This window comes from Mustela erminea, chromosome 6 (assembly GCF_009829155.1).
Source record: "Mustela erminea isolate mMusErm1 chromosome 6, mMusErm1.Pri, whole genome shotgun sequence".
In the NCBI taxonomy this organism is placed as follows: domain Eukaryota; kingdom Metazoa; phylum Chordata; class Mammalia; order Carnivora; family Mustelidae; genus Mustela; species Mustela erminea.
Window position 1 is genome coordinate 10,264,856 of NC_045619.1, and position 118,879 is coordinate 10,383,734.

At 56.1% G+C, this 118,879-nt stretch overlaps 5 protein-coding genes and 3 long non-coding RNA genes across 18 annotated transcripts; 3 read left to right on the top strand and 5 right to left on the bottom strand.

The window, feature by feature from the left end:
- Positions 1-1,789: 1,789 nt before the first annotated feature.
- On the bottom strand, positions 1,790-5,083 carry LGALS1 (galectin 1). Its single transcript, XM_032346334.1, has 4 exons — positions 4,995-5,083; positions 3,642-3,721; positions 2,250-2,421; positions 1,790-1,994 (listed from the first exon to the last, which is right to left on the bottom strand). Exons 1-4 carry the CDS (start codon positions 5,001-5,003, stop codon positions 1,848-1,850), a joined length of 408 nt encoding a protein of 135 aa, XP_032202225.1. The 5' UTR covers positions 5,004-5,083; the 3' UTR covers positions 1,790-1,847.
- On the top strand, positions 3,721-9,878 carry LOC116592800. The gene is made up of 3 exons (XR_004286611.1): positions 3,721-3,927; positions 4,033-5,118; positions 9,308-9,878. It is a non-coding gene; the product is annotated as an uncharacterized LOC116592800 (long non-coding RNA).
- Positions 9,879-13,158: 3,280 nt separating this feature from the next.
- Positions 13,159-34,662, bottom strand: LOC116592801 (pyridoxal phosphate phosphatase). 4 transcript variants are annotated; one of them, XM_032346338.1, is made up of 18 exons: positions 34,431-34,662; positions 33,203-33,245; positions 32,859-32,963; positions 31,766-31,842; positions 31,338-31,449; positions 31,162-31,238; positions 30,556-30,700; positions 29,972-30,040; positions 29,720-29,810; positions 29,196-29,338; positions 28,140-28,251; positions 27,688-27,769; positions 27,516-27,596; positions 26,744-26,860; positions 25,779-25,876; positions 25,028-25,247; positions 23,896-23,990; positions 13,159-14,555 (listed from the first exon to the last, which is right to left on the bottom strand). In XM_032346338.1, exons 1-18 carry the CDS (start codon positions 34,487-34,489, stop codon positions 14,239-14,241), a joined length of 2,043 nt encoding a protein of 680 aa, XP_032202229.1. In that variant the 5' UTR covers positions 34,490-34,662; the 3' UTR covers positions 13,159-14,238. The 4 variants fall into 4 exon arrangements, with proteins under 4 accessions (XP_032202229.1, XP_032202228.1, XP_032202226.1 ...); XM_032346335.1 differs by lacking the exon at positions 13,159-14,555 and adding an exon at positions 21,731-22,573 and having other exon boundaries at positions 34,431-34,489; XM_032346336.1 differs by lacking the exons at positions 13,159-14,555; positions 34,431-34,662 and adding an exon at positions 21,731-22,573 and having other exon boundaries at positions 31,766-31,864.
- A 5,875-nt stretch (positions 34,663-40,537) lies between these two features.
- Positions 40,538-59,241, bottom strand: GGA1 (golgi associated, gamma adaptin ear containing, ARF binding protein 1). 5 transcript variants are annotated; one of them, XM_032346342.1, is made up of 17 exons: positions 58,829-59,241; positions 55,002-55,086; positions 53,719-53,794; positions 52,621-52,719; positions 51,533-51,656; positions 51,034-51,134; positions 50,289-50,369; positions 49,130-49,270; positions 48,966-49,047; positions 47,731-47,844; positions 46,810-46,962; positions 44,181-44,245; positions 43,574-43,740; positions 42,924-43,117; positions 41,986-42,155; positions 41,635-41,745; positions 40,538-41,547 (listed from the first exon to the last, which is right to left on the bottom strand). In XM_032346342.1, the coding sequence occupies exons 1-17, from the start codon at positions 58,869-58,871 to the stop codon at positions 41,437-41,439; spliced, it is 1,917 nt and encodes a 638-aa protein (XP_032202233.1). In that variant the 5' UTR covers positions 58,872-59,241; the 3' UTR covers positions 40,538-41,436. The 5 variants fall into 5 exon arrangements, with proteins under 5 accessions (XP_032202233.1, XP_032202230.1, XP_032202231.1 ...); XM_032346339.1 differs by having other exon boundaries at positions 43,574-43,776; XM_032346340.1 differs by lacking the exon at positions 58,829-59,241 and adding an exon at positions 55,873-55,891 and having other exon boundaries at positions 43,574-43,776.
- On the top strand, positions 59,220-60,577 carry LOC116592804. 2 transcript variants are annotated; one of them, XR_004286612.1, is made up of 2 exons: positions 59,220-59,306; positions 60,153-60,577. It is a non-coding gene; the product is annotated as an uncharacterized LOC116592804 (long non-coding RNA). The 2 variants fall into 2 exon arrangements; XR_004286613.1 differs by lacking the exon at positions 59,220-59,306 and adding an exon at positions 59,328-59,784.
- A 3,404-nt stretch (positions 60,578-63,981) lies between these two features.
- Positions 63,982-77,364, bottom strand: LOC116592332. Its single transcript, XR_004286452.1, has 3 exons — positions 77,355-77,364; positions 67,294-67,301; positions 63,982-64,054 (listed from the first exon to the last, which is right to left on the bottom strand). It is a non-coding gene; the product is annotated as an uncharacterized LOC116592332 (long non-coding RNA).
- An 817-nt stretch (positions 77,365-78,181) lies between these two features.
- On the top strand, positions 78,182-82,642 carry LGALS2 (galectin 2). Of its 3 annotated transcripts, none has more exons than XM_032346347.1 (4): positions 78,182-78,281; positions 80,725-80,807; positions 82,018-82,174; positions 82,339-82,642. In XM_032346347.1, the coding sequence occupies exons 1-4, from the start codon at positions 78,204-78,206 to the stop codon at positions 82,483-82,485; spliced, it is 465 nt and encodes a 154-aa protein (XP_032202238.1). In that variant the 5' UTR covers positions 78,182-78,203; the 3' UTR covers positions 82,486-82,642. The 3 variants fall into 3 exon arrangements, with proteins under 3 accessions (XP_032202238.1, XP_032202237.1, XP_032202239.1); XM_032346346.1 differs by having other exon boundaries at positions 78,199-78,303; XM_032346348.1 differs by lacking the exon at positions 78,182-78,281 and adding an exon at positions 78,990-79,059.
- Positions 82,643-83,116: 474 nt separating this feature from the next.
- On the bottom strand, positions 83,117-90,972 carry CDC42EP1 (CDC42 effector protein 1). The gene is given in 7 exon segments (XM_032346345.1): positions 83,117-84,382; positions 85,749-85,779; positions 85,782-86,002; positions 86,005-86,095; positions 86,097-86,513; positions 88,753-88,890; positions 89,782-90,972. Coding segments are annotated over 5 exon segments (1,104 nt in total). The 5' UTR covers positions 86,214-86,513; positions 88,753-88,890; positions 89,782-90,972; the 3' UTR covers positions 83,117-83,738.
- Positions 90,973-118,879: the final 27,907 nt, after the last annotated feature.

The window sequence follows — 118,879 nt, forward strand, 5'->3', positions numbered from 1 at the left end:
CTGGTCGCCCTTGGGCTCCAGCGTGGTGGCATGTGGCCTGGAACCACAAGGCTGGGCTGTCTGGGCCGCCTCGCAGCTCTCAGTGGGGCCGGTGCAGACCAGGCAGCCATGCCATCCTGCAGAGCGGTTTTCCTTCCCTTCAAACTGGGCTGATCGATGAGGGAGCAGAAGCCTGGCTGAAGACACAGGAGCTGACACTCTACAACCTTCCCCCCACGACTCCCACGCCTGGGTGGGACTAGTGTGACATTCCTCCAGAAAGCTCCCAATTATCTTAATGTTAATACCTTTGTAGAGGGGTAAACAACCTTGACAGTGGCAAGGCCTCTTTAGCAGTATCTTGTAGGTTCCCTTTAGCGTTATCTTGTAGGTCCTCTTTGATGTGGGGAACAAAGGCAGAAGAAAAATTATTAAATTTCCTTACTACTGGGGCACCTGGGTGGCTCAGTGGGTTAAAGCCTCTGCCTTTGGCTCAGTCATGGTCTCAGGGGCCTGAGATCGAGCCCCACATCATCGGGCTCTCTGCTCAGAAGCCTGCTTCCCCCTCTCTCTCTGCCTGCCTCTGCCTACTTGTGATCTCTGTCAAATAAATAAATAAAACCTTTAAAAAAAAAATTCCTTTCTAACTACAGCCCATTGACAAGTCCTTGAAATAGGCGGAGTGACATTCCTCCAGGGACACAACTGCCTCAATGTGAAAACTCTGCTAAGGGCAAAAGGCAAACCTAGTCTGATTGACACACATCCCACCCCCAGGTCTACTTTACCATATAAAAATTCCTTTGGTGGGGCACCTGAGTGGCTCAGTGGGTTAAAGCCTCTGCCTTCAGCTCAGGTCATGATCCCAGAGTCCTGGGATCCAGCCCAGCATCGGGCTCTCTGCTCAGCGGGGAGCCTGCTTCCCTTCCTCTCTGCCTACTTGTGATCTGTCAACTAAATAAATAAAATCTTAAAAAAAAAATTCCTTTGGAAACTTCCTTTTATCTCTAACCCCTCCAAGATACGTGTTGACATCATCCCCTAGCATATGGCCCACTGATACACATCTGAAGGGTCTTATGACTAAGACTTTAACCCCCTCCCAACTTGAAAGGATCATGGGCCACTCCTCACAACCCCAGGGCATCTCTTTCTGCTCATGGGACCGTGCTTTTCACACCATATACGTCTTTAGAATTCTTTCTTGGGGGCCAGCTCCATGCCCCACCCCACCCAACTTCACTTATATTCCACAACCACATCGATAACATCTCGTGTGCTAATGCAGTAGGGACAGGAAGCCAACGTCCATCATCAGGCATTTGCCCTGTGCCGGGCATTGAACTTGAACTGCTTCTCAGGTCTCATGTAATCTTCTCGGACAGCCCTCTGATAGGCTACGTGCTCTCAACCCTGCCTTGTATAGGTACATAAACCAAAGGCTCAGAGAGGTCAGTTAACAGCACCAGGACACACAGCTCTGAACCCCATCTCTTTCTAGCTCCTGAAAGCCGTCGAGGAGCCCATGATTCTTCCCTCCACCTCCCTCTCTGCCGCCAGCTACCATGGCACCCATCAGTCCTCCCTTGCCTCTTTCCCCCTGGTTTCGTTGATTTCTCCTCTTCTGAGTACCTAGTGTGTGCTGTGTCTCCCTGGGTTGGGAGCCGTTGGGAGGGCTGTGACTGGGTTTCTTTCATCAGCCCCCAGCTCCCTCCCATGCAAATGGAAGGGAAAGGAGGGGGAGCCTGCGGGAGTTGGTGGCAACCTCCCCTTCCACCGCGCCCCTCCCCCCCCAACACACACACAGAAGGCTGGTCCAGAGGCAGCAGAGGCAGCTGCCTTTATTAGGGGCCACGTCCGGGCTGCCCTTAGTCGAAAGCCAGACACTTAATTTTCATGTCCCCATCAGCCGACAGGTACTCGATGGCCTCCAGGTTGAGGCGGTTGGGGAACTTGAAGGAGTATCCATCCGGCAGCTTGATGGTCAGGTCGGCATTATCGAAGGAGACGCACACCTGGAGGATGGAGAGGGGCAGGGAGTGGCAGGGGCCCTGAAGCGGGAGCCTGGCCTCTGCGGTCACAGCTGGCCTGCAGGTCCCAGGACACAGGCTCCCTGGGAGAGGGGCTGGTGCTCACTGGCCTGATCACAGCAGGGGAGGGGAGAGAGGGGACAGGGGATGGGAGGGAGGGCAGGGTGGGACCTAGGTCTGTAGCTGCTAAGGCCTGCTCTGCCAGCCACCCCTCGCCCCTGGCCCCAGGCCCCAGCCCACCTCCATGGGGCTCCCAGGCAGGAAGGGGAAGTTAGACTCTCGAAGCTCCTCGCCCCAGGACCCTTCGCTTCTGCTGTTACACACGATGGTGTTGACGTCCCCGTGCGCTTCAAAGCGGGGGTTGAAGTGCAGGCACAGGTTGTTGCCATCTTTGCCCAGGTTCAGGGCGAAGCTGCGGGGAGCAGGGGGCACTGAGACCTTTGCAGCCGACTGCAGTCCCCCCTCGGACTGCCCAGTCCAGGCCACCAGCTGGGGGACTCACTGAGCAGGGAGGAGGCTCTAGTTCTGGCCCTGCCGCCTCCTGGCTGTGTGACCTTGAGCAAGTCCCTGCCCTTCTCTGGGCCTCAGTCTCCTCATCTGCCCCATGGGGGCTGCCCAGGAGGAATCGCTAAGGGTCTGACTGTGCGGATGGCCAAGCCCAGACTCTTACAGACATGACTTTGTGTCCCTCTGGTCACGGACCGACAGACCTCCTCTGCACGGTGACTCTGGGAGGGCGCATGTGCTGTCTGCCTTGTGTATCTCTGTGCTCCTGGTGCCCAGCAGGACAGCCCGTGGTACTTGCTCAAGAGTGGGGGGTGGGGGAGGTGGCTAGCAAACCCATCATCATCATCCAAAACGCATTTGCTAAGTGGAGAGAAGAACAGTATGTCCCTCGGAGGGTTTGGTAGGCATGAAAAGCATAAAGCACACGATGTGTGCGGCTCTTTCTAAGATCAGCTGGTCAGCATCACGGTCACCGAGCGACCCAGCATCTCACTTTCTCCACACAACCACCTCCCCAAGCAGGGAACTGACAACTGATTGGAGCGCAGTGCAGTGCGGTGGGTTGACTGGTCCAAGGTCACACGGCTGCGGAGAGACTAGGCAGCTTGGAAGAAGGGCTGAAGGAGTGAAAGTTTGAGTGAGTGAAGAGGGTGGGGGCAAGAGGAGAGGACCTCCGAGGACCAGCAGGGGAGCGGCGTCCCCATTCCCTCTCCCAGGCCCCCAGGGACCTCGGCTCCCGCCCACAGTGGGGGCGGGGCAGGCAAGGTAGAGGCCGAGGCTGCAGCTGGTTTAGCTTAGGAGGCTCCAGCGGGGAGGGATGGGGGCGACTGTAGTGGGGGCATCCAGACCCCGCGCGGAGGAAGTGACTCACCCAGAGAACGCGGCTGCCCTTAACCCTCTCGCCGCGGGAGGGAGGTGCGGGGCCTCTGTCACACAGCCAGGAGGCGGCAGGGCCAGAACTAGAGTCTCCCGGCTCAGTGAGTCCCCCAGCTGGTGGTCTGGACTGGGCAGTCTGACGGGGGACTCCACGCCCCTCCCAGAGCTGGGCCCGCTCCGCCGCCCGGCTCCGCCCGGTTCCGCAGCCCGGGCCCCTGCGGCCTGCTACCCCAACCTTCACCCTCTCACCTCTTGGCTTCGGGGGCCACCTCGCCCTGCACTCTGAGGCACTGCCCAGGTTTGAGATTCAGGTTGCTGGCGGTCAGACCCTGCAACGAGGAGACCCACCCAGCGGGGTTAGAGGACACAGTGCGGGAGGGGGAGGGGCGGGGGCGTGCCCGCCCTGGATCCTCTGGCCCCGCCCGCGGGAAGCCTGGGAAATCTGGAGCAAGTTCTAGACTCTCTTTCTCCGTGTGGTCCCGGATAAGTCCCTGCTCCCAGCCGGGTCCATTTCCTGTCTGTTACCACTGCCGAGGTTGTGGAAGGCAAGATCTAGAAGTTTTTGCCATTCAGCTTGGGGATTTTAGATTCAGAGCGGCTTGGGAGGTGAGATGATATGTTCCATTCCTTCATTTAATAGATGGATGGAGAGAATCGGACTCAGAATGAGTGACACTGCGACTCGGTGGCAAAGAAAGGCACCTGGGTCGGCCCCCCTGCTGGAGAAGAGGCAACCCGGGGCTGGGAGATCCCCCACCATCCCCTTCAAGCCCCTCCGTACAGAAAGGCGCAGGGGCTGGAGAGGAGACCCCTAAGGGGCGCAGCCAGGCTCCTGTGCAGAAGGAAGAGTGAGTGGCCAAGGGCCAGACTCGGTAGCCCGGCCAGCTCAGCAATATCAAGACTGACCGCACAGGCTAACTGGTGTAAGTGGTTCCTTCTGCTACAAACTTGAACCCCTTTCCTTGGGGCCTGCAGAAGATTCTAGCCTCCTTCTCTTCCCTTTAGCACCCCATCTGCAGGCATGGGGAATGTGTGTGTGGAGGGGGATGGGAATTACCCAGCCCCCACCTGACTACCCTGCACAGAACCACCCTCCACCCACTAACCCAAGCAGGCGCCCTCTCGGGCAGCCGGTCTCAAATCTTGGCGACTTTTCAGAGCTCTCTAGAGCAGAGGATGACTCTGCCCTGGCCCAGTGACTGGGGACAGCTGCAGGGGGGGAAGGGACAGGAGGCTCTCTGGGGTGAAGGAGGGGGGAAGGGACAGCAGGCTGGGTGTCATCAAAGTCAACACCCCACCAGTTTGCCACACCCTTCTCTCTCCCGGTATCGGAGTGCTGCAGACTGTCAAACCCTGGCGGAAATAACTGTGCTGTCAGACCCCGGAGGAACTCAGATAATTCTTAGGCCAGGAAGGGCCTTTAGGGGCCATGGCGCCCACCCCCATTTTACAGACGAGGCCACTGAGGCACAGCAAAGAGAAGGTACTCGGTCAAAGCCACACCCCAGGGACTAAAACTCAGATCTTCATCTACCCCCCCTCTCCCCCAGCTGTCTGCCCCCCCACCATCCCTGGGCATTGGGACGGGATCCCCACACTCACACAAGCCATGACTGAGGACCAGAGGATGTTCCCGCGGAATGCCTGCCACACCAGCTGTCTCAAGACTCAAGGGGAGAGGTGGGATCCTGGGCCGCTCCCACCCTTTTAACGGGACCGGGCTCCGGTAAGTCCCGCCCCCTAGAATCCCAGCCAATTGTAAGGCAGGACAGGGATGGGGGCCCACTGGAGGCGGGGTCAATGGAATTTTGAAGACTTTCTGGAGCAGAGGTGACCAATCAGAGTGGCAAGCCCCCCCCCACCGTCTTCCTTAACCACTCCCCCAGGGTCCAGGCTCCACCTTCCATTCCCCTTCATCCCTCCCCACCCCCACCAAAAAAATTGTGCTGTGGCAGGGATTGGGGGTGGGGGGAGCCAGTGGAAAATAGTTTGAGGATGAGTTAGGCACTAGAGTTGGCGGGAAGGGGGCCTAGGGCCAGCAGGCCGAGCTCAGGGGCTACCCAGAGAAGATGGCTGAAGGGATCCAGGGTCCCTCAGCGGATTAGAACTGGGGTTCATCTGGCTGCTCCCTGCAGGGACCAGGGCGTGGCCTGCACTGCAGGCCTCTGCAGAGGGCCCGGGACCTTGAACCACAAGGCCCTGGCCCCACCCGGGCCTCCCCGGAAGCTGGGATTGTGGCCGCTGCTGGCGCTCCTCATTTAGCGCTAAAGAAAGCCTGGGCCGGGTGCCAGGCCTCAGGCTTCATGCCTCAGCCCTCCTGAGGGGCCTGCTGCGGAGCCTCCAAGGGCTCCTGCCTGACAGCGTCAGGCCTGAGTCAGGCCTGAGAGGGGGCCCCGGGGTGGGCCAGGCCAGGAGGGGTTGGGTGTCTGGCTCTTGCCCCCTTCCCTTCCACTCTTCTTCACATCTCTCTCTCCAAGGCTAGGCCCGGGCTTCCCCTTCTCTGTTCATTTTTTTTTTTTTTAAGATTTTTAATTTATTTATTTGACAGAGAGAGAGATCACAAGTAGTCAGAGACGCAGGCAGAGAGAGAGGGGGAAGCAGGCTCCCCGCCGAGCAGAGAGCCCCATGCGGGGCTCGATCCCAGGACCCTGGGATCATGACCAGAGCTGAAGTCAGATGCTCAACCAACGGAGCCACCCAGGTGCCCCCGAGGTGGGTCTTGCAGGATGGGTGAAGAAGGAGGGCCGGCATTCCAGCATGAGCAAAGGCTCAGACGTGAGAAAGTGCACGTCCGGGGAACAGGGAGCATCTGGGCACGGCTGGAGTTTCGGGTATGCTGGGGAAGTCGGGGCATGAGATGGGAGGCCCACAGCATCTGGATCAGGAAGGGCCTCATTTTAACGGAGGGTGCTGGGGAGCCATGTGTAACTGTCCCTCAGAATAATGTATTACTTAAAATAGGACCTGATGAAGTCCCAGAACCTAAGTCAGGTTCGGTGGGGTGAGGAGGTTCGGAGCCGACGACTAAAGAAAGAATTCTTAAGACGTCGTTGGTGCAAAATGGTGGTTTATTAAAGCACGGGGACAGGACCCGTGGGCAGGAAGAGTTGCTGCCCCAGGTTGTGAGGGTTGGCATGTTATATACCCCACGGTTGGGGGGAGGTGGTGAAGGGATGGGAGATTTCAACAGAGTTCTCACATGTTAGGGAGGGCCTGCAGGGTGCCGGGGGGAGTCCTTGCCCTTATGGCTTGATCAATGTCGTCCTTAGGTCAGGTATTAACATCAAGTAGTTGGGAGATTCTTGGTGGGGTGTTATGATCCTGCCATCATTTACATTCCCTTCTACCTCAGCCTCCTCCAGTTTACGGTGGGGAGGGAGACATTAGGGCTTCAGGAACCAAGAGTTATTTGCCTCTGGAAATTTGTGCTATTGATAAGGTAACCTCCCTGTTTAGGTCTCTAGGACATCTGTAGAGCAAGGGAGATTCCTGTTCTGCAGGATTGCAATCCCTGCAAGTTAACTATTTATCGTTTTATGGCAGTCAGGGGTGCCTGAGGAATGCTACACATATGGAGGGGAGTGGGTGAAGAGGGGGTGCAAGGCGCCAGCTTTTGCTTTGTCCTCAGCCAGCCTCCTGCTCCCTCATCAGGACCCATGAGAAATTATACTAGTTACGAGCATGTTTAGATATGGCCTTAGGAAAACCATGGACAGGCAACAGGCCTTTGGGGGAGAGGACAATATCCATCCTTGAGGCCGAGCGGCCGGGGATGCCCGACCTGCTCAGGGCGGAATGCCGCCTGCTGCATTTTTCCGTTAGAGCACCTGTGCCTAATCAGATGCTCCCTCTGAATGTGCTGCTCAAATACAAACTTTATGCTGCTTGGCCAGATATATTTTGCCTTCCTTCTTATTTATCTATGAGGCAGATGATTAATGTACAGCCTTCTTCGGCTCCTTTGTGGGAGCTGTCTATGTCTAATAAATACGGGACTGAGGAGTTGTTCCGGGCGACAGTCATTTCTCCTGTCGCCCCCTGCTCCCTCTCTCTTTTTCTTTTTTCAGATTTATTTATTTATTTGACAGACAGAGATCCCAAGTAGGCAGAGAGGCAGGCAGAGAGAGGAGGGGGAAGCAGGCTCTCTACCGAGCAGAGAGCCCCATGCGGGGCTTGATCCCAGGACCCCAGGACCTGAGCTGAAGGCAGAGGCTTTAACCCACTGAGCCACCCAGATGCCTCCCCTCTCTCTTGTACCTGACTTGTTCATGCCTCGTTCTTCTCCCGTGGGCCGTCAGGAAGCGGCAGCCAGGGAAGGTTGTAGGGAAGGGAAGTACTGAGAGCAGACGTGGGGGGCGGGGAAGATCGCTGGAGCAACAGAATTGAGCGTGGGTGGGTTAGAGGGGTGCTCCCCTCATAGCCAGGAACTAGGAGAGAGGGGTGTGGGGAGCACTGGGCGAAGGGGGGCGCTTGTTAGGAGACTTGACACCGGGACCTCCTTCTGCACATTGCCCTCTCCCTTCCGAAACTGCCAGCACTGAAGAGGGAGGAAGATGTGGACCAGGAGGGACCCACATCTGGAAGCCAGTCCTCCACCTCTCTCCTGCCCCCCACGCCCCCACAGATGACTAATCCCCACCCTGGCACAGGAGGAGTGGTGGGGAGTGCCCTGGGCCTTGAGGCAGGCTCTCAATCCCTCCTCCAAGACCAAGCCTCAGAAACCAAGCCCAGCTCTTTCATTTTTTCCTCCGGGGCCTCCCCTCAACCTCAGCACAGGGAGGGGTGCGTGGAGCCGAGCTGCTGGGCTGCTTTTCCTCTGTGTTTCCCCTCCAAGTGCCACAGGCACTCTCTGCCTGAATCAGGGAATGCGGGCATCTGGGGAGCTCTGACCGAGGAGCGGAGGTGGGGTGGGCACGGTCCTAGCCCGGCTGCTGTGACGTGGGGCTGGCAGGCTGCTCTGGTCCAGGTCCAGTCCTGAGCTCTCAGGGCCTCGGGAGCTGCTCCCATGCTTCCTCCAACCTGGAGGATGGGCCCAGTGTCAGGAAGTGCGTGCTGCTGGACGATGGGCAGTTTCGGCTGGCTCTGGGCCGGTAGAGGGGTGCCATGGCATGAACAGGCCTCCGGAAAGGCCCCTTGCGGAGTCCCGAGAGTTGGATTCGAGTCCTAGCCCTGCCACGCTGTTCCCAAGGTGGCCTCCCTATCTGGAAACTGGGGGAGGTGAAACCCTGCTCCCCGCACAAAGCTAGTCCAGGGTGGAGTTCATGGCTGTTGAACTAAATAGTGATTTTTTTTTTTTTTCCACAGTCTCAGAAGGGTTTGGCTTCCCTTTTGTCTCTTCTCCTAGGCTGAGGTTACCTTCCTGGGGTCCACACTGCCGGGAGGTCTCCCCCTCACCCCTCGCTACCTCATCCCCGACAGTGCCCTCCTGCCTACTCTGGGGCAGCAAGTCTCCCCAGCTTCCCGTGTCTCCTGTAACAGGGACCATGGTTTTCCTGGGTGACAGGGGCCCCTGTGCACCCCAGCCTCACCCAGTCCTCAGGGCCTGTTAGAGGTGGCACCCACTTAATCTGCCAGGCCCTGCACGGATAAATGGGCACCTTATCTCCTTGCTTTCAAACATTACCTCTTTCCATCTACGCCTCCCCCCGCCACCACCATCCTAGGCCTCGTGCCTGTCAACTGGAATGGACTGCACAGTGAAGCTGCTCTGGGCCCTGAAATGAACCTGAAATGAATCAGAAGGGAAGGCAAGTCCTAATTTGGGGGCTGCCTAGCTGTGACGGTGGCCAAGGTCCTTGAACTCTTTGAACCTGTTTCCAGGCCCGGAAAGTGGGAACATTACCATTCACTAGCAGTTGGATTACAGAGGTAATGTGGGGGGGCTCAGCATTTGTCCTCTCTTCTGCTCCCCCAAGGTCAAGGGTCCCCCGTCCTGGGACTCCTCCTCCCTTGTTGCCCTGCAGTGGAGGCAGAGAACTCTGTGGAATTCCTCCATCCTACAGGCTGGACTTTGGCCGCTGTGGTGAGATTCGAGCTCCGTACCCAAGGACAGGGGATCCAGACCAGCATGGCCCTTCCCAGCCTGCCCACTCCTGCCTGCCCTGCCCACGGGAAGGCTGTGCCTCCTCCTCCAGTGGGCAGTGGCTGGGAGGGCTGCCAGGCCCACGGAAACACCATCCACACCCCTCAGCCAACCTGGCTGGCCCAGCCAGGGATGGTGGGGCTGATCAGAGCCAGCTCCAGAGTCCTACAAGTCAGAGCGGGAATGGGCCCCAGAGATTCTGCACCTGACCCACTCCCTCATTTAATGATGCAGAAACCACCCTAAGAGGCTGGCCACTTGGCCAAGGTCACACAGGGAGCCAGGGCTGACCTGCTTTCCATCTCCTGAGCCAAGGAGAGAAGAACACTGTGGTCCTGGGATATCTGGACCTCAAAAAAAAAAAAAAAAAAAAAAATTTTTTTTTTTCCACTTGCTCCATGAAGTGTAGAAAGAACTGGGGCGGGGGAGGGAGATGACTCCCAACCTTAGGGGCTCTTCCAACCCCCACTTACCTTGAGTGTCTGTTTTTACCTCCCGGCCTTTTCTGTGCTCTTCTACCTGGCCAGACAGCCATCTCCCCAAACACAGTGGCGTTCTTTTGCCTTCCCACCTGCTGTCTGTCCCCCTTCTGATTACAGACCCTCAGTCATCTTTGGGGAGCCATCCCTTCTCTCATACGAGGTCTGGGTGGGATCGTACCATTCATCAGCCCACTAGGGCTCTGGCAGGAGTCGTCTGATTTTTTTCATGTTTCTCTTTTGACATAATTATAGACTCACAGGAAGCTGAGAGCTTTTTGAGAGCTTATAAAATATTTGAGACCTGAAGAAAAAAAAATACATTGGCTCCAAAAGGCTAAAACTGCAAAGCTGAAGCCAATCAGCATTTACGGTGCTCAGACGTAAACCCTGCTCATCATAAAAGTGGAAACATTGGAGACCAGTTCTCCAGGGTTGAATTTTCTTATTTCCAAAGTGTGTCCAAGTCTTCCTAGAGGTTGGGCATGCCTACCTTAGATCCCCCAAGTCACATAATGTTTAAAACAAACATACAGGGGTGCGTGGGTGGCTCAGTCAGTTAAATGAGTGGCTCTCGAGCTCAGCTCAGGTCTCGATCTCAGGGTCGTGAGTTCAAGCCCTGTGTTGGGCTCCTGGCTCGTTGTGGAGCCTACTTTAAAAAATAAATAAATAAAATAAAAAATAAACATCGAAAAATAGTTTGAAACTGTATAGCCAAAAAAGCCCACATATATTTAACTTTCCGGGAAGTGGGTGCATTTTACTGTTTTATATAAGGTGCCTGAGGCCTGCATATCAGGAGAGTTTTGGGCAGCAAGCCACAGAAAATGCAAAGGAAATTGCTTTAAAATGAACAAATTTGGAAGGAGGAGATTTCCACGGCTGTTTATTTGACAGACAGAGAACACAAGTAGGCAGAGAAGCAGGCAGAGAGAGGAGGAAGCAGGCTCCCTGCTGAGCAGAGAGCCCAATGTTGGGTGGGGAGGGGAAGAGCCTGAGGCAGGGCTCCATCCCAGGACCCTGGGATCATGACCTGAGCCAAAGGCAGAGGCTTTAACCCACTGAGCCACCCAGGCGCCCCTCCATAGCTGTTAATTCAGTGGCTCTGATGCTGAGTAGGGGCTGAAGATTGAACTATGATTGATCATGTCTATGTGATGAAGGTTCCATAAAAAAAACCTCCCTAAGCTATAGCTATAGGGTTTGGAGCTTGTGGGCTGGTGAACCATGTCCGTGCTGGGAGGGCGACACACCCTAACTCCATGGGGACAGACATTCCTGCACTTGGCACCCTTCTGGAACTTGCCCTTCTAGATCGTCTCTGCATTCAGCTCTTCATCTGTATCATTCCATATTCCATTTGTTACTGGTTTGTTACCAGTAAATACAAATGTTTCCCTGAGTTTCCTGAGCTGTAACAGCAAATGACTGAATCTGAGACGGGGGCTTTGGGCATCTCCAATTTATAGCTAGTTGGTCAGAGGCACAAGTGATGCCTGGGGACTTAGGGATGGCAGCTGAAGGGGGACGGGCAGGGAGTCTTGTGGGATTGAACCCTTAAGCTGGGGGGCCTGCATGAACTTGACTTAGTGCCAGAGTTGAATTGAATTCTAGGACACGTAGCTGGGGTCTGCCTAAAACTACAGACTTGCTTGGTGCAGAAAACCCACACCTTTGGTGGCAGAAGGGTTCTGTGGGTAGAGGAAAGTTTTCCGTTTTAGTTGGCGTCAGAAGAGTGGGATTTGCTAGAACTGCCCAGGCTCATGGAAAGATGTGGTTTGGGAAGAGAAAGGCAGGGCTGGGAAGGGGAACCTGATTCCCGGGTGGCCGCAGAGCAGCGTGGCATCAGTGCTGAACTGTTACTCATGGTATAAGTGACCAATGGAATTTAGAGATGGCTCCGACTCCCCACTCGGTGTACCGGACATGTAAGGAAATGTGAAAAAGAGCCACATAGATCATCCTCTGGTCATGGTTATCCATAGTAGCTAAAATGAAATCAAGGGAGTGCTGGGCGGGACGCTGGTGCTCCACCAAGCTGATTTCAACGAATCTGCATTTCAGCCCCTAGCCTCAAAGCCACCTCCATAGGAAAAACGTATGCAGTCAACAGAAATTCCCTCTAAGTCCTCTGGTCACCTAGAGGCGAGTCAATAGGGGGATGGCAAAACCAGGAAAACTATTGAGACCAGGGAGTGGAGTGGGAAGGAGTTCTTTCCTTTTGTGGACTGGTGTCATCAGCTTCCCGAAATATTAACTGGGAATCCACGGGAAGGGCATACGGGTGTTGTGCTGTTCTTGCACTTTTTCTACCTGTTTGAAGTTTTCTGAATTAAAAGTTGGGGAAGGACCACTGGCTGCCTCCGTGGGTAGAGCATGGGACCCTTGCCCTTGGGGTTGTGAGTTGGAGCTCCATATTGGGTGTAGAGATTCCTTAAAAATAAAATCTTGTAAAAGAATAAAAAAAAGTTTTGGTCCCCACCATGCTCTTCCCATCTTTCTGCTCTGCCACCTGAAGCAGAGGCGTGAGGGGAGAAGTATGTGGAGTTGGCCTCACGATCACAGAATGGCTGCAACAGCTTTGACACCCAAAGCCCAGAAGAATGCTTCCTTCCTCCATCCAGAGACTTCTTTAAAAGTGAGGGAAACATTTACGGAACCATTCCCTGTCAGTCCAGGCGGAGTGGGAGCTGCCCCCTCATGGATCAGCCGACTCCAGTTCAAATCCTGCCTCGGGAGATCACGCTTTCTAGATGTGTGCCACTGTGTAAGTTAACCCCACATTCTTAGAGTATCCTCATCATTTTTAAGTAGCAGGGCTTGAACTCACGACCCTGAGATCAAGACCGGAGGCTAGATCATGGACTCCTTAACTGACTGAGCCTCCCTGGCGCCCCCTAACGCCGCCATTTCTAATCCTCCTTCCCCAAGTGGTAAAATGAGCCCAGTAAGACAAGCTCGCTGTCTTCTGAAGGCCTGAAACACATTGGTATCTAAAGCCCCCATGAGGCCCAGAGCACCGTGGGGTTAGGGCAGTAAGTACTACACACAGAAAAATGCTCTGGGCCTGCGGTGGGTTATTTCCCGCAGGAGAAAGGAGCACTCACTGGGCCAGGTCTGTACAGACCGGGCATGGGGAGCGGGTCCTCCTCCTGCAGTGCTGCCCACACACACACACACACACACACACACGGGAGCCCACACAGACATTCCGCTCGCACTTTATTAAGTACGGGAGGACGAGTTACAACGGGTGGAAGCAGTGGGAAGGCCCAGCCCCCACTCCCACCATCACTGGCACACGATAATAAACAAACAAATAAATAAATAAATAGGGGGGTGGGCATTAGGGGCAGGTGGCACAGCAAACACGGACGGCACAGGGAGGGACACGAAAGCCCCGCCCTCTGGAGCCATGGCCACCGTCTACGCTGCACCGGTACCATCATCAGGGAAGGGCGGGGCGCTCCACTACAGACCCCCGCAGAGCCACTGTGTGGACCCCACGATCACCGCCTTTGCGGAGGGGTGTCTTCAGCCCTTGGACCCTTACAGACGGAAATCTGGACCCATAGCTGGTCCAGTGAGATCCGGATTGTCAAGGGACCACGATGTCTCCGTTTCTGAATGGTTCTCTTCAGGATCTAAGAGACCAACAGGTCATTATTACCTGGTGTTCTGCTTGGTCCAACTCAGGACCAGGGACATTAAAGGCGCATTGTCACTTAGCCTTCTGACGGGTTTCAAAGAGTCATTGTCACTTGGGTTCCCAATGAAACCCTTCAGGACAGACCCATCGATGGGTCACTCTCACTTAGCCTTCTGATTGGTCCATTCAGGGAGCAGGTTGGTTACCTAGGCCTCTGATTGGTCAACAGGAAGCCAAGGCCGCTGGAGGGGCAGGTACAGCTCTAGAGGCAAACCCCGCCCCCCTCACCCCAGTCTGGGAGGGCGTAGGGGGTTAAGTGCTCAGGGTTGGGGGAAATCTTCAGTGAGCATCAAGGCCCAGATTTCCAAGGGGGGGAGGTCACAAGGGAGGAAATAAGGCCACCTGGCTGGGTCAGGCCAGTGCGAAGTGGTGGATGATGGGGCAGACAGCTTCTGGAACAGCAGAGTGCCCAGCCACCACGGGGAGGGGATGCGAGGGCCCTAACTCCTTCCCTGGGTCCCAACCCCACCAGGCTGCAGTAAACGGGGCCCGGGAGCCGGCAGCTCTTGGCCTCTTGCCTCCATCTACAGGATCAGGGTCGGGGAGGGATGGGGCTGCAGTGCCGGTCACATGGGCTCAGTCCTCCAACCCCTCCATCAAGTCCGCGATGCTCTCCACATAGTAATGGGGCACGAGATCGTGCTGGCCGGATGCCAGGTAGGCCTGGGCCTCCTCTAGGCGGGAGACGCCTGTGAGCGTGAGCAGGGTGGTCATGCCACAGCGGTGGCCGAAGAGGATGTCGGTCTCGAGGCGGTCGCCCACCATAAGCGTGCGGGCGGGGTCCACGCTGAAGTGCTCGGTGATACACTCGAACATGTAAGGGCTGGGCTTGCCCACCACCAGGGCCTGGCGGCCCGAGGCCGTCTCCACTGCAGCAGCCAGGCTCCCGGTGCCTGCAGGGAGATGGAGACCGTGGTCAGTGCCCAGTGGCAGCGGGGACGGGGGGGGGGGCAGTCAGGCTCAGACGCTGGACTTCCAGGGAGGCGGCTTGGCATGGGGGGTTAGAGGAGGCACCGAAATGAGTTAAAAGTCTTCCAAGGCTTAGCATAGCGCTAAGTATAGGTACAGACCCTGCAACCAATTGCCTGAGTTCAGACCTCATCATCTCCACCCTTCTTAGGCCAGCCATTGTGCCTCTCCGTGCCTCAGTTTCCCCATTTCTAATATGGCCCTGCAGGGGCTGAATGAGCCATATGGTGTGTAACTGGGCTTGGCTCAGTCAGTCCTTGCTAGGAACAGGGGGATCCAAGTCAGGCCTACGTTCAAGGAGGTGCTGTGGGCATTGAAGGGGCAAGTGCTTGGGAAACAGGAGCTGTGGTTGCTGCTGCGAGAATGGGGGCTCCTGGCTGCAGAGACGCGCACAGGAATGCTCATCCCCCGGCCCCAGGCAGCCTCGGTGGCCGGGAAAGTGATCACAGGGAGAGAATTCAAGCTGGAGACAAAAAGCGACATGCTTGAGGATGTCCGTGGCCCCAGTAGCTATAATAAGCAAAACTGTGAACACGCCCAAGTGTTTAACAATAGGAAGACTGTTTAGAAAAGGACAGTCCTGACTCTCAACCCAGGACCATGCGGCCCCCTGCACAATAAGTCCACTGTGTCCGTCCCACAGGCCCGTCCTTGTGCTGCAACTTTCAGCCTTCACATTAATGTCCCTGAACCAATGATGATGAGGATCGTAATTTACTGAGCACATTCTAACGCGCCAGGGGCTGTGCTGGCTGCTCACGGAAGCCCATTTTACAGATGGGAAAGCTGACCGCTCAGTGCCATTAAGTAACTTATCCAGGGTTGCACAGCCTCATAATGGGAGAGACAGGGTACATGCTCAGATGCGTCCGACCCAGTCATGTGCTGGGCCAGTTTGTCCTGGCTTGGGAGCACCGAATGTTTCATTTTCAGGGATTTCATGAGCTGGCTGTGAAAGCCACTAGGAAAAGTCAACTTATATAAACTGATGGTCTAATTATGTTTAAAATAAAGAGAATAAAGTCTCAAAGCTCATTACTTCCTAAGTATTTTGCCATTATCTATGCTCTGGAGATTCTTTACATCTATAATGATGGAAATACTATATAACGCTGTGCAGAGATCTTCCCAACTCCACATTCAGTGACTTAATGTTGCAGACTTGAACCTGGCTATCACCACAGAGATTGGGAAATGGTACAGATCAAGTCCCCCTCCCCCCCCACCCCAGTTATCAAACGTTCATCGGTACAACACGGGGCAGACCCCCCGAACGCTCTGGGTCTTGTCTCCCTTCACAGGGGAGGACATTCCGTGGCATTAAGTCAAAGTTACAGAACAGAAGAGTGGGCACAAATAGCAAGAATCCTCGGCCCGCCCAGCCCCCACACGAGGAGGGGGAAATTCCCCAGTGTCACGAGATCAGGACACGACCTGACTCAGGTCACGAGCTGACCCAGGGCAACTCTGCTGGGAGGTTCTGCCTGACATCTGACCTAGAGCTTGCTTGTTTGTTTTCTCGGGTAAGTGGGTAGGGAAGAAAAGCCATTTGCCCTGTTGGTTAGAAATTCCTTCCAGGATGGGTAGGGCTCAAGTGAGTCACCCCAAAGTGTTTTTCTCACCTCCAGAATGGTCTCAGCTGCATCAGCAATGCCCTCTCCCACCACCATGGAGCTGATCACCCTGGGCGCCCCCCATGTCCCACTTTATCCGCTCCGCTAATATTTACTGAGGCCCAACTACCCGCCAGGCACTCTGCTAGGCACTGGGCATAGAGCAGCGCGAGGGACACGGTGTCTACCCTAGGGGAGTGAGCGTCCTAGCAGAAGCATCTAAGAACATAGCTCTGTCCTCAGACCACCATTATGCTACTTCACTGAACATGCTGTAATGTGGGGTGCCTGCGTGGCTCACTTAAGTGTCTGACTCTTGGTTTCAGCTCGGGTCATGATCTCAGGGTTGTGAGGTCAAGCCCCATGTCCAGCTCTGTGCTCAACGGAGAGTCTGGTCTCCCTTTCCCCCTGCTTCTGCCCCTCCCCCTCTGCCCCATTCCCTGCTCTTATGCTCTCTCTAAAATAAAATCTTTTTTTTTTTTTTTTAAGATTTTCTTTATATATTTGACACAGAGAGAGAGAAATTACAAGTAGGCAGAGAGGCAGACAGGGGGGTCGGGGGAAGCAGGCTCCCTGCTGAGCAGAGAGCCTGATGCAGGGCTCGATCCCAGGACCCTGACTGAGATCATGACCCAAGCCGAAGGCAGAGACTTAACCGAGCCACCCAAGCGCCCCTAAAATATAATCTTTAAACAACAACAACAACATCCTGTAATCCAAGGCCGACACGTTTTGGTGGTGACATCTTTCTAAGACAGCAGGCACTTCTATTTGCCAGTTCAAGTGGCTGCCATGCGGCAAGAGGGTAAACACACAATTTAGGAGACCCACAGGGGAAGGGGATGGAGGCATTGGGGTGACAGACTTGCATTCTTTCAGATTTTATACATATCGGGGCCTTTATTAATATTTTTATACCACTGTTTCAAAGCCACATCACTCAGCTATGTACAAACAGGACATCCGTGTTATAGCCAAGCTTCTACCACCCCCTCTAGGTCGTGGGAGAGATCAACAGGGCCTGTGCGACACAGCAGGTGGGGACCGAGATGAAAGGGGCGGAGGCATATGGGCAGGGCCTGGCTGGTCCCCAGCTCCTCCAACCCACCTTTCAGAGTGGGGGGCCTCTTAACCCACAGTCGTAACCCGAACTTTGAAGCCTTCAGGAAGTAACTCGCTTTTCACAGCATGGCCCAGGACAGGCAGCAGCTGCGACAGCAGAAAGCCCTGACCAGAGCCCTCAGCTTGGATTTTTGGGGAGACCGGAATATGCAGCAAGTAGGTCTGCAACAAAGCGAGGACAGAACTAGCCTAGAATTATAGATTCTCGGCCTGGCATCAGTTCTGCCATGGCCCACGCCCGGCTCCACATTTCATCCCCGACTGCCCTGCCCTGTAGGATGCCTCCTCCAGGAACCCTTCCCAGATCCGCCTGACTCTAGGCCCTCCTTGCCACCCCATCACAATACCATGTCTATTCCTCTGTCAATGCCAGACCCACTCCCCCAGGATTTGGTATCAGTGACAGTCTAAATCAGTGGCCAGCAAGCAGGGCGTGATGGGAATCGTCCCCACCCTCAGCCTACTGGCTGGGGCACTGACTTGTCCACACACACTTACCCCTGGCAGTTAGCTGCTGCTACCATCTGTTCTTGACTAACTCAAACCCTCCAAGATGTGGGAGCCTCCACCTGCTCTTGCCTCCTCTGAAGGCCTGAATACCCAGATGACAGCAGTAAAGGGTGCCTTGGTTGGGGGTGGGGTGGCCACAAGAGCCAAGTTCAGGTCCTCCTGTTTTGAGGCAGCTCAATTCCCCTCTCTTGGCCTCAGTTTCTTTAACCGAGAAATGGGACACTTCTGGAGTAATTTGGAACTAAGAACAAACCGCAAGGTACTTCACAAAACTCTGTAATACTAGGAGAGGGGTCTGGGTACAACCCACACCTACTATGTGCCTGGCAGTCACCCTGATCACTCTCCTCTGGGAGGAAACTGGCATGGAGAGCCTTCCCATTTTACACCCAGGACAGCGATGCTCCGAGGTTATGTAACTTCAGATTACTGAGCCCTGCAGCTGGAACTGGAACTCAGGTCAAACTCCATCCACCTCCCTATGCTCATCACACACCCGCCTACAATCAGCGGCTGCCAGTGGTGTTCCCACAGCTCAACGGGGCGGGGGACACCATCCTTTCAGGCAGTTTCCAACACTCCGGCCTCAACCCCTGACTGGTGAGGGGGACAAAATGACAGGGGTCCCTGAGACAGGTTCAGGAAGGCAAGGGCTGGGTATCCGCCTGCAACCCCCTGAACCACAACAGGCCTCAGTTTTCTCAGCTGCCGTATAAGGGCCCTTAGGCTGCCCCTCCAGTGGTGGCAGTTTGAAGAATTAACAGACGTGGCCATGACAAAGCTCGCCCGGGCTCTTGCAGGGTGGGACCGGCCCTCGCGTCTCTCCAGGTCCCCACCTGTCACCTGTAGACACCCCCTCCCCGCCCCTCTCCCCAGGCGTGGAAGGGAGAGCGCAGGTCGCCACCCCACCTCGGTTTCCCCGCCAGCCCCGCGCTCACCGGGGGTTCGGCTGCCATCGCTGAGCGGGTGCCACGGGTCGCGGTCGGTGGCCACGAGGAGGCAGTCGGGATCACGCAGGTGCGCACACGCCTCGCTCAGCTTGGCGAAGGTGAAGTGCTCGTCGTAGCCCACGAGCACGGCGCGCACGCGCGGGGCCTCGCCCGGGTCCTCGCGGGGATCCCCCGCGAGGCGCAGCCCCGCGGCTCGCAGCTCAGCGCGGAGCCCCTCGCCGCCCAGCACGAACACGGCGCCCGGCGCGCCCGGCGGCCCGAGCAGGCGCTGGCGCAGCAAGCGCGCGGCGCACAGCGCGGAGCTGAACACCTGCTCGGCGCGCAGACCCCCGAAGCCGAGGCGCGCGAAGCGGAGGGCCAGCTCGGGCCGCGCGCGCCGGCTGTTGTTGCTCACGAACAGCGCCGCCTTGCCGGCCCGCGCCAGCCGCTCCAGCAGCTCCGGGGCGCCCGGCACGGCGCGCTCGCCGTTCCACAGCACCCCGTCGCAGTCGAACAGGACCCCCTGCGTCCGGCCCAGCACGTCGCGCAGGGCCGCGCCGCGCAGCCGCTCGCAGCGCGCCATGCAGCCGGTTGGCCGCCCGCACGCCCGCGCCGCGCCGCTCTCCCTCCGCGGGCACGGCGCGCCGGCCCGCAGCCCGCCCCGTGCCCCGCAGCGGCCAATCGGCGCGCCGGAAGGGCCGGGGGGCGGAGTTACGGCCTGGCCCGTGGGCCAATGGGGGCAAGTACCTCACAGAGGAGCGCGGCCTCGACCTAACGGGACCTGGAATAAAGGGTAAATCTCGGCCGCCGCCGAGGGGAGGGGACCAATGAAGACCTAGCCCTCGCCTCGTCCCCAAACTCGGCTAGGCCAGTCGCCGCCGAGTTTCGACCCCGACTGGCCAATTACAGGACGGACTAACGTTCCTCTTGGCCAATAAAGAGTTACGAATAGAAAATCTGGAGCGATTAGCCGCCCTTGCGTTCCCCAGCCAATCAGAAGCTTCGGAGAGCTGGTTGCTAGGGAGGAAGCAGAGATGCTAAGGGAGCTGTTGCCTTTGGGTCAAATCTCGTTGCCCTCTGAACCCTGGACGCTCCAGTTCTGAGCAAAGTCCAGAGAAGCATGTTGGTATGACGATAGGAAAGAGGCACGTAGTGTCTTCTCAAACTCCAGGGTCCCTGGCCTAGACCAGTCGTTCTCCGCGCTGGCTGGTAGAGTCCCCCTGGGGAACTTGTATTTTCAGATATAATTTACATACAAGTAGGATGCGCAGATCTTAAATGCACGGCTGGATGACTTTGACAAATGCGTTTTAAAAATACCAAAGCGTGGGGACGCCTCGGTGGTTCAATTGGTTAAGCTTCGGCCTTCAGCTCGGGTCATGATTCCAGGGTTCTGGAATTGAGTCCTGCATCAGGCTCCCTGCTGAGCAGGGAGCCCGCTTCTCCCTTTGCCTGGTGTTCCCCCTGCTTGTGTGCGCTCTCTCTGACAAGTAAATAAACAAAATATTTTTTAAAAAAATACTAAAGCGTAGCTGCACCCCAGAGATTCTGATTTGTTTTGGGTGGGGCCGAGATATTTTGGGCTTTTTTTAAAACACCCCAGGCCAGGGTGGAGAGGCACTGGGTCACCAAGCTGCTAGAGGCAGCCTGTCACTCAGCACCCTGGGGATGGGAGGGGATGGAGGGGGACAGAAGACCCAGTTGCCCAGGACAGTGATTGGGGTGACTTGGTTGCCTTGGTCCCCATCTGGGGAGTCTTGTGTCACAATTCCAAGTTGTCAGCCAACCTCTGAGAAGGCGCTGAAAACCTGGCCTCCAGGAGCAATCAGAGCTCCAAAGACCTGCAAAAAGCCATCCTGTCCCCCCTCTCTGAGGCTCAGATAATTCCTGCTCCCCCATGCCCTGGCCTTTTGCTCCTGTCTCAGGTGCTTTCCTTAGCTTGGATTGTTCTTCCTTCTTCCCTGACTTTTTCACCTGGACAACTCCTAAAAGACTTTTTTTTTTTTTCATTTCCTTAAAGATTTTACTTATTTGACAGAGAGACAGCAAGAGAGGGAACCCAAGGAGGGAGAGGAGAGGGAGAAGCAGGCTTCCCGCCGAGCACGGAGCCTGATGATGCGGGACTCGATCCCAGAACCCTGAGATCATGACCTGAGCTGACGGCAGACGCTTAATAGCTGAGCCCCCCAGGTGCCCCTAAAAGACTCTTTGAACCACCTCTTCCATGAAGCCTTCCTGTGCCCTCCACACACAGTCTGGGTTAGCCGGTGGGCCCCTAACTGGCTTGACGTGGGCTCCCAGTGCCATCATACTTGATTCTGACTGTCAGCTCTCCTGCATGTCTGTTCCCAGGAGCTCCTTGGGCATAGGGCTGAGCTGGGGGCCTGGCCCAGGTTCCCACACCGAGCAGCCACCGTGGTCTGCACACATATCCAGCTCTACTACTTGAGGGAGCCCTACCTGTCCCCACTCTGGGAACAGCAGAAGTTGGGGGCACCGACATCCACAGCGGCCAGCGTTTACAGGGCACTTGTGTGTGCAAGGTTGGTGCTCGGGCCTTTACGGGAACGTCTCGTGTAATCCTCAAGACACTTCTGGGGTAGAGACTGCTGTCCTGTTTCCCGGAGCACCAAGAAGTGAATTGCTCGGGCTGTGAGGGATGGACCCAGGCTCTGGAATCAGGGAGACCCGGGTCCTGATTCCACGTCCGTGCCTCATCTACTGTGTGCCCGGCAGGTCGCTTTCTGAGCCTCAGTCTCTACTCAACCAGTCAAAGGTGATGGGATTCAATTGCCCGGGAGAGGGTTCTATGGAAAAACCACGCACAGAAAAGCACAGGGGAAGAGCACAGAGTAAGCGCTGAAAACGCTGGCCCTTTTTATTTCAGACAAGAAAGATGGAAGACAGCAAAGAAGAGGGAATATCTTCCCTTTCACGCAAGGGGCTTCTTTATTTTGAGGGCAGAAAGGAAAAAACCGATGATCATGGGGGCAGCTGCTCCAGTTTTGTCCAAAATAATTTATTTGCCAGCCTTAAAAACAATACGTTGGCAAGAGAAAAATAACAGTCCTGTAGGAACAGGCAAGCCCCTCCTTCCTTCTGGCGGCTCCCCGGGGACCCTGCCAGAGAGCTGGGAGTCGGGTGAGGGCCCCCCCGCCAAGCCCAGGGCAGCTACAGAGGAAAGGGTCTGGAAGTGGAGGACTGTCCTGAGTCCTCCTTGCCATGGGGGCCGACCCAGCGGGCACCGAGGCACTTGTATGCAAAGGCTGAAGGCCCCCAGCCCGGGAAAGGGCGAGGGCCGTGTCCTGGGGGGACAGGTGGGAGGGAGGAAATGCTGAGGGGCTGTTGGCGAGGGGCGGCAGGCTCAGTCGGTCTCCGAGGTGAGGCTCCTGGGCCGGGGTTGAGGGGGGATAGCAGGGGGAGTAGAGGCCCTGCCTACAGCCTCAGGGACCCCTCCATCCTCTGGGGCCGCCCCCAGGTCCACCTGCACATTTGCACCCGGGCTGGGGGAGGCCGGCCCAGGGGAGGCTGGGCTGGGCGAGGCTGGTGAACGCCGGCTCTGGCGCCGGGCGGGCTGGGGAGGATTGGGGGGCAATGGGGGTGGCACTGTGGGGGCCCGGAGGTTGCCGCCCACCAGACGGCGGGGCAGAGCCTGGGGGGTCACAGGGCTGCTAGAGCCGGGGGGCGCGAGTGGGGCTGGAGGGGAGGAGCGTGTGCTGGAGACCTGGGGGGGCGGCATGGTGGGCCGGGCCGGCGCTGGGCGCTTGGCTGTGGAGGAAGGATGGGGTGGGGAGATGGTTAGGCATCCACCTCAGGACCTTTGTATCTGCCATTCCTTCTGCCAGGAACTCTATTCCATGGTTGACTCCTCCTCACTTAGGCCTCCCTCCATGGGTCTCACCCTCGCTAGAGTTCCCCTTCGCCCATCCCACTCTAGGTACTGTCATAGTTTCCTGTTGTACATTCTTCATAGGACTCCCTGCCCTCCGAAGGGAGCATGTCCGCTTTAATTTTGCTTGACTCCCTGAGGAGCAGGTAAACGGGAAGAGGCCGTCCTGTGTGGGGTCACCCAGCCCAGTGTTGGGGGCACAGAGTGGATATCCATACGTCTTTGTTGAACAACGAAGTGCTGGCTGTCCCCCCTGACTCTGGGGTCTCGCTCGCCTCTTGGGAGCCCACCAGAAGGCCTCCAGCCCAGTTTTCAGAGATCCCACTGCACGGTTCCAACCTCATGAGATGGCTGAGGCCAGGAGGCCCGGACTCTGGTTCCAGCCTCACCTCCTCCCACTCCCACTGTGGGTTTGGGGCAGATCATGCCCCCCGGGTCCTCAGTTTCCTCATCGGTGAGATGGGAAGCAAGCTTGGACTTCCCAGGGCTGGCACGAGAACCTTCGGGCCCCTGAAGTGCAGTGCCCCAGTGCACACGTATCCCTAGACACCCCATCCTGCAGGACCGTCCCTCTGTGACTTGTCAACTCCCGCTGGTCCAGAGGCCCTGACGGCTGCTCTTGGCTCTACACTGTACCCCCAGGTAGAAAACTCCAGGGCCTCATGGGCTGGTTGGGCCCTCCCAAGGGTCCTGGTCCCTGGCAGTGACTCCCCATCGGAACCCTGGGCCTTGGCGTTAGGCCAAGTCAACAGGTGTGGGCACCACAGGGATGCAGAGGAACTGCAGAATTCTTCTCACCACCACTGCCTCCCCACCCTTCGTTGCCCTTGGAAGCCTCCACCCCATGTTCCCTCGTATTGGCTCCGCTCTCTGGACTTCTTGACAGACTGGACCCCTCAGCCGCCCACCCCGAGATGGCTAAGCTTCACGGAGCGTGAGCTGTGTGCCGGGTAGGGTTAGGCAGCAGCGTTTAACAAACAGCCCTACAAGGCAGGTGTGGGTCTTGTTCCATGACGCAGGGGAGGAGGGGCAGGCCTGGTGAATTCACCTGCCCGGGGTCACAGAGCTGGAATCTGAACCCAGAGTGCCAGGCAGCAAACCTGAGCTCTTGGCCGCCTGGACTCCTGGCCTCGCCAGCTGTCTGAAAACACAGCCCCGCTCCCTGCCCGCCTTTCCCCTCTCCCTCCCCAAGCCAACTTACTCTTCCGAGCCATGTCCTCCGTTGGAGTGGCTGCCTCTGAGGGACTCCTACTGACCTTGGGGGAGGCTGGTCTGGGGGGCACCTCAGACTCTGCCCTAGGAAGGAAGAACAGGGTCAGGGTCAGGCCTGGCCACCTCCCAGGAGGTCTCCTGGAATCGTGGGGAGACTCCCAGCCAACAGGCTGAGTTTGGGTTCTCCCAGGACTTGTCCCCCACCACCTTGTGGCTGGGCCTGGGATCTGTCCCCAGGCTGCCCCCCTCTCCCCCAGAGGATGCTTCTGGCTTTGGCCAGGGTTTGCGTCTAGGGAAGCCCTGGTTTCTGTGTGACACTGTGACAGGGTCCTTGGATTCCCGTGGGCCAGGAAGGCGGGTGGAGCGCAGGGCCTGTATGGGCTTTTAAGCCCCATCTGAATGAACATCACTGGATGCTTTAGCCACTAGAAGTCAGAGAGCGGCTGAGAAGCGGAAGGGGAGGCCAAGGCCACGGCTCATTCCTGGCTCCCTCCAGTTCTCTGCTCACTGGCTCTTCTTAGGGATCCTGTGTTAAAGCAGCCGCCCAGTCCAGCTCCCCAACCTGCTCCCCTCTCCTACGAGGGCACGAGTCACTGCCCGGCATGACAGCATCCATCTGTCGGTGGGCTTGGTGACTCTCTCTCCCCTGCCCCGGGAAAGCAAGCGCTAAGGGCCACCTTTGTCTGCCTTGCTCATCTAGGGAAAGTCTCGGTTTGGGCCTGTGCGATAACAAGCCATGCCTGCTTGGCACAGAGCCAGGGTACTTCCAGGGGACCATGCAGCCCTTCCAGATCGAAAGGCTCAAAGAGAAGACTGGAAGGTATTTATAAGTTCCAGCTAACCAGCACCCTTGTTCCCTAAATCCCCAGGACCCCAAACAGTGCCTGGCACACAGTAGGTGCTCAGTAAAGAGCCGTATGATGAACGAGGGAACACATCAGAGGCGGGGAGGAATATCGCTCCCGAGTCTCCATCCCACCCCCTCCAATTGGGGAAACCTGGTATTTGGGATGAAAACACAATAATTACATTTCCTAAGGTATTGTTGGAAGCCCTGAGATGATGCCTCAGGCTGATGTCTTCGGGCAAAGACGGGGTCATTCCTATTTGTCAGTCCTTACCTTTCCTTGGTAGCCGCTGAGGCTGGGGCTGGGGCGGAGGCGGAGGCCGGAGCTGGGGCAGGGGCAGGGGCAGGGGCAGGGGCAGGGGCAGGGGCCGGGGGCGGAGCAGGGCCTGGGGTGGCCACAGCAATCGTTGGAAGCTCCTCAGCCTCTGGCCTGTGGCTGACCTTGTCCTGGGAATCAGGGGCTGAGAACAGGCCTGACACGTTGAAGTTGATGTCTGCGGACAGAAGGAAGCCATGTCTTAAATTCCAGGACCTCAGCCAGTGTCAGGCCCTCCCTTCCCTTTCCCCTGACACTCCGTGGCCCACGTTTCACCTTCCCGCTCCCACACGAGCCTCACAATAATCCCGCAAGGTAGGCAGGATCATGCCCATTTTACAGATGAGACACAGGCTCGGAACAGAGAAGCAATTTGCTCCAGGTCTCGTAGTGAGTTCATGGAGCTGCCAGGGACTGAGCTGAGTCTGGAGGGCACCGAGCTGGGCAGAGGAGGGCGCAGAGGGACACGTTCACAAAGGCAGGCACTTCAGGGCGCCTGGGTGGCTCTGTGGGAGAAGTGTTGCCTTTGGCTGAGGCCATGATCCCAGGGTCCTGGGACTGGAGCCCCGTATCTGGCTCCCTGCTCAGCAGGGAAGGTCTACTTCACCCTCTCCCTCTGCCCCTCTGCCCCTGCTCTGCTTTCTCAAGCTCTCTCTCTTTCAAATAAACAAAGTCTTAAAACAAAACCAAACAAAGGCAGGAGCTTTACCTCCAGGGAAGAGGGTGTCCGCCTTTTGTATCAGAGCCTCCACCACGCCCACCACCTGGATGGAGGACACGGAGGCCGCGTCTAGCTGGGCATGGTCCCTGGAGCAAAAGGGAACAAAAGCGAGCGGTCCATTCCGTAAAGTCTTCATGAGCCCAGTTCTCTTTCTGGCCCAATGAGATCAAGTGCCTGTTCTCACCAAGCTCGCAGACGGGCGCCTGGGTGGCTCAGGGGGTGAAGCATCTGCCTTCAACTCAGATCATGCTCCCTGCTCAGCGGGGAGTCTGCTTCTCCCTCTCCCTCCGCTGCTCCCTCCCCACACCTTCTCTCTCTCACATAAATAAATCTTCAGAAAAAAAAGAAAGCTCGCAGACCACCAGTGGGCGGCCAGTGTGTCGCTCACAGGCCCGTTCCCCCTCCTTCTCCCGTGACAGTCTTCACTAGGCAGGATGGTTCCCTTTCCCTCGCAGTTCTGGGATCTAGGAAGCCTCTACCGAGTAACCATCCTCAGCAAATGAATGAAATCTTTCTGCCCTCTGTGGCCAGGTGCATTGAAACGACCCCTCCCATAGCACACCCGGCACTTCACAGCTTGGAAACCATTTCTCCATTCATTGTCTAATTCCCAAAGCAAAACCCCTTCAGAGTCGGTATAATTTCTCTCCAATTTACAGATAAAGAAATGGAGATCCAGAGAGTGATGTCCAAAGGCATTTCTGGAAGGGCGAGGGGGTGGGGCTACAACCAGATCTCCGGGCTCCCCGCACTCCAAGCTCCCCATTATCACTCTCACCCGGGACGCCTCGCTCCAAAACCCTGTGGGGTCCACGTTCCCTTTGGGCCGCTGCTCACGGCAAGCCTTGAGATGGGGAACTCAACCCACTGCAAGGATGGGGAAGCTGAGGCCCATGGGAAAAGTAAGCAGCAGACGGCTGTGGTTGGCGGGGGGACTGCCCTCTTCCCCTCACCCTTCTTTCTCTGGGGGCCACAGCAGGTTGGGCCCCAGGACGATGGCGATGTTGCTGGGGGTCATCTTATTCACCTCCTGCTCCTCGGCCAGCCGTGCCAGGAACTTCAGCAGGTACCTGGGGAGGCAGAAGGTAGGTACGGTCACGGACAGGGCCACGAACACCCAGTGATGCCCCTGAGGCCCAAGACTTTCTCAGCCTGGGGTTTCCAAAGAGTGGCAAAGGTCCCCCTCAGGATGATTTTTTTTTTCTTTTTAAAGATTTTATTTATTATTTGACGGAGAGACACAGCGAGAGAAGGACACAAGCAGGAGGAGTGGGAGAGGGAGAAGCAGGCTCCCTGCTGAGCAAGGAGCCCAATGTGGGACTCAATCCCAGGACCCTGGAATCATAACCTGAGCTGAAGGCTGACGCTTAACTGACTGAGCCACCCATGTGTCCCTAAAATTTTTTAATAGCTAAATGAGTTGACCTGCTGAGTGCCACACATGTGTGGGGCGCGGAGCTAAGCTGAGAATCTTCCTCCCTGCCCTGTGAGGTAGGAACTGGTATGCTCTGTGTTTTCCTGATGAGGGCACGGAGGCACAGAGAGGTCAGACCACCTGCCCAAGGCCACACAGCAGCAGAGGTGGGAACTTCAAGCCAAGTGGCATGGCTTCAAAGGTTTTAGGAGTGCGTTTAGCTCAGTGTCTAGTAGGAAAAACATGACTAGCCCGTCTTGGCTGTGGTTTCCGAGATATTGCCTAGGATGAGGGGCTGGGCTTGGGCTCACCTGAGGTTGTTGAAGCTCTCCCGGGGCAGGCGGCCGCACACCTGTTGGAGGGCCTCCAGCCGGGCCCCTGACTCCTTTAGGCTGGGGATGGGGAGAAACCTGGTGAGCCAGTCCAGGAACCCACCTCCACAGGCCCACCGTCTCCAGCATCCCCATCTGCCCCCCACCTCACCTGGCTGCCCTCAACCAATCATCATAGAGGTCAAAGGTCATCAGGGGCTCTGGCAGCTCCCGCAGGTAGGACTTGAGGGCACCTGAAGTGGTGGCAAGAGTCTCAGACACGGTTCCCGAGGCCCCCACCTCCACCCCGGTGCCCGGCACTCGGCATCTGTTAGGAACCAGGCCCTGTTCACACTGACGTGACCAGGTCTGATCATTTCTTTGGGCCCTGGGCCTTTTGGAGAAAATGATGACATCTGGCAGACTTGTTCCCAGCCAGATGTCCACGCATGCAAGGGGGTTCATCATCAAGCCCTCCCCTCCCCCTCCACGGACCCCTGTGTGTCCTGAGGTGTCGATCACCAGGCCTTCAGCCAAACTACCACGGGTGGGAGTGCTCCAGGCAGCTGAGAGGAAGGGATTCGGGGGGAAAGCCCTCTTCCCGGGGCTCCAGGGAGCAGGCACCTGCCACGGCATGGGGGTCAGAGCAGAACTCCTGCAGGCTGCAGGGGTCCGAGGCCATGGTCTGCTTGAGACGCTTCAGCACTGAGGCTCCCGCGGCCAGACGGAAAAGGCCCTGGGGTACGAGAGGAAATGGACAGGGGGTCACGGACGGGTGGGCAGGGGAGGATGCCCTGGCTCACTCGGGGTGGGCCCCTGGCAGTCACGGGGCACATGTCCCCCCAAGTCTGATGGGCGGTATGGGGCCCATGGTGTGTACAGCTGCCCTTGCTCTCAAGGTCTAGGATTTGGCCCAAAGTGGGAGATCTGGGAGAAGCTGGCAAAGAGGTGGGGAGACAGGGGTCTGGTTAGGAGTGGGAGGGAGAGAAGAGGCCAGGCAGCGCTGTCAAGAAGCCTAAGCTAAGGGGTGCCTAGGTGGCTCAGTTGGTTAAGCAACTGCCTTTGGCTCAGGTCATGATCGTGGAGGCTGGGATCGAGTCCCACATCGGGCTTCCTGCTCGGCAGGGAGTCTGCTTCCCCCACTGACCTCTCTCCTCTCATGCTCTCTCTCTCTCTCTCAAATAAATAAATAAAATCTTAAAAAAAAAAAAAAAAGAAGCCTGAGTTGGCCTTCGAGCAGGTTCTACCCCCTAAGGATCTGGGCTCAGGAACGGAGCTGACACACTAGGGACCGCCTGATGCAGGCGGATGGACGCGGCCGCCTGCAGCAGGGGCCGCACGGTGGGGCCCAGGCCTTACTGACACCCTCCCCTGTGCCGTGGGCACACGTTCCTCGTGGCCTCCGTCTCCCCCTTATAGAAGGCAGCCAGTGAAGGCTTCCTGCAGGGGTTTCTGGGATTACTAAACGGAGCAAGAAACGTAAAGGCCTTAGGGCACAGCGGCTGCCTCACGGGCATCCCCAAGTGAGTGGTGGTGTCAGCCTGGCAGCAGGAGGCCGTGGCCTCATGGGACCTGGGCTCTAACGGTGGGGTCACAGCACCAGCACAGGGCAGCCTGAGGGGGCTGTGGACAGAGGGAGGGCCCCAGGGCTCCGGCCCGACCTGCCCCCGTGGGTCCCACCTCTTCCTTCATGCCGTCAGAAAGGAGCATCATGACACAGGCCTCGATGGGCAGGGCGATGTCCCGGCCCAGATTTTGCAGGTGGGTTTCCAGGGGCACCCCATACACCCCGAGGGGGGTGGCCGTCGTCAAGGGGGAGGGGTCTGCAGGGATGAGACAGATCAGCGGCCCAGGGTCCTCTCCTCCCTGGCAGCCAGGGTACCCCTAGAGATCCGCAAAGCCTACTGCTTTGGCCAATGGTACCACCTCCCGCCCAATCACCCACACCACAGATCCTGAAATCATCCAACATCTCTCCCGAACCCCCCCAACTCCACCGATGCCACCCCAGTCCAGGCCACCATTCCCTCCCTTCTGCCTCCTAAAGTTCTCCTGACTCCAGTCCTGCCCCTTCACTCCATCCTCTACGTAGCAGATGACCTCTCTATCACAAATCTCATCGGAACTAATCTGCCAGCTTCTTAACAGGCCCGGAGTAGGGCCGGGGTTGGGGGTGTGGGGCCGGGCCCTGCCTCTGTCTGTACCTGCTTGGCTGTGGTTCTCCCTCAGCTCAGCCAGGGCTGTGTCCAGCGAGCTCAAAGACCTGCGATGGTAATCAGCTTGAATCTCCATGAGCTGCGGAGACAGGGGGGCACCCCCAGAGGGAGTGAGGGAAGTTACGCCACCTTGGAGTCCCTAAGAACACCCTCCTCCCTCCCACATCTGGAAGGGTGTCCCAGTGGCCCCTGGTGTCCACCCTTGAGTTCCAGTGGCTGGAGCCCCGTCTAGGGACTCACGTGGATGAAGTAGTTGGCATACGTGTCCTCCTTGGTGGCGAAGTGGTAGAGGTCGGCCAAGTACTCGTCCTTGGAGACAGAAAGGAGGGGGCTCGCACCGGTGAGGCTGGGGCCCAGAGGGGAAACTGAGACCCAGAGGGGTGAATGACTTGTCCAAGCTCTCTGTGGAGGGCCCTGGTCACGTCTCCTCTCTCTGGTATAGTCTGCACTTGGGGACGGCCCACAGGAACCCCCTGGAACTCCCAAGGGACGTTGACAGCTTCTAGCCCTCATCTCTGTGCCACACCCTTCGCGAGGTGCTTATGTCCTTGACCATTCGCTCCTTGACTCACTCAGCAAGCCTGCGGGGATGGCGGCCAGGACACCAGGTCCCTGCCTCCCAGGAACCGAGTACGCGGCATAGACAGGAGGCTAAGAGCTCGGAGGCTCACTCCCTGGGATCAAATCCCGGCTCTGCCGCTTGCCAGCTGTGTGGCCCTGGGTGAGGCAGATCACCTCCCGGAGCTTCCCCTCCCTGAAATGGGGACAGGACCCACCCTTGCCGCCCCTCACCCCCATCCTGGGAACCCACAAGCGCCACTCACCTTGCTGGTCTCCACCCTCTTCTTCAGCTCCTCCTCCTCCTCCTTCAGCGTCTCCATCTTGGTGGCCGTGGCCGTATGACCGTAACTGCCAGTGCCGCTGCCCAGGCCCTGACCACCGCCTGAGTTCTTAGCTGCCTGAGTGAGCCTGGCAACAACGATCCCGAGGTGGGGTGGTCAGTGTCCCCCACACTGCCTGTCCAGAGCCAAGGGTCCCTTCCATATGCCTGACCGCCCAGGATTCTGGGATTTATGGATCAACATCCCAGAGCCCCACTTGCCCTGAGCCTCCTTTTCAGCCTGGGGGACCGTGAGTGCTCGAGGCCGCCCCCTGGTGGCGGGCTTGGTGATCGCAGCCAGCCAGCCCCAGGTGGGCGGGGCCTTCCTGCAGTCCAGGCATCTTGGAGGATCATTTCTGGCTCTCCTAGTCTCTGGGGGTCACCCTCAGCTAGCATGAGCACGTACACACATGTTCACAGAGACTAGGTGTGTACACGAGGGCACACACTGTCGCCAGCGGGCCCTGCCACAGCCTCTGAGTGTGGATTCTGCGGCTGCCTATGGGGGCTGACCAAGGTGCGGAGCCCACCTAGGGGCTCTGGCTCCCACCTGCTTTTCAGGGTGTTCCAGTCTGACACCAGCTTCTGCAGGCTCTTCTTGTGCTTAAGAATGACTGGCAGCTCTTCCTAGGGGGGAGGCATGGGGAAGGTGGAGGTCAGCGGGCAGAGGAGGCTGGGGAGGGGGTGGGGCTGGGGGCGGGGCTGGGGGGGAGTCTGGAGGGTCACCTCGCTCAGCTTGCTGAGCGGCTGCAGGACATCCCTCTCCAGAGTCATCTCAAACTCAGCCAGAATGCGGGCCAGCTGGTTCTGAATGGCGCAGCTCATCTCTAAGGCCTTCCTGTGGACACAGCACCCATTGGGCCCAGCTCCTCACACCCACGCAGTAACACTGGGTGGGGCCTCCTCCCTCCCCATCACCCCCTGTCCCTTCTAGCTCTCCTTCATCTGTCAGCTAAGCACCCCCACTCCCAGGCCTGGCAGCCTTCTCTGACCTGGACACTGACCACCCCCCTATCCCTAGCGCAGATGCTAACTGACCCTCAGCCTGGTCATCCTTCCACGGGGGATGCCCTTCCTCACCTGGACCCCCTCCCAGCCCAGATCCGCCCCCCTTGGCACCTCTGGGTGAGGGCTGGGGCCCGGTCCATGCTCACCCCATGCTGGAATCGGGGTCCAGCTCCTTGAAGCTCTCAGCCATCGTGGTGGACAGAGCCATGAGGGGAAGCTTCTTCTGCAGGAAGGCCAGGGTCTGGCTGTGAGCATGAATGTGCTCACTTGCCGGGTCTCCCTCCACCCCACCTAACACACAGAGGGCTCCTTGGGGACAGCGCCCCTGCTGAGACTCTTGGTATGGCCAGGGGAGGAGGGAAGCCAAGAGGGCCACAGTCTTAAGTGGGAGTGGAGACGGGAGGACGGCCAGGCAGGGCAGAGTGGCATCTCCCTGTGACCATGTCACCCACCCCATCTTTACCCTCTCCCAGAAACCAATCAACTGGGCCTGAAGAAACCATCGAGTACTCTCGCACAGAGGTGGCAGGCAGCCGGGCCAAGGTCACACAGCTGGACAGAGGACGAATGGAGGCCCTGGGAGCAGTCTGGGGGTGGGGCTCTTCCCCTGCCCCAGGGCATCGGTGGCTCTGCACTTAGTCACTGCTAAGCTCAAAACACTCCCATCTAGAGTTAGGAAGAGCCCCAGCTTGAGTCAGAAAGACCAGGGATCAAGCCTCGGTTTTGCCACTAACGCACTGTGTGACCTTAAGACTTTACCTCTCTGTGTTTCCTCGTCTGTACAAAGTACTAATAAAGGCAGCCTCCTCCTAGGGGTGTCGTCAGCGGGACGTGAGGCAATGCGCTAACAGAGCTTAGCAACAGACTCGTTGATTAATACCAGTGAGTATTAGTATCAGCTTAAATGCCACTTCCTTCAGGAAGCCCTCAGGCACTGCCTCAGTTCAGAGGGCCTGCTCTGCTCCGCTCTGGGGGCTGACAGGACAGAGAAGTTTGGGAGCTGTCAGAGGCCTGGCCTTGTCTCAGGGGATCCGTGCTGCGGGGGCCAGGGTGGAGAAGAGATGGGGTAAAAACAGAGCCTCGTGAGTGGGGTGCCCGAGGGGTCTTGGGACAGCGCAGGCTTCACCCCCTCGGTGTGCCAGAGGCTCAAACTAGCAGGGAGACCCCAGCCCTGACCTCACTCTCCCACTGGGTAGAGGTGTCCTGTGTGGGCCCCAACTTCCTGGGACCCCCACTCACCACCCGCTTGTCCATGTCCGCCCCGCTCTGGCCCTGCAGACAGGCCTGCAGCCGCTTGTGGACATTGTGGGCTGCTCGCTTGGCCGGCTCCAGCCGCTGTTCCACCTGGGTGGGGGGTGCTCAGAGTTGGTGGCTCGTGGGAGGTTGCTGTCCCCCCGCCCCCCCCCCCCCCGTTCATTCCCAGAGCAGGAACCACCTTTCCCTTCCCTCCTCCTGGAGACCCCATGGCCAACAGCTTGGGGAATGACTCAGCCCGGCCCCCCCCAGATGGCGTCCTGGCCGGGTCCTCCGCTGACAGCTTGCGCGGGCCTGCCTTGCCACCCGCTGCCAGCCCAGGCTTGTACCTGCTGCAGGTCCTCCCCCAGGAACTCGGCGGTCTCCGGGGTGCTGTGAGGGAGGGAGGAGCTTCTGCTGAGGCTGCCCAGGTTAGGAAACCCCCTGCCTCCCCCTGGCCCCTCAAGAGGGCACCTGGACCCTGGTCGCTTCCAGTGCCCCTCCTCTCCTTGAGGGGCCCGCCCTGGGTGGCCGGCCTGTCTGCCTCATCCCAGTCGGAGCACATTCCATGGGGGCGGGAATAGGATACTCGGCTTTTTCCTCCTCCACCCAGGGCTGTGTCCTGAGAGAGGGTGGATGAAACCCTAAGCGGCGGGCTTGGGAAGCCACCCCAGCCTCTGTTGCGCTGACCCTAGGGAGAGGAGGCCGGGCCGGCCCCAAGAACGGGAAGTGTGAGATCTCAGACTCCTGGGCTGTCAGACACACAGGACTCTGGACTGGAGTGGTGTGCAGGCCCTGGCCCTCTGCCCAGGGACACATGGGGACACTGAGGCCCAGAGCAAGGAGGATTGACCTCCCTGGCTCTAGTTTCCCAAGGCACAGATGCCTATGTGAGCCTGGACACTCGGTCCCCTCCTCAGGGCCCAGAAAATGGGAAACTCCCAATGCAGGGAGAAGAGGAGAGATGATAGGCCCTAGGAGCTCCCCAAACTTCTGGCCTCCACCCCATAGGCTCTGGGGCCCTGGGGGTGGGGTAGGTGAGAGCAAAGAGGCCCAGGGATGTTTCCACCTGAGGCTGGGAAAAGCAGAAGCAAGATAGAGAAGCTGGAGGCCTCCAGGCTGCGGGTAGGGTGGGGGAGAGGCACAAAGCTGGACGAGCAGGCCCCTCCTCCCACCACACCACACCGGGACCTTGTCTCCTCCCCTCCCCCAAAGTCTAGGGCACTGACCACTGCCCCTTCCCCCCAGGCAACCAGAGATGGTTAGCTGTCCCCATTGTACAGAGGGGACAAGTAAGGCCAGGGAAGACCGTTCGCTCAAGAGGCTCATGGAGGCCGAGAAGACCCAGCATCCTAGATCCTCCCTGGCAGGCAAAGGGGTGGGGGTGCCCCCTTCCCCAAAGGACCTTGCCCCTCCTGCCCTGGCCGAGAGGTGGGGGTGGCATTCAGAGGCATGGGAATGAGAGTAGACCTCTGGCCAGTTCGAGGTTGGCTGTCCCCGACCTCTCCCACCCCTCCACGTCCCCGAGGATCCGGCGGGGGTGAGCGTGGGGCTGGGAGGGAGCGGGTTGACACTCACCGTCCCAAGCTGCCCGTCTGGGCCAGCTGCCGCATGCGATGCAGCTGCCTCTTCATCATCTTGGGCGCGGGCTGGGGGCCGCGGGGTCACGGGGGGGAAGGCGGCGAGGGCCCGGCAGCCCCCGGCCCAGCCTGCCTGCGCCGGCAGCGCCGCTCTCGCCCCGGATGGGTGGGCGGCGCTCTCCGCTTCCTGGGCCAGCCGCGCTCCGGCGGCCGCTCGCTCCCTCCTCCTCCGCGCGCGACTCCGCCCCCGGCCCCCAGGTCACTCCTCTCTCCAAGTTTGTTTTCTCGTTCGCCCCCGGCTTCCGGGAGCCCCGCAGGCCCCCGGCCGGTCCCCGCGACGGTCGCGCCGGCGGCCGCCTGGCGGTCCACAGGTTGTGTGGCGGCCCCGCCCCCCGGTCCCGCCCCGCCCAACCCGGGTGGCGGGAAGCAGGTAAGACGGCTCCTGCCACCGCGCGGCCGCATTCTGGGCTCCACCCCTCCCGCCGGCCCGAGGGCCCTGGGTTTCAGTAACTTCTGCACCCCTCTTAAAGGCAAGGAGGGTTCCATGCTTGGGAGCCAGAGGCCAAGGACGGGCCTCTTCAGCCCGTACTGGCCCATCTGGGCTTGCCCAAGGATGCTGCCTTGGACTCCCTCTCCAGAGGACCTCTTGGCCAACTGGAGCTAAAGATTACCCCCTCCCTCCTCCCCTGCTGGAGACCGGCTGGGGGACTTTGGCTTCCTGGGGCCACCTTGCTGCTTTGTGCCCTTGGACAAGTCCCTGGAACTCTGGACTTGCTGCCTTTAATGGTCTGATGGGCCGGACAGCTGCCCATCCTGGAGAGTGAACCATGACCCTGCCTATTCCTGTCTCCCTTTAAGGAGGGTGGCCCACCCTCCTTCCCAGCTCCCTGACACCTGGCTCCCTCCCAGCCCCAGCAGTTGCCTCCAGCCATCTGTAGAGCCTCTCCTTTCAGCGAACTTTGGGAGTCCTTGCCTTTCCTCTTGTAAGGCAGTGATGAGGGTGCTGCTTTCATCCCCCAGACTCAGTAGTAGTTCTTTCTTTGGCCCTCAACCCGAATCACAGTTGGGCATACAGTAGGTGCTCCATATCTGTTCAAACAAGATGAGGGACCACACACAGTAGTCTTTGCTTACTCTGAACCCCCCCGTACCCTCCAGGCTCCAGGGGTGGGGGGAGAGGGACATCCGTGTGGTCCTGCCATGCCCCCCGCCCTTTGCTTTGAGTTTTAACTCAGTTTGAGGATTACTTGAGCACCTACTGTGTGTGGGTGGGCAGACTTCGTACTGCACGAAGGCAGGACCAGTGGCCTCAGACAAGGGATCTGGCACACAGTGAGCACTTACAGGATGCTGGCTGCTCTTCGCCACCCCCTGCCCAAGGGACACCCAGCCCAGTGGGAGTCGGGAGGGGCTGAGAAGGGAACCCCCCAGCTGCTGCTGCTGAGTCAGAGCCTCCCAGCTGGGAGGCCACCTGAGCGTGGAGTCCACCGGAGTGAAGGCTCAAGCTTGCATAAGGAGACCCCAGACAAGGTTTCCTAACCCACCTCTTTTTCCCCAACTGGAAGTCCCCTGAAGGGGATTCTAGAAAAAGGGCAGGTCTTGAGGAATGCCTTGATGGAAGGAGCAATCAGAGTCCAGTGTAGACCTGGCTTCTTAAAACGTGGGCTGGGGTTTGCAAGGCCTGGGTGTTACTCCTGGCCTTTCTGCCTTCCTCACTGGCCAGATCCCAGAACACCAGGGTGGCTTAAGTTTCCCCCATCTCTGCAAAGGGCAGAGCCTACTGTGTACACAATTAGGAAGCCGAAGGCTCCTAAGCCAGCAGCTTGACACCAGGTGCCGCTGCCTTGCTGTCTGGGAAATCCTGGGTTACACGGTGTCCCCACCCTGTTTCAGCCCTGCCTCCAGCCTGGAACACTCTGGGTCTGGGCTTGTCCACTTCCCTAGCTGCTGTGAAGGTCCCTGAGGGCATGGTCTGGCTTCTACCTGTATCCCCTCTAGGCTTGCCCAGGCCTAAGCCCAAGCTCACAAGGGTCAGGACACCCGGCCTGGAGAAGCAGCGGCTGGAAACCACCAGGAAGGGCCATCTGATCAGCCCAGTGGAGCTCTGGGCCTCTCACCCAGGATCCGGGCTTCCCTCCAGCCTGACCCAAGAGCTCTTCTCTGACTGGCCTGGGTGGGGCTGCTGTGCCTCTTGGCTTGGGTGAGGGGTATGTTTTAGGTTATATTTAAGCTTGAGCACACTTGGATGCTGAATCATAAAGGGTTGGAAGCCCCAAAGGTTGGATCATAGGCTTCGAAGGATGTTGTAATCAGAGACTTTTGGACTATGAGGTTTTATCGGGAAATGTCAAGATCACAGTTTGAGAGCTGCAGGTGCAGGAAGGGGGCGTCAGAGATCACCGGCCAACACCATCTCCGATCAGGAGACCTCTCCACTGGGCTTTGGGAGGGCTCTTTGGCTTGGCTGGCTCTCCTCTGCTTGTGCCGAATCCTGCATGGTCTAGCGACGTGCCAGGGTCACAGGAGCTCAACAGACAGGGCTGACTTGAATGCAAGTGAAGGCATTGCATCAATGGACGCTTATTTCCAGCCCAGAGACAGCTAGAACAGAGCTTGAGTGTGTGTGGAAGAAGCCGGCCAGCTGGGCTCAGCCTCTAGCTAGCTGGGTGACCTTGGGCCGGGGAGTTCACCTGTCTGAGCCTCAGTGTCCTGGGTCGGATGAGAAGAATGAGAACCGGGACCTGACCTGCTTTGTGGACCAAACGAGTTTCTATGTAAAATACTTAGAACAGGGGTACCTGGGTGGCTCAGTGGGTTAAAGCCTCTGCCTTCGGCTCAGGTCATGGTCCCAGGGTCCTGGGATCGAGCCCCGCATCGGGCTCTCTTCTCAGCAGGGAGCCTGCTCCCTCCCGCCCATGCCTGCCTCTCTGCCTACTTGTGCTGTTTGTGGAATGAATAAATAAAATCTTAAACAAAAACAAAAACAAACGTAGAACAGGCTCCGCTTCTTCTTATCCAGCCTGTACTATCTGGCGTGAAAAGAACCTGGCCCCTGGGCCTGCCTAGTTGCCCCTTCCAGGTATCCTGCTGCCTTCTGGGGACAGTAGGCCGCTTTGTCACCTACTTGAGCACACCCCCTCTGACAGCGAGGTTGGAGTCATTATTACCATTTTTAGGTGAATACACCAAGGCTCAGGGTGCCAGGGCCCTCGCTGGTTAAGGGGTAGGGGCCAAGTTAGAAAGCTGATCTGACAGACTTCTAAGCCCCTACGTGCTCTCCTGCTGTGCGGGGTGGCGCAGTCTGGAGGCTCCCGAAAGGCTGCCCCCGCCCTTTCCTTCATCCCCAGGGCTGGGGCAGACCAGGGACAGTCTGGGAAGTGCCCGCAGGTGAAGCTCAAGCAGGACTCGGGCTGGGAGGCCTGGTGGCTGGTGCAGAGGCTGGGGGGTGGGGTGGGTGGGAGCAGGGGTCAGCTGCGCAGCCACAGGACTGAGCAAGAATGTGGCACTGTGGATGCGTCACTGGTTTGTGGTCTGGTCCTCTCGGTGCCCAGCTCTGAGCAGAGGCTGCTGCCCGGGGCAGCCAGTTATGGGGGTGCGATTTCTGGGGCTCTGAGAACTTGCCTGTCTCTTCCTCAAGCCAGAAGGGCTCTCCTAGAAGGAAACCCTGGGTGGGGCGGAGCCATGACATCCTAGTCCTGACAGCCCTTGAGAGCCCAAGCCCTCAAGCCTTAACCCTGGCTCCAAGGGAAGGCAGCCCATGGAGGGCCAAGGAGAGGGGGCTCGGGAGATGGGGGGGGGGCAACATGCCGCCACAGGGGCACCTGGCGGGACTGCTGGTTGGCCTCAGCCTTAACATGTGTCCTTGGGCACTTGGCAAGCTCCAAGAGCCTCCATTTCTCATCGCTGCAGGCCTTTGAGGACGGAAGGGGAGGGTTCGAGCAGCAGGCCTGCCACAGGGCTAGGCCGGGCCTTGGTCAGGCTCCAGCTCCTATGGTCTCCGCCTGGCCTGAGACTGGGGGCAGGGGCAGCAGGATGGCGGTGGAGACAGGCTCTCCGGCGGGTGGTGGCCCCTCCGTGGCCAGTGGCGGCCACCAACAGAGGAGCAGTGTGCTGCGGTTGTCAAAAGAGAAACCCAAACGAGCAGCAGCTTCTAGCCACAGGAATAGAAGTGGAAGTGTGGCTTCGGGGTCTGGGAAGTCCCACTGCCCCTGGCGTGGGGGTTGGGGGTCACCCTTTGAGAGACAAGAGAATGCGTCTTCCCTGTTCTGAGTTCCAGCCTGAGAGCTCCAGAGGCTCTGGGTCTCCTGTGTGCTGCTCGGTGCCCCCGACCGTGGGCCAAGCTGACACGTGTTATTTGGTTAGGACTCCTCCACAAGTGGAGCCTGAGGACCATCACCCATCATCAGACCCCAGCCCCTCGGACAGAAGCAGGGCTCCCGTGGTGGGTCCCTTGGGTCCACGTCCCTCCGGGCTGTGTGACATACTGAGCTCCCGGCTCATGGGTTCCATGCCGGCCTCTGAGCTAACCATGGGGCCTGCTTCCTATGCGGGCCACTCAGAGGCCCCTGCAGCATGGCAGATGGCCGGACCGACTAGGGAAAAGGGAAGGGGGTAGGTCTGGAAGATGAAAAAGATATCCCTGTCTCTGTCACCTTTGGGTCACTCTAGGCCAACACCTTGGGGAACCAGTTTGCTCAAGGGCTCTTTGAGAAGGCCTCAGGGGGCCTTACAGCTCCCTGGGTCCCTCCCCACTATAGACAAGGAACCCAAAGGCGAGAAAAGGCAGCCCCTCGCTCAAAGTCACATAGTGCGCCAGGGCCCCCACTGGGAGCAGAGAGACTCCCAGCCCAAGGCTGTGCACAGGCCCATCCCACTCTGCAGCCCTAGCATGGTTTGCACGAGAGCGCCCCCCGCCCCAGCTGGTACTCCGGGACCCTGGGACTCCGGGACCCCGGGGCAGGAGCGCCAGGAGCAGGGTTTCATCTGGGTTACAAGAGCCCTCCTACTACAGTCTTTCGGGGACATCACAGGTGTCCGTGTGGAGTCTGGCCTGTTGGGGAAGGGAACAGGAAGCAGCCACGCGGCTGGGGGTGGGCAGGGGTCAGGGCACCCGGAAGTCCCACTGCAGGAGGCCTGTGTCTGGGGTGGGGGTGGGGGTTCTGCGGGGACGTGAAGCTCTCCCACGCGCACCCAGCAAGACCTGGGGCAGACAGACAGCCCTCCTCACCTGCTGGATGGAAAAGAGTGAGCATGCTGGGCTCTGGGAAGATGTCCCAGTGGCGTCTGCCGGAAGGGGTTCAGCCCGGGAAACAACAAGTAAGGCAAAGTGAAACTGGTTTTTTGAAATATAGGACTCCCCATCATGTGCTTGGGAGGGGAAATGGTGGGCGGCCTTGCCCAGGCTCGAGGGGAAGCCTTGCCTGCAGAGCAGCAGGGGAGGGCTGGCCCCACACGGCTCAGCAACACCCCCAATGAACCGCCCCTTACTCTGATCCTTGCTGGCTGAGAAGCTGAGTCGTTCCCGGGGACCGGACTGGAGCCTCCGAGGGAAGAGAGGACTCTGGTAGCACCGGGGGTGGGGGGGGTAGGGGTGAGCCAGCCTGCAGCTGGGCCTGGCAGGGGGCCCAGTGCAGCATCCCCAGGCCTCTCTAGAACTGAGCTGCCATTAGCACCCTGCTTCCTGGGAGCGGCCTCTGGGGAAAGTGAGACCAGAAGGCGAGGCAGGGCCCTCTGGGGCCTCCACGAAGTCGTGTTTGGAGGAAGTTGTGAGCAGCCGGGGGGTGGGGGGGGCTCGGCTCCCACTCAGCATCTGCAGCAGCTGGGGCTCCTGGCAGGCCTGAGCGGCCACTCACTTCCAGCTGGGACGGCTCTGGGCCCGCCGCAGCCCTGGGCCCTCTCTGGTGACTCAGCACCACCACAGGCCCCCACGCAGGGCCTCTTCCGGTGAAGGGCTCAGGGATGATGGAGGGCGGGGAGACGGGGGGGGGGGGGGGGGGGGGGGCTGGAGCTCCAAAGACTGAGCCAGAGAAGCCTGCAGGGCAGCCCCAGGGCCTTCCAGCTCCCAGACCCTCATCTCCCTCCAACTCAGGCCAGGAGGGCAGCCGGTACAGGAAAAAAGGACGTTTTTATTTCCATAAATACTCCTGCTCTCACTCACACACCCACCCCACTCAGCCCCCCGACAGATGGATGGGCAGAGGGGAGGCACCCATGGGAGGCCCCAGCAGAGGCTGGCGACTGAAGGAGATGCACTGAGGAGCTCCAGTGCAGGGCCTCCCTCGGCCAGGAGCCCTGGAGCCCAGGAGCCCTGGGGCACCCGGCTCCGCCACAACCTCTGGGCCAGCAGCCACAGCCCCCACAGCTCCTCAGGAGGCCTGACGGCAAAGGGGGCAGGTGAGTGGAGTGAAACCCCCATGAGAAGTGGGGGGCACATGAGGCTCCCCCAACTGGGCCTCCTGAGATGGTGACCACAGGGCCACTGAGAAAGAAAAGCAAAGAGTCAAACCACACACCACAGAGTGCAAAGAGCTGGGGGAGCAGGCGTCACCCCCCCAGTCACCCGGTTCCTATGGAGGAGACCTGAGCTGGTTCCCGCACCAGCATGGCCCCCCGAGTTATGGCTGGGCCTTCCCATAAGGCATAAGAGAAAGGTGGGGATAACCCCACCCCGGGCTGGGCCTGAGGTCCTGGCCCCTGCCTGACAACCATGCTTCTCCCCCATGACCCCAGGTCCTTCCAGGGCCACACAGCTGCTCCCTGCTCCAGGCTCCCCCCTGTGGCGAAGGTCCCCAGCAGTGAAAACCCAAGCCCAGCCTCCTGCTGGGTTCAGCTCCGCAGGGGAGGGGGACGAGGAAGGAGGGGGGCCACAGGGGTGAGGGGAGAAGCACCAGGCCCAAGGGATCTCACCATGGGAATAAAGGGTGTCCGAGGCCACCACAGCCTCCCACCCAGGCTAGACGGTGCCCAGTCCCGCTGCCCTCTCCTCTCCCCGCCCCCTCCCTGTTCTAGAGGCTCCCCCAGGTCTCGGGTGGGGGGAACTGGTCCACATCCCCCATCTCGTTGTAGGTCTGGTCACCCATGGTGAAGAGAAGCTTGTAGCGGAGCCGAACCTTCTCCTGAGGCAGAGATGAAGGCAGAGTCAGGGGGAGAGAAGAGGCCGCCCCACCCCCACAGCGGTGCGCGGTCACAGCCAGGCCCCTCACCTTCTGCGGGTTGGCAAGGAGCAAAACCTGGGTGATGGCTGAGGGGTGGACGATGGGGTTAAATGCTGGCAGCTCCGTGCCTGAGGGCGGCTGCAGCTTCACTTTCATGACCTGCAGACCGTAGGGCAGGACGGCACCCGGCTAGCCCGGCTTCCTGGCCCCATCCTGGTAGGCCGGGCCCAGTCCGCCTGCCAGCTCCTCCTCTGGGGGTCCCAGGGCTCTGTCCTTTGGTTCTCTTCTATCCCCTAATTCCCAGAGGAACCCTGTCTCCCGCCCCCCCCCCCCACCAGCTGGCTCCCTTCCAGCCCCAAGTCACCCTGCCTCCAAAGGAGGGAGGCATGCGTGTGTCACCTTGGGAACAGCTGACTGGAAAACGATGTTGCGGATGGGCTGGGGGGCGGTGCTCAGCATGGAAACCACCACCACCAGCACGTCCGAGCGCCCGGGCAGCGGGTCTCGGGCAAAGTGGAAGAGGACCCGGAAGCCATGCTGGTCATACACCGTCACTGGCAAGATGCTGCCTGGCAGGGGGAAAGGGAGGGCTGATGGGTGGTGCTAGGCCCGAGCCCGGGCCAGACCAGCCCAATCCTCACACCCGGCTCCCCGCAGGCACTCGCCGAGCTGCTGGGAAGGGGTGGATGGGTCCGGGAGCTCAGGTCCCTGTACCCAGGTAGCAGGGCAGCCAGGGGCTGCAGGCTGGCACCCAGATGGGGCAGGGACACTTTCACTATGTTGGTGGTGGCAGGACACCCACCCCAGACGGGGTCGCAGCTAGGACTCCCGGAGTGCTGGAGCGCAGGCCAAGGGGTTAGCTGGGGTCACGCTCTCGCCACGCGACCCCGGGATGGTCACCCTGCTGTTCAGGGTGCTCCCACTCCCCACTTCTTGGGGGCACTGGGGGTGAGGCCCTTGATGACAGAGTCGTTACGAGAGGGACAAGGCCGAGAAGACCTGCCCGTCTTCATCGGTCTGTTCACGGCCTGGGCTGGGCTGGCCTCCCTCTTGCTCCTGGGCAGGGGCAGCTCAGGCTTGGGCCTCCAGCTTGAGCCTCATTTAGTTTCACGATCTTGGAGAGACCCTGAACCTCTCTGTCCTGGCCCTGCCTTTCTGGGGAAGGCGCACCTAGCAAAAAATGTCCTCCTGCCTATGGGAGCCCGGGCTCTGCGGAGCGCTCTGCCCTCACTCTGGCAGAGGCCCCAAAAGGGCAAGGGCCTTGCCCAGAGCTCCCAAGTGGACGGCTAGGGGGTCCCGGCCCAGCCCGTACCCGCCGGCGCCCCCAGCCCACTCACTGGGTTTGATGGACTCCAGGGGCACAGTGATGCTGGCCAGTGAGAAATCAGTCGTCGCGGGCTGTTGCAGAGCCCCGGGGGGCTCGGGGGAGGCGGCGTGGAGGAGGCTGGGGGCGCTGGAGCTGGGCGAGCTGCAGTTGCTTTTATTCTGCAGGTCCCGAAGTGTGAGCCGGGGGGCCGGCTGCTGCTTCTCCCTTGTTGGGGGATGTGGCATTGGGGTGTGAATCTTGGGGGGCTGAGAGATCAGGGGCACAGGAAAGGCTGTGCTTCCTGACCATCCCCAATAGCCAGCTCAGACGCCTCCTGTCTCTTGGGCCTTGGTCTCCTTACCTTGGAACAGGCAGCTCTTGCTCTCCTGCCCACCACCCCTGCCCTGTAGGGTGCAGATCCCCCTTCTCCCATAACCTCTGTGCTCCACGGGACGGGGGCCCTGCACCTGCCCTGGGCACCACCACCTCCTCTAGCCCAGCACAGAGCCAGGCACATGGTGGTTCTCCAGCAGCTGCTGCTCGCAGGAGCACGCGGGCACCGGGTCTCTCCCTGCTGGGCCTGGGAGAGCCCCGAAGCTGCCACCCTTGGGGATGGGTGGGGGACGGGATGGGCGTGACTCCCACCCCACGTCAGCCCGGGGGGGTGGGGGTGGCGCTTACCACCGGACTTGCTGGGACTCTGGGGGCAGTGACTGCTGCAGGAGGGTCTTCCCCAGGAGATCCAGGTCGTCCAGACCACTGCTCGCTGGCAGGGGCGTCTGCGCGGAGGGCTGGCTGTCCGTGTTGGGGACCCGAGGCGGGGCTGGGGGTTCTGCGCCATCGGAGGACTGTTGGGCATATACAAAGCGTGCAGACGGGTAGAGCTGTGCTGGAGAAGGAGCAGTCACTGGAACTGCCCTGAGGCCCCTTCTCCACCTGGCAGGTGACATCTGGGGAAGCAGCAGCACGGAAGGGGACAACATTCCTGCTGGCCCACACCCCTCTCGTGGGCTGGCCTGATCCGGGGTTCTAGTCTAGAAACCATCATATTCCAAGGACCTTAAAGTCGCCCTCAAGAGAAAAAGAATGGGGAACCCCATCACAACTGAACACGGAGACACAGGGAGAGGGTGCGGGGGCGAGGAAGCACGCCGGCCCTCCACCATCCGCGCACGGTGCCTTAGCCCAGGGCCCCCACGTGGTCCTCCCTCCTCACTCAGCCCTGCAGGCTGCCTGGCCCAGCCATCCTCCCCCTGGGACGGCTCAGGCTGCTTCCTGGCCCTCCTACCTGGAAGCTGTTCCATCCGGCACCGTCCAAGCTTGGGCCTGGAGGAGGTGTGGGGTCGCTGAGTCCTGCGAGGAAGCGAGACGGAGGTGAAGGAGACAGATTCCTGAGCAGAAGCACAGGAGCTGGGGGTGCTGCGTGCTGGCCTGGGGGTCACTGGCACCTGCCCGCCTGCATTCCCCCCGAGAGGCTTAGCTCAAAGGGGAGAACCCACTTTTAGAGGGAACCAGTGGCAGAGCAGAAGCAGAAACCAGAGAGCCCAAAGGCCCATTCCCCGCAACCCTTCATGCTTCCGTGCCTGCCACTCTAAAGCCATCTCCACCAATGGAGCCCAGAATTCTGTCTTCAAAGTGAGCTGGCGGCTGGCAGCGTAGGGGTGGTGGGGAGGGAGGGAGGGTGGGAGACACCAGGTAAGGAGCTACGAACAGGAGGCACCATTCTGCACTCCCCCACCCCCCACAATGGCCTCTGAGCGTCCGGGTTGGGGGGCAGGCGGTGCCCCAGACTCTGAACAAGCTCCCCTGGCTGGGCTGTGGTGTCCCCACATGCACGCTGGCCAGCGGAGCTGGCGCAGACCCTACAGGCCCTCTCTGCCCTGGCCCATGCCCACAGCGCGGGCTGGCTGGGGCTGAGGGGAGCCGGCGGCCCTCCGCATGGCTCTGCTTGCCGGCTTGCAGTACGGCAGGTCACCAACCAGTCTAACCCCCGCCAAGTTCACCACAGGCTTTACCTAGGGAAGACAAGTCATCCTGTTTCTAGCAAATCCTGCAGGAGCAAGCTGCAGCCTGGCGCAGGCAGCTCAGAAGACTCGGTCTCCTCCGGGCGCACCGCCCCGAGAACCGGGACGACACGGGGGTGGCCGCTAACATTTCCCACGCGTACCCCCGGCCCCTGACACGTCAGGCTCCTCAAGCACGGGGCTCACTGACTCTTCGAACAACCATGGAAGCCGGTGTAGAGATATCACCCCTCTTTCCGGGCTGAGGAAACGGATGCCAAGAGGGGTCAGGGAATCTGCTCCAGGCCACGCGGCCGGCAAGGGGCAGTATCGGGGCCTGAACGGAGTTTGTAACCTCCTTATAGGGGTTTGAACGCAGCCCGGCCAGTCGGCTGTGTGACTTCGGGCTGGTGACAACCTCCCTGCGCCTCATCTGTAAAACCAAGCTGACGACAGCGTCTGCACGAGGGGACCACGACAAACCAGCCCTTCAGAGGAAGTGCCTGAGCAGGGCCGGGACACCCTCCTTGGCGGGCGGGAAGTCCGCATGGCTTCCCCTGCCCCCAGCCCTCACCCTTCCTGCCACAAAGAACCGTTTAGGACAAGCCTCCTCTGTGGTCCTGGGGCTTCCTCTATTCCGCCAAGCCGGGCGGGTGCAGCCCTGGCACTTGCGGTTCCTGTTCCCACATTTTCTCTGCCTTTGAGTAGAAATGAACGGAAGCTGGAGGCTCAGGGCTCTGCTTCAGGCGCTCACTGGCTGGACAGGAAGTACCAGGCACACCTTGCTTCTCATGAGGTGGCAGCTCGGTCCCTGCTGGTCACCGGGGGGCCAGGCCACCAGTGGGGGGCCAGGCCCCACTCTCCAACTGCCCCGTGGGGCACCGGCCACCGGGTGCCGGCCCTGCTGGGCCACCTGAGCCTGGACATCCTGTGGTCAGACCCTCTTAGGCAGGGTGTCTGCTGGTGGTCCACTGTCCCCCTCCTTTGTGTCCCATTCCAAGTCCCTATGTCCCTTTCCTGGCCGAGGAGGGGAGTTCAAGCAGCAGAGAGGCTCAGAGAGAGGCCTTAGGATCAGAGCGCCTCATTCTAACCTGCGCGCCCCCCTTAGGGCAAGTCACCCCACCTTCCCAAGCCTTGCTTCGCATCTGTGAGGTGGGGACGTCGGCGGCCCCTGCTCCTTGGAGGATGGTCTGTGATACGACGGTGCGGTAGCAGCTGTTAGGGAAGCCCCCTGCCCAGTACCCTGCCCAGGACCCCGGCACATGAGCACTTTTTCCGGTCCGTCAGGTTGGGTTTTTAACCTCAGACTTGGCTCAAGAGAACACAGTCTGACTCTTGCCTCCCAAATCGGTTCCCCAACAAAACCTTCCAGATTCTTTTGACAGAGCTCAAGCTCTCTCTGCCTTTAATAACTTCAGGTTGTCACTACGGTCCTCTACTTCCAAGCCCTCAGATGGGGCCGCTGCACCAGAAAGCTAGACTCCTGACAACTGTCTTCCCCAGGAGTGCGCCCAGTTCCCCGTGGGCTCTGGAGCCCTGTGTGTGGCCTATGGTCTAGGACCAGCATAGGGCACGAGGTGCCTGGGGCTCTGGTGTGACAGGGCCAGCTATGGCTCCCCACTTCCCTGCGGGTCCGCTGCCAGCCTGTGCCCCATTCTCGGCTCTAACCCGCTGCAGGGAAGTCCCGCTGGTTTCCCGGGGGCCACAGGAGCCCAGCTGTGACGGGCTCACCGGAGGTGGGTTTAGAAGCTGGCTGGCCTCGCCCACGGACTGAGAACTTGTGTCAACTCTCTAACCTCCTTGAGCCTCAGTCTCCTCAGTCGTGAAATGGGCCTAACCCCCACCCCAGCCTCCAGAGGCCTCACCCACTCCTGCAGCCGCCCCGTCCTCCTCCAGGCCCCGCCCCCTCCTCACCCAGAGACATGAGCTCATCGTCAAGCAGGGAAACTGAGGTGCTAGGCTGCTCAGGGCTGGCCGGGTCAGCAGGGCGCGTGGGCATAGGAGGGTAGGTGGTGCCCGCAGGAGGGAGATCCAGGCCAGAGAGGTCCAACAAGGCTGAGGTGCTCCCTGTGGGGAAAGGAGTCAGGCATGCCCTGGATGAAGGACAGTAAGGCTCTTGGAAGCCAAGGTGCCTGTGGGGGGCGGGGGGAGGCAGCAAGCTGCACCCCTTCCCCTCACAGCCCTCCTGCTTCCTTCCCCCTCTTGGCCACACTGCCCTGGCTCCCAAATCTGCCACTAGGCCCTTTGTCTAGCCCACGGTACTCCTCTGTCCAGAACCTATTTCCTCCTTCCCTCTACTTGGCCAACGACCTCTCATCCTTTGAGATCTTGCTTGAACTCTGCTGCTTCTGTGTGGTGCCCCCCCGCCGCACCTCCCACGCCCCAACAGGGCCTCTTCTAACCTCTGTGGTTAGAATAGAGAACAGACACCCCCATGGCTGTCCCTTCACCCTGACTGGAGCCGAGCCCGCAACTTCTGTGTGTCATTCCCTCCCACCAACCACCTTTTGAGAAGTGACTAGGCCTGGAGGGCGCCATCCAGCCCTGCACAACAGGTACCAGATTTATCAAATGAAAGAAATGTCTTCCCTCTTCTGTCCTTGCCAAAACCTGGCTCCCAACCCCCTCTGCCCCACGTCCACACTTTCCTCCCCCCAACAGCTGCAGCCTGGGCATAGACTCCCTCCAGCTCTCTCCCTAGAGGCCTTCCCCATCTTAAGGGGGCAGGGTCACCCCGGCAGTCCCAGCCCCAGGCTCTAGAACCTGCGCTTCCCCTCTGGGCTCTGCCCCGCTCGGCTGCAGGGCCCCTCCCGGGCGCCCCCGCCGGCCGCTCACCAGGCAGGGAGCTGGAGCCAGCCGCCGCTTCTCCGTTCACCTCCTCCCCCCTCACCAGCTGCTTGTACAGGCTGATCACCTGCGTGAGGTTGTCGTTGGCCTGCAGGATCTCGGCTGGAACACGCAGGAGGAGAGACTAGGCTGAAGGAAGGTGGGGGGCTCTTGGGGGAGAAGAACACCCTGTGTCTATCCGAACCCTCGTGTGAGGGTGTGGGGCCGGGAGCAGCCCGACGGCTCTGCTCCCTCGGACCCTCTGCCACCTCCCCTTGTCCAGTGTCCCTGCCGCCCTGACCATGACAGCACGCTCTGGCCTCCAGGTCTTGGCACTGGCTCTGCTGCTCGGATGCCCCGCGCATCTCTGCGTGGCTTCTTTCCTGCCTGCCTTCAGGTCTTCACGCTAAGTCCCCTCAGGAGGCCTTTCCTCACCCCTCCCCACTCTGTCCACTCCCTGCTGGCTGGTCTCTGGGTCCCTGATGACCACCTGAGAAACGACCATTCTCACGGCCTTGGTTTCTTGTCCATCCCCTCTCCTTAGGCTACACGCTCTACTGAGGACGTGGCTTTGGTCCATTTTAAGCACACCACGTCCCCAGGGACTAGAATAGCACCCGGCATAGACTAGGCCCGTACCAACATCACGCCCTCAGGGGCCGGGCTCAGAGGGGTCCGGGCAGCGAGTCCCATGGGCAGGGACCAGGCACTTGGCACAGGGAGGCCCTCAGTGGGCTTCCAAGGAGTCAGGGGCTGAGATGGTCCCCAGACTGTGGCCCCAGAGACTCTGGCTGACACAGCAGCAGAGAATAAGGACGAGAACCTGATCCGTGGCCCTGGCAGCAGTCACGGGGCCCAGCTCTGGAACTGCTCTGGTCTGTGGGATCTGTGCTCAGCTTCTGGCCCTTACCCGGGAGGCAGTGTCTGGGGAGAGCCCCCAGCATATGCCCTGGCTCCGCCACTGTCAGGCTCGGTGACCTGGGCCGGTCCCTTCTCCCCATTCCAGGCTGTTCGGCTCAGGAGCAGCACATGAAATGCCTGAGAGGGGACTTGGCCCCTGGGCGGTCCGGTCACCCTATCAGCCCCTGCTCTCTGCTTTCTCTTCCATGTGGAGGAACCCAAGGTCGGGGCTGGAGACAGGGGCCCCCTGGTGGCAGCTCCTGCCAACTGCAGATACTTAACAAGGCCTGGGAAAGGAGAGGGAAGGAGGCAGAGGAACAGGACCGACTTAGCCAGGGGCTCACCTAAGGCCTCGTCATTGTCTTCTGTGTCACTGGCCAGTCGGAAGAGTGTTGGCCGCATCCGCTCACAACGCTGGTACAGCTCCTGGGGCAGTAGGGTTGGGGGGGGGGGATCAGGCCGGCAGGGGCCTAGAGAGGGCAGGGGCTGGGCAGAGGAGGAGGCGCACCTTCATGAGGTCCTCGCTGCTGCGGGCTGAGGCCCCGCCCTGGCTGTGGCTCATCACCATCTCGGTCAGCAGTTTCACGTTGTTGTTGACCTCCTCAATGGCGCTCACCCGCTTTGAGATCTTCTCCATCCGCTTCTGGTCCTAGGGAGGCCACCGCCCGGGGAGCCCAGGTCACGCCGGCTCTGAGCCACGCACTCTACAGAGTTCGCACTGGCTTGCTGTGACCCTGCTCACGGGGCTCGTGCCCACCACAGGGCCCTCTAGACCAAGAAGTCCTCTGCAAACCCTATGCTCACTTCCTCTCATCCTGCCGACGGTCCCTGGCCCCCGGCCTCCGCATGAGGCTGTCAGAACGGCTGGGGCCCTCAGACACCACCTCCAGGATCACTCAGGAATCTGGCCCAGGTGCTTCTGGAGGACCAGAGCTGCAGACCACACGTGTGGCTCTCCATGACCCTTGCCCTCCTTGCGTTTGTCCTTTGAAAGGAGGAGCCTACACTCAAGAGAGAAAACGGGGGCCACTAGGCCATCCAGTACAACCAGAAGCTAGGACAGGGAACCTCCCACCCCAGGCGCCCTGTGCTGACTATATAAGCTCCTTCCTTGAGGGATGGAAGGTGGGCTTGTGCTGTGCTGTGCCACAGTCACCCTCCTTGTGGGGGGCCGCCCCGACCTCCTGCTGCACTGTCAGGGCACACAGCTGGCCCTTGGGAGACAGCCTGGGACTCCTGCCCTGCGGGTCTCCAGACCATAAGCTCGGATGACCTGCCCTCGTCCACACAAAAAGTTTCAGGGCGCACCTTCAGCGTCCGTACACTCACTCAGAACTTAAACACGCACGCTTCTCTCTCTTGTGATAAATATACGTACAGAAGTACCTTACATAGAGAGAGACCTCATTTATTTCCACCTCTTGTGGAAGAGGCCGTCAGCCTCCCAGAAGCCCCGCTAGAGCAGCTGGCTCGGCTGCTGGGAAATTCTCCTTCCACGGGGGTCCTGGCTCCGCCCACCGGGCTCCCCCAGTGAGCTCTTTCTTGGCTGGCACAGCCCTTTATGGGGCTACCACAGGGCTCTCGTACGCACATACACAAGCCCCCCTCAGTGGCCCAGCTCAAATCCCGCCTCTTCCTCCTCCCCGCACTGTGGGCTTGGCGATCACCTCCTGCACCATCTCCTTGATGAGTTTGTTGGCTGCTCGGAGGTCCTCGGGGTGGGAGCTCTTCAGCAAGCGGGCCAGCATCTGCAGGGACAGAGGGGCACACCTGGGACACCAGTACTGGGCCTGGGGTCTTATCCCGGCTCCCCATGTCCTCGCTGGGGTTTGTGGGGTACATACTAAGCTCTCCGTGAGACAGTGAGCATCTCCCGAAGCCTAATTGGGGAGCACTGAAACACTGCATGTGAATACTCCCCGAGAAAATCCTCGACAGATGGTACAGAATGTTATGTTATTCTCACCAGAGAATCTTCTGGAAGGATGTACCAGGAACTCAACAGTGCTTATCTCTCTAGGTCAGGACGAGATAGATATTTGCTTTTTATCTTACCTCCTCCATACTGTTTAGTTTCTTGCCCGTGAGCACATGATTCTTTAACATGAAGTTAGTAAAATTATCATCACAAGGACTCAAGACAAAAATACGCAAACTCTTGCTCAACCTATGAAATGCCCTCAAACTAATCCCAGGGACACCAGACGTGCGCTCGTGTCTACTGAACGCTAGGACTCTGGGTGGGATGTGCTCAGAGCACAGAAGTGCTTCACCGACCCTCCTGTCACCCACTTCGGTGACCCGGCCCTCATGAGCCCCTGCTTCGGGGCAGGGCAGCCAGCGCCTGGAGCTCAGACCCCGTAGGCCCTGAAGGTCCTCCTGTACCCCTCCTACCCGCCCCTGGAGCTGCACCTTGGATTTCTCCTCGTCTTCGAAGATCACATTCTTGGGTCGTGGAGGAGGAAGAGGAAAGGTGGCATCATCTGGAAGCTTCGGGTCAGACTTCACAATCCCTGGAGTAGACGGTGGTGGGAAGGCTGTGAAAAAGGCCTCGGGCCAGGGTGGGGGATGGGAAGGGGGGCAGGCGAGGGCAGGAGGGGTCTTTCTCCAGCTTGCCGGCTCTGGACTCTGGTGGGCCAGGGCTGGCTCGGAACTACAGTGTCGAACTGCGTGGCGGAGTCTAGGCAGACATATTTTGAGGCCACTCTGTGGGGGCCACTCTCTGAGGAGAAGTCTGACCCAAACTCACCTTCCCTCCACCCAACCTAGCTTCAGACAGAGCCATAGTAAGGCCCCACTAGCTAAAGCTTCTTGAAAAGGTAAAGGAGAGCCCCATGACCTCACTGCCAGAAGCCCCAGCTCGGGGAGGAGGGGCGAAGGCGCTGCCCACACCTCACCCTTGGGCCCTCACCCTGCTTCTTCAGCATCTGGTAGGCCTCGGCGATTTTCACCTCCTCGGGCAGGCCGACCGTCCAGCTGTAGAGGAGCTCCAAGATTTTGTTCTTCACCTTCTCTGACGTCCTTGAGCCCAGGTACTTCAGAGACCGAGGGGAGAGGAGGCCGCTGCCACTGTCCAGCCCCGCTCGCTGCAGGCCCAACCCCCGGCCTGAGCTGGCCACCTCCTCAGGACTCCCTCTGGAAAGCTCAGCCTGCAGGGCCCTGGCATTCCCTCCCTGCCCCCGAGCGGCCCGGTGCACACTGAGCTCACCTCCGAGCGCCGCTGGCCCACCTGCTAAGCAGGGATGACAGCAGCAGCACCACAGCAAGGATGCAGGCTGACCCGGGGAAGGCGCAGAGCCCAGTGCCCGAGGCCAGCTCATCTAGGGCTTAACCCTGCGACCTCGGCAAGGAGGAGCCACCTGGCTGGGGGTGGGCCAGGGAAGGGACAGGTGTGGCACCACTCAGCGGGTCCCACTCCCAGTCTCTTAGCAGCAGACTAGGCTGTGGCAGCTGGCTCTCACACCAGTTGCTTTGTGGGAAAAGAACGCGGGGCTGGCAGGGACATTCAGTTGCTCTGGTCGAGAGGGGCGTACGAGCGAAGCAGGGGCCGAAGGACTGGGGTCTCATCCAAGGGGCCTCAAAAAGGTGCATGTCCTATGGGAGGACCCCCCAGGCCAAGGCTGGGGCTGGGCCCATTAGCGGCTCCCCACTTAGGTGTGGGGCCTCAGCATCCTGAGGTGGGGACAGGGAGACCTTCCATTAGACCCTTGTGGGGGGCACTGCAGTCAGGTCCGTGGGGAGAGAGCAGAGCCGGGGTGGCCGAGCTATGTGCATGCCCTGCGGTCACCCCTCACCAAGCCTGGGCAGCCCCATCTGTGAGCAGGTCCAGAGCCGCCGGCCAGCAGGTGGCCTGGAAGCCCCCGTCCCAGACCCCACGCTGCCCCGGACTTCGCTGTGAAGTGTTTGTGTCAGACTTCTAACGGGGGCCGAGCAGGGGTCCTCCTTCCCCAACTCCCCCAAGCGACAGTGCAGGCCTGAGCTGGGGCTCAGAGCACCCACCTTGGGAGACACGACCTTGATGAGCTCGTTGAGAAAGCGGAACTTGCCCACCTCGTCATGGAACCTTTTGCCGCAGCTCTTCATGCATGTTTCCAGAACCTGGGTTGGGGGGATCCCAGGGAGGGAAGTCAGAGGAGACAGCCTCCCCTCACACCCTGGCCAGGGCCCAGGAGCTCAGGGGTGGGCATTTGGAAGGTAGGGGGGAATGACTCCTGAGGACCAGAGGACTCTGAGGGTCAGAGCCCTGAGCCTGACTGCCACACCCCAAGGCGACCTCGAGGGCTGGTGATACCTAATAGCAGTGCCAGGGGAGCCCCGCTTTAGCCTGCCCATGGAGCAGCACTGCTTATAAATGATTTTCCTGTGATTTTTCTTTGATGATTTTTTTAAAAGTTCAACAGGCACCATCTACTTTGCCTTATCCTACACATCCGTGCCCTCAGAGGACTAGGATATATCTGAGAAAACCCTATTCCATCAAAATAAATACAGAACTATGAAAAGAAAAACTGTTTACCAGCCAAGATCAGCCATGCTCTACAGTGGGCTGCCGTGTGGCCCATGCCTGGGGGCCACAGCGCACCCCCCCAACCCAGTCTTCCGCTGATACAGCTTTGAAAGCTCTGGCCTGAGCCCAGCATCAGCACTCAAACTGTCATGGGAAGGGCAGCACCGTCCTGGGTCTGGAGACCCCTGATGGGCTCCACAGGCTGCACACTGCTCCTGGGACCTTTATGAATATGCTGGTTCCTGGGAGCAGATACTGAAGTTCAGGTTCACCGAGCCTGGGGTGCAGCCCTCATTCAGCATGTGCCCAGCCTCCTGGAGATCTGACACAGGTCTCGAGCAGGGAACCCCTGGGCCAGACGATCCTAGGGCCTTTCCCCCCCAAGAAGAAGCCTAACTGTGTAGGGGCTGGCGCAGGAGGCCACGGGCCCCCAGGGGCTGGCCCAGACTCCCAGTCTAGGCCATTCTGGCACTACTCCTCTGGGTTCTAAAGAAAAGCCTGTCGGGACCCCAAATCAACCTCAATCGTGGCCTCCCCGGGTGCCATCCCCATGGTCAGGGCCCAGATGGCACCCTCTCTCCCCTTCTCACCGTCAGGGCTTGGATCGCCTCCCACTCCTGCGGTGACTGGATCTTGTGAGCCAACAGCCGGGTGGCAAGTGGAGGCCTGGACAAGAGGAACAGCACAGATCCCAAATGGCCAGAGTCCGAGGCGCCCCAGGGGAGGGCTGCCACACCACCCTGCTGGGACCGCAGCCCTTGGCTGCATCAGCAGGGCAGGGAGATGCAAAGGCCCAGCTTCTTTTCTGGTCTGATGGGGCCAGAGATGGCGGCCCAACAGGGAAGGACCAAGCAAGGATGCAGAGCCGGGGACCTTCAAAAGGCATCAGCTCAGCCTCTTAGCTGGCTTTGCTGAGAACTGTGGGCTGGAGAGGGGGCCACGGCCTCCAAGGGCCTGGTCTGGGAGTACACCATGACAATGGACCATGAAAGACAGGCAGACAGAGCTCCCTGGGACATTTTGCTGGGCGAAGGCAAAGCAGCTCACAGTGGAGGTGGTAATACCATCTACTAGATCACAAAAGACCCATCCCCGGTGACCGTGACACTGAACATGGACAGAGTGCTTAGAATGGATGAAGCACCCCAGATGCCTTTCCCTGCACAGCCTTCAGTGGGGTCCTTCAGAGTCGACAGCCCTCTCGCCCCCATTTTACAACAGAAAATATGGAAGCTTGCCTGGCTGACTCAGCCGACAGAGGGACAGGACTCGCACCCCAGCAGCTAGACTCCGGGTCGCGCCCATCGTGCTGTATGCACGGCCTCCCAGAGCACAGCGCCTGCACGGGGTGGCGTGCTGTGCTCCCCAGACTTGAGCACCACCTGGGGAGCCTGCTAGCAAAGCCACCCCATGCTACCTGTCACTCTAGCCCCTGCCTGCACCAAACCCCAAATGTGCATTAATGACAAGCACTAATTCTAACGCTGGTGGTTCTAACGCTGGTGGTTCTCGCTCACCCTTGCGCAGACGGCCCGCCGGCCTCCTCCCAGCTGGGGAGCATGTCCCAACAAAACACTGGCTAGGGCTCAGGCGGACCTGGGCTTAATTAGGTCCAGGACTACCACTTTCTTTGTGGGGAACCCCCGAGTCCCCTGGGCCTCAGCTTCTTCACCTGTACGATGGGTTCAGTGAGGCCCAGTTTACAGGGGACGCGCCTTACAGTAGTGGTGCCATCCTGAGTTTGTGAGCTCGTTGAGAATGAAAATGGAGTTGCAACCCACTCAAGTCTCTGCCTCAGGCCAGGGTGTGGAGTGGGCACGCAGGCGCACGGTGGATTCTGTTGAGTACGTGAGCAAAAGAGGAGGCCACCTACCCCTCAAAGTCCTCGTTAAGCTGCTCGCAGAAGCCGTTGATGCTGGCCCAATTCAGTTCCTTGTTTAGGGGGTTGGTGGCTCTGTCTGCAGGAGGAGAGAGAAGGCCCCCGCAGCCTGGTGAAAGGGTTCCTGCCTCTCCCGCTCCCTACTCTGGCAGCAAGGTTGGCAGGTAGGGGACGGGGAGAGAGGACTGAGCAAAACAAAAAGACTCCCCTTGGCTTCCTGGCCCAAAAGCTTCAAGACCTGAGCGATTATCTTTCGGCTGGATCAGTGGACAGATGAGCTCCCGTACATGGGCTTCCCCTTGTGGCCCCCCCCCCGGAGAGCCCTACTTGTAGAGATGGTGCTCGGGTTGGAGTTTCCCCGCTCCCCAGGGCTCCCATCTCCGCAGCTGCATGCCTGTCCGTCTGCCTGCCTGTACCTCCTCTGATTCTGCTTCAGAAAGTGTCCTCACAATTCTCATGGAATTTACACACTCAGATCCAGAGGTAAGAAAAAAAAAAAAACCATAGTTTGGCTCTCAAGGAGCCATGTGGCTGGGAAGTGGGCCAAGGGAAGCTAGGTTCTCAACACAGTGTGAAAAAAGGGAGGTGAGGGAGCCACGAGCAGGGGACTCAGTTGGGCCTGAGGCCAGGCAGGCTGCCCGGAAGAGGCAACACTCAAGCAGGAGTTAACGGGGCTGGGGATAGCACAAGGGCTGTGCAGGCGGAGGTGAGATGTGGATCACTGGGCTCAGAGCAGGGCATGAAGGACCTTGGTAAGGAGTGCGGCTCAAATATCACTTCCTCCACGAAGTCTTCCCTAACCCAGGCTCTTGCCCAGGGGGGCACGGCCGGATCAGCTCTTTCTCATGCGTGCCTCGGCTCTGACCTTCATCAGAGGGCCCAAGCCTGCCGTTGTGCGGCATCCCAGCCTCTTGGGCACAAGCCCGTTTCCCCTCGGCAAACGAATGAACGAAGGAGGGCTCAGCTGCTGGCAGGTGGGCACAGGGTCTGGGGGAGTCTGAACCCAGGTACAGGCAGTAGCCAGGAGAGGGTACAGGCCTACAGGAGGGGGTGACACACCAGGCCAGACAGTCACCTCCCTGACACTCAGCTCTGGTTAGAAAACAATCAAGTAGCTAATATAACTTCCCTGAACCTCTGTTTCTCTATTTGTAAAACTGGAGTGAAACGTGGACTGATTTAGAGGACAAAACTCGTGACATAAAGTGGGGCCATGGCGACAGCCAGAGCTGGATCCTTATCACCTTCCCAGAAGCCTGTCTCTAAGCTTCTCCCTATCCTGGCCTCTTCTGCCCAAGCCTGACATTGAGCCGGGGTGTGGAGGGAACACAGCCTAGCAGGTGGGACAGAGAAGGATCTGTGGATGGCAGGAGGCTGGGGACCCAGCGTGTGGCGCCTGCCCACTTGGGTTCTATGCTGTAGTGGGAGGCCCAGAGCTCTGGGATCCCAGTGCCTGGCAGCCGTTTAGTCCATTCCTATTTATTCAAGAAATATTCTGAGGGCTGGGGTCACAGAGGTGAAAAAGACAAAATTCCTGCCCTCCAGGAGCTCAGAGCCCAGCAAGAGAAACACCAACGACTCAGACAAACAAATAAACAGGACACTGCATGCTGCTGTTAAGCACCATAAAGAAAATCAAAACAAGGAGAACGTATAGAAGGTGTCTTGATTGGGAGGGGGGCTGCTGCTCTCTCGGGCAGAGCTCTCGGAGGAGGCACAGCTGAGCAGAGATCTGAATGAAACATTTTTTCTCTGGGTACAAATCTCTGTTCCAGGAGCCCTGCAGAGCCCTCTTGTCCCTCAGGGAGATGAAGCCCCTGCTGACTGCCCAGGGATCCAGGAACAGACGCTCTTGCCCCACCCCCAACCAATCTACTCAATCTACCCCAACTACTCTGCCTTCTAGTCCTCTAGTGTGGACAGAGGCTGGGGCACACCCTTCTGGAGTTAGAAAGATAGAATGGGACTGGCAGGGAGACCCTAAAACGGGAAGTCCCGTACAAGTATCGGACACATGAGTCTGAGTGAGGACAGAGATGCTAATTCTAGAAACTGTTCCCGAGTCAGAAGCCAGTGAGGAAGAAGCGAGGGCATCACGAGACATCAGCTTTCTCCCCTGCATCTGGCTCAGAGTGAGAACTGCTGGGTCCAAGAAGGCCTGACCAACCTCTGTGGCCTGGGGCCCCAACCCCCAGCCCTCTTACCTACACCTGGGGGGAGCACTTTCCCTGGCAGGAAGCAAGGGAGAACACCCAGGGAGGGCAAGAGGGAAGTCTTTCACAATAGGGCACGACTCTACCCTGTCACTCCACGGTGGTGACAATATCATCACTTATCTACCAGAAACTACTCTTTACCTCCAAACCAATGCTGAGGGAAGAGCTTATAATTTGGGTGGGGCACAAAGGGGAAGAAAAAGAGAGAATGACTGTGGCCTCAGTCTATTGAAAATCCAGCCTACTGCCAAACCCGGGTGTCCTGACTCCTGTTTCTCAGATGAGACTTGGGACTCTCAGAAAATCCCCACTGTTGTTAAACCTGACAGTGCTTTGTATCACCTTCAGCTCAAGTCCTGAGGTTTGTCAGATCTGTCAGCCAGGGCCCTGCCCATCCTCCCAAGCTGCTGCTGGGAGCTGGACACTTGTGGCATTCTGGAACAGTCTCGAGGGCCACCTAGTGCTTCCTTTCCACGCCATCCCCCTCCACTGACTAGACTGACTCTGAAACATGCCTGGAAAAGCTGTGGTTCTAGGGCCAACCTCAGGGTTCAATTCTGCTCAAGACTAGCTCAAAAAGGGCTGACTGTGACCTCAAATCACCCTGCATAGCTCCCTGGTGTGCCAAGGGCCAAGGAACTGAACTGAAGGTAGATGACCGAGGGGTCCCTGAGGCCCTGACACTGACGTGGACCCAGGAGAGAAGAGACCTGGGAGGGAGCTGTCATTAGCCCAGGGAGAGTCCAGCGTGGGGCTGCGTGGGGCTGCGAGAGCCGTGGAGCTCCATCAGCAATATGGGATAGGAGGTCTGACTAGTAGGAACCATTGCCTGAGGACACACACAGAAAAGCGTTCAGGGGCCTCTGGAGGAAGGTCAGCAAGGGCTGGGAATGGGGTCTCCGGTGGAGGTAGAGAACCTGAGGGGCTGGGCTAAGGGTAGTGACAGAGAACTTGACATTACTTCTGGAGTCTCAAATGGGACCCTCGTAAGCCTGTGTGGTTTAAAGGTTTCTCACTGTGTGGCCAGAGCTTGGAGGATCTGATGGGCCAGTGAGTCCTCCTTTCCTGGGCGAGGAAACGAGCAAATTTGAGAGAAGCTCCAGGATCAAGGAACGGATAGGAGAGAATCACGCCATGCAGGGCCAGAGAGTGGAGGACTTGGGCCCAGAGAGAGTAGGGTCCCTCCCTCGGGGAGATGCAGCCCTAGGGCCGCTGATGTGCAGCCCTAAGGCCGCTGGCTTTCCCCCTCCCGGGCCTAAAGGAAAGACTTGGGGGTCCGACACTCGGTGGAGAAGTCTGGGCCTCGGGGGCTTAGGCACTACTGTCTCCGTCCTGGGGGTTCTGGGCGCAGCTCACTCCTCCCCGAGGGTCGCGGCCCACAGGTCGGATGGGTGGGCGGTGCCCGCTCCCACCGCGGGCCCGCGCTGCTAGTGGGGTCTTCCTTCACCCCAGGGTCGGAGGAACCGGCTCCCGGCACCGCCTCTCCTGGGCCGGAGGCGGAGCGTGGGGAGGGGGCGCCGCGTACCCCGCCCCCGCCGGGAAGGGGCCCGCCTCGTGCCCCCGGTTCCGGTTCCGGTCCGGCCCGCGCCCCTCCCGGACACTCACTGATTCGCGCCTCCAGAGTCTCCGGCTCCATCGCGGGCTCCATCCGCCACGGGCCCCCGGCCTCGGCACCGCCCCCCGCCCCCGCTGCTCTCGCGGGACCTCCTCGGCACCGCCCTCCGCCGATTAAAGGGGCAACGTCCGCCCCGACGCGCGGGAGCGGCGCACAGGAGTGCTCAGCACCATAGAGACGCGAACGAGCTCGCCTAGAGCGTCACCAGCTCTCCTAACTTCTCCCCCCAGGTGGAGTTGACGGCGCGGGAGGGACCCGGCGCCTGCCTTCCCGTTCAGGGCGCTCAAGTCGAAGAGGAAGCGCAGGGACTGGGGGCCGAGAGCTCTACCATGGAAACCTCACGGGACGCTGTAACTCGTTCTGCGTCACGAAGATGCCCGTGACCGCTTCCGGAAAAACGCTCCGCGGCCATGTTTCTGAGGGGCACTGAGGTCACTTCCGGAACCCTGAGGGGCTATTTCCGCTTAGGTGCGAAAGTGGGAGGGGCCCTTAAAAGGGCAATGACGTACGTTGGTCGCGGCGAAAAGGACAAGTCAAAGTTTGTTGCGGGCTTACAGTGTTCCAGGCGTTGTTCTAAGCACTTTTTATGCATGAATGCGTTCACTCCCACAACAAACCCATGAGCCCGTGAGATAGTTTGACGGCACCCAAGTGGCAGAACCTAAACCCCGTGCTGTCTCTGCATTCATTCTGCGATCTTTTAATGAACTCTGCCTTTGCTTTGCTCTGTGACGGGCGCTGGAGGAGAACCGGAGGGGAAAGGCGAGGCCGGATATTTATTACAGTGCGGTAGCGGAAGCTGTGGGGTCGTGGCAGCTCAGGGGGTTGCCCCGGCTCCAAACTGGAGTTGAGGGGTCTCGGGGATGAGGCAGGGGCTCTTGTGTGGGGAGGTTTCACGGAGGTGACATTCAGCAGAAAGACAGACGGATCTCTCCGGATAAACCTGGTGCGGAAGGGTCTTTCAGGTGGAGGGAACCAAACGTTGCGGGGCCCGCAGGGTCCGCAGGGTAGAAAGAGTAGGATGCGTTTAGAGAATTGATAGCATGTCCGTAGGGCCCCAGAGGAGGTGGGCCTGGAATTAGGCCAGGGCAAGATCATGCAGGTCCGTGTTTAGCTTTTTTTCAGTAAGCTTTGTTGGTGTCGTTGAAGAGTTTCAGGGGTGGCGACAAAGTCAGGCTTTTGTTGTAGCGCGGTCCAGGCGGCAACAGCGGGGAGGCGGTACCGGTGGGGGCTAGTCTGAAGTCAGGGAGGGCGGAATGGACACACTGCCTAGCCACAGTGTCTTTTCTCCTGCCGTTTCTCCCTCCATCTAAGGTCTCTCTCCTCTGGCTTTCCCACCCGCGGCCGGTGGATGGCAAGATGACATCATGCCCGGGGGGAGCCGGTCCAGTCCTTTGCAGTCTATCGCCCTCTGGCGGCCCTCGGGGGAACCAGTCCATAGCGCCCTCTGGAGCCACTCAGGCCCGGGGAGGGTTAAAGCCGCAGAGACCAGGAAATCTGGTGAAGCCGGTTGGGCTTGGTGAGCGCCTTGAAGGACCTCGAGTCACCTTGCAGAACTGCAGTGACCTCATCTGGGAGATGAAGGGGTTAGGCTGTGCTGGGGCAGTTTTTCCCCTAAACTCACCATGCAGCTGACTGAGATGCTTTTCTAAAATTCTCCCCGCAGGCCGTTAAAATTATGCAAGAAAGTTATATGTACGTTTATTGCATTGCTCAATAAAAGCCGTTAAGGTAATGTGTACTTCGACCTCTTTCTGCTTCTTTTTTTACTGAAATGAATTATCCCAGAAATAAAAGGCAACCGTATTTACCGTACTGATTTAAGGGCAGTCAGGAGTCAACTTTTTTAAAGGTAGCCTAGATTTGACCTGGATTCAAATTCTGCCTTCACTGCTTTCCAAGCTATATGACCTTGGGCAGTCACTTAGCCTCCCTAGATCTCAGGCTATGATTTCATCTGAAACATCGTTGTGAGAATCCAAAGAAACGTGTCTGCAAAGTGAACCCCCCCAACACATGTTTCCTACCCACTTTCTTTGCTGAACTTTTCTCTTTAGTACTTATCTTTATTATGTATTTTCTTTTTTCATTGTGTTTGCTAGTCACTCTTTCCCCCCCAGAATGTAAGCTGTGCTCACATCTCCCTTCCAGCCTGTTGGGGAGGGTGGGGGTGGGGGGGGAGGATGACAAAGCACCACAGGTGTCCTTGTGTCCCGTAATCCTCACACAGACCTCAAAGCTGGGTGTTATGCTCCCAGTCCCACAGATGAGAATTCTGAGGCCCTGCGTATGGCTGTGTTTGACCAGTGTCACCACGTGGCCTCCGTCACAAGGACCTACGTAAGACCTGAGTCCTTGCCTTCCAAGGACAGAAAATACAAAAACAAACAAAATATGCTGAATTCATTATAAAAACACTGCGATGGGCTGCTGTGGGAGTGGAGGCTGAGTGCCGGGGGGTGGGGTGGGGGGAGGCAGCCCTTTCTGATGAGTTCACATTATAGCTGAGAAGGAGCTAGCTGTAGGAAGTATGTCCAAGCCAAAAGAATCGTTGAGTGCAGAGGTCCTGAGGTCATCAGACTCCGCAAACCTGAGACAGAATCTGAGCTCAAGCTTGGGTCTCTGCATCCAGTATGTGCTTGGTTCCAGAAACGACGATTCTGGGTTTGACTGCTAGCGAAGGGGAAAGCAGGCATCAGAACGGTGAGAGGGTTCCCGTGGCTTATGTCTTCAGCCATTACCGTATGTGCACGGGGACAGGGACAGGGGCTCCTATTTTCTGAATCAGAACTAGGCCACATGGTATAGGAAAGATTATTGCCCTGATTTATTAATTGACATAAATGAGAAGGCTCATGAGGTATTAAAATTCAGCCCTATTTCCCAGTACATTTACTCCCTTCTCCCCTTGTACATTTAATGAATTATCCTTATTGAAAAGATTGACCTTTGAGGTGGAAGGAAGGATAAATTCAGCGCAGATCTAAAGCCTCTATTACAGAAAAGGATCTAATTGGTTGTTTACAATGAGAGCTGTCCCAGCAAATCTGGATTGCCTGAAATAATGGGACAGTAAACATGTGTTCTCAGGGGACTGGGTCATTTCTTGTGTGTAGAGGGAGAGAGAGGGTTGAGGCCCTTGGGGAAATGAACTTGTTCATTGAACTTTTCCATGTCCTGGTGAGTTGGGCCATGGGTGGGCATCTCTCCTGTGACAGTTTCACTGTCTTCGCTTTGATTCCATGACAAAGATAACCTGCTACCGGTTATCGACTCATCGGCTGTGTGTGCCAATGACTTGACTTGAAAGTCAAGTGTGCTGTGACTCTTACAAATATATCACACCTCTGAGATGGGGATTCATCTCCCCATTTTGCAGAGGAGGGAACTGAGGCCCAGAGAGGTTAAAGAGGATCACGACTGAGGCTGCAAGTTAGTGGGGTGCTGGGACCAATTTCTGTTTGATTTCTGAAGTTGCGCTGGGACTACACTGCTGATTTCCTCCAAGGTGACTTTATGTGTCAATGTCTCCTGGGGAGCTGCTGAAAGATACAGGCTCCCGGACAACCTCATATTCAGTTTGGACTTGCTGCTGTTGTGGCCCAGGAGTTCACGGTCCAAAGTTAGCTGTACCACCCCCTGCTCCCCGGGCCCCCAGCACCTGCCCATCCTGGATCCTCCAGGACCTCGGATCTGAGATGGGCACATTTAGCGTTACATGGACTCATCCTCAAAAGTCCGACCAGAGGTCATACGGATGATCTCTGCAGCAGAATGGGACCCCGATTCCTGGCCTCCCTCTGCCCCAGCTCATCGTAATATCAACCTTTCCCTGCTTTGGTTCTCAGATGTACCAAGCGAAAGGCACAGTTTCCAGGGACTGAATTGTACATGCCAACCCACCTGGTAGGGAGGAGGAAAAGGTGGGGGAATGAAGGCTCTAAGCAACCCCGCTTTCCCCCTACACCCATTTCCAGCCGGCAGGGAGAGCTGGTTTACCAGGGTGTGTGGCCACAGACACCACACTATGACCCACACCCTATTGGCTGGAAGGAAAGAAGCAACCCAAGAATTCACCAATCGGAAGGCAATATTCAAACATGGCTCTTCTCTAATTGTGGATGGACAGGCGCTTACCATTTATTAATGTGCCCTGGTGGGATTTACATTCTACGAAACTGACAAACCTGTAAATGAACAGTATAATTTCCAATGGGGTGATGCCAGGAAGATGATGCCCCAGGGAGCTGTGAGCTGGCTGCACAGTCATCATCCTTTAGGGTGTCTTCTAAGTGTTGCAGGGGCAGGGGCTGCGGGGGGCCGGTGGGGGGCAATGGCGGGGAGACCAGTAATCTTGGTGGTGAACTGAGGGGTGAGAGGGGAGGTGCCCTTGAGCAGGGAACTAAAGTACAAGTGGGAATGCCCTCCCCGAGAGAAGGGGACAGGATGTGGAAGTATGGCTTGGCTGGAGGGAAGGGCATGCAAGGCAGGAAAGAGCAGAGCTCCTTGTGACTTCGGGCAGGGCACTCCACTTTGAGTCGGGACAGCGGGGAGGATTAGAGATAACACGGCGCCACACCTAGCATACAGTAGGCACTCACTAAATGCTAAATGCAAGAAGGCTCTGAACGGTCACTAGTGCAGTTATAGTGGGAGTTCTCCCCTCCCACCCTGTTCTATCCCCTAGATTTAGGGTTTGGTTCCTACCCTTTTGTCTTCCCTTTGCCCCAAAGTTTATACCTTCAAGGTATCCGTCTTCACCTCGCCCTCCAGGGCTCTGCATCCCAGTACTTTCGTCTCCCTGCCGGGAAAGGACACGGAGTACAGCAGGAAAGACTTGGATAAGCTCCAAGACAGGACTTCCTTGTCTTTCTGCAGAGTCAAGCTGAGGGGAGGAGGGGGGCAGGGCGCATTTCCCACAGAGAGAATTCTGGAGCTGGAGGAAATCTCTGAGATCGTTTATCTAATCCTTGGCAGATAAACCGGACAGTCCGCTTCGGAAGAAAGCACAACAAGGGACAGCTGGAAGAAATTCAAAAGAAAAGGACCCGCCATGCAATCAAATTCCAAAGGGCCATCCCTGGTGCATTTCTTGCTGATACAAAGGCCCAGAGGAATCAGAAGCCTGAAGTTAGGAAGGCTCAAGGAGCAAAGAGGCCATCAGGGCTGCCAAGGAAGCAAAAAAGGCTAAGCAAGTTTCTAAACAACAGCAATGGCTCCCACGAAGACAGCGACTAAGCAAGAGATTGTGAAGCCTGGGAAGGTTTCTGCATCTTTCCTCCACCCGTGGAAAATGCTACATTGGGCTATCAGATTTTTATTTTACTTTATTTATTTCAAGGATTTTATTTATTTATTTGACAGAGAGTGAGAGAGGGAACACAAGCAGGTGGAGTGGAAAAGAGAGAAGCAGGCGTCCCAGTGAGCGGGGCGTCCAGTGCGGGACTCAATCCCAGGATCGCGACCTGAGCCGAAGGCAGACGCATAACAACTAAGCCACCGGGGCGCCCCTGGATCAGATTTTTAAATAAACATCTGACTATAACTAGGGAAAAAAAAGGGGGGGGGTGTTCAGTCCTTTTTTTTTTTTTTTTTTTTTTGACAGGTACCCAGTGTAAGCAACGCGCTTTACATAAGGACAAGGGGAACTCAAGTTTTCTTTTTTTTTTAAATATATATTTTTAAGATTATTTATTTATTTATTTATCAGAGAGAGACCACAAGTAGGCAGAGAGGCAGGCAGAGAGAGAGAGAGGGAAGCAGGCTCCCTGCTGAGCAGAGAGCCCGACGCGGGACTCGATCCCAGGACCCTGAGACCACGACCTGAGCTGAAGGCCGCAGCCTAACCCACTGAGCCACCCAGGTGCCCCAAGGGGAACTCAAGTTTTATGGAGCCTGAAGCTTATAAGACTTTGGAGACCTCATGAAAACAAAAGAATATGAAATGACACATGCAAAATTAGGTATTCATGGAGAGTGAGAAAATAAATTCCTATGAATTACAAACTTTAAAAAAGCTGATGAATACCGTACTTGTAAGATCAGAACAATAAGAAATTTTTACCTAACTACCTGACATGCCACCGTAGTACATTTTTTTTTTTAAAGATTTTATTTATTTATTAGACAGAGAGAGATCACAAGTAGGCAGAGAGGCAGGCAGAGAGAGAGAGAGGAGGAAGCAGGCTCCCTGCTGAGCAGAGAGCCCGATGCGGGACTCGATCCCAGTACTCTGAGATCATGACCTGAGCCGAAGGCAGCGGCTTAACCCACTGAGCCACCCAGGCGCCCCCCGTAGTACATTTTTAAAAAGATTTTATTTATTTGAGAGAGAGAGTGCGTGCATGAGCAGGGGGAGGGGCAGAGGGAGAGGGAGAAGCAGATTCCCTGCTGGGCAAGGATCCTGAGGTGGGGGGGGCTTGCTTAGGACCCCGAGGTTACGACCTGAGCTGAAGGCAGATGCCCAACTGACTGAGCCACCCAGGCACCCCAACAGTTTTTTTTTTTTTTTTTTTTTTTTAGAGATTTTATTTATTTACTTGAGAGAGAGACAGTGAGAGAGAGCATGAGCGAGGAGAAGGTCAGAGGGAGAAGCAGACTCCCCGTGGAGCTGGGAGCCTGATGCGGGACTCGATCCCAGGACTCCGGGATCATGACCTGAGCCGAAGGCAGTCGTCCAACCAACTGAGCCACCCAGGCGTCCCACCCCAACAGTTTTTTTTCCCTACAATTTGGGCTGTATGCTCTTCAGAGACCAGTGATTTTTTTTTTTTTAAAGATTTTATTTATTTATTTGACAGAGTGAGAGACACAAGCAGGCAGAGCAGCAGAGGGTGAGGGAGAAGCAGGCTCCCCACTGAGCAGGGAGCCTGATGTGGGGCTCGATCCCAGGACCCTGGGATCATGACCTGAGCTGAAGGCAGTCGCTTAACCTACTGAGCCACCAAGGCACCCCGAGTGATTTTGTTACATTTTTAAAAAGATTTTATTTATTTGACAGAGATCACAAGTAGGCAGAGAGGCAGGCAGAGAGAGAGGAAGGGAAGCAGGCTCCCTGCCGAGCAGAGAGCCTGATGCGGGACTTGATCCCAGGATCCTGGGATCATGACCTAAGCCAAAAGCAGGGGCTTTAACCCACTGAGCCACCCAGGCGCCCTATTACATTTTCTATAATGAAAAAGAAAAGTCAGGCATCTAGCCTGTTTGATCAAAAGAGTTTTGTATTTTATTTTTTATTTTATTCTGCTTTTTATAATCTGTTACTGGAAATGTCACATAAATCTTAAATTTCTCATATTTTCAGGCTTGGGGAAGCCTAACTTGGTGTGTGGTTTCATCAGGAACTGTAAAGTTTGGTCAGAACAAATTGCTTTCTACGCTAAGACACACCTCCACGCGCTGCGTTCTAGAAAACCTTCAGTGTAACACACAAAGGCACTTGGTGTTTGCGCTAGTTACAGGCTTGGGTCCTACAGCAGAGACGTTCTGGCCCATTCGATTGCACAGGATTCCCAACAAAGAAGAAAACAGCGTGTGGTACATTTAGAGTCACACATCACGACGTGTCATTGACTGTCTTCCCGACCGTGCGGAGTTCCCTTGTCGCTAGGTGACAGAACGGAGTTCACCACTTGTCTGAGAACTCGAAGTGTTTTCCGTAGACCACCTGCTGGTCTGTATGATGCAGACCTCGGTTCTCCCACATTCTTCCGGCGTCGGGTGCCTGGGGTATAGTCTTGGTGACAGAGTGATGGGACCTCTTTCCCTGCACCTTTTTGTCAGGACACCAGCTGGATCAGCAGAGGGGGGATGGTATTGGTGGCGGCTGAATTTCTGGAGACGGCTGTCTGCGCTGGGGCAGGGAGCCATCACCTAACTGTTCCTGGCAGTGGCTGTCAGCTTTATCATAATAACCCACTAACACTCCAACTAAAGCCATATTCAACTCGGCCTCCCATGGCTGGACCTCAAGGTAGACCCAGCCTCTAGAGAGAGAAAATTGTTTTAGTGATATGGAACAATTTCCAAGACAAATTGTTGAGAGAATAAAACCAAGATATGGGATAGTAGGTATGGCAGGCTCCGACTTGAGAGGCATGGAGTGTCACTCTGGAAGGAAACTCGAGAATGGTGTTCTCCTCTGGGTGGCCGTGGGAATTTTCGTAAGGAACACTTGCTTTTTCCCTGTCGAACCCTTTCGAGCTCTACGAAGTATTTTCTAAATCACATGCATGTCATAATTTCTCATTTTTCTGATATAGATGCTTAGCAATTGATAAGCTAATTTTTTTTGTTAACTTACTTTATTCTTTTGAAAATATGTCAGGGGCGCCTGGGTGGCTGAGTGGGTTAAAGCCTCTGCCTTCCGCTCAGGTCACGATCCCAGGGTTCTGGGATTGAGCCCCACATCGGGCTCTCTGCTCAGCGGGGAGCCTGCTTCCTCCTCTCTCTCTACCTGCTTCTCTGCCTACTTGTGATCTCTGTCTGTCAAATAAATAAATAAAATTAAATCTTAAAAAAATATATATTTCACTTATTTATTTGACAGAGAGAGAGAGAGCACAAGCAGGAGGAGCAGCAGGCAGAGGGGGAGGGAGAAGCAGGCTCCCTGCTGAGCTACGTGGGGCTTAGTCCCAGGACCCTGAGATCATGACCTGAGCCAAAGGTAGATGCTTACCCCCACCACCCCACTTTTTTTTTTTTTTTTTTTTTTCTAATTTAGACTGTTCTCTTAGTGGCCACCAGGAGGAGGCAAATGCTTTCTCTCTCCTGGAGAGAGGCGATCCCTTTCACAGCTTCCTAAAAACACAGTGGCTCTGCTCAGTGGCTGGACCCCAGACTCCAGGAAGGGTCTCAGGAGGAAAATAACTGAAAGAAGTTGCCATCATGAACTCCAGGCAAGCTCTGATTTTAAAATAGTTCTGTCGTGGGGCTCCCGTCTGGCTTAGCTGGTGGAGTGGGCAACTTTTGATCTCGGGGTTATGAGTTCAAGCCCTGCATTGGGTGTAGGCATTACATAAAAATAAAATCTTAAAAAAATAGCTCTAGGGATGTATAATTCACATACTAAAAAACTCAGCCACTTAAAGTGTACAGTTCAATTTTTTTTTTTTTTGGGTAAATTGCATTGTTAATTTTAAAAATCTGTAGCAAAATTGGGATGCCTGGATGGCTCGGTCAGTTAGGTGTCTGACTCTTGATTTTAGGTCATGATCTCAGGGGTCATGAGATGGAGCCCGTGGAGTCTGTGCTGGGAGTAGAGGCTGCTTAAGATTCTCTCTTTCCGGGTGCCTGGGTGGCTCAGTGGGTTAAAGCCTCTGCCTTCGGCTCAGGTCATGATCCTAGGGTCCTGGGATCCAGCCATCGGGCTCTCTGCTCAGCAGGGAGCCTGCTTCCCTTCCTCTCTCTCTGCCTGCCTCTCTGCCTACTTGTGATCTCTGTCTGTCAAATAAATAAATAAAATTAAAAAAAAATATTCTTTCCCTCTGAGCGCTGGGCACACCCTCCCCCCGGCCGCGCGGCTTGTGCAAGTGCACACTCTCTCAAACAAACAAACAAAAAATCATAGCAAAATACCTATAACATAAAAATTTCCATTTTAACTATTTTAAGTGCATAACTCAGTGGCAGTAATCGCATTCACAATGTTGCGCGTCACCATCTATTTCCAAAACTTTTTTATCGCTCCAGATAGAAACTCTGTGTTCATCTGTGTTCCCCAGCCCCAGCCCCCCCATAACCGCTTATGCCCTTTCTGTCTCTATGGATTTATCTATGACAGAGACTTCATCGAAGTGGAATCATGCGATGTGTGGCTTCTCGTGTCTTCCTTCCTTCACTTCATCCACGTGGCGGCATGGATTGGCTTCTTGTTTCTTTTTAAGGCTGAATACCATTCCATCGTGGGTGCATGGCCCGTCCTGTTTATGCATCCACCCGCTGACGGATGCGGGCTGTTTCCATCTTCTGTGTGTTGTGACTGACGTTGCTGTAAACAGGAGTGTACACGGATCTGTTCAAGTCCTTGTCCATCCCTTTTGACCCTACCTAGGAGTCAAACTGTTGGGTCACGTGGTAATCCTACTTTGAGCTTTTTGAGGAACCGTCAAACTGTTTTCCGTAATGGCTGCATGCTTTTACATTCCTACCTGCAATGAATCGGGGTTGAAACCTTGATTTTTCCTTCTTTCTTTTTCTTTCATTTATTCTTTCTTTCTTTCTTTCTTTCTTTCTTTCTTTCTTTCTTTCTTTCTTTCTTTAAAAGTAAGCTCTACACCCAGCGTGGAGCCCAGAGCAGGACTTGAACTCACGACCCTGAGATCAAGACCTGAGCTGTGATCAAGAGTCAGATGCTTGACTGACTGAGCCACCCAGATGCCCCAAAAACTTAAAGGGTTGCCTCCGTGGCTTGCAGGGAAATGGACAGACTCCAGTGAGCTGAGGGTGAAGTCCCTTATCCTCTTTGCAAATCAATTTCTGGGGGCGGGGCCCAGGGTGACCAAGGGAGGGGAGACCAGGGAGGGAGGGGCTGGGAAGCCTCTAGAATTCTGCTGAGGGGAGGGGCACTCAGGACTGCCAGCCGCTGAGAGGTGGGTGGCCATGGCAGGGCAGAGTGGCAGAGGGAGAAACCAATACCCAGAGAGACCCCTGGACATTGAGCTGGAGGGTCATTGCTCCCAACTCCTCTCCGTGCAGCTGGGGAGACTGAGGGTGGGGGCTGTCGTGGGTCGGGATGAGAGGATGATTGTCGCCAGAGTGCTTGCTCTGTGGAGGCCCCAGAGTGCCTCACGGTAAATGTGATGATGCTGGCGAGGGAGAGCGTGGGAGCCACCCGGTAAATGCCAGCCGTCAGCTACTGGTGACAGAAGAGTCGTAGTAGTGGAGGTCCTACCACGTGCCAGACTCTATAGTGAAGCCCATCATGTGTGTTCTCCTGTTTAGCCCCATGGCAATACTGTGAAATAGAAATCTCCAAAACGACTTTCCAAGGGCGCCAGTGGGGCTCAGACACCAGACTCTTGATTTTGGCTCAGGTCCTGATCTCAGGGTCGGGAGATCAGCCCCGGGTAACGCTCTGGGCTCAGGGTGGACCCTGCTTGAGATTCTCTCTTTCCCCCTGCCCCTCCCCCGTCACTCTCTCTCTCAAATAAATAAATACAATCTTTTTTTTTTTAAGATTCTATTTATTTATTTATTTGACAGAGAGATCACAAGTAGGCAGAGAGGCAGACAGAGAGAGAGGGTGAAGCAGGCTCCCTGCTGAGCAGAGAGCTGGATGGGGGGCTTGATCTCAGGATCCTGAGATCATGACCTGAGCCGAAGGCAGAGGCTTAACCCACTGAGCCACCCAGGCGCCCCAATAAATGCATCATCTTAAAAAAAATAATAATAAAATGACTTTCCTGGCAGGGAAACTGAGGCCACCTGGCCTGGCCAAGGTCACGCAGTAAGGGGCGGAGCCAGGACTTGAGGATGACGTCATTCCACTGACCCCCCCCCCCCGCCCCGTAGCTCTTCTGGACTTGGGGTCTCCATCCTCACTGCTCTTCTCTAGCCTTGTGCCAGCGGCCTCTGGTCTCCCGCAGGGCCTCTGGGAGTTGGACAGGGGTCCATTACAGCTCTGGGCGGTGGCTCTCTGAATTGTGATGTTGACTCATAGAAGTATTATGGGTCCCAGTTTCCATCCCCACTTTAAAGAGAGAGGGCCAGACTCTGAAATGGGTATTTCCCCCAAGGACTTCACCAGCCCCTGGAATCCTGCAGCATCTACTCTGATTCTGGGATGCAAGATGGTGACGGATGTTGACTCAATAAGAGGGAGGTCTTTCTCGTGGCTTCCGGAGCTCAACGTGGACTAGAGGCCTTGGGAGGGAGTGAGCTTCCTCTGCTGTTTACCAAAACAGGGCAGATAAAGGCCCCTTCCCCTTCCCTCACCCACACAAAGACTGCCCATCTGCCCCGAGGCAGAGAGAGTCCTGCCCTTGAGTTTGCCAGGACAGGGATGGGGAGCAAGATGGGAATGTCAGTTTGGGGCTATTTCTGTCCCCCACAGATCTGCTCCATCAGCTGTGTGATAAGGGACATCAAAGCAGACCATTGTCCGCAGGAAGATGGAGTGGCCCCGGGAGGAGCAGTGGGGCTCAGGGCTGGGGTCTCCCCTCCGCCAGGAAGAGCACTACAGGACCACCTAAGGACAGAAACAGTGTGATATACTTGCTTAATTTCTAGAGAGACGTTCTCTGTGGACATGTTCCTCTTGCCACTTACATGAAACACAACCCAGCACATGATGGCCTCCTCTGTAAATCTTCCCAGCTCTGTCTGGGCATAGGGAGGTGTTACCCTGACAGGGAGCCTTCCTGGTCCAAAGGGCCTGGGTAATAAGCTGGGGGGCAGGGAGGGAAGTGATGGGGCCATGTGTCCCTAGAATGGAGCTTCTGCAAATTCCCCCACTTCTGGACTCTCTGATGAGGGCCTCTGCTGCCAATCCACCATCCAGCCACCCATCCACCATCCAGGCACCCACCTTTTTTTTTTCTTTTTTAAAGATTTTATTTATTTGAGAGAGAGAGAGAGAGAGAGCGAGCGAGCATGAGGTGGGGAGGGTCAGAGGGAGAAGCAGACAGGGAGCCCGATGCGGGACTCAATCTGGGACTCCAGGATCATGACCTGAACCCAAGACAGCCGCCCAACCAACTGAGCCACCCAGGCACCCCCATTTTTTTTTTTTTAACTTAAATTCAACACCCACCCACCTTGGGGCTGAGATGGATATGATAAGTTCCATCCAAGAGCTGGGGAAGAGTTCTAGGTAGAGGCAACAGCCAGGACAAAGGCTTGAGGCTGGAATGAGCTTGGTGAATTCAAGAGTCAGCCTGGCCGGGGGGACATGGGAGGTCACATGAGGCTCCAAGGTGGAAATAGGTCTCGTCGGCCAAGAGGGGAGTTAGGATTTTGTTCTAAATGCCGGAAGAAGCTACTGGAGGGTTTAGTGCAGGAGGCTGGGGTGTTGTCACTTAGATTTATAAAGATCCCAGTGGGTGGCTAAGGTTGTGGGGCAAGAGTGGAGGACAGGGCGAGAGCGGGGGCGCCTGGGTGGCTCAGTGGGTTAAGCGTCTGCCTTCAGCTCAGGTCATGATCCCAGGGTCCTGCAGTGGGAACCTGCTTCTCCCTCTGCCTGCCACTCCCTCTGCCTGTGCTCTCTCTCTGTCAAAGGAATAAATTAAATCTTTAAAAAAAAAAAAGAGTGGAGGACGGGTTGGGGGTACGGCTAAGTGACTGTGGCCCATTCCCTCCTACCACTTCTCCAAAATCCTTCCTTCTTCGAGGCCCCTCCCCAATTCCAGGTGAGGTGAGGATGACCCCAGGGCTCCAGGGGAACTCAGCGGTCCTGAAGGGATGTGAGCCAGGCCTGCGGCCAGGTCTAGCCAGCAGCTGGGGCTCAGAGTGGAGCCACAGAAACTGGGGTCAGGTTAAATAAGGAAGATCCCTGAGGCAGATGAGGCAAGAACCCAGTGGAAGTCTCTCGAAGGACGGACGGATGGGCGGCTGTTTGGCGCTAGAGCAGCCAGGCTGGACATCTACTCCGGCAGCCCTAACGTCTAAGTCGTCCCAAGAGATAACATTCAATACCAGCAAATGCTTATCTAACACTGAACTTGGCTCAGCGCTGTGTTCAACATTTCATGCATATTCTCCTTTAAGATTCATATCTACCCAGTGAGGTGTGACCCCCTGAGGTGTGACAGTTCCCATTTTACAGATGGACAAACTGAAGCCCAGAGAGGTTGTGTGACTTGCCCAAGGTCACACAGCTATAGACCAGCCTCCCTGTGCCTGAGGCTAACACACCTGAAGAAAGACCGAGGCTAGGAGGGTTTTAATCTCCATGGGGATTGCAAAGCATAGATCACGAGCCCCAGCTCTGTCTGGGAGACGGGGCCCCCAACGGATTCGATATTTGTGTATGGTACATCTGGCTGTCACCAGCATCTTTCTTGTCATGCCCCATGCTCCTGTCCAGGATCCTGGGCTGTGGCAGAATGGACACTGGCTTCCCAAGGAGAACTGCCCTCCCAGGGGGCAGGGGAAGGAGTGTGCTTGCCCCCCACCATCCACAGCTGGTGGGGGCTGCTCGCTCCAGATTCACCTGAGCTTCTGCTCTGTCCACTCTCCTGGGCTCTGGGGTCATCAGTGCAGGTGGAACCGTTCCAGGAATCCTCCCAAAGGAAGGAAGATACCAGTTTATTTATCTTTTTAGCATCTAGGAATGTGCCCCACATGCCATGTAAGTTTTTAAATTAAATTAAAAAAAAACATTCTCCCAGTCACCCCGTGAAGAAGGCACTCTTAGCTCCCTCTCACAGATGAAGAAGCCGAGGCTCAGAGTGACTTGCCATGGCTCCTCAGCTCGTAGGTGACACTTGACATGTTCCCATTCGATGCCCAGAGCTCGGGGCTTCTGTTCCCTCTGCCCTGTTCCCTCTGCCATCTGAAGGAGGCTGTTGGCGTGGAGAGGAGCAGGAAGGGAAGCAGGAAGAAGACCAAGGATGCGTTGGGCTGTTTGTTCTTTGGGAGGAGCAGGACAGGAGAGGAGATAGGCCAGGATCTCACGGACCTCAGGACCAAAGTCCCCCAACAGCAAAAGGCCAGTGGGCAGCAGTCCCCAGAACCCCACGGGACTGGCTCCCGCAGTGGGCACGGCAGACCCCGTGCTGTGAACCCAGCAGCCTTCGGAGGCTCACCGGAAGGTTTCTATTTCTTATAAAATCGGAAAAAAATGAACTTTCAGGTTGAAAAAAGTGTGGGTGTTCTGGGTGTTTTTATTTTTTTAATTGAGGAATAGTTGACATATCACACAGTGTTAGTTCCAGGTACACAAGAGAAGGATTTGACATCCGTGTTTGTGGAGAAGGGACCACCACCTACCATCGCCACCGCGTGTCCCTGTTTTGTTTCTCTTGGCTTTTTCTCGTGATGAGGACTTTTCAGACCTATTCTGTCAGCAGCTTTCAAATATGCTGGAGTATACTTACGCATAGTCACCATGTGTACCTCCCGTGACTTCTTTATTTTATAACTGAAAGTTTATGCCTTCTGACCGCTTCATCTGTTTTGCCCATCCCTGAGAAAATCTTTAATATATAACGTTAATTTTTTTTGGGGGGTGGGGAGACAGGCAGAGGGGGAGGGAGAGACAATCTCCAGCAGATCCCTGCTCAGCACAGAGCCCCCCACGGAGCTCGATCTCACGACCCTGAGATCACAACCTGAGCTGAAATCCAGAGTCAGGTTGTAACATACAGTGTTAAGTTGGTTTCCGGTGTGTTAATTTAGAAACACTGACACATTCATTGAGTGCAGTGGAAATGACAATAGGTGTGTGTGTTTATGTATGTGTACATGAAAATACGCGCAGTTACTGCAGGAAGAGGCCCACGAAGGCCGAAGTACCCTGGACTCGCAGAAGTCATAACGGAGCCCTGGGAGAGGTTGTCAGAACATTCTCACAGGCCTGAGGTCTGAGACTGAGGGTCCATACGCAGCTGCCAGGTGTGGGTGTGTGTTGGGGGGTACGTTACCCTCCTCACAGCCAACACAAGGGGGGCACTGCACTCCTGGTCCTAATAACAAATAATATCCATTAACTATTAACGAAACTCCAGGCCTTATCTCCCTTAATCTTTTTAACACTTTTGTTCTCATTTTACAGAGGAAGAGATCGGATCTGAGAGGTTAAGTAACTGGGCCCGAGGTCACACAGCTGGCAAGTGGCAGAACCAGGATTCCACTGGTTCCATATTGCCCTCTCAAGGACATCCGAGGACCCCTTCCGCCCCAGGAGTCTGGAACTTTCTGCAGCCTTCCGCCGGAGGTGGGGGGGGGGGTAATTAATTGTTTTCTGGTTGTTTCCTGTGCTCAAGCTTGTCTCCCTGCTGAAGCTTGATCTCTTTATTTATTTAAAAGATTTTATTTATTTATTTGACAGACAGAGATCACAAGTAGGCAGAGAAGCAGGCAGAGAGAGAGGGGGAAGCAGGCTCCCTGCTGAGCAGAAAGCCCGATGCGGGACTCGATCCCAGGACCCCGAGATCATGACCTGAGCCGAAGAGAGAGGCTCAACCCACTGAACCACCCAGGCGCCCCCAGTCCGCTGTGTTTTGAATAAAGTCGTAGGTGCCTGTGTTCCAGGATGGAGACCCTGTGTGGCCAGCTTGGAGATGTCCTTCTCGGCACCCCGGAGGTGCCCACACGAGCAGCTTTGCTGTGGTTCATCCTCAGTGTTGCCTCTTAGAGCAGCACCCCCGAAACTGTGACCTTTGATGGCCTTATGATGGTTCGTTTGCTTAGCAAACGTGAATGTAGCCAACTCTGATTCGTGATATTTTATTTTCCAACCGTTCCTCAGTGATGATGGGGGTGGTGAGTCTCTCTTCCGTAGGTCAATCCCCAAATAGTTATTAAGCATGTACTGAGTTCTGAGAACAACATTCTGGTGGTCTGGCTTCGGTTCAAGGTAACACTGGGATCATGAGCAGAACATCTTGAAACTCCTGAGACGTGGGGCGCCTGGGTGGCTCAGTGGGTTAAGCCTCTGCCTTTGGCTCAGCTCATGATCTCAGGGTCCTGGGATTGAGCACCGCATTGGGCTCCCTCCATGGCGGGGAGTCTGCTTCTCCCTTTCCCTCTGCTCCCCCCCTACTGCTCATTCTTTCTCCCTCTCTCAAATAAAGAGATAAAATCTTAAAAAAAATTTTTCTGAGAAGTGGCCAAGGAGGCAGCGAGGGAAATATATAGCTTCAAATACATTTCTTGGTAAAAAGATGAGATGAAAAATGAATGAACTGACATTCAACTTGAGAAGTGAGAAAAAGAGCAATAAAATAAACGAAACGTCAAGAGGAAGAGCTAATAGGACATAAAGGAAGGAATTAGGACAATTAAGGACACAAAACCAGGAGCTGGGTCTTTAAAGACCAGTACGATGGGATGTCTAGGGACATGCCTGGACTGCAGATTCCTCAGTGGGGGCCTTCGTGGATATTTCTCCCACTGAGCTTTTGGTAGTAATCGGTCCGCCAAGTGTACTAGTTACCCTCGCCGTGTAACAAATTCATCCAAACGTAGAGACATAAAACCAGAAACAGGTTTTGCACAGCTTCTGTGCTCCGGAATCCAGATAGGACTTGGCGGGGTCTCTCACAAGGCTGCGGTCAAGCTGTTGGCGACCTCAGCCACCCCATGGCTTAAGTCGGCCAGGGGGCGGGGTGGGGGGGATCCATTGCCAGGTTCACTCGGCGGGCTGTCTGCGAGCCTCGGGTCTTCACTGGCAGTGGGCTGGGGACATGGATTCCTTGGCACGTGGCCCACGGGCCTCGTCGGTAGGACTGATCATAATGTGGCCTGCTTCCCCGAGTTAGGACACAGAGAGAGAGGGGAGGAGGGCGAGAGACGGAGAGGGGACAGTCCTCTTTAATGTTCCTTTTTGTAATCAGTCTTTTCAGAACCTAATTTTGGAAGTGACACCTTGTGACTTTTGCCCTATTCTAGTATTCTCCTGGTTACATGAAAGTCTCTGGGTCTGGCCCCAGTCGAGGGGAGTCAATATATGAAGGTGTGAATGGCGGGAGGTACAGATCTCTGGGCACCGTGACCCAGGCCGTGTGTCACACAAAGGTCATCCTTCTGGAGGGCAACTCTTCCTTGCGCTAAGTGAGGGCCGCGAACCGTGGGCTGGGAGCTAAGGCAAGCTCTGCTACTCAGTCCTTACATGGGACCTTCCTTCCCCATCCAAAAAATGGGATCATAATAAATATCACCTTGAGGGGCGCCTGGGTGGCTCAGTGGTTAAAACCTCTGCCTTCGGCTCAGGTCGTGATCCCGGGGTCCTGGGATCGAGCCCCGCATGGGGCTCTCTGCTCAGCAGGGAGCCTGCTTCCTCCTCTCTCTCTGCCTGACTCTCTGCCTCCTTGTGATCTCTGTCTGTCAAATAAATAAATAAATAAAATCTTTTAAATAAATAAATAAATAAATAAATAAATAAATATCACCTTGAACATGTGTTGAGTTTATTGTGATGAGGGCTGGATGAACTGCTGGACAGAGTACCCTATAGGAGGAAGGCTTTATTTTATTTATTTTCTTGAGAAAGAGTGAGAGAGAGAAGGGGAAGCAGGCTCCCTGCTGAACAGAGAGCCCGGTGCGGGGCTCCATCCCAGGATCCTGAGATCATGACCTGAGCCAAAGGCAGATGCTTAAACAGACTGAGCCACCCAGGCGCCCCAGAAGGCAGATGTTATTAAGAGAACAAGATTGGTGATGCAAGAATTGGACATTTAGATATTCTCTTTTCTTCTCTTTCTTTCCTCCCTCCCTTCCTTTTCCCCTTCCTTTTAAAAGATTTTTTGAAAATTTATTTATTTTTTTATTTGACACAGAGAGAGAGAGAGAGAGAGAGAGTACAAGCAGGTAGAGTGGCAGGCAGAGGGCGAGGGAGAAGCAGGTTCCCTGCTGAACAAGGATCCCAACTCGGGGCTCGATCCCAGAACCCTGGGATCCTGACCTGAGCCGAAGGCAGTCGTTCAACTAACTGAGAAACTCAGGCGCCCCTCTTTCAACAAATCTTTCACTGATGTCACATATACACACAGAAGAGTGTCCGATTCAGAACGTGGGCATGTGCTCCCCTCTTTCAGGACTTTTCTAAAACAAGTGAGCGAGCGTGTAAGTTCTTTCTACTTTGTGAGCTTATCGAAACCTTCCTCAGGGAGCTAGAATTACGCTATAATCAGAAAAATAGCACCTTTACAAGGTGTAGTTTCTGTTGATTAGGGGTTTTTGTGTACAGAGCACTTGGAAACTCCTTATCTTGCTTGGGCTTTGCCGCAGCCCTGGGAGGAAGGCCGAGAAGGGATTGATTTCCTTGTGGCTTAAGATGAGGAAATCACCCTCCTCTCGAGGTGGGCGGGGGCCTGGAGGTGGTGTCCTCTGTGAGCACTGGGCAGCAAGCCACCCGTCAGCTCCTGGCACCCGAGGGCTCCCCGCGGGGCCGGCTTCCCCGCACCCCTTCCCAGAGCGGCGGCGGCCAGCTCGGATGGAAACCACTCGGGTCCTCCAAACCAGGGTTCTAGAAAAATCCTGCTTTTTCAGGAATCCACCCTAAATTCGTGGTCAGGATGCAGTCAAAGGTCCTATGCAAATAGATTTAATGCAGCTGCACTTTTAAGAGCAAACATTTAGAATTAAGGTTAAGTGTTCAGCAAAAGGAAATGGGTCCAATCAATTTAGCCAGTGAACAGCGTAATAGTTCAGGGGCATTACACGATCGTTGTGAAATACAGATTTGTGAGCATTAACGTTTACTCAATGAAGCAGGACAGAAAACTGCATGGACAGAGTCCACAGAAAACCGGGAGGAGGGAAAGGCACCCGGAGAGCAAGCAGGTTTCCTTCTGGTGGGAGGGCTGTGAGTGCCTGCTTTGTTTCTGGCTTTTTTCACCCTTCCTATCTGGAACTGCCTTTCTGAGCCTGTCAGTGACGCAAGTCACCGAAGATCAAAGCATTTAAACCCCCAGTACCTGCCCACCTCAGCCCCCCCCTTCTCATGATTTTAACAGTTTGGATGTAGGTACTTCGAGAGTTTTCCTTGAATCCACCACGGGTTGCTTTTAAGACTTACTCATACAAATCAGAAAAATCACAGGGTGAGGGGAGAAAACAAAACAAAAAGGCTCTCCGAATGAATCTTGACATCAGAGAAAATGAGAAGCTTCAAGGTTTTTTTTACAGAGCAAGTCTCTGTTTGAGGATGAGGAAGCAGGGCTGGGGACCTCGGGTGGCTTGCCAAGCTCACACGGGATTCGTGCTGGCTCTGACACCCAGCTGGGGGCGGGCCTGGGCAGGGGGTGGGCTGTTAGGAGCAGGGGGTGTCTGGAGGCTAGGTGCGGGGGGCTGGAGGCAGGAGGCTGGGAGAAGGGAAGTCCGGAGGATGCTCTGGGTGGGGCTGGGTGCGCCCAGGTGAGAAGCATCTCACCTGTTTGTTCTGGGTACTGGGAGATGCCCGTGGAGAGACACCCGGCAGAAGGGACCAAAGTCCCCATTTATGGCCTTGAGAGAGTTAATGTGTAATATTCTAGAATATAAACTGGGCCAGGAAGTGCGATCCCGAGCCCAGGCCTTCAGGAGCCCCTGAGAGCAGCGGCCAGGAGCTGCCATCATGTCGGTGAGGATGCCGGCTTCCCGGCTGCTCCCCTCCTCTGTTCCCGGGTCTCTGCCTGAGCACAGCGGCTTGGTGGGGAGGGGGGCTGGAGTAGAGCATCACTGCCCTACTCTGGGCCTCGGTTTCCCTATCTGTATAGTGACCGAGTGGGACGGACAGACAGATGGCCTCCACGCCCTGTCGCAGGGATGTTTTCTGCTCTTTCCACCACCTTGCAGCAGGAGCCCGCACCTGCCTCTCCCCATCTCTATACTCCTTGCTTATCCATAATAGTAATAATAATATTAGGAGTAATAATAATTGCCAACACCGAGTTTTTAGAAAATTATTTATTTGAGAGAGAGAGCGCGAGCATGCACACGAGCAGGGGGAGGGGCAGAAGGAGAAACAGACTCCCTGCTGAGCCGGGCCTCAAACTCAGGACTCCGAGATCGTGACCTGAGACCAAGGCAGGCGAACCAGCGGAGCCATCTAGGCGCCTCTCGACTGAGCTTTCCAAAGATGAAGAAACTGAGGCTGGGGGAGGAAGTGGCCCAAGGTCACAGCCTGTGAAGTGCAGGAGTTTGAGTGGATCCTCTTTGTAGTCCCTGGTTCTCTGTCATAGCTGCCTGTGTGGCTTCAGACAAGTCACTCTCCCTCTCCGAGCCTCAGTTTCCTGCCTTTGTGGAACTGGTCACAGAGGATCAGAAGGAGGATCAGAAGGAGTCTTAGTGTTCCGTGGCTGCCGTAACACACTGATTCAGAGTTTCAGAGGGTAGAAGTCTGAAATCCAGGGGTCGGCAGGGTCAGGTCTCCCCTGAAGGCTCCAGGCAGGGATCGTTTCTGGTCTCTTCCAGCTTCCGGTGGTTGCAGGGAGTCCGGTGGTCCTTGGCTGTAGCCGGATGACTCCCATCTCTGCCTCTGTCCTCGGAGCCTTCTCCTCTGCCTGTCTGTGCCTTTGGACCCACTTTCCCTTTGCTTATCAGGATGCCAATAATATTGGGCTTAAGGCCCGCCCTAAGCAATTCTTAACTTGATTGCATCTGCAAAGACCCTATCTCCAGATAGGTCACAGCCTCGGGTGTTAGGTGGCCGTGACTTTTTGGGAAACACCGTTCAAGCCAGTACGAGTAAGATGCAGAAGGTGTGGGGCACCTGGGTGGCTCAGTCGGTTGAGCAGCGACCTTCAGCTCAGGTCATGATCCCAGGGTCTTGAGATTTAGGGTCCCTGCACAGCGGGGAGCCTGCTTCTCCCTCTCCCTCTGCCTGCCGCTCTGCCTACTTGTGCTCGCTATCTCTCTGTCAAATAAATAAATACCATCTTAAAAAAGAAAAAAAAAAGATGCAGGTGGTGAATGCCACGGGTGGGGTCATGTGTGGCAGGGATGACGTGGTCCCTGTCGTCGGCCTCTGCGGGGGGGGGGGGGGGGGGGGCGCTCTGTGGCCCAGAGACCTTCCCGACCCTCTTTCCGCTTCTCCACTCATCCCATCTCTGCCCTCTCTTCCCTCCTGCTCCAGAGAGTCACCCAGTCCAAATCTCTTCTATTAATGGTGGGGGAACCCTTCCCAGCTCAGTGTCCTCGAGTGTGCAGCCCCATGAGACAATGCTCGTGAATGGGCGCCGCCGGCAGAAAGGCTCTGGGCACGCGTGTGATGGGCTTTTTGTGGAATGCTTCTCTGTCGGCACAGGGAAAATTTGAGATAACGAACATGGACATGAAGTTGGGGACAACCCTGAAGATCAAGGGCAAGATTGCCAGTGATGCTGATGGGTGAGCAAGGGGAGGGGCGGGGAGCGGGGGATGGGGTGGGGCGGAAGGGGGCAGGGGAGCTGTCCACAGGCCCCAACAGGCCTGGAAGGTGGCAGCCAGCAGGGCAGCCCTGTGAGATGAACACAGAGAACAGCGACCTCAGGCCAAAGGGGCCTTTTTTACATCCTTGCTCATTCTCACACCCTCCCATGCCCCCGCTGGCTCCCCTCTTGTGAGGGGCCTGCCTTCATGGCTGGGGCTGCTTGGGGACCCTCAGAATTTCACAGCTCATGCTATATGCTCAACTCCCCAAAGATGGTCCCCCAAAATGTTGAAGGGGCAGGTGGAGAAGCCCCTGGAGCTCTGCCCAGTCCCCCCGGGGTCAGGTGTATCTATTGAAACCCCACGCCCGCCCCCTCCATCACCCTCTTACCCCGCTGAACCGGCAGAGGGCCAGCCTCTCACGTTACACCAGAGACAGCCACCAGGGGGCGCCAAGGGGTCTCACTTGCCTCCTCTCCATTAGAAGGGGCCTCAGTGACCCTCCCCGTGTTGCTGCTCAGCATCAGGGTCTACCTGTGCGCTGAACCGGTAGAGAATTTCTTGGGGCCCATCTCCACGAACTTTTGGTTGGGGAGGGGCGGCCTAATGTAGGTGGGAGGAGCCAAGAGCAAGGTCCCCCCCTCCTCCTACTTGGGTTCCTCAAGTTTACAGACATTTGTGAGCCCTCGGGTCTGAGACACCCCTCTGAAGGCACCTTCTTTGTGACTCAGCATGTCCTTCTCTCAAGCACCTTGACAGCCTAAGTCAGGCTGTAGTGATGCTTTCAAGAACTCACACAAGCCCTGATCGAGAACCTGCAATGACGGGGAGCTCACATTTAACGTTTAAAATGTTTAGGGTCAAACTTAATAGGCCTCCAGATACCCGAGGACAGCAGTTCTCCCCCCCCACCCCCCCAGGATGGGCATCTCCCATCCCGGAGACTGTCCCTCTCAGTGACCCTCCTATCCAGAGCCTGAATCCGGGCACCAAACGGAACTCAGTACTTCCCATGCTAAGTTTGACCGGGTTGTCGCCTCCTTTGTTTTAAGGCACGGGCTGCAATGAACAACTTTCTCTCGTGATCCTTTCAGCTTGTGGTCAACCCAAGCAGTTTTCCCCAGGGCTGGCCTCCAGCTCCCCTGCCCCCTTCTTCCCCAATCCTGACTTGTCACCCTTTTCCCCGCAGATTTGTGATCAATCTGGGCCAGGGGTCGGAGCAGCTCAATCTGCATTTCAACCCACGCTTCAATGACTCCACTATCGTCTGCAACTCACGGGATGGCAGCTGGGGGGAGGAGCAACGGGAAGGTCACATGTGCTTCAGCCCCGGGTCAGAGGTCAAGGTGAGGTCGAAGGGGAAAGGCGCCTGAGGAGGAAGTCACTGGGAGAGCCCAGAGGGTAGGGCGCCCTGGCCTAGCCATGTGTTGGCACTGTTTTGAGCCACCGCGGGCCGCCCCGGCCCACTTCTGGGGCCTCCTGCCTCCCTGACACCCTCCTCCCTCCACAGATCACCGTGACCTTTGGGAATGACGGATTCAAAGTGAAGCTGCCAGATGGGCACCAGCTGACCTTTCCCAACAGGCTGGGCCACAGCCACCTGAGCTACCTGAGCGTGCTGGACGGGCTGAGCGTCTCCTCCTTCAAAATCAACTGAAGGGACAGCACCTCCCTGGAGTGAAGACCCCGGGTGCAGATGCCCTCTCCCGGGCTTCTCTACCCACTCACACAGGACCAGCGGTTCCTGCCCCTGGGCCCCTCCTCTCCTTCCCTAAGGCTAAGAACCAACAAAAAGAACCTGTCTTTAGCCAGTCTTTCCATGGCCAGTGTTTTCCAGACATTGTCACGCCCTCAGCATTCTCATGCTACAGAGAAGGAAACTGAGGCTCGAGGTCACGGGGCTGCAAGGTGGGGGTCGGGACGTGCTCGCAAACACTTGCAAGCACCCACAGCTGCCTATTTGTCTCTGATTATCACCAGGCCAAGCGCCAAGCTGCCCCCCCGGGATCATGGGGCAGGCCCTGCTTCCAGGCACCTGGGCCAGGGGCTGTTCCAGGAACTGTAGATAAGGCTCCCACCTGCGCCTCTTTATCGAGGAAACATTCATTCCAACCTGGTTACTCATTACCCCCTGCCTTGGCCCCTCCCCTCACTGGGGGCCCCCAGGGGTGTGGGTGATGGGGGGGGGAGAAGGTGTGATTCTTTGGTTTTCCAAACATGATGGGAGGCTGTTTAAGCAGGTGGAGGGGACCCTGTTCTTCCAGGTCCCCAAGCATCTTGCAGGACACTTTTTAAAAAAAGCTTTTTTTAATCAGGACCCAGAAGCGGGTCTGGGGTGCACAAGAAGATGGGACTCCTCCCCTGTGAGGTCACACCTGACTTTTCTCTGAGACGTTTGGGATAAGCCAGGGGTTAGGTTTGTCATGTCAGGGAAGCAGCCTTAGGCAAGGGCTGGGGCTCTCAGGCATGCAGCAGGGACCCTGCTGGGGGCAGCTCTAGGATGAGCTAGGGACAGGAGGTCCCTTTGCGAGAGGAGACAATGGCCCTGTGTGGTATGCACCCCGCTGCCCCCCCTGCCACCCCCAGCAAGGACAGTTTTTCCAGCACAAAGGCTGCACTGTGAGGCTGGGCCCTCCACAAGCAGCGGGGGGTGGCAGAGGGGTGGGGGTGGGCCTCAGGAATGGCCGTGGGTCCAGAGTGGCAGGGGGAGCAGGGCGAGGCAGCCCAGCAGGACCCAGAACGAGCCTGGTCTCCTCTGGCCTCCCTCCCTCGTCTGTCCTGCAGAGGTGCGGAGGAGCTTGGGGGCGACTCGGCTCTCCCATCAATCACGGGGAGACCCAGTTGTCGGGTGCAGGCTCTGCACCTGGGCTCTTCCCGGGCGGCGCCCTGGGCCCAGGCAGGATCCTGAGCTCACACCTTGACTTCATCGTCCTCCTCGGCATCAGCAAACTCGAAGGTGTTTGCTTGCACTGTGCTGGGCACGGGGGTCCTGCTGGCTGCCTGGGGAGCCCCCCACTCTTCGTCCAGGCTCTCCCAAGAAGCCCGAGCCTGGGGAAGCACCTTCCTGGGCTCTGGCCAGGAATCTACCTCAGTGTGGTGGTGGCTGCCCTGCCTGTCCCTGTCCCCCCAGCCTGCTCCCCAGTGCCTGCCAGGGGCCATGTGAGCAGGTGCACGGGGATCCTCTTCCACCGGGCTGGCCCTCATCTCAGCTGCTGGGCCCAACCCAGTAGTTACCCCATTGGGGCAGTGTCCACGGGACTGGGGGCTTGATGCAGGGGCTGAGGGACTGGTAGCAGGGGCAGGAGGACTGGTGGCAGGGGCCGGGGGGCTTGTGTTGGGGGCTGGGCTCTCAGCTGCAGAGGCTTCTGAAAGGCTCATGACCCCAAGGAGCTCACTGAGGAGAGACGGGCCAAGGTCGAGGTCCAGGTGGAAGGACAGGAGGGAGTCAGAGCGGTGAAGCCCGGTCTCCGGGGGGAAGGTACTATCACGGTCTCGGTCACGAGGCTTTTCCTGGCGAGGCAGGCGGGAGATAGTGCAGAACCCAGAGTCCACGCCTGGAAGAAAAATGGGGAGCAGGGTCATAGCTGAGGTCCCTGACCAGGAACTGGGGAGGGGAGAGCCAGGACCGGGCCCAGGTTGCTAAGTGGCCTCTAGCATGTCGCTCTCCCATCTGGCCTCAGTTTCTCCCCTCTTTCCAATATAGGGAACCCTGGAGTCTCTCACAGGATCTTCTGATCAAGTCTAGAAGTGGAAAGTGGACACACAGTCCTCATTCCCATTTGGCAGATTAAGAAAGCAGAACTCAGTTGGAGATAAGGGGAAAGGCTTGCCCTGGGTCACAGAGTTTGAGGGGGTGGAGCCAAGCCTGGAGCTCAAACCTCCTGTCTCTCAGTCCCAACTGATGGTCATGGTCCCTGGTCCCCTTCCATGACAGGGGCCAAGGGTTGCAGGCGAACCCACAGCTCGCGGGCTGGTTTGTAGGCATAAGGAAAGAACCAGCAACCAGGATCTGACTGCACAGCCATCACAGACTGAAAGGGCAGGCAGATGCCCTGCGACGGACCTCTGGACCACACTCTCGCTCCAGGACCGCCAGGCCCGAGGCCTGGGGTGTTTACTGTGGACCAGCCCCCCATGGGAGATCTGAGCAGCACAGGGGAGAGGCGGAGCACTGGAGGAAGCCCCTGGCAGTGAGGCAAAGCCACATGGCAGGAAACGGCCACCAGGGGGCAGCAGGGGCTCCACTTCCCAGGTGAGCTGAGCAGTGGCTCCCAAGTGGCCCTGGCCACGTGCCCCCACAGCAGGAGGGACCTATGGCTTTTGTCCCTGGGAGTGTTTCTTCCAAACTGGCCAAGTTACAGGAACTTCTGTTCAAATAACAACACAGCAGTGAGTCCTGTGTCCTAAGCACCTACTCTGCGACTCGGGGCCATCCCTGATGCATGTTATCCCATCTGTGGATCCCAGCAATGACCTTCGTGGACCCATGATACAGGCCAGGCCTTGACCTGATAGAGGTCAGCTGGCTTGTCGGACATCAAGCAGAACCAGGATTTTAATCCTGAGTCCAGACTCCCAGTCTCTCCACTCTGTCATTCTGATTCAAGAGGGCTGCTTCGGTTGAAGGGGACAAGAGGGGATGCGCTGGCTCAGCCAGGGGCCCAGACACAGCGGGGCAGGTTAGAGGCCCCTAGGACTCCAACCCAAGCTCCTCACCTCTCAACCTCAGTGTGTTTTGGGTTTTGGGGAGTGAGCTGGCTTGTCCCCCTTGGCCCCCACCCCATCCACGGTCTGCAGACTGGGCCTGACCTCCGTGGGGAAACCGAACTAACGCGGAGGAAAAGTGGCCACTCGGAGGCTGGGCTGAACCATCAAACCCTTTCAGCACCTACAGAACGAGCAGCGAGCCCGGACCCTCACCGTAACTGGAGCGGCCCGTCCATGGAGCTGGCAAGGGCTGCGGTCGAAGGTGAATTTGCCCACCACGAGGCTGTCATAGGCGGCCTGGTTGAGCTGGGGCAGGGAGATGGCGTTCTTGATGATCGGGGAGACCGCGGGTGGGGCAGGGGAGGGTGCGGGCGGGGAGGCCATCCGCCGGGGCGGAGCCCCCAACCCGCCGCACCTGCTGAGCTTCTTGGCCAGGAAGCTTCGGGGTGAGCGGTGAGTGCTCCCGAGTTGCCCCCGTGGTTGCTGAGAAAGGAGGTGTCGCCAAAGACATCCCCACCACGGCCCACGTGCATGGTGTGGCGGAAGTCCCCGAGCGGGGGGGCTGATCATGTCTGCCGTTAGCCGCCTCTTCCCGTGCGAGCTGGACACCCAGCCCACGGGTGAGAGCTTGCCCAGGCTCATGGCGGGGGCTCTTCCTGCCCCCTGGGGGCCTGGCATCAGCTCTGGCTCTTCACCGCTGCTGGTCCATGCCCCTGCCTGGGGCTCGGGCTCGGGGTCCACGTCTCAGCTCCCTCCTTCCCTGCAGAAGGGGGGTGCACGAAAGCTGCCCTCCTCGCCCCCTGCGCTCCTAAGGGGTCACCCCCAAAGGCTGCGGCTATGGAAGGCTCATGGCTGTTCTCTCCCTGGGGCCTGCCTCCTGGCCCCGGGGAAGCCCCTGTAGGTGTTCGGTCTCAGAACAGGGAAGGAACAGGTTGTGTCTCGAGTGTGGTCAGCCCCTCTCTGCCCAGGGGTAGATTCCTGAAAGAAAGAGAGAAAATGATGGTGGGCCCAGGGGATCCTGGGTCCAAATCATCTCGAGGGAGGGGACTACACCCACCAGACAGAGATGGGGGTCACCAGTGCACGAGGAGGACACGCTGTATAATTCTGGGCACCTGACATTAAACAGTAGGCAAAGGAAATGACAGGGGTTAGGTCGGCATTGTGGTTGCCACTGAGCAGGGTCCACTGGGAGGGGGGACAGAATAGTCCACCCAGCTGTCCACTCGAGATGTGCAGCAGGAAGAAGTGTGGATGGTCCTTATAGCCACCCATCTGCGACGCACCTACTAAGTGCTGGTAAATTACCTCTGTCACTCATGAAACTCACGCGACAGCCCTGAGGGAGGAGGCACTGTTTTACAATGGCAGCACCGAGAAGTGAACTGACTTACATGAGTCTACACGGTCAAAAGGCCAAGGCAGGGGCGCCTGGGTGGCTCAGGCATTAAGCGTCTGCCTTTGGCTCAGGTCATGATTCCAGGGTCCTAGGATTGAGCCCCGAATCAGGCTTCCTGCTCAGCGGGGAGCCTGCTTCTCCCTCTCACTTGCCTTGCTTGTGTTCCCTCTCCCGCTGTGTCTCTGTGCCAACTAAATAAATAAAATCTTTAAAAAAAAAAATGTTTCTTCTGTTAAAAAAAAAAAAAAAAAAAAAGGCCAAGGCACAGCCCATCCCTTACCCCGCCCCACCAACTCAGAGTCCTTGAGCACCAAGCTACAGTCTCCTCTGCTGCCAGGTTGAGCAAATCAGCCTCCTTCTCTGTGGGTTAAACTGTCTTCCACTCAGAGAGGCCAGGAAGGAGGTGGTGCCCTGCCACACGGGCTTTGGCAACTTCTGTGTAAATAGCCTGCACCAAGGTTTCTCAGAACCCTCCACCTTCAAGGTGCTTCCCGGAAAAAGGATCCTGTGGTCAAAAGTGGCTTTTCCCAGCTGTTGATTGCATGCCTGAGCTGATTCAAGGCTCTGAGTAGGCCTGCAGGGAAGAACTTTACTATTTTCAAATTGAGGCAGGAGACTTGCTGTCAGGTTGGTGCCAGAAGCTATTCCTCGCTCTCCAACCTTCCCCCCGCCCCCCGGCCCGGCCCCATCCTTCTCTAAGCTTCTCTTGGTCTGATCCCATCCCTGGAGAAGGCCTATGAGCCTGTGGCCTGATCTCTGGTTTTCCTGTGGCCCAGAGAGGGTCCAAGGTCATCTCAAGAGGGCTAGTCGAGACTTGAACTCAGGTCACATCAAGAGAGCTAGTCAAAACTTGAACTCAGAGCCTCTGACTCACATAGCCTTTGACTGGCTCCTGGAGCCTGGTCTTATTTCCCCAAATTGGCAACACACTGTGAAGGTGTGGCCGATGTCTCCATGTTCCTGTCTCCCTCCCTCCTGGCACCCAGCTTGGGATCTGCACGTGGCAAGTGCCTTATCAACAGGGGTTCAATCACAGGAGATAGCTACAACGACCTTCCTGCCGAAAGATCACCCCTTGCCACCTTCCAAGGGAGGGCAGGTGGGTGGGTGGGTGGGTGGGTAAAAAGCTTCAGTGTATGACCTTGAGCAAGTCACCTACTGCCAAGGGCCTGGGACCTCAGCTGCTAAAAGCTGATAATAATCCTTAACAAGAACACCTAGATCTGTGCCTCAACTTTTTTTTTTTTTAATTTTGCAGCCACCTCCAAGCAGAAAAATCTCAATACTGCCCTCTCAATGTTATTTGAAATTCAAAATAGGTTAAATAACAAGATAAAAACAAAGAAAGCAATAAAACAAAGCTTGCTTTGTTCTCGACTACAATTTCTCCCTTCCCACCTTCAGATCCTCCCCCAACGCTAACTCCTCCCCCTGGGGGGGGCTGTGTGAATCATCCTTTTCCCTGGCACCACCCCGGCACCAAGTCCTCGTGGAATGTTTGCTAAGTTACGGAGCACTCTGCAGTTGGCCAACCAGTACATGACGTCATCGGACGCCTAGAGCCCCGCAAAGCTGAGGGTTAGCCCATTTTTACAGGGAGAGCCAAGGTTCAGAGGGAAGGGACTTGGCCAAGGTCACCTAGCCGGTACAACGGCAGGGGCCACGTTCCGGGCTCTGCAGAGATGAGGGATGACTTTTTGGGAGGGGGAAGGAACTGGGGGGGCATCACCCTGAGATGCCCTGTGAGGGGTCCCTATGTCTGCCTTGTGGCTATACCCACTGCTCTCCCAGTCCCCACCTCGAAGCAGCTGCTCTTACCTCAGCAAAAGGGACCCTGGTGCCCACCGAATCCCCACGGCCACTTTGACTTGCGAGCCCAGCTTCTGCCCCAGTCTTAGGATGCTCCTGCCTCCCAGATGCCTCTGGAAGGTCTGTCCTCACCCTCTACCTTGCACACTGCAAGAAAGAGACCCTGCCTGTAGAGTGGTTGTGGGGTCAAGGGCAGGGCATTGCTACTGGGGACCTCTTTTCCCACGTGGAAAACAAGTACAAACATCAAGAGCTGGTACTTCCCCAGAGGCGCTGTAAAAGCCCCAGTTCCTGGAGCAGAGCAGCCTGAGCGCAAACCCAACATGCCAGCACTAACACCTCTCATTCGGGGGCCCCCTTGGTCCCAGCTACTTGGCCCCAGGTGCTGACTGCAGGGTTTACTGGGGGAAGATCAGATGCACTCACCTGGCCCTGGAGGAAGAGGGGCTCCAGGTGTCCCGGTGCAAGGCCAACTTCCTCCCCCCAGCCCAGAATTACTACCTGTTAACGCTCAGGACGCCCATTTTACAGGCGAACAAAATGAGGTGCAGAAAAGGGGACTGACCGGCCCCAAGTCACAGAGCAAAGAAAGTGCCGTGGCCGGGAGCCTCCCTGGGATTTCTGTCACCATCACTAGTAAATGCCAGGGCAGAGGCAGGACCACAAGGGCCCAGCGAGGGTTGTTGGAGGAGGTAATACCCAGCAGCTGAGCTCAGGAAGGGCAGGCCTGGAAGGCAGGAGACTCAGCTGTGTGGATTCAGTGCCCGTGACCCAGGCAGGAGTGGTGGGCGAGCAGCCTCAAGGTCCCAGCAGTCCTTGTACTTAGTCTACAGAGGATAGTCAGGCGGAAGCACTTGGGAAGAGGTTACTCAATGCTGGTCATGACCGCAAAGGACAAGGTTTGAGGCGGGAAGCAGGGACCACGCTTTCACAGCGGCCGACAGGGGCCGCTGTGGAGGCTCCATGGTGCGGTGGAGGGAGGGGGCGGTCTGACATTGGGGGAGGGCAGAGGCGGGGCGGCTGCACCCTCGGGCTCACCTGGGGGTCACCCGCGTGCCTGCCAGCGCGCCACCTGTCACCAGAAAGGCCACGCACATGCACACAGCCCCCTCGCCACCCGTGTCCAGCTAGGTACCACCACCAGTACCGCTGGACAGCGTGGCCCTGACTGGGTCAGGACTGGCCCTAGAATAAAAGATTAACTCCCTGGGGACCCTCATAGCCCTTAAAGCCCCCACACCCCCCGCACGTGGAGAGACGGGCAAACTGAAACCAGGAAAAGGGTATCAAGCTGTCCGAAGTCGCTTCGAAGACAGAAGTTGCTGGAGTCTGAGGGGGTTAGGAGGGAGCACCAAGGGCCACAGGGGAGTGAGAGGGAAGAGCGTGGGGGGCTGGGGGAGACAATTCTTGGACCACCACTCCAAGTTAGGGCCAAAGCCCTCTACTGGGGGAGGGGATTGGCCACGGACCAAGTGTCCCCCAGTCCTGGTTTCCAGTCCGGGAAAGGCGCTTGGCGCGGCCTCCGGCGGGTCCCTCTACCTCTCTAGGCCTCAGTTTCCCGGTCTAGAAAATGGGCTTCAGACTTCGCGGGTCCTGCCTGGTAGAGGCAAGGACAGAACAATCTCGAGGCCAGTTGGCGTTGGAAGTGCCGTGAAGACTTTGGCCATAAAACATTCCCTCTGGGAGGCAGGGGTTTAGAATGGGGAGGGTCGCTCCGCGGAAGAAGGGGACAGCCGGCTGCCGTGGCCCGAGGGGAACCGGACGGGATGACCTCATCCGCTGCTCGGCTTGGAATGCGGCGGTTGGGGAGGGGGCAGGGTGCCTGGTCCATCTCCCCAGCGGTCCCTCCCGCCCCCCACTTCCCCGCTCTCCACGCCGGCCTCGCCAAGGGGCCCGACATTCCGGGACATCGCCCCCCTCCCCGTTCCTTCCCTTCCTTTCCCAGGGCAGGAAGGAGCGTAGACGGCCCTCCGCTCGCCCCCTCCTCCCGCAGCCGGCTTTACCGCTCACCCACCCCAACTCTGCGCCCCTCCGCTCGCCGGGGACAGTACAAAACAACCCCCAAACTTGGAGGGACCCCGCGCCACTCCCGAGGCCGGCGTTTGGGCCTTCCTTGTTGGCACCAGGAGCGCCTTGGGCCGCCTGGCCTCGCCCCCACCCCAGCCCCCGGGTGCCTAGGAGGGTGCCGGGTTCCCCCTACCCCAGCCGGCGTCCACGCCCACCCAGGTGGCGCTGTTACCTTCGCTCCGCGAGCCCCGGGGGCCGGGGACCGGGGGCCGAGGGGCGGACGCGGCAGCAGGGGTGGCGGCAGCGCGTCGCGGCGCGCAGCCCGGGCGAGTGGCTGGGCCGGTCTGCGCCGCCCTGGCCGCGGGCTCCGCGGGCTGGCTCCGGGGGCGGGGGCGGGGTGTGGGCGCGCTCCCTCCCCGTGCCTCGCTCCTCCCGCCCGCGGGCGGGGCCCGGGCCCCCTCCGGGGCACCAGTCGGGCCGCCCCGAGGGGCGGTGAGAGCCGGAGGGGGGGCGGCTGGGGCGCAGGGCCGGGATTCTGGCCCGCGGCCCCGGGCGGGGGGTATCCGGGGGAAGTGCGGGTGCCCGGGGGCGGGCGGGGGGTGGGGAGACGCGCGTTGTCGGTAGCCCTCCCCTCCCCCACTGGCTCCCCTCAGGGCCTCGGGGCGCCCAGACCTGAGGACTCTGGCTCCTGGTCTCCCCAGCCGATCCTTTCGGGTCTCCGGGGCCTTGAATGCCAGGAAGACCCGCGTAGACCCTGAGCTCTACAAGTTGGGATGCCCACTGCCTTTCTCCCAATCCCGGATTCTTTTCAGTCCAGCGCAGGCCTCAGGGGTGCTGGGACAAGACCTGACTGAGCCAGACCTGGGAGCAGATCCCGGTACGCAACTTGTAGAGTGGTGTGTGGTGTGGTAGTCAAGGATGGGTGCCCTAGAACCCAACTGCCTGGTTTCCTCCCGGGCCTAGTCACTGCTTATCCTTTCTGGCCCTCAGTTTCCCATCTGTAAAATAGGATAATAGTAGGCATCAGATGTTATGTTCTTAGCTGTTCTCTGCTCTGTCAGCACCTAGGAGGCCTGCTGAACAGGTACTCAGTGGTGGTAAGACCACACCTGAGACAGATGGGTTCCGAAAGCTTTATTGAGCATCCCTCAACCCCAGCTGGGAGGGGTAGGGAACTGCCCTGCACAGGTCCTCAAGGAGGAAAGATAGAGCTCTGATCCCTGTCTCTCTCTCTCTCTCCCCCCCCCCCCCCCTTCTCTGATACTGTGAGTTCCTTGGGGACAGGCAGAAGGTCCCGGGGCTGTCATTGCACAGAGACCCCTAACAGCCTCCAGGGGAGAGGAGGAGCCCAGCAAGGGCAAAGGTGATAGCAGACTTAAGCTGTAAGGGACACGGAGGCAGGGGGAACGGAGGGGAAGGGCACAAGCAAAGATTTGGAGCTAAGGATCTCCTGGAGGAGGCGGGTGTTGCCGAAGGAAGTTGTCTGAGTGTGAAGTCCGGGCTGGGGAGGAGGGGTGTGTTTGCCCTCAGGTGGAGGAGACAAGGTTTTGCTGTTGACAGAGGGCTCAACTCTGGCTTTGGCTCCCTGAATCCTCACACTGACCACCAAGGCATGGGGTTATTTCCCCAGCTGGACAGAGGAATAGGTGGGGAAACTGAGGCCCACAGAATTCCCAGCATCTGCTCGAGTGGCACAGCAGTAGGACTGAGACTCCTGAGGGTCAGAGCCCTTTCCTCGGGGTCCGGCTCAGAGGTGATTTGTCCTGGGTGGGGGGAACTGGGGACAGTCTCGGGGTGCTGAAGAGCACAAGTGAAGAAGGGTGACTACCCCTGAGAGGCAGGAATGGGCGCGGGGGCACAGTCAAGGGCTGGGAGAGAACTGGGCCAGGTGGTGGGGGCTTAACCTTGGGCCGGGTGTCCAGCCTCTCCCGGGCAGGATGGGGAGCCAGCCGGCAGTGTGAGTCAGATGTGTATTTGGAAGCCCTTTCTCTGAGCCAGGAATGGACTGGAAGGACAGTGATGGGGGCAGAGACTAGGAGCTGTTATCATTAATAGTGGTAGTAATAACTAGCATTTATTGAGCATCGAGTGTATACCAGTCCTTTACAGCCTCTTACAGGCACTGCCACATTTAATCCTCATGAGAGCCCCATAGGGGCTCATGTCCATTTTGCAGAGACGTGCAGTGATTTGCCCAAAGCTTCCTGCTCTGGCACGATGGCCATACTTCCCTGTTTGCCCAGGATGGGCACAGCACAATGATTTTATCTTTTAAAAGATGTTATTAAAAATTTTTTAAAGAGTTATTTATCAGAGAGAGAGAGAGAGAGAGGGGAGGGGAGGAAGCAGAGGGAGAGACAATCTCAAGCAGACTCCATGCCAAGCACAGAGCCTGACACTGGGCCGGATCCCACAACCCTGAGACCATGACCTGAGCTGAAATCAGGAGTAGGACACTTAACCAACTGAGCAACCCAGGCACCTCTAAGGTTTTATTTTTAAGTAATCTCTATACCCAGTGTGGGGCTTGAACTTACAACCGTGGTATCGAGTTGCAGGCCATACCGACTGAGCGAGCCAGGCGCCCCTCAGCGTATTAACAACAGTTCCTTTTACTCTCAAAGGTGACCTATTTAGACAATAAATTACTTGGCATTCTAGCCAGAGGATCCCCAGAACAACTAGCAAAGGAAGCAATTTAGTGCCGTGTCAAAGGCCTTGAACCCAAAACTTGGCTCAAGCGGCTTCCCAGGCACTGTGTGACTGGGGGAAAGGCACTTGGCCTCTCTGACCCTCTAGTTTCTTGTCTGTAAAATGGTATATACCAGGACAGATATTTGCTACTTGTCGCCAGCCCCAGAGATGGCTGAGAAGGCAGTCTCGGTGGGAATGCTTACAGCCTGCTGCACACTCCCTCCATCCTCTCCAGCTCGGGGCCGGGGGCCGGGAACCAGTGGCTGAGAACCTTCCTCCTATGTGCGAGGTACTTGGTCTCCACTAGCACACGGCAAGGCGGTCTGTGAGTCAGGAATTTTTTTTTTTTGGCCCCATTTTACAGATAGGTAAACTGAGGCTAAGAGACGCTCTCTCCCTTCATTCAAAGCCTCTCTCCAGACAGAAGTTACCTCTCCATGCAGGCTGTGTTCCTGTTCCCTGCTCTACTCCTGATTTAAGGATCCAACTCAGTTTTTCCCTTTGGAAAATGGGTAGAATGAAGAGATCTTGGCACCCTGTGAAGGATGAAAGGCTAGGTAGTCTCCATTTCCTGTGCTTTTTTTTTCCTACACCAAATTTCTCAGGGTCCCTTTCCTTCCCCTCTGGAGGGGCTGTCTGTGTCCAGGAGTGCACGGGTTAACCCTGGGGAGCTGTAATCACCGTGTAGAATGCAGAACAAATGTGTCCCAGCCAGGGACTGGGAGCTGCTAGTGGGTTCTGGCTGCCTAGAATTCAGGAGCCACTAGTAGCTCCTCCTCTGTCCCGGAGGAAGGGGGCTGCGGGTGGGGAAGGGGGTGGAGTTGGGCTGAATCACAGAGCTCAGCTGCCCCCTCAACTCACCCCTGCAGACTGGGTGGGCTGAGGCTTGGGGCTTATGCGCAGGAGGCAGTTTCTGAGCCGGGTGTCCTCTCAGGGAACAGCTAGAGAGGGACACTTCCCTCTTGGGGACTCAAGGATGCCAGTGGCTGCCCACCCGGCTCCAGTGAGGTTTGGAGCCGGATCCTTGAGCGGAGTGAGTTGGCTCGGCCACATCTATCAGCCCTCATCCCAGCCCCTCCCTAGGGAGCTTAGCACGTACCCTTTCCATCCCAAAGTCTGCCTGGGCTTTTTGGCCCATTGATGGGTGTTTCCGGTACTCTCTCTCCTGAGTAGCCAGTGGTCCATCCATCTACGGATGCAGTCACCATTCCATCCTCCCGCATGCCACCCACGCTGGCATCTGTGCCTCGACTCCCCCTCCACCCTCTCTTCATCCACTCACTCACCCATCCGTTGACCTGTTACCCCTCCAATCACCTAACCACTTAGCCACTCCTCAGCTGACCTACCACCATACCCTTTCCTGTGCTCACTCCTTCTTTCCCCTGTCCATCCTGTCCAAACCCTTACATCGACTCACACCTGGTTTCTGCGGACCAGCAATGGTCTCTGAACTTGTCTTCATCTTTCTCACATTCACAGACCTTGCTCACCTCCATCAGTGGGTCACCCTGGGGCAAAACATCCTTGACGGACTGCTTTGAAATATCGCCTCCTCCTGGAGGTGGTCCTTCAGAGCGAGCCTCTCCCCTGCACCGGGTCCGTCCTGCATATTGTTGTCAGTTGGCCTGTGAGGTCTCCCAGGAGAGGGTCTCCCAGTATTCCTGGCACATCTGGGGAAGTGCATAGTCACAGGCAGCATCCGAAGGGGATCCTTGTCCCCTGAACTTAACTGCCCTCACCATAAGGGCAGGAGCCCTCCTCCTAGGACCACTCTAGGGAGACTCTGTGGGCCAGACTCCTGGCAGGGTCTCAGACATACCTATTAGTATGTTGCAAGGGGGAGGGGACAGCACTGGGTGCCTGAGGAATTTCATGAGACAGATTATGTCGTCTGCTAGGGTAGACTGGCAATGGCTCTGAGGGGGTTACACGCCCACCCCCCCAACTTAATGCTCTAACCTGTGTAGCCCAGCGTGTATCTGCAAGTTGGACCAACCCATATCCAAATCCCGGCTTTGCCTCTCACTAGCGAAGTGACCTTGGACAAGCCGCTTTTTTGCCTGGACCTCATTTGTGGTGTCTGTGATGGGCTAGAACATTCACTGCCTGACCTGTATAGTTACTGCTCAAGGAAAGACAGTTACTATTATTTTCTTTCCTCAAAGATGATTTCGTTTAATACATTATAAGTAAGTTCCTGCTGTGGGTCAGGGCCCCAGGCGGGGTGTCTTGTGAGGAGGCAGCTGTGAGGAAGGAGTGTCGTTCCTATTCTCCAGAGACTTCTGGTCTGGTAGGGAAGACACAGGGAAGATACTGGTGAGGACGAAGGGTCAAAACGGTGGTAGAAGGGACCAGGGAGCCAGCGGACTGATTGAGGAGGCCCAGGGAGGCTTCCTGGAGGAGGTGGTATTTGAGCTGTGCTTCATATCTTGGGGAATCATAGCCCATAGGTGAGCTGGGTAGAGAACAGGGGCCAGAAGGGTAGAGGATGAGCTAGGAAGGGTCTACTATGGAGGATGGGATAGAAGCCTTGAATGCCAGGCCCTCTGTGGCCTGAGCTAGCTTGGGCTGCTGCTCTGCCCCCAGTGAGGGCTGCCTTTGGGAGTGGGGTGCTTTGGGAGCCTGGTTGGGGTTTCCTCACTAATAGACCAGACAGCAAGCTAGCCCCAGGTCTTTCTCCCCTGGTGGACCTTGAGGACAGGAATGTGCTCTGAGGGAGCCATGGATGGAGAACCTTCTGGAAGGAAACTTCCATCCTCTCATTCCTTCCTCTTCACAGGAGAGCCCCAGGAGTCAACACTGGTTGTGGAGTGTCAGGGCCTCAGAGGGCTGTGGAGACACTGAGGCCCAGAGAAGGCAGGTCTTGTCAGGGCTACCCAGCGAGCCCACAGCAGATCTGGGAGTCCCCGGAAGCCACACTCTCCAGGGCTGCCTTCGGTGTGGGTGACCATCTGCTGAGTGCCTAACTGGTGCCTTCTCCCAGCCCTAATGATGAAACACACAAACTCACAGACAGTGAAGGCTCAGACAGAGCACGGACTTGGCAGGGCTCCCAGGAAGGCTTCCTGGAGGAGGCAGGATGGGGCTCTCTACAGATGTGTGAAGCTGTGCAAAGCAGCCTGAGCCAGGCTGAGTACACTAAGTGTGCATGTCTGGCACGAGTGTGTGCCCCATGAGGCGTCGGCTGGAGTGATGACTGAGTGATGAGGGACAATGGGGCCCCGCCGCGGGGCTGGCGGGTGGCCTGAGGGCCAGGTGATGGCAGATTAGTCCCTGGCTGTCCAGCTCAGCTGTTTCTAGGGGTGATGCCTGGGTGTGAGTGGCTTGTTGGAACGGTGGGGTTAGGATGGGAGTTAATCCCAAGGGTATTTGGGAGGGCGTGGCTGGGAGGCCTGGAGGGAGAGCTCAGCTCCCGGAGGCAGGCAGCTGTCCGGCCGGAAACGCCTCTGGAATTCCAGGCTCTGGGAAAAGGGCCGGCCATGTGGAAGAGTTTTCTCAGCTGGACCCTTGCAGGCCAACTCAGCTCTGATTCCTTGTTCCCTGCTCTGCAGGGAAATGGGGGCGGGGAAAGGCTCCCCCGCCCCCTTCCCCGCCGCCAGGCTCCCTTTCTCTTGGAGAACAGGACAAGAAGTTGGACGGTGGCTAGGAAGGATGTAGGGTCAGTTCCTCCAGCCCCACCCCTGAGGAGGACAGTCCGATGGATGGATGGAGGCGGGGGTGGGGGTCTGAGGGGCCCGTAGCCGCAGGAGGTGGGGAAGGGCAGCCGAAGGGTCTGGACCTGGTGACCCTGTTGTCCCAGGGGTGAAGGAACCAGGTTCTCCAGAGCTGGGCCAGGCGTCCAGGAGCCTAGATGGAAGGGCAGTGAGGAGGGGGTCTTCCAGGAGATCTTTGTTCTCAAGGTAGGGGTGGGGTGTGGAGAGAGGAGGGGCAAGGGGGACAGGAAAAGTATTTGAGGAGCAGAAACAATGGACTATTCTCTGCGGTCCAGCCTGGCCTGAGAGATAGGCCTGTGGGCTGGGAGCCAGCGCTGCCTTGGCCTGACCATCTCCAGGATCACCTCCCCCCCAGCCACCTCGCCCAGCCCTTGAGGCTTCATGTGGCCCCAAGATGGAGGTTCAGGGTTCCTTTCTCACCCTGAGGCTCATTCCGGGATGCATGGGTCCATCTGTTTTCTTCTAACAAAAGCTGGCTCGCTTGGGTCGATGAAGGGCTTTTAAGGACGTGGTCTCTTACAGAGGAGGGGAAGCAGGTATCCTGTTCCTGGTGGAGCTGGGGCTCAAACCCGGTGCTCCCAGCTCCCAAGTCTTGGGTTCATCTAATGACCCTTCTCCCTGCCACCTCTTCTCAGCTGCTGGTTTTCTCCTTCCTCTCTGAGACTGAGGGCAAGAGGAAGGTTATCAGAAGCCAGAAGAACATTCACGAAACACCACCTAAGTTGTCTGGGTCGAGCTTGAGCTCTGGGCTGGGCACTTTACTTGGGTTTGCTCTAATCCTCACACCCCCATTGTACAGACGAGGAAACTGAGGCCGAGGAGGTAAAGTGACTTCCTCAACCTCTCACAGTGTGGAAGTGGTCCCACGGGATTCAAGCCCAGGCCTGTGGTGTCCCCAGTGCTCGGCTGCCTTGAGGGCAAAGGCTCTGAGGCCACGAGGGACCCTGTTCTATCAGTCTTAGTGTCTTGGAAGGGCCACACACGCATCCTCCTGGGGCTGGACTTGCTCAGAAGCAGTCTTGACTACTGGGTGTTGTCTCTACCTTTCTGGTGACTGGGAGCTCACCCCAAGGGGACAGCTCTGCCAGTCAAGAATTTTTCCCTGAAATGGAGCCAAAATGGACTCCCTATAACCCCTGCTCACTCTGCCTTCCTCCACCTCCTGGTGCTGCACACACAGGCCCCCAGGGGATCCCCCTCTCCCAATGTCCCCCATAGGAGTCAGAAGACCTGGCTCCCATTAGTCCCAGCTATGGATGGAGCCAGTTCCTTCACCTCCAAGGGCCTCAGTTTTCTCATCTGTAAAATGGGAATGACAATGCCTGTGATCAAGGAAGATAGCTGGGTAAGGAGCTTTGCACACACAGGCTGGGGATGTGGGTCATGATGATCGCAGATGTTTAGCCTTGTCCTTCTCTGCATTGTTCCATGGGCTCAGTTGTCGCACCCCAGCAAGCGCTCCGAAAGTACCTACTTGGCACAGGCAACAGGGCACAGCTCTTGCCTTTGGACTCTGGAGCGGCCCCTGCAGCTCGCAGAGACACAGTGGCTTGTGGTTTTCTGTGCAGAGTAACCTTTATTCATTCACAAAGCCAACGACAGACAGCCTCAGGGGTGAGTAGAGGGTCTCACGGGTAAGAAAGCAGACCCAGAGAGGTGGAGCAGCCTACCTGAGGTCACACAGCACCTCTCTGCAGGGGACTGACCAACTGATTCTCACCAGGCCACCTCCTGGGCAGGCCTGCAGGGGTTAAGCGGGTTGGGGGTTGCCGAGACCAGGAAGAGGGTGGGTGGTCTGGAGAGTGAGGGGCAGGAGATGGGCAGCCCCCTCTTGGTCTCTGACTCTACTCGGTGGGCAGGCTGAGCCCCTGCCAGTCTCTTGTTGACTCAGCCAGTGTCTCTTCTGCCAAGGCCTGCTGGCCAGAGCTTCCGCGGGGAGGGTCAGGCCACATTCTTCTCTGGCGAGAGCCTGGGGGGAGGCTGGTACCTCCTGGTGGAGTTTGCATGCTGGTTTGTGGGTGCCAACGTAGATGCTGGGGTAAGGTAGGGAAATGCTTTTTGGGGGAGGCCTGGGGGAGGTCTCAAGGGACGACTGAGGGGGGAAATGGACTTGCCTGGGAACCAGGCTACTTGGGTACATGGCTTTGTTTTGCCCTTAATGAGCTGGGTGATCTCAGCAAGCCGCCGCCACCATCTAGCGTCCACCCCCGGTCTCGGTTTGCCCGTCCATCAAATGGACCCAGTGATAATGAGCGCCCCTCCTCTCTACCTCATAGCCATTGGGAGGATCAAAGGAGAAAACGGGTTGGGCCAGAGTGAACAATCTTTGTAGTCCAAGGGCCCACGCACCTCGGGTGGCCAGTCAGCCAGCCTGGCATTCTCTAGGTGGAGTAAATGAAGGGGAACAGATGCCTGGAGGGCCCTCAGTGGCAGTTTGAGTGTATGGGACATTCCTGTCTCCTCCCCAGAGCCGACAGAATGACAATACCAAGAAGGCTTGGAAGGGCAAGTGCACAGCCCCCCAGAGTTTACAAAGTCCTTTTCTACCCATGATCTGAGGCTCTCCCCTCCATCCCTGCCTCAGGGCCTTTGCACCGCATCTTCCTCTGCCCTTCCTCTGCCCGGAACACACTTCCCCAAGGTAAGTGAAAGTCGGCCTCCTTGTCAGCCCCAATTCACCTCCTCGGAAGCTTGCTAGACCACCCATTTATTTATTTATTTATTTAAGGGGATACGTTTTACCTTTTATTGTTTGTTTGTTTCTTTTTTTAGAGATTTTATTTATTTGACAGAGAAAGACAGTGAGAGATGGACCAGTGGGAGAGGGAGAAGCAGGCCTCCCACTGAGCAGGGAGCCCGATGTGGGGCTCCATCCCAGGACCCTGGGATCATGACCTGAGCCGAAGAGAGATGCTTAATGACTGAGCCACCCAGGCGCTCCTAGACCACCCATTTAAATGAACTTCGGCGCCACCCCTAGCCTCACCGGCCTTCACGGGCACACTCCCTCCTGTGCCTCTCCTCCGTGTCTTAAGAGACTACCATGACCTTGCTCATACAGGGGCTCCTCCCCTCCACCCAGGACATTAAGGTCCCCGAGGGCAGGAATCACTGCTGCCCTGCTCACTGCTGCACAGGGAGGTGGCACACAGCTTTCTGTGGTGCCTCTCACTGTCCCGTCTTACTGGAGCAGCCCGAGGCTCAGAGAGGCCACATGCCATGCCCAAGGCCACACTGCCTGGGAGGAGCTGGGGGCCCTTTCCAGAACTGCTCTACAGATGTCGCACTTGCATCCTTGCAAGACCCCACCTGTCACCCCTCTTGAGGTCAAGCCTGCTGGTCCTCCTTACCCCTCAGTAGGTGCTGTGCTCATATTTGTCTGGTGGACTGTGGGGGACACGGACGTTTGCTGAGCAGAAGAATATATCACTGGATTTAACATGCTCCTCTGGTTGCTGCCCCAGGGGGCCTCTGGGCTCTAACCCCTTGGGCCCAGTGTGGGGGTGTCCCAGGAGCCTAGCTGGCCTCACTGGCCTCCCGGAATTGTCCCAGCAGCTGCGGGCTGGCCGGATGCCCCGCCCCCAGTGCCTCTGGGCCCTGAGCCCAGGCCGCAGGCCGATCTGTGGCTGGCACTGCTCCTTCGGTTTGGGGTGGGAACACCACAGGGATTTTAAAAATAAAGGGCCTTGAGACAGTGGCCTGGCCCAGCCAGTCGTGGGGGGTGGTGTGGGTGCGGGCCAGACAGGGACAATGGGATGCTGAGCCTTGGGGGGCTGTCCGCACACAGGGAGCAGCCAGGCCAGGGGAGCCCCTTTATCCCTGCCCCCCCCAGTAGTGCTACTCTCCCAAGAATACTCCCTTCTCGCCTATCCTAAACATAGGCCTCCCATGCTTGCTGAGCACCTACTACGTGCCAGGCTTCAGTGAGAGTGGGGTGCCTCTGTCTTCCCTAACTGCGCTCCTGTCCCCAGAGTGGCCCCTCCTTACTCAGCCGCAGGCCGCGTTATTTCCTGAGCACCTACTATGGGCCAGACTTCTGGCCTCCCCCCTTCTCGGCCTCACTGTGCTTGTCTCTGCTGCTCTCACTCCCTCGGGCCTCTCCCCATCTCGGGTCATTTCTGTCTCCCTCTCTCTCCTCTGGCCCAGCTAACAGGAAGCAGCCGGAGAGGTCAAGGACCGCTGGGCCTCCAGAGCCAGCGTCTGCACACACAGGGGCCTGTCTGCAACGGTTGGGGGGGGACTTCCTGTTTATGAGAATCACAAGGACCCCTGGGGCGGTGCCTCGGACAGGACTCGGGGCAGCCCCTCCAGTCCAGACCTCAGTCCCTCCTCGAGAGGCCCCCGTGCCGGCTAGCTCAGACCCGGGCCACTGCCCTCCCCCTACACCGGGAAAGGGAGAAGGGAGGAGGAGTGAGGAGTCTTTGGAATGGCCCGGAATGTGGGAGTCGAATGTCCAGAATGTCCGCAGGAAGCATCCCTGGCTCCAGAGCCCAGCCCCCACCCCCACCTTCTGGGCGCCCGGCCCCATTCTCTTCCCCCCACCCCAGCGCCCTCCCTTGCTTGGAGAAGGGAGGGCTGTGGGAGCTGGGAGGGAGGAGGCCAGACCCCATCCTGCCTCGCTGGGGCCACAAGACTTCAGCTCTGGCTTGACCGGGCTCTGGAAGCCACAGGCTCTCATCTGTGGGCAAGGGCCACGGGCCAGTGACAACGTCAGCCTCGTTCCCGCGGGGGTCCCCCGGAGGATGGGGCAGGGGCTGCCTGGAGGCTTGGGACCCCTGGAGAGACCACCCATCAAGAAGTCACACCTCAAGGAATTCCTCCGTGTTCCAAGCCCCGCCCCGGGCCCAAGCACAGGTGTGTGTGTCTTGGGGGGGTGCAGAGAGGGGTGGGGCTGGCCAAAGTTGCCCCTCAGAAAGCAAACAGCTCTGCCCTCCTCCCCCTCCAGTCAGTCCCTGCCAGTGTGTCCTGTGGTTGCCCAACAGGTATTGACTAAGGGCCTGGGGTCATGGCCAGTGGAAGAGGCAGGGCAGGGAGACTGGCCCTGTCCCTCTTCCCCTGCCTTGCCTGGACGGAGGTGAGTGACACCTGTTCTCTGTCTCTGCTCCTCCTCCCCGCTTTCCCCACCAGCTTAGAGTACCTGGAGATAGAGCCTTAGGTCACAGCATCATCCCTGTTTGAGGCAGTCATGCCCTAGAGGGCGGTGGGGGCACCGAGGAGCCAACTAACCCAGAGCAGCAGTCAGGAGGGCTTCCTGGAGGAGGCTGCCCTCTCAACATGGAAGCTTACAGTCGGGAAAGGGAGGGCCTGGCCAGGGGTGGGAAACAGCCTGGTCAAAGGCACTGCACTTCCAGAGAAAACGCTAGTGACCCGATAGGGCTGGAGAAAGGAGCAGGTGAGGGAGCGAGGGGAGAGAGGGTGGGATGGGGGAGGCCTCAAAGCCTGGACTTGCCTTGGCTCTGGAGCGCCCTCTTCTGCCCTTAGGCCAGGAGGCAGAGGGGAGTCCAGTAAAGGAGCCGGAAGGATTCGGTGTGGCTTCATGACCAAGGTGAAGGGAAGGTCCTGGGGACTGGGACCGGGACCTTGGCCTCTAGCTCTGCGAAGCAGCTGGAGAAGACTGCAGATTCCTGAGACACCTGTCCCAGAGCGTCTAGGCACGTCCTTGAGGAGCTGGGGCTGCTGGCACAGGCCACACTGGGATGACGAATGAAGTCCTGGCTCTGCCAAGGCCTCAGTTTCTGCCTCTCTAGAATGGGGCTAGAGAGAGAATCTGCCTTAGAGGGCTGTTGGTGGATGGAATGAGTTTAGCATTCAGTATCGCTGGTGAGTGCTTATACTGGTTTACAAGGAGTGGTGTTACTAATTGGGAAAAAGAGAAAGTTGGTTTTCCCCCCAAGGACCTGTTGACAGGTGGGCGGAAGGTATGTTACCAGTCGAATCTTCAGAAGACTTGACTTTCCAAGTCTTTTGAGATCTCCAGACTTGCCTGATTCAAGGAACCCCGGGGGCCCTTATTAAAAACATCAACTTCCCACCCCCAGACTCTGACCTGGCAGGTGTGGCGGGGATGGGGGGGGCAGGCCTCAGGATTTATAAGGAGGCCCCAGGCCTGAGCTTTCTACCAGACAGGTGTGGGGAACATTCCTCTCTGATGACAAGGATTCTTCCAAAGGCTTTGTCCTTGGGAAAAGATTCCTTCAAAATACCCTTCAAAAAACAGCCACTGTTTATAGAGGATGCATTGCTTGTTCTAAGCCTTCTCTGTGTCAACTCACGGGATCCTTAAAACAATCTTGTGATGTGCAGGTACTTAGAGGGACTCCCACTTTATTTTATTATTTATTTATTATTTATTTTTTAAAAAAGATTTTATTTATTTACTTGGCAGAGATCACAAGTAGGCAGAGAGGCAGGCAGAGAGAGAGCAAAGAAAGGGAAGCAGGCTCCCTGCTGAGCAGAGAGCCTAATTGGGGGGGGGGGGCTCGATCCCAGGACCCCGGGATCATGACCTGAGCCAAAGGCAGAGGCTTTAATCCACTGAGCCACCCAGGCACCCCAGGACTCCCATTTTTATTGACGGGGAAACTGAGGCCTATAGAAGCTAAGAAATGTGCCCAAGTTTGCCAGGATCCCGAGACTTGCCAGAGTTGACTTAGAATTTGAACCTGGACTTGGGCTCTTAACTATTGGGTTCTATAGTTCCCCCACCTCTGCCTCCAGCCCCAGGAACACTTGACGATGGTCTCAGTAGTTCCTGCTCCCTGAACTGGTTTCCCTACTGCTCAAACGGGGCTGCTGTCCCTGGGTGTCATTGGTGAGTTGCCAGGGATGGGAAGAGGGTTTACAAGCTGTTCAGGCTGTGGGTTCTTTGGGATCTGGGCGTGGCCAAGTGGGTTCTGGGAGTGGGGATAGTCTTGGAGCTGATCAAAGTCCCTGCACTAGGGCTTGGCACTTTCCACCTTGTATGGCCAAGACTACAGAGGTTTGCAAAGTTGTATAGTGATGGCGGGGCTGAGGGTGGCGGGAGTAGGAGAGGCGGGTGGGGGAGCCTGGTTTCTCCCTTCCTGCCCGACACCCCAACAGGCCCTGGCTGGTGGTTGCTAGTGATTCACCCGGCTTTAAGCTCTAGTTTCGTCTGTAATCAGGAAACGGGCCACTAGAGAGCCTGGGGCATTTTCTGGAGAGCCCAGTGCCCTCCCAGAAACCTGGTGGGGGGCGGGGTGGAGGTGGTTGGAGGAAGGAGGCAGGGAGTGAGAAGGCAAAAAGTCTGGCTTCAGAGATTTGCATAATTTATTCTTGCCTTTGAGGAGAGTGACACATTCCCAGGACCTGACATCCTTGGAAACCATTCTGTCATTCAGAATGGCTCACTCAATTCATTCTGGTTTACGGAACCCCTTCCATTGCCCAGTTACCACCGAGCAAGGGAAGTAAAGAGAGTTTTTCAGGCGCTTCCTGAAAAAGTGGGGAGAGCATCGTGTGATCGTGTCACTCCTGCTCACTGGAGGACTGTGTTGACAAGGTTCAGAATCCATAGGAGAGCCAGCCATGAATTTGGGGCCAGGAGCTGCGGTGTGGATAAGGGGAGGCATCGGCAGTGTTCCACTGGGACCCCCCATGGGAGGAGCCGCAGTGCAGGCTGGGGTCAGATCCTTCTGCCACTTCTGAAGGTTCTTCCTTCTGGGCCTCAGCGGAACACTCTGGTGAGGAGTGGCACAAGAGTCCTGGGGAGAGATGGAGAGGATGTTTAAGGAGGGCTTTTAAGGGTGTATAGGAGTTGTATGGGGTGGGGTGGGGACCCATAAAGAGGGGCACCCCAGGCAGAGGGCCACCGAAAGCAAAAGCATAGAGGTGTGAAAGAGCCTATGCTTGGGAAGCAGTGGGTATGGTGGAACTTGGATTTGGGGAGCAAATCGTGGGGTCAGGAGCTAGGGGGCCTCGGGTGCTGTCCTGTAGGCTACTGGGGCTGGGAGTCAGCGGCCTGAGCAGCAGCGAAAGAATTTAAACATGTATTGGTTTCCTGGGGCCGTTAGAACGAATGACCACTAACTAGGTGACTTAGAACAGAAATTTATTCCCTCTTGGTTCTGGAGGCCAGAAGTCTGAAATCAAGGTGTTGGCAGGTGAGGCTCCCCGGAAGGCTCTAGGGGGAGGGTCCTTTCTTGCTTCTTCCCTGGTTTCCTTGGCTCATGGCTGCAACACTTCAACCTCTACTGTGACCACAAGGCCTTCTCCCAGTCTGTGTCTTCCCTCCCAAGGACACCTGTCATTGGTTTAGGACCCGCCTGGGTAATCCAATGATCTCATCGCTAGAGTCTTGTGTTAATTACATCTGCAAAGACTCTTTTTCTGAGTAAGGTCACATTCACGGGTTCCAGGTGGACCTATCTTTTAGGGGACCACCCCTCAACACGGCAAGATCTTAACCAAGAGACCGATGGAACGTTTTTTTCCCCTTTTCCCTCCTCCCTGGGCTTATTAGCCAGTCCCTACGGTCCTGCCTCCCTGAGCAGGGACGCCTTCCGCCTTTCACCCTTCCAACCCCAGGGCCCTGAAGCCTGAGCCCAGTGTGCCCACGCAGCTTCCTCCCACCTCTCCCTCCCTCCAGCCTCCACGGCCCTCGGAGACTGGGACTTCGCAAGACCCGCGGGGGGAGGGCGCCACCGTGTGTCCCTTTTGGACCAGAGCGCGCGGAGACTCCGGGCAGTCCCCTCCGGGCAGGCGGCGTGAGGCGGCCACTTAGAGAGCTCCGGCTGCCCGCCGGCCGCTCCACCCACATACCTCGGTTCTGCTGACATCTGAACGGAGTGGGGGTTATTGTCCCCACTTTCAGACTAGCAGAGCCCGGCTCAGAGGTCACACAACTTTCCACCCCCATCGGACTCCAAAGCCCCGCCTCAGGCCGGAGTCAAACCTGGGGGGAGGGGGGCACGCTGCGCACACTTGGGCTGCCCGTTCTATCTCAGGGTTTCCTGGCCTGTAAATGAGAGGGGGTGCGCGCCCCCCACCCCTTGCAGTTCTCTGATCTCAACAGAAACCCAAAGGAGGGGGCACCTGAGTTAAGCATCTGCCTGCCTTCCCCTCAGGTCGTGATCTTAGGGTCTTGGGATGGAGCTCCAGGCTCAGCTGAGAGTCTGCTTTTCCCTCTCTCCACTCATGCTCTCTCTCTCTCTCTCTGTCTTTCTCAAAGAATAAATCAATAAAATCTTAAAAAAAAAAAAAAGTTAAAAAAAAGTTAAAAAAAAAAAAGAAACCCAGATGAGGTATCCTGTGGACCTTGCCACTTCCCAGTACTTTCCAAATACTGGTCTTTCAGACATTTTTTTAGGTGTTTATTGTCTTTCTGTAAACACTTTCACATGTGTGAACTATTTAATAGTTTTGAAAATGTACTCCCTGGATAAAACGTCACGCAGGCCTCCAGGTCTCCAGGTCTCCAGGTCCCGCTCTGAAAGACAGTAAGTTGAAGGCAGCTTCTAGATTCCGTCAGGGGATGAAGTCTGCGTATGCATATATCTGTATATGTTTGCATATATACATGCACTTATACACACCCACGCACGCATATTCACACCCCCCCATGTTTTGAAGCAAATGGTGGCATGCAATATACATTCTGCATTTACTTTGTCACTTTATTACATTTTTACATTTGACCTATACTAGTATGTGTAATTTACTTTTGTGGGCACAATTTTCTATTGAATATAATTCTACATATACATGCAAAACTCGTAAGTGTATACAGACTGAACTTGACAAGCAGCCAGCACCCACATAAAGACATGGAGGGGCACCTGACTGGCTCAGTTGGTAGAACATGTGAACTTTTTTCTTTCTTTCTTTCTTTCTTTCTTTTTTTTTTTTTAAAGATTTTATTTATGTATTTGACAGAGAGAGAGAGCCAGAGAGCACAAGCTGGGGGAGCAGCAGAGGGAGAGTGAGAAGCACGCTTCCTGCTGAGCAGGGAGCCTGATGTGGGGCTTGATCCCAAGACCCCGAGATCATGACCTGAGCCGAAGGCAGACGTCTAATGGACTGAGCCATCCAGTGCCCCAAACAGCAAATCTTGATCTTGTGAGTTCAAGCCCCATGTTGGTCATGGAGCCTACTTTTAAAAAATAAAAAATAAAAAATAACAAAGGCACCTGGGTGGCTCATTCTGTTAAGTCTGCCTCCAGCTCAGGTCATGATCCCAGGGTCCTGGGATCGAGGCCCACGTCAGGCTCCCTGCTCAGCGGGAAGCCTGCTTCTCCCTCTCCCTCTCCCCCGACCGCCCTGCACCCTGTCCCCACTGGTACTCTCTCTCTCTCTCAAATAAATAAAACCTTTAAAAAACTGAAAATAATAATTTAAAACAAGACACTGAACACCACCAGCCCCTCATGAACTCTGTGCCCCTTGCAACTCCCCACAAAGGGAACCACTGTCCTGACCTCTTAAATTTTGACCTATTTTTGTTCTCTGTGTGAATAGAATCATATCCTCTTTTGTCTTTAGCTTCTCTTGCTCAACACCATGTTTGTGGGACCCCTCTGTGTTGTCGCTGTGCTTGTACACTATTTGCTCAAATTGCTGTGTGGTCCTCCAGTGTGCGAATATACCACACTTTATTTTATCTATTCTACAGTTTTCTCTCTCTCTTTCTTTTCTTTTCTTTTTTTTTTTTTTTTTTAGATTTTACTTATTTACTTGACAGAGACAGAGGGAGAGAGAGTACAAGCAGGGGGAGAGGCAGAGGGAGAGGGAAAAGCAGATTCCCCGCTGAGCAGGTAGCCCAAAGTGGGGCTTGATCCCAGGATCCTGGGACCATGACCTGAGTTGAATGCAGACCCTTAAGGACTGAGCCACCCAGGCGCCCCATTCTCTCTCTTTTTAAGTAAGTTCACACCTAACATGGGGCTTGAACTAGTGACCCTGAGATCAAGACCTGAGCTGAGATTAAGAGTTGGACACTTAACGGACTGAGGCACCCAGGTGCCCGCATTTTATCTATTCTACCATTGATGGACATTCGGAGGGTTTATAGGTTTTGCCTGTTACAGTGTTGCTATTAGTATTCTAGAGTGCTACGTGTCTTTTGGTGAGTATGTTGGGTGTATACCTAGGGACAGACCTGCTGGGTCAAAGGTCTGCTAATGTTTTGTTATAGCAGAAGCTGCCCTAAAGATTTTCTAAGGTGATGGTAGCAAGCAATTTACGTTCCCACCAGTTCTGATTACTCAACATCCTCCCTGACTTGCATTTTTGACCTTTTTCATTGTGGCCATTCTGGTAGGTGTACAGTGCTGTTGCCTCGTGGTTTTAGTCTGTATTTCCCTGATGACTAATGAGGTTGAGCCCCTTTCCATGCATTTACTGGCCATCTGGGTATTCTCTTTTATCTGTTTAAGTCTTTTGCTTATGTTTCTATTGGGATATCTGCCTTTCTCATATTGATTTGTAAGAGCTTTGTATACACACACACACACACACACATTTATATTTATACATATATATATAAAGTAGAGTTTTTTGTTGTATGTGTATATTGTAAATATTCTCCCCCACTTTGTGGGTTGTCTTTTAACTCTTCTTCTTCTTCTTCTTCTTTTTTTTTTTTTTTTTAAAGATTTTATCTATTTGCAAGAGAGTGAAAGCGAGAGAGATCACAGAGGGAGAAGGAGAAGCAGACTCGCTGCTGAGTGGAGAGCCTGACACAGGGCTCAATCCCAGGATCCTGGGATCGTGACCTGAGCTGAAGACAGAGGCTTAGTTGATTGATCCATCCAGGTGCCCCTGTTGAACATATTTCTTTCTTTCTTTCTTTTTTTTAAAAGATTTTGTTTATTTATTTGACAGACAGAGATCACAAGTAGGCAGAGAGGCAGGCAGAGAGAGAGGGAGAAGCAGGCTCCCCGCTGAGCAGAGCCCGATGTGGGGCTCAATCCCAGGACCCTGAGATCATGACCTGAGCCGAAAGCAGAGGTCCAACCCACTGAGCCACCCAGGCGCCCTGAACATATTTCTTAATTTTAGTATCGTCCATTTACACCTACATATGGCTTTTTAAATTTTTAATGGTTAGTGCTTTTGTTTTTGGTTTAAGAGAACTTTGTCTGTTCCAAGGTCATGAAGATGTGTTCTTATATTTTCTTCTAAGGCTTTATTGTTTTAATCTTTCACATTTAGGTATGGAATTTATTTCTGTTTATGGTGTGAGATAGGGATTGTGGTAGGCTGAAAAATGGGCTCCCAAAGATGTGCCCACCCCAACCCTTGCAGTGTGTTTGCAGATATGATTAAGTTAAGGATTTTGAGATAGGGAGATTATCCTGGCTTATCTAGTTGGGTCTTAAACACAACCACATGTACCCTTTTTTAAAGGTTTTATTTACTTATTTTTGTGAGTGGGGGTGGGGCGGAAGGAGAAGAAGGCTCCCCTCTGAACAGGGAGCCCAATGTGGAACTCGATCCCAGGACCCCGAGGTAATGCCCTGAGCTGAAAGCACACACTTAACCTACTGAGCCACCCAGGCGCCCCAACGACCTCTTTATAGGAGGAAGGCAGAGGGAGATTTCTCTCTCTCTCTCTCTCTCTCTCTCTCTCTCTCACACACACACACACACACATACACACATGTTTTCCCCAGTCCTGCCCAGCTGACCCAGCACTATTTACTAAAAAGATCATCCTTCTTCACCACACTGTGGTGTCATTCTGTCATAGATCCGGTGTGTGTTGTTTTTGGACTCTATTCTGTACCATTAATCTGTTTATCTATTCTTATAGCAACACCACAATGTCTACATTTTTTTAAAATTTTATTTATTTATTTGACAGACAGAGATCACAAGTAGGCAGAGAGGCAGGCAGAGAGAGAGGAGGAAGCAGGCTTCCTGCTGAGCAGAGAGCCCGATGTGGGGCTCGATCCCAGGACCCTAAGATCATGACCCGAGCCGAAGGCAGAGGCTTAACCCACTGAGCCACCCAGGTGCCCCCACAATGTCTACATTTTAATACTTCCAATTGTTCTTGATATCTGGTACAATACGTTTTCTGGTTTTGTCCTTTATTTTTGTATTTTATATCATGGCTATTTCTTTGCATCTCCGTGTAAATTGGAGAATCAGCATGCTAATTTCAGCTTCTGGGATTTTGATTGGGATTCAACTGAATCTGTAATCAGAGAAGAGTTGATATGTTTACAATATTGAGTCTTCTAGTCCATAAACATGACATGTCCCTCGATTTATTTAGATCTTATTTCATTTCAGTTCTTTTTGATCTTATTGTAGCTCGACACTAAAATGTTATTAAAAAATTAGATGCTGAGATATAATTCACATGCCATAAAACTCGCCAGTTTAAAGTGTACAATTTAGTGGCTTTTTAGCATATTTACAAAGGTGTAAAATCAGTACCACTATCTAATTCCCAATTATTATTATCACTCCCCAAAGAAACTCCATACCCAGTAGTAGTCATTCATTATCGTCCCCACTCCCAGCACTTGACAAACACTTGTCACCTCCTGTCTCTATGGATTTGCTTCTGCTGGACATTTCATATAAATGGAATCAACCAGAGACGTCTGGGTGGCACAGCCGGTTAAGCATCCAACTCTTGATTTCTGCTCACGTCATGATCTCAGGGTTGTGAGATAGAGTCCTACATCGGGCTCTGTGCTGAGAGCGGAATCTGCTTGAGATTCTTTCTCCCTCTTTTCCTCCACCTCCCCACTCCCCTCCCCTACTCTTTCTAAATAAATGAACTCTTAAAAAAATCAATGGAATCAAAATATGTCTGGCTTCTTTCACACCACATAATGTCTCCCAGGTTCATACATGTTGTAGCAGGTGTCAGGACTTCATTCCTTTTTGTGGCTGGATAATATTTAATTGCAGGAATATGCACATTTTGTTCATGCATCAGCTGATGGACATTTAGGTTTGTTTCCACGTTTGAGCTCTTGTGAATAACGCTGTGATGGACATCATGTGTAAGTCTCTGTGTGGGCAGATATATTTTTGATTCTCTTGGATATTTTATACCTGAGGTGAAAGTGGCTGAATTATCTGGGAACTCTATATTTAACTTTTTGAAAACCTACTAAACTCTTTTCCAAAGTGGCTGCACCTTTTTTTTTTTTTTTTGCATTCCTATCCGCAATGGAGGAGCATTCTCATTTCTCTGCATCCTGGCCAACACTTGTTACTGTCTGTCATTTTGATTAAGGTATTCTTGTGGGTGTGGAATATGATCTTGTGGTTTCTGTTTCTATTTTCCTGACGCTAAATCTGATTTTGTATTTTCAGTGTAGGGATCTTGCACACCGTTCGATTTTTGGGTCCCCCCCCCCAATTTTCCAAACTTTGTGTCTCACCACTTCGTTTTTACAGAGGACCTCCATTGGCACCTGTTTTCACTAGCTGAAAGAAATCTGAAGATTTTCAGTTTTACGAAAAAAGGCCCAAAGCAAAAACATTCAGCATTGGTTTTGCAAGGAGCCATTGTAGAAGCAGCCTGTCCCTGCCACCCTGAATGGCAAGGGTCACCCCGCTGAGCTCCTTCCCTGGGAGTACCCTCAGCATCCAGCCGCCAGAGCTTTGAACTCTGCGCATCTCTGCTTTATTTAGGTTTATTCTACGCATCTCTTAGCAAGATGTGTCCGCAGCTATCAGAAAAGCCTAAGACAGGTTGTTTCTTTGGGGTCTGGGAACACTCAGACATGTTCCCATAGAAATGAATGGTAACTGTCCCTCAGTTTACAGGATTGTGGCTTACAAAAGTTTTCATAGCAACACTCCACTTGTGCATAGTGGGGGAAACCTGTATGCCTAGGAAGTTGATGTTTTTGTTTTTGTTTTAAAGATGTTATTTATTCATTTGACAGAGAGAGATCACAAGTAGGCAGAGAGGCAGGCAGAGTAAGGGGGGGGGAAGCAGGCACCCTGCTGAGCAGAAAGCCCAATGTGGGCTCAATGCCAGGCCCCGGAGATCATGACCTGAGCTGAAGGCAGAGGCTTTAACCCACTGAGCCACCCAGGCACCCCGGAAGTTGATGTTTTTGATGCATTTATAGATGGAGCATGGATGCTATTTTTTAATTTTTTATTTTTTAAGATCTTATTTATTTGAGAGAGAGAGAGAGAGAGAGAAAGCGAGCATGAGAAGGGGAAGGGTCAGAGGGAGAAGCAGACTCCCTGCCAAGCAGGGAGCCCGATTTGGGACTTGATCCTGCTACTCCAGGATCATGACCTGAGCCAAAGGCAGTCGCTTAATCAACTGAGCCACCCAGGTGCCCAGATTTTATTTTTTAGAGCAGTTTTAGGTTCACAGCAAAACTGAGCAGAAGGTTCAGAGGGTTTCCATATATCCCTTGCACACATAGCTCCCGCCACTACACACAGCCTGTTTTATCAAGAACCAAACTACACTGACGCTTATTGCCTAAAGTCCATGCTTACATTAGGGTTGATTCTTGGTGTTGTATGTTTTATGGGTTTGGACAAATTTGAAATGACATGGGCTCATCATTATAGGACCATACAGAATAGTCTCACAGTCCTAAAAGTCCTCTGTGTTCTGTCTCTTCATCCCTCCTTCGCCACCAACCCCTGGAAACCACTGATCTTTTTGACCTCTCCATAGTTTTGCTTTTTTCCAGAAAGTCACAGAGTTAGAGTCATACTATATCTTGTATTTTCATATTAGCTTCTCTCAGGAATATACATTCGAGGTTCTTCCTTATTTTTCATGGCTTGACAGCTCATTCCTTTTTGGCGCTGAAAAATATACCATTGCTTGGGGATGCCGTAGTTTATTTATTCGTTCACCTGATGAAGAATATTTTGGTCGCTTCCAATTTTTGGCAATTGCGAATAAAGCTGCCACAAACATCCATGCGTGGGTTTTTGTGTGACCTTAAGTTTTCAACTCCTCTGGGTAAAGACCAAGGAGTGTGACAGCAGGATTGTGTGGTAAAAGTCTGCTTAATTTTGTTAGAAACTGCCAAGTTATCCTCCAAAGTGACTGTACCTTCTTGTATTCCCACCAACCATGGATGAGCCCTCCTGTGGCTCCACGTCTTCGACAGCATTTGGTGTTTGTCAACGTTTTGGATTTGGGTCATGCTAATAGATGTGTAATCTTACAGTTGATTGAACGTGCAATTCCCTAATGACATACGATGAGCATCTTTTTGAAAAAATTTCTATACTTCTCAAGTTTATTTCTTTTTTAGTAATCTCTACACACAATGTGGGGCTTGACCTCACAACCCTGAGATCAAGAGTCACATGTTCCACCAACTGAGCCAGCCGGGTGCCCCAGTTCTGGTAGGTTTTGCTTGTATTTTGAAGCTCTGCCCTGGGGTACGGACACATCTGGGATGATTGATATCGTCCTGACATGTCCACTTTTATTTCTAGTAATGCTTCTCATCTGCAGGTCTACTCTGGGACACCTGTAGCAGACTTGATTGGTTATGGTTTGTGTGGTATGTCTTTCTTCTTTTTTTTTTTTTAAATATTTTATTTATTGATTTAATAGAGAGGGAGAGCACAAGCAGGGAGAGCAGCAGGCAGAGTGGAAGGGAGAAGCAGGCTCCCTACTGAGCCAGGAGCCGGATGTGGGACTCGATCCCAGGACCCTGGGATCATGACCTGAGCTGAAGGCAGCCACTTAACGAACTGAGCCACCCAGGCGTCCCTGTCTTTCTTTTTTTGGGAAAGATTTATTTATGAGACACAGAGAGAGAGAGAGAGTGCATGAGCGGGGGTGAAGAGCAGAGGGAGAGGGAGAGAGAGAAATTCAAGCAGACTCTACAGGACCGAGGAGCCCGATGCAGGGCTCGATTTCACGACCTGGAAATCATGACCTGAGCCGAAACCAAGAGCCAGACGCTCAAACAATTGAGCCAGCCAGGTGCCCTGTGTGGTATGTCTTTCTAACCTTTTTAACCTCTCTGTGTCCTTAGATTGAAATCGTGTCTCTCATATGTAGCACATATTTGGGTTGGTTATTGGTATCTAGTTGCACAATTTTATCTTTCCCTTGGAATATTTGGAGTAAAACCAAAAGACGACATATTTCCATTTAGTCCAAATGAATGGACTCCTTGACGCTGGATTCCCTCTCCGCTTTCTCCCACCTGCCCTCCTTCTCACTCCTCTGTTATTATTGCTTACATGAGTTTTGCTTTGTTGGAGTTTATGACACTTACGTTTTGTGGGTTTTTTCCCCCACTCTAACTTCTTCCCTTGTTTCGTTTTAATTCTATAGTGAGATGGATTTCGTGCTCGCCTCGGTCCCCACGGCTTCCCCATTTCTGAGATCATTAGTCTAGGGTCTTCTCCTACGTGGCTCCTTGTCCTTGCCGGCAACCTTTCCAGGAAAGCCTCAGACATGCCTGATGTTTATTATTTTTCATCTTATCATACAGAATCACCCCCATAAAAGTAGCGATACATAACACAGGGTCAACCAAGTCCAACACAGACACCGCGTTCCCTAGCGCTCACTTTCACTTCATTTGTCTTAGAAACGGGAGGAAGACCGAGCTCGAAAAAGTGGTTTCCACTTCACCTCCAAGAGGCTGGCTTAAATTAAACTGATCTCAGCATGTGCCGCGGAGGGTGTGGAGCGGGAGGGTACCGTGGTGCTGGCATGGGGAAGGCTGACTGCCTGGCAGATCACCAAGGCCCCGCAGGGACCCACCCCCTGATCGGGCCAGCTCCCTCTTGGAGGATGAATCCAACAGAAATGCCCGATGTGTTTATCAGAAGTGCTCCCGGGGACCCCCGGGTGGCTCAGTCAGTTAAGCCACTGCCTTCGGCTCAGGTCATGATCCCAGGGTCCTGGGATCAAGTCCCACATCGGGCTCCTTGCTCAGGGGGGAGCCTGCTCTCTCTGCCTGCTTGCGCTCTCTCTCTCTCTCTCTCTGACAAATAAATAAATAAATAAAATCTTAAAAAAAAAAAAAAAGAAAAAAGAAGTGTTCCCACATGTTCACAGCAGCGGTGAACCCCAGTAGGAACTGCCCCGATGCCCACCCCACCGGCCGGTCACGTAACAGAGCAACACTCAGGACAGAGAACGGGCAGTCTACAGGCACAGGTACCCGCGTGAAAGACCCCAGAGACCAAAGGGCACCTGCTGTGTGGGTCCCTTCACGGGAAGAGCACAATTGCTGAAACTCAATCCATGGGGATCCAGGATGGGAGAGTCACTGCCTCTGGAGGGGGTCTTGACTAGGTGTGGAGAACGGTCAGTACCTCGATTGTGGGGGCGGTCGCCCGGGTGTGCGCATATGTAGAAATCAGTTGAGCTCTCGCTTAAGATCTGTGCAACTTCCTGTGTTTTAGACAGGAGTAAAAATGTTTGCGGAGCCTTAAAGAAAGGCTTGGGGCACAAGGTCACCCTCCCCCACGCCTCAGAGACTGAATCTGCGGAGTACGGGCTTCCTGGCTAACACCTTGATCCAGCCCCAGCTGTCTGCTGGGACGGAATAGATCTCCCCAAAATGTCTGGCCGAACTCTGCACTCCTCCATCCAGAGGGGCCGTCTATGCCCTGTCCCCCGTCCCTGCCAAACCTGGGCGAGCTTGTGACTGCTTTGACCAGTGGAGGGTGACCAAAGTGACCCTGGCTGACTTCCAGGGCCAGATCATAAAGTGGGATGGCTTCCCCTGACTCTCTTTTTGACGTGTGTTTTTGAAACCGCCGTGTGGGAAGCTGGCTGTCCCGCTGCCACCACGCCCTGGAGATAGACCGTGCCGTGAGCCCACGGAAAGAGAGAGGGGCCAGAGGAGCTGCGGCTGTCTAGCCTACGCCGCCCTTTCACGTGTCCCAACGGATGCCATGGGAACAGAGACCAGCTACTCCACTGCCAAGTCACAAAGCCAAATAAAGTGGTGGTGGTTGTTTCATGCTGCTGCTTGGGCTGAGTTGATATGCACCAACAGGCAACACCTCCTAACTTCCTTCCCCAGGGCTCCCTCCAGGCCCTCTCTGCTCGCCTCCTGCCAGCTGCGCCCAGGTACATTCAGTTCCCTCCTGCAGGAGCGGGCCAGCTCCCCCTGTCTGCAAGCAGAAATCTCTTCCAATATCCCAGGCTCAGCTTCCGCCCTGCCTCCTCCAGGAAGCCTTCCTGTCTGCAGTTGGGCAGTGCCCACAAGCAAGCTGATGGTGATAATGGGGGAGGCAGGAAGTATTTGGGAAATCTCTGTACCTTCCAGTCAGTTTTATTGGGAACCTAAAACTGCTCTAAAAAATAAAAGCCTATTAAAAAAAAAAAAAGAAAAGAAAAAAGCAAGCTGACGCCAAAAGTAGATTATGTCTGCGTTAAATTCCCAGATTTCTGACTTCCCAGGTGGGTGCCCTTGGGCAACTTACTTAGCCTCAGTCTTCTCATCCATGGAATGGGGTGGTAGTAGTGGCTAATTCCCAGGTCTGTGGTGAGGATTAATCTGTGGATAGCCCTCAGAATGACCCCAGCATACAGGAAGCATTTCCACAGTGTTGGTGAGCCTTATTATTGCCCCAAGCCCTGGGGTCCTGTCAGTTCTGAGCTCTGGGAGCTTACTTGGTTTGTGAGATGCATGGGACCCTAATACGTATTATTCATTCGCTCATTCATTTACTCTCCGTGTATTACTGCTGTACCCGCTGTGTGTCAGGCACCGAGCTAGGCTCTGCAGATGCCGGGATGCGGGCGTGGACACTACATTTGCCCTTAGGGGCTTGCATTCTATTAGGGTTGGATGTGGACAGATGCACTGAAGAACTGACAGATTTTCACAAGAGCCCCAAAGGGCAAAAGAAGGAGGGGGAGCCAAGAGAAGTAACGGGAGGGTCTCCTTTCTGCAAAACAGACAAGGAAACTGCTCTGAGAGGGGAACCTATGAGCTGAGAATTAAAGGGTAGACAGGAGCCAGTCACGAGGAAAAGGGAGGGAGGAACATTCCAGATAGACTAGGGCAGAGGTTGCTTTGGGGTCCAAGTGTGCCGGCACTGAAGCCAGGACGAATGTGGAGGTAGGGTAGCCAGGACCGGGGTAGAACCTGCTAGTCGTGGGCCTTCCCAGCAGACAGAGCCCTCGTGGATTCCAGCAGCCGGTACTAGGCTGAACACCTATTACGTGCCAGGCACTGCGTGTGTTAACTCATTTCATCCTCAGAATAGTCCTATCTGATTGGTACTCTTTTTTCTTTTTTTTAAAGATTTTATTTGTTTATTTGACAGATAGAGATTGCAAGTAGGCAGTGAGGCAGGCAGAGAGAGAAGAGGAAGCAGGCTCCCTGCTGAGCAGAGAGCCTGATGTGTGGCTGGATCCCAGAACCCCGGGATCATGACCCGAGCGGAAGGCAGAGGCTTTAACCCACTGAGCCACCCAGGCGCCCCCGATTGGTACTCTTATCCTTCCCATTTCACAGATAAAGAGACTGAGGCACCAGGAGAGGGCTTTGAATGCAGGCAGTCTGGTTCCAGAGCCTGTGCCAGGTCACAGTTTCACATTTTGCTCAGACTGGCCCCACTGCATGGGTGGGGGAGACTAAGTCAAGAGAGGAGTTTCCAGCTCCCCGAAGTCCAGTACCGATTGAGGGGCAGAGTAGGGATTTCAACCTGGTTTCCTTGTCCACACCGAGACTGCTCATTCTCACAAGAGGGTGGTTGAAGTCAACAGTTTCCTGGTTGGGGGTGGGCGGTCAGCCCGTGGCCTCACCGGAGCTTCGGCTTCCTCACTTGTCCTTGAAGAGTGGCTGGCGTCCCCCCTGGGCTTGCGTGAGAGGTAATGAGTCCAGAATCCAGCACAGGGTCAGAACTCCCTCTGCAAAGCCAGTGGGGTGATTAGTCACCATCCTTCTGGGCAGGACCGCCCACTCACCTCATCTCTACCCCTGGGGGGTTCTGAGTCATGGAGACTTGGTGAGTGGGACCGATGGCTTGGAATGGTGCGAGTTTGAGCAAGTGAGAGGAATGAAGGACACTTTGGGAATGTAAAGTGAGATTTCCTACCCCGGGGCCTTTGCACTGTCTGTTCCTTCTGCAGGACCGCCCTTCGCTGTCTTGCCTCTTCCTGAGTTTTAGTTTTTAATGTCCCTGGGCAGAGTTGAGGATTCCCTACTCTTAGGGCCGCAAGCAATTTGCTCTAAGGTGGCTGGTCCTGGGCACGGAACAGCGTTGCTCCAAGAGACTGGGAAGGCAACCATGCTGGCAGGCGGCAGGGGGCTCATATAGGGCAGGGCAGACCCCCAATCCTCCAGGCTTAGCACGGCACCAACAATATCGCCCATGTGGCTCTGCGTGTTTTAGCTATTTTCTCATCTGGAAAATGGGGCTAATAGGAGAAGCCCCACGAATCCTAACAAATGGGTTTGTTGATTTAAGGAGCTATATATTCTGGAAAACGATTGTACATAATATGTCACATACATAATAAGCGCTCAAAACTGTTTGCTATTGTTGTCATTGAGGCCAACTCAGTGCCAAGCACTTTAGTGAAGTCATTTAACGGGTTTATTGTTTCCACTCTTAGGCCCGCCCAGCCTGATGACCTCACTGGAGGGGCAGGGCTAGGATTTGGCCCCACCTGATACCCCTCTCCCAGCAGACACCATCGGCAATTTCTAATGCGCAGAGAGATAAGTATCGCCTGTGCCAGTAGATATGGGTATAGACTTTATCATGGTAAGTGACCATGAGTTTCCCAAGGGGGAAGAGGGGAGAGTATGGACGCA

Excerpts from the sequence above, each read along its gene's own strand:
- LGALS1 (XM_032346334.1), bottom strand. Across the intron at positions 2,422-3,641 it reads GTGGCCCCCGAAGCCAAGAG|CTTCGCCCTGAACCTGGGCA; the intron begins GTGAGAGGGTGA and ends TGCTCCCCGCAG. Across the intron at positions 1,995-2,249 it reads TGCCTGGGAGCCCCATGGAG|GTGTGCGTCTCCTTCGATAA; the intron begins GTGGGCTGGGGC and ends TCCATCCTCCAG.
- LOC116592801 (XM_032346335.1), bottom strand. The coding sequence starts at position 34,489 with ATGATGAAGAGGCAGCTGCATCGCATGCGGCAGCTGGCCCAGACGGGC. Across the intron at positions 30,041-30,555 it reads AGAGGGTGGAGACCAGCAAG|GACGAGTACTTGGCCGACCT; the intron begins GTGAGTGGCGCT and ends TCTGTCTCCAAG. Across the intron at positions 22,574-23,895 it reads GGAGGACATGGCTCGGAAGA|CCAAGCGCCCAGCGCCGGCC; the intron begins GTAAGTTGGCTT and ends CTTCCTCCACAG.
- GGA1 (XM_032346339.1), bottom strand. The coding sequence starts at position 58,871 with ATGGAGCCCGCGATGGAGCCGGAGACTCTGGAGGCGCGAATCA. Across the intron at positions 51,135-51,532 it reads CCAGATGCTGAAGAAGCAGG|GGATTGTGAAGTCTGACCCG; the intron begins GTGAGGGCCCAA and ends CGTCTACTCCAG. Across the intron at positions 46,963-47,730 it reads TGGCTCCAGCTCCCTGCCTG|GGAGCACCTCAGCCTTGTTG; the intron begins GTGAGCGGCCGG and ends CTTTCCCCACAG.
- LGALS2 (XM_032346347.1), top strand. The coding sequence starts at position 78,204 with ATGAAGCAGGACAGAAAACTGCATGGACAGAGTCCACAGAAAACCGGG. Across the intron at positions 78,282-80,724 it reads GGCACCCGGAGAGCAAGCAG|GGAAAATTTGAGATAACGAA; the intron begins GTTTCCTTCTGG and ends CTGTCGGCACAG. Across the intron at positions 82,175-82,338 it reads GCCCCGGGTCAGAGGTCAAG|ATCACCGTGACCTTTGGGAA; the intron begins GTGAGGTCGAAG and ends CTCCCTCCACAG.